Source organism: Platichthys flesus, chromosome 16 (assembly GCF_949316205.1).
Source record: "Platichthys flesus chromosome 16, fPlaFle2.1, whole genome shotgun sequence".
NCBI lineage: Eukaryota > Metazoa > Chordata > Actinopteri > Pleuronectiformes > Pleuronectidae > Platichthys > Platichthys flesus.
Window position 1 is genome coordinate 8,881,540 of NC_084960.1, and position 144,179 is coordinate 9,025,718.

The 144,179-nt window shown below is 44.9% G+C and overlaps 1 protein-coding gene and 1 long non-coding RNA gene across 2 annotated transcripts; one reads left to right on the top strand and one right to left on the bottom strand.

Moving 5' to 3' along the window:
* The first annotated feature begins 46,242 nt into the window (after positions 1-46,242).
* On the top strand, positions 46,243-96,587 carry LOC133971642 (uncharacterized). The gene is made up of 5 exons (XR_009924394.1): positions 46,243-46,337; positions 46,890-47,623; positions 79,947-80,010; positions 93,746-93,810; positions 95,764-96,587. It is a non-coding gene; the product is annotated as an uncharacterized LOC133971642 (long non-coding RNA).
* Positions 96,588-139,000: 42,413 nt separating this feature from the next.
* LOC133971199 (transcription factor Sox-9-A-like) lies at positions 139,001-142,958 on the bottom strand. The gene is made up of 3 exons (XM_062408460.1): positions 142,218-142,958; positions 141,583-141,830; positions 139,001-141,235 (listed from the first exon to the last, which is right to left on the bottom strand). The coding sequence occupies exons 1-3, from the start codon at positions 142,643-142,645 to the stop codon at positions 140,457-140,459; spliced, it is 1,455 nt and encodes a 484-aa protein (XP_062264444.1). The 5' UTR covers positions 142,646-142,958; the 3' UTR covers positions 139,001-140,456.
* Positions 142,959-144,179: the final 1,221 nt, after the last annotated feature.

The following is a 144,179-nucleotide window of genomic DNA, read 5'->3' on the forward strand; positions in this document are numbered from 1 at the left end:
ATATAAAAAGAAAACATGTTAAATGTATATATCCATCTTTTGTCATAAATCTTTTTGTTTTCAAAAAAATAAACCGAGAAAATCGGTAATGTGATTAATCATGATTCGTCCATATAAACCTGTGATTAATTTGATTAAAAATGTTAATCATTTCATAGCCCTAAAAGATATATATATATATATATATATATATATATATATATATATATATATGTAGCCATTACTCATTAGTCATATCTTGTCTGGAGTGTGTGAATTGGGGCCGTGTCTTTGCAGATTGTAACATGAAGCGTTTTCTCCTTCCATCTCGATGACACTTTACGATATATTGTGCCGCAGCCGAAAAGCCTCGTTCACCGTCGCCTCATTTGGTTATGTGGGGCTGTTAATTAAACTAATTTGCTATGCATGTGCCTGCTGGCTTAAGTGAGCACAGGTTGCATTCATCACGTTAATACTTGTTGAATCCGTTGTGTCACGTTCGTACAAACAAATGTTAAAGAAATTCAAGAAAAGAAAATATTCTTGAATAAGGCTCATAGTGATTGGTTGGATTTATTGTGCCAGTGTTGCAGCCTAAGCATAAATTACACGGCCCTCACTGAGGTACAGTACCTCTGCTCGACTCTTTGAAGCCTGAAACCAGCTTCTCCCTGCTCACGTCTTTATTTTTGCCCGATTGAGCCGCTTCCTCTTCATCCTGAATTGCCACTTTGTACAACATTGCCTGTTTTTCATTGGCTATTCCTCTCATCCTCCGCATCTGAAGACTGTGTTTAGGGAACAATCTATTTTACAAGAGCTGGAGCGGATGAACTGAAAATATCCAATTTACCTTTAACTCTCATAGTTCCTGCTGTGTCGCTCTACGGTTTGAGTGAGTGAGTGTGGAGCTCCTTAAGCTGCTTGTGCAAACCTGCATGCTGGTACTTAAATCATGAAGTACGGGTTCGATTCCGAGAGCTGACCTTGTTATATATATATCAAGACATCAATTGTATTACTTAAAAAAATCCTTTAAAACCAGGCGGGGAATCTGTTTAGCGACATAAAAGCAAACAAGTACAGAGTAAGAGCCAATGGATTATTCAGTAATGCAGATTCTTTGAGGAATATAAAACCTACTAACTGGACTAATGATGTGCACACTGAAAAACCATTCTGAAACCTTTTCTCTTTTCCCCCAATTCAATTACCATTTTCTGTCTGGGCCGATTGTAAGCTTTTCATCTCTGCTTCAGATGAGAGAAGAGACCTCTAGGGCTAAATGATGAGATTCTTTTGTAGTGATTCAGCTTATTTCTTGTCGACCCTTTCTATGTGCACTCAATCACAAAGGTGTTACCTTCATAACCGTCTTTTTCCAGAACATGTTGCTTTTCTGAATGGAAAAGGTAGATGACAGCTCTGGCTTTATTCATGTGCGCTCTGTATCCTGCAGGGATAATCTCCGGTGCCATGCACGTGCATATTTATCCTGGTTTAAAGCCACTGCATTGAGTCTCAAACATGCGTACACACACACACACACACACACACACACACTATAACGTGCATAATGTCCAAATTTGCAATATCATCATAATATTGTTGATATGTGTAAATCGTAAGTGAGCTGCCTTCTTTATAATACTATGAACTTTTAAAATACCTTTTGAGTGGACGATATCTTTTTTTGCAGATGTGAGTCAATGACACACAGTTGCTCCATCAGACGTTCGTTGTTGACCCTGGTTTTGCGGACTCAGTGATGTTGGCTTGGTCAAAGGTTGGAGTGAATCTGTTATATTTAATGTTTTTCTGCCTATTTGTGATGAAGGCATCAACTACATTGTGTGGTTAATATCATATTGTTGCTTTGACTGTAATGGAGTCCTAGAGAACGAGTTTCCACAGGGATTGAAGTGAGGGTAGCAGACCTTTTTTCCACGCTTGATAAGTGACACTGGGCTTGTTGACCAAGTCTCTAACATGTTCTGAGTGCTCATCTCTTTTTGGTAATAGTGACCTTGGTATTCAAAGTTTACAGTATTAACTTCCCTCCGTTAAAAAAGCAAAAACACACCAGGACAGATTATCCCTAAAACCTCTCTTTTTTAAAAATCTTTTACTCATCATTGTGTGTCTGGGAAAGATTTGAGTTGTGTGTTATAAATGTGTAATACCTACTTTGTTACTGGGTTGTTACAGTGTTGGGTACATGTACAACGATGATCTGACATTTTTATATTGTGATCAACATTCTAAAATGTCCCCTGATTGTAAAGATTAGCAGTCAATAGTTTTTTTTATTCTGACGAACACTAATAACGGATCCACGCTCTGTTCACATACTCACAGAATGATTGTCTGTGCAATGGCCTTTCTGATTAGCCAAATTAAATCACCATTATATCTGAGCGAGCCAGGGGAGAGCGGGCAAGGACGGCCGGAGCAAATCAAATTACGATTTTAATGATTTCAAATAGCTTTTTGAAAAAGATTGAAAAGAGTCCTGTTGATACTGTGGTAGTGTCCGTGATTAAATCAACTTATGCAATACACTGGGAAATGTAGAAGTTCATTGAAAGTGCATCAGGGGACATCAGCCTTTCATTGAATGTGGCCAGAGACGCATCTGAATTCACGCTGCTCAAAGAAAGATGCCGCCTGCGACTTACGACACCTGCAGGAGTGCTGTGAGTGATCGTGACCTCAAACGTCTCCTCACTGCATCTCGGGAGCGTTCACACCTGGACTCAGAGGTGACAGCTTGTGATCGTGTCACCTGAGGCAGATGTTAATATCAGGTGTAAACACAGGGCCCGAGTCACATTCTGCCCAGTGTGGTTTTTTCCTGTGTATTTCTTTACTGGATAGGCTCCTCTGCCCCAACAGATCATGTACTTTTGTTCTTTTACTTCAGGCAAATATTTTGTTTTGTGTATTCTCCTATCCTAAACAGTTTGGGAGTTATACACCTGTATTAATAAGGTCTGCACAATGTTTGCTCTGCAGCACAGATCACAAACATGCAGCGCGGGAACAGATGGCTGTGTAAAGAGATACAGAAACATGGCAAGTGGCAAACTGGGAGAGGGAGCGCGAGAAAGCGAGGAGGTTGCGTGTGCGTGTGTGTCTGTGTGCAACCAGGGACACTGTGACAGAGATGGAGAGTTGTGCTGCCTCCGGCTCAAACGAAAAAACAAAGTTTCAATAAAGCATGCCCGCCTCTTAATGACTCTTTAATATTGAATCAAACCTGAGCATTGTTGCTACTGGAACCTGCCCTGTGTTTTGGACTGTGTATCGAGGAGGTGATTTTTAAAGAGTCCCGTTATGAAAGACAAATAGCCCTGAATTGCTATTGATATTAATGATATTAATAACACAGATTACACACAGTACGCTGTACAGAAGCCATCAGTGTTTATTCGTGCATAGCAGCATGTTCACCATGTAAATTATGACTCACAGAAATACAGCCTAGTGCATTGTAATCATCGCAGTTTGTGTGACTAACAACTTTGTATGTGAGGAAATGGCAAGTGACAAATCCACACAGGAAACAGAGATCACTGTCTGAAAAAGACAACAACACAATGCTCGCGAGAATCCTCTCCCCACTCCTCTCACATCTGATGTTACCCAACACAAATCTCCACAAGTCACAGTCACATTGCTGGGAATAAGAATCACAGCTTTATGTTTGGTGACATTCCCCCCCCCCACCCAGCCGCTGATGTGCATGGACCGGCCTTAAGGGGTGTAAATTGAGAAGGGGAAACAACAGACATGAGCCCAGTGTCTCATGGTGTCACACCAGCTTGTGACTGGTTTAAACATGGCTTGGACGTTTTTAACTTCAATGGGTGATGACATAATTTATTATTCACTGGGACACAGAAGGTTCTGACAAATACAATATCTAGTTTGTATTTTAAATATCCAGATGTAGATAAACCGTGTTTTCATGTTGTGATCAAGGTTGGAGACTATTTCCTCTTTTGTTAAAACGAGGCCGCGCTACGAGCTTGATGTGCTTTTCATCCTAATATGTTCCGCTGGATTCCAGCTGGTCGCTCTAACTTGGACGACTGGGATCTCCATCCTCTGTCGTTAATCTTCTGCGTGATTGCTCCACTGTCATTTGTTTTGGATTACATGCAACCTGAGCAGCAACAGGGTTGTTCGTGGATTCTGTCATCGTGAATGGATTGAGTCTCTTCAGATCAAATATCATGTCTGCGTTGTTTATGCCTGTGGCCATTAACATCAGAGTTTCCTGTGTGATCTTATTGTTACAGCTTTTCAGTCACAATTCTCCTTCTGTGAGAGGCTTTGTGTGTGAAGGCCGACTGGGATGAAGAACTGGAACGTTTAACTCTGTCAGCACGTGACATCAGGGCAGAATACAACCGTGACCGAGCTAATAACAGCAGGTGTCAGGATTCATTCAGGACTTTGTTCACCTTGGTACAAACACACACAAATTACTCACACATACACAGACACAGGCACATCCAATTCCACCCATGTCGTCTTTTTTTTTTCATCAAAAAGGATGACAACTTGATGATGATGCAGTCACTGTGCTGCACTGTTGTCTGTTGGAAAAAAAAAAGAAATCACACTACAATAGTTAATTTGATCCAGTCCAGCCGACCACCATGGTGCTGGATGGTCGTCTTTTGTGTGTAATCCAAACAAATCTGATGTGGATACCACTGTTAAAGTGTTAAAGCAGCTTAAAGTACAAATATCACACCATTGTTAAATAAGTACAGTTTTGCAAAGAAATAATAAACAATCAGTTATTTTTTGTATTCAAATACATTGTAATTCAAATCTCTTTGCTTGTAAATGTCTACCTGTACCTCTGTGGGAAAAACATTATTTGATACATTTTCAGGTGCATGGGGAAAGAAATGACAGGATGATGAATGGATCGAATTAACTCAGGAGCAGAAGGTAGAATCTCATTTAAATGAGACGGCCACGTCCGGGGGTCTGCTTCAGATCCACCTACGTCTTGGTTGCTCACCGCCTCGTGTTCCAGTAATCACGCTCGCCTCCATGAAACCTCTCATTGCAGGACCTCACTGATCCCCGGTTCCTCTTTCAACAGCATCAGCCACAACTCAATTCATGCTCTTATCTGCTCAGCACAAAGTGGAGATGCTCCCACAGGTACAGGATTCATATGCATTGAGAGTTCAAACACTTGAGGGTTTAACGTCGACCAAACAACATTCAGATGCAGCTGAAATGAAAGGAGACTGCAGCCTCTCTTTGCAAACAGAATACTAAAACAATCTCAGATCTGCAAGAAGTGTGGAGAATAAAGCCACGGTTAAACACTCTGAATGTCAACAGGCATATTTCTGTATGTGATATTGGCAAAAGAAATGAGATGTGTCTGAGGCTCAGGATTATTCTGCAGTGAGATTAGCCAAATTTTGAGATCATCATTTTCACATTAATGCTAAAAGCAATGTCAGGCCCATGTGTGTTGAAAGCATATTAGTCTGAGTTCAGTCTAATTCGTAACATTATGGATAATTATAAAAAGGTTCGTAATGGAAGACCCAGGCTGACTAATGAGTCGAATTAATTTGAATATTTATCTTTGAACTTTAAATACTATTAAAATCTTTAGTGCAGGTAACACTCATCCTTGAACTCTTATGTGTTTCGAGAATTTAAGAAACTCCCGACGGTCGATGGACTTCTCTCTCCCTCTGACCTTCGGTGGCCAATTTCTCCAACTCTCCAACATGTCATTACCAATTATGTTGCCACTGCTGGGAGAGAAATCTTGCTGTGCCTTCCTTATTTATATGTGTGTGGTAGTGTGTGTGTGTGTGTGTGTGTGTGTGTGTGTGTGTGTGCACTCCACGTTTGTGTACACTTTATTAAAGTGTCAGAAGAGCATGGCTCAGGCTCTGGGGGAGTGAAGCCTATGTCTGGTATCATTTATCCACTGTCCAGCCGAGGTAGTGCTACTAGGCCAGATTTCCTACGGAGAAAAGAAGTGGGTTGGTTTGATAGAAAGGACGTCGGCTCTATTTTAATGATCCAAGCACATGATCAAAAGTGCATGTCACAGGTGCAGTTATAGGGTAAGTACAAATCCACTTTTCCTTATAGTGAAAAATGTGCCCACTAGTTAATCATAGGGGCTTTTGGGGTGGAAAATGATCACTGCATCAGTTTGAAATGAAATAAGATAGGCCCCCTAGTCTATTTTGAGGGTACATGCATAAGGTATGAGTTTGCTGTTATATCATTATCCTGTGGATAAACAAAGTTTTACTTAGGGTATCGAGAAACACTGGGCGTATATCCTAATATTATTCAAGTCCTCATATATAAATGAAATGTTGACACTTGATGACCGAGAGGATTAATTGATTGAGGCAAATAATAAAAATAATAAAAAGGTAGAAAGGGACTTCATCAGAAAGTTCACTTTGAAAAGACTTGTTTTGTAATTTATCATCTGTGTCACCTTGTTTTCCTATTTCCTGCTCCTATTTTATTGGAGGACATTTCTACCTTTTTATATGCATATTACAGCTCAATGCATGTCGAAGAAATGGATCGATTTCACCACAGTCCATTTGTAATTGCCATCTTTCTAATTAAATATTTTATAATGTTCATGCAGCTCTCTACACGACCAAACTCAATTTCAGTGGACACCTCAGGCATAATTTAGCTGGAAATTAGAGCCGAGGAATTTACCTGCTGAGAAAGATTTGAATCTGAAGAATTCATTTGTTATTTTTCACAATGGTCAGTTCAGGGGAGGAATGATGTGACTTACTGCGTGTTTTTAACTGCAGTGTGTTATTGAACATCTGCGTTTCAGACAGATGGACGCACGGTGGGTCGATCACAAAGTCCATAGTCTTCGACTGACTCGGTGGATGTCTCTAGAGAATTCACACTTCACATTAGAAACATATACAGAGAACATTCGTCTAACCTAAATCATTATTATGCAGAAACTGTTTACCAATTTCCATGACATTTTGTGAAGGCCATGACCTAAGGAAGGAGTCAGACAGACATGTTTATGGGACGATTATTTATTAGTGTGTCCAATTTGGTGCAGCTTTCAAATGTGGTTTCATGAAGGGACTGTTGGGTCTTGGTGGATACATGTGCTCTCAGAGCCGTTCCAGTTCATGTTTGGTTTGAATGGTCACTTGGAACACTCCTTAAAGCACATTTGTACAAAGCTGCTTTTAGTTCTTGATTCTGATCCGGACACTTTTATTTGGTGCTATTTATTTAATGTTGGTTATGATGATTAATGAATTATTCATTTTATCTTTATTTAAAATTGTTTGTTTTTTAATTCACTGTAATTAGTTTCCTCCTATGTCTTTTCTTTGTTTTATGTACAGCACTAAAACACTGAAAAGTGCTTTATAAATAAGTTATTGTAATATTTTAGAACTTAAGTCTCCTATGTATTTCGGCCTATATACATACAGTTTTACTGTTTTTACATTTATAACATGACACTATCGATGAAAGCATCTCTCCCCATACTTGGGTATAATTGGTATAGGAGATGATGAGCTATAGGAGATGGATGAGCTGTCTTTCCTGCTCTTAATGGTTTCATTGTGCTGCTTTATAGTGCGTTCCTATAGATATATAGATGGATAGCATGTGCTGTAGAGTACACATTCCTATAAGCATACATGCTGTAATTCTTGTTTTAAACTGTTTAAAGTCTTCAGGTGTCCTTAAAGTCTTATTTTATAGACGTGCTGTTCTGGAATTCAGACTAAATTAAGTGATAAGCTTCAAATCATCCATTCCTGTGATTAACAACGTGGAGGTCGTTATCTGCTCCCTGCAGCACAAACATTTATTAGCGCACATGCTCTCTATTGCTGATTTGTCTTTGTAGCTCCTCTGATATTTGCAGAAACACGTCCTCACTTGGTGTTCTCCCTTCGTCTTCACACTTGCCCGTGATTACCATCTCTGTTTGACTCGGCTATAGCAGTGGAAGCCGGCGTGGTCACACACCAAAGATGGAAGAACGTAAGCAAAGGACACTGCAGCCGTCCTCTCGTCCAACGCAGGTTCTGAATGCGTCCCCGGACCCACAAAGACGGGTCCTGTTAGCAGGAGGAACGGCGACAGTTTCCCTTTGCTCTGTTTGTTAGGCTAAGGGTTAACGATGTGTTTCGTGACACTCATTACGAAAAGCAGATAGGAGGCTTGATGAGATTCACTTTCGTTAGAGCTTCCAGTCTCCCACAAGCAGGATACACAAGCTAATTATCTCAGAAATACACAATCACGCGCGTGCCGCCAGCGGTGGAAGAATGGGCTTTGATTTGCATGCTGCAGAAGACGAGGGATTCTGATGAAGGTGGAAATGATGGCATTGCACCATTTTAACCTGTTATCATTTTCTCTTGCAAAATGATAAACGACCAGTCAGCAGCACAAGGGAGATGTATTTTTTCCCGGTGCAATAAAATGTCCAGTTTTCCTTCTATTTTCAAGTACTTGATTAATGTGTTTTTCAGAATATAAACTGGCGTGGGTTTTATCAATCCCTTATGCATTCTAAATAAAAGGGAGATTCATATTTTTTCCATAATTACACCCTCTTGATACACAATGCTGCAATTACAAGGGACAAAAGATGAATGTATGTCCAAGGATCCAGGGCAACGGCAGCAGACACTAACTAGCATCTCTCCATATATCCATACGTGTGGGAGTGGGCACGTGCTCTCTCTGGTGTGAAGCGCTTTAAGTGGTCGTTAAGACTCAAAGTGCCATATAAATGCATTCTATTTACCATTACCGTAATAGTTGCACCAATCAGAGGATTTTTTTTTATCAGCACTTATACATTACAGGTTCTATTACTGTGGTGGTGAGGAGGACTTCAAAGCATCTGCACGTTATTGCCGCTCCAGGATTCAGTCTCTCAGCCGGGCCTATTTGCTTTGCTGGCTGAATGAGTCCCAGTCTGGCACATAAAAAAAAACTGCTGATAACCGCCTCATGGAAACAGACAATACCAGCCCTTCGGTGCCCATCTCGGCACAACTGAAGACTATTCTTGCTTCGGCTTTACGTTAAATGATTTGCAGTACCGCTCCATTTTTAATCAATATGGAAATAACAGTGTGGAATTTAGAACGGGCGACAGTTTCCAGTCTGTTTGCAGAGACCGGTCCTCGATGCTGCACGTCGCTGGACGGGTGGCGGATGGAGGAAAGTGTTGTGGCGAAGGAGTGATAGTAAAGCGTTGATCCGCCTGTGTCCCCTCACCAGATGCTTCGGTGTCTGCACCTCCGTGTTTGGCTCAGGTGTTTAGGGAGGTGAGAGGAGTAAGGATGGGCTAAATGCAAGATTAAAAAGTGTGTGCTGAGAATATCCCAAACAGGCTCGATATTGGTTTGCAATTTCCTGGTAATATCCTGCGTTATCTGCTCCGCACTGCTGCTCTTGCAGATTGGTTTTGATATCGTGTGCATGACACCCTGTGGTTTGATATATACCTTTATCCTTACATCATTGATGTGTGTGTGTGTGAGGCATAGTGCACGGGTGCAATTTTACCACTATAGTTATTGTAATAAGTCCGTGCACAGTAGATGGCAGCACTGCACATACAGCAGATTTAAACTTCTTCCTAAGGCGGCTCATATAAAGTTGAAGTTTCATAACCAGTCCCTGTGACCCACCTGTCAATCTCCCTCTGTGCCAATAAAACCTGCTCCTGCGCCGGCCCCCGTGACGGACATGCAGTGTGACAGCGAGCGAGCCGTCCCATCAGACAGCAGAGAGAAATCAATGTTTTGAAAGAGGGTGTCGCATTTCTTCATTCGGAGCCGCTCGGCTTCGTAATGAAACATTCTCAGGTTTGAGAATTTGCTCTGAGGGACAACAAAACGTTTCGGTGGCACGAGGTCCAGGTAGAGCTGGAATTCCGATCTTGCAAATGTTGTAGAAATAGAAACTAAGAATGAATCATTTGTAAAAGAAAAATACCTTTTTAAAAAGAAACATATGAAGGGGATGCAACATATCAAGGTAGCCTTGCTCAACACTTTAGTGTGTGTCTTAACCAACTGAGCCACCAGGATGCACCGTTCCTCCACACGCTGCTTGGGTGCAGCTTTCTGCTGTTTGCAAACATGCCAGTGTCCCGACTCCACAGGTATGTGTTGTCATATGTCCTGGTAACTTCATGACACTCAGGAATCCAGTCGTCCTTGCAGTCTTTGTACAACGTCAACAGACCAGTTGGTGAGTGACGGAAACTTCTCACCTCCCCCTCTCTGCTTGTCGAGCCAGCTGCCGCTCAGTGTAGACATACTGTACTGTGCTCTGGTACCCGTCAGTCACAGAGGAGCTGCACAAGCTGCCACATGAAGAGCTGCTTGTAGGTGGATGAGGTGTAGAAGCCAACTAACTTTCGTTTCTTACTTTAGATCCGACCTCGAAGCCTTTGCTTCTGGAGCTGGTCGGGGAAGAGGCCATTGAATCCTGGTGCGAATCGGGATCGGGGGCAGATCCATAAATAAAAAAAACACACATGCTCAGGGAAGTGATATTTATGAGTGTGTGCAGATCCAGATAAAATTCAGTATCTATTGGGTTTAAATGTGGACTGGTGGGCCACGGCAGAGTTATGGTCTAACTGGGTGACATTCTAGTTTTCTCATTATCCACTTTAAAAGGCCATGAGTCTTCACATAGCCTATCAACCATTGTCTTTTCTTTTAGATTTTATATTTAGGACAGAAACTAGTCTGGTGTGAAATGGGCTCCTGGCAGAAGAAGCCATGCTCTATTATTACAGCTAGCAGAGGGGCACCCAAACAGACAGGTTGTGACTGTGGTTGTTGAACTTGAACAGAGATGCTCTTCACTGTATTGCCAGAGCAGGCCCATCGCCACAGCCCATTGAATCATAGTTGGATTTTATTGCCTGAAGTGGAGTCAAAATAAAGAGGAAACTATCTGCACACTGCAGCCAGAGCAATACTGGAGGGAAATTAAATCAATCTGATGAATTTGTCATATTTGACAACCACAGAGGCAAACCTGTGAATATTACAAATGTTATTTGCACATAAATTACTAAATTTGAAAGCCTGCCTTGTATTTTGGAGAATAAATAACCTTATTGAAAAGCCATTTGGTTGTTTCCTGGTGTCCAAGGTAAAAGCCAGGATAAGGCAACCTGACGTACTGCCCAGGGCCGATAGGTTCAGAAAAGATCTGATTGGATTTTGGACATCTGAGTGGATTTAATCTTAAAATACGTCATGCAATCCAGTCTTGGTTTTGATCTGGATCGAGGGTTCAGCATGTTTTGTTGAAGAATTATTTTTTTAGTAGGATTTGGAAACCGTTGATCCACAATCTCCCTGATCCCAGCAGAACTACAGATTCCTGATTGATTTCAGGAACAAAATGCAATGAAATCTCATCTCATTGGTGAGATAACACAACATTTTACTGGAATATATTCCTGATTTTGATTTAATTAACCATCACAGCAGCAAAAGTTAAATTAGATGAAGTAGACGTTATCCATTAAAGACTTTCAGTGCAAGAAATAAACAATGATTTAGTTCCCACAAGACAATCCCTGCAGACAGCTGTCAATACTTTCAAAACTAAAATAATACATTCATGACCAACCACAGCAGCTTATTCTGATAGAATGTCTGCATCTTCATCAGGTGCACCATCAGCAACGACCATTGCTCCTGGTAGGGAGGGCGATGCTGGTGAGTATAATGTTGCAGACTCCCCTATTGCTCCACTCGCAAAGCACCTCTTCAGATTTCCATTTACGTGCTCAGTCGCACATCTCGTGTTTCCCAGTGAGCAGCGTTGAAGCACGCCTGCTTAGGTGGTGTCCGAGGAGGGGTGTGTGCAAATCGAAGGGGATTTCTGTCTTGTTTTATCGTGCTGTTTTCGGTTTCCACACGATTATGGGCTCCAGGACGATTCAGTCATGTGCTGCTTTGATAACAGGCACAAGAGCAAGATGGATTACCCGATCTTGGATTGCAAAGCATAGGTCATATAACCAGGAAGCCGTACTGCAAAATCCAGAATCTCCCTTTAGATAGGCCTCAGATCTTTATCTGGCCTCTGGCTCTCCATAGCAGCGAGCCAATGTTATCCGCACCTACTCACAATGGTATAATGTCTTTTTGCCACCTTCCCTGATAATGACTCGTGATGAAGCAGTGGATGGAGGAGGTGAAGTGGAGCTGAGTCTGTTTCCTCTGATGTATTGGTGCTTGTTGGTGTAAATTGCTGCTAAGACCAAATGCCCTGTTTGAACATTGTTTTTTAGGATCATGCTCATCACATTTCTTCTACGTGGAAAACTCCAAGCCATGATACCAACAAATCAACTCCCCTCAGATGCACTCCTGTGGGATTTAACCTTCACACGCATTCAGATGACTTTTAATATATTGCGTTTCATTATAAAAGACAAAAGGAAAAAACGGTGACTACCCACCATCATTATGACAGTGTATGTTGTGTCCGTGGGAATGTGACAAATGCAATTACTTGGCCAGCAATAAACTCAAATGCCAGCCGAGAAGGGAGGTTATATAGAGTCAGGCCATTAAAATGAAATGCCGCTCGTTAGCTTCTGCTGAATACAACAGATTTGACCCGCTGCTCTTTATTCTTCCTGGGGATGAATAAGACTTGACTGCTGACAGGTGAGAATCTCTGTGAAGCTCTACTCAGGCAGTCCCTTAAGAGCTAAATGCCAATATCAGCATGCTCACACTGAGGGTGCAAGAATTTAGTCATACACCAAATAAATGGGCGACTGGAAGACATTTAGGAAAATAGGTTCACCATAGTTCAGTCTAAAGGGCACAAGCATATCTGTGTCATAGACTGGTCAGCTTCCCCAAAGTGAAGCCAAAGCATATCTATCACCCCCTACTGGCTGACTACAGCATGCTTGTTACATTTTTATAAACTGTCTTAGGATCACTAAAATCATTAGAATTATCTTCTGAGGACAAAGAATTTCATAAAAAAATGTCACAGTGCGACATCCATTAGTTTTTAATACTTTAAACTATAGATTCCAAAAAAGTCATTGGGCTCAATATGGCAGAGTCCCTTTAAACAAAATGTACACACTCATCAATATCAGTCCTGTAATTGTGTCAGTATTAAAAAACATTGCATAACTCCCAGGAAAATGTTAAGAAAATGTCCAAAAATGCCCCATCTGTGCAAAAATTGAATTGGTTCTTCCGTGGCCCATACCACCCCCCCCCCCCCCCCCCTCCCCCCTCCATCGGTTCAGTAGTTCTTTCATCATCCTAACAATCAAACAGACAAACTGCAGTTAAAGCCTCCTCGGTGGAGGTAAAACATTCAGTGAGAGTCTCCTAACCCTGTTTGAAAGTACAAACGTGCAGGAGCGCAGACGAGACCCTCCTGCTGTGAAATGAACTGTCGGTTCTCAGTCCTCCGCTTTAGTGTTTCATTGAACCTTCTGAGCGAGGAGCTGAAATACCAAGTCTGCCAGACCAATTTGATAGAATTGACTGCTAGAAAATAGCTCACTCTGTGTTCCAGGCGTTATTACTAAAATCAATGAACAAAAACTCGGGGAAAAGAGTTGTAAGGGAAATGGCAGATGGTGGTTTTGGCTGCAGGATGCTTGGATCTATCCTCAGAGGACCGCAAAGGTCCTAATGGCACAGGCCTGCATCAATTACAGCTTGTTGAAGTATGCTGCCTCTAAAATTGTTTCCTCTCTTTCAATTTTGTGTGTGAATTCCAAGCTGGATAATCACTGAGCAAATGCAGCTGTCGCTCACACAGTCACGTATGAGCAGAGTATTTATGGTGAAGTGGTCACCCTGTGAAATTCTTGCTAAATTCGGAGTGCCATACAGAATCGACTTCAGATCTAAGAGGGCTTCATCAGTTTTCTTGTGGAGCGCACTTTGGCGATGTGATAAATGACGGGGGCATCGTGCAATGGCTGCACACGCGTGGATGTGTGTGAGTCGCGCCCACACAACAACAGGCCTTCCATCAGCAAAAGCCAGATGTGTCCATTGATAAACCGGCAAATAAACAGTCATGATAACTCTCCCCATATCCCCTAGTGGAGCCTGTGGCAGTATTGATCTCAGGGATAAAACAAATCTACAAGTAACACTGTGCAGCCCGTTTCATCAGTGTTATGTTCCTCTCACAGATGGCTCTGGAGCCCCTGCAGATCTATTTGGGAGATTTGCTCAAGCCCTCAAAGATTTATGAGACTATCAACAGGCTGGAGCTTCTCTCTGTTTCTTAAGCCCTCGCGCTGCATCAGAGGAGAGGGGGGGTATATTTGCAGAGCTGGATTGATGCGTGTTGTCTCCTCCTGAACGTGGGGTGATCTAACTCCACCTGGAGTCGCAGGATCTCAGTCACAACAAGCCTCTCATGGAACCAAATGGAGATTTTTAGGTTGAATTATTTAGACGCACTTCCCACGTTTGTTCCAAGGCGCATTCTGTCTCTCCGAGCAGGGACTGGACGAAAATGTGCGAGTGAGAAACTTACAGAGCACTTTGGTGATCTGGGGCTTGGCAGGAACCTCTGATGCGGAGAGGCACAGATGGCCCCCGGTGGTGGTGGTGGCGGCGGCCGTGCTGTTTTACCAGACGTCTCAGGAGTCAGTGCAGAGGTGGAGAGTGTCAGCGCAGAAGATGGCGAGGCTAGAGAGGGTAACTAAAAACTGGCCAAGGCTGTGAGGTATAAATTTATTTAACAGAAATATTGTATGATCTGTATCTCTGAATTTACTTTGAGGTTACAGAATTTATATTCAGATACAACCACATTCACATTAAACACTTTTTTGACTTTTAAAAGTTAGCGAAAGAACATTTTTACAGAGACATGGAACAAAAGCATCAGTTGCAATATCGGGTATAGTAAACGTGGAAAGCAATCATTGTGGGAGATATATTTCCTATATAAAATCACAGCAGGGGGTGCTGTGATCGATATGCACAGTATGCTAGATTCATTTCACAGCTTCTCCTCTCTCCTACCTGCAGATACAAGCCGTGTGCTTTCTCACACGCATCCACCTCGTCTCTGAACAGCAGCAGGGCCGGTGCTGAATGGTCTTGAGGCATTGATTGCTCGTGGATCAGGCCGGATGCTGGCAGGAGGCTTCACTGTGGCACGGTGGGGGACGGGGGTTGTTATCAGAGTACAATGGCACTGTGGCTCTAATAACACACAAGTGAAGACATCATCAGCGCACTATTCAAGAGAGGGACGGAGGAACAACAGATTCTGATGGAAGCGGCACGGATCGGCGCACCTGAGAGATTCAGTGTCGAGAAAGTGATGGGCCTCAGTGATGAGATATTTCACTGGTAGCCCCGACACGGAGACACAAGGGATTGGTACCACAACACTGATTTATTTTATTTTCTGCCGCCGCCAAACAATAAAAATCTTTGTACCATCATTGAATCCCCCACATGGACGGTTTGAGTGCTGCTTCAAGTGCTGTATGTGAAACGCACAGTGAATTCCCTCAGCAGAGTGACCAGCCCTCTCATCATGGCTGTGTGTGTGTGGGTGTGTTTGTGTGTGTGTTGTGAGTAAACAAGTGTTAGACCCTCTCTGCTGGGTGGGAATGCCACCTACTGGAGGAAGCATGGCTGTGCACTGATAGTCCGATAAGACAATTGAAGTCCAACGTAATGAGCCTGTCGCTTATCATCAAAATGATAAAATCCAATTCCAGGCACATCTTTTGTGGGTCAGTGATCAGACATCGACAGGGTGTTTGCACACGATGGAGTCATCTCCGTGCACTGGACAAAGTAGTCCTTTGTTGGAGTGATTTATAGGACTCACCCATCTGCTGGTGCCACTGTGGACTTACGACACGGCTGATAAAGACACAATAACCTGCAGACTTGGAAAACACACCCTGGAAAGTGTGATCCAGTCATTCATCTGTCTTGGCTGCGGGGACTATGAATTAACTTGCACGCAGACTGGATTTCTATGAGATATTTTGTCCCGATGGTTTGATAAGTCAACAGGTGCTGGGTATCGGTCTCCAAGCCGTACACCTGTTTTATGCTCAAATTCCAACTACATCCCTGTGGAGTTCAGCAGCGCCTGTGTCCATTCTTGGCCGTGCTTTTTAAGAAAGGAAAACCAAACATTGGGGTGGAGGGGGGGGGGGGGTGGGGGGGGGAACAAAGGGCGCACTGTGTCTGCTGGGGATATTCGTCACCTGTGGTAACACTATGATGTAGTGGAGCTGGGATTACACGGGTTCAGGAATGTGAGGGGTGACAGTTTGGACAAGATGACTATTGTTGAGGGCAACACCTGAACTGGTAGCAGAGGTGAAAACTGATCAGGAGGAGATGGGGAAGTGGCTCATCGCTGGCCTAGGAACAATTCTGGCAAAGTCCACAAACACGGGATCCTTCTGTCTCGAATGGACGGCAAAAAAAGAGCAGGTGATAGCTGCCGTGAGACATTGTACGAATCCATTACACGTCGTATTTATTTCACTTTTAAGGTCAGATTTTTGACCAAGCTTTTGTTCCCCGGGCTGAACTGCTTGTTTTTTCTCGATGTTATTATTCTTCGTCCCCCGAGGAAATCCACCTTCCCATGAAAATAAAACACACTTTGCACAAAGGGTGGAGTCCTATGCCAAAAGTCCTCAACTGGCATTGGGGGCCGAATAGCTTCCTGATGGTGGCGCTACAACAAACTTTGAAAATTCATAGCAAATCCACTGTGAGTGATAGAACTCCTTGCGTGCACTTTTGGGCGAGAGCAGAATATTTAGGCCTAAAACATGTTGTAAATGAGGACCATCGAATTTGAATGTTGGGGCTTATGGTTAAACAACAGGAGCAGTTTGAAGGCATTTTTTTGTTTACGTGTGAAGAACTGGTCACTATTTGCTTTGCTTGTATTGGATTTGGCTGCAATGGTGTCGTGAGTGATGAGTAGATACTAAGTGAAATTGAATTTTTCTACTATCCCTACTATCCCTTGAAACTGTGACATAAGGAAAATCTTCTCTCTTTTTTTTAAACCCTCCTTCACAGAACCTTCTGAGGAAAAAAAACCTCGTACCAATTTGAATCTCAAGCAAATTCTTTCAAGTTTGAGTCTTTGCCTCTGGCAGATTTATGACGACTCCCAGACTCCTGCTTTCAGAAATCTTTTGGCAATAAAACTTCACAAACTGTGAGTAGAACAAACTGCTCACAGAGAGCCTGAGGTGTCAACATGAGAAAATCCCTGAACAGAACAGTTCAATTTTCTGAAGTGAGAAACTCTTTTAAAACATCTGAAAAGCCCCACAGCTCTCACAGCTGTGCTACTAAAATCAGCTGTAATAGATCCAGGTAGGAACTATGAAAACGAGTGAATTGTGTCACTATATTTCTCGTCCAGATGGGATACATTATAAGGAGAAGGCCTCGTTATGTACACAGAACTATGTGAGTCTCCTTGTTGCAGCAGTCTGAGGCCGGTGCATGAGGCGGACAGCAGCTGGGAGTTTCAGATCTTTCTTTTTAATAACAAGGGAAAAGCATGAAATAACATGTGAAGGGCTGGGGACATTTTTTCTCACACGTGTATAAGGTGCATGTTACACAGGTCGGGTGTTAAGGATGTGAATCAATCGCCTGAGAGGCATGGGGCGTCATGGAATGTGTCCAGATGGGGAGTGGTAGGGGGATACGGGTAGTGATGTGAAGTGGGTGTGGTGGTGGTGGTGGTGGCTGTGGGCGTCAGTGTGCCGCGTGGAAACTGTGTGTTACATGATTGCCAATCAGCAAGACATCAAAAGAGGGATGGATACTGTGAGCCTATGGTGTCACTTCTGATGTTGGGGGATTTTCCGATATGTTGCTGCTATCATTAATAACATCTTTACAGATACAATTATCCCTCTAATTGTGTTTCATCATAACAACTTGTCAGTCAGCGCTGCAACATGATGTTTACACAACTGTCCCTGCTCTCGCTCCACTCTCATCGCTCAGCCAAGGACCAACAATCCGACATGATTGTCTCATTAGAGTAGAAATATGTAGAACATGCATTGCAACCATGGAAAAATAACCCACATCAAAGTTTCCTTGTTTCTTCTCTAATTATCACCTTTAGGATATTATACATTAAGTAATATATATTTTTTATATAAATAATCTTTATATATAGCACTGTTCAAACCGCTGTTATGAGTTGCTTTACCATTTAAAAAGGAAACATTGAACGCAAACAATAGAAACAAATGTAAAGCAGATCTTGCAGATGTATAATCATTAACATCTGTTCATTTTTTTTCTCTTTGTGTTTCTGAAACCTTCATTTCAGAAAACATCAAGTGTATCGAGTTGTTTGTCGGTTCTGGAGGCTCAGGCTGTTCAGAGTATCACCAGCTGGTGATCTGACAAAATGCCAGTATCGATTCACATTGAATGACTAAATATCATTGTGTAGTCATGTGGCTCCACCGTCCAGTGCTCAATGTGTTTGTCTTATGAACAGCATGATTTATTTTTCATATAATGAGTGGATGATTGCGTTCCAGGCCTGCAGCCCATCCATGATCGATTATATCTGGATCTGGTCCCACATGAAAGTCATTGCATTTACAATGACCCTGAGGAAAAAGGGTTTGTATAGACCAGTGCACTCTTGAAGCAGTTTGACTAATCGACTGACCCTTGGCATTGATTGTTTTGAAAAAAAATCAATCTGCAGCTTTTGATGAACTGTGATAACTTATATAATATAGATTGAGCATTTTTCTCTAAATGGAAATTATAATGACACCTTGAAGGTAAAAAGGGAAAGCATTATAGACACAGACCATGAATTGTTTTTATAGGCATCCACCATGTATTATAAAAACAGATGATGTGTCAACTGTCCACATGGAAAAGGTGAAACCTCTTTCTATTGTGCACCAAGGGTGTGTTTCCTGTGTGTGCGCATGGGTGCAGTGGCATGTCGGTGTGTATCCGTATATTTCTACAACAAGTGGTTGCTTGTGTGTGGCTCCGCGGCGTATTGTAGTTATTAAAGTCAGTAAGAAAGGAGTCTTTGTCACGGCCATCATCTAAACCCAGTCACACGGGCTATCTTGTGCCAGAGAGCCCAACTCCTTTTTTTACCACTGCATTCCTGGGCTGTTTGGTAAGAACACAGGGGTCCTCCTTCTCCCTCCTCAGCCCCACCTCCTCCCCTCATCTGGATTCCTCTCTCCGTCTTCATTTGGCTCCTTTAATGGCCAAATTAGTCTCAAACACGCACAACCCAAACACTGTGGGCCTCGTGCATTCAGGCACATTGTGCACGCTCACAATCGCATGTCTAGCTTCAGCCCTTGTTTCAACACCACGTCTGGAACCTTAAAACAATCCTGTGTCTGTCCAGGTTCCAAAATAACCTGTGTTTGTATCTATGGCCAGATTTATATGTTAAGGGGTGTGGTTTCTATCAAGTATATATATATCTTACTCTATTGCCAATTATGCTCTTAATACGTGCAGTATATACATTGTGTATATAAGCAGTCATAAACTTTTTAAATTTCGAACACAATATTTTAACCTTTTTCTTGAACTGATCGAACTGAGTCTTTTTTATAAATCAACTGTAAATGTCATAAAAAAAAATACAGTGAATTTACTTTTATAAACAAATACTGACAAGTTAAAGCTGTAATTCTTCAATTAACTAAATTGAAATTATAGTTATAAATATGTATTTTCATATGCAGATTTTTTTGTAAGACTTAACCTAAGGAAAAATTTGCTCCTGGAATTTTCATCTGAAGTTTCTTTTAAATTGTCTGTTAGAAAAATACAAACTTAAGCTTTTGACAATGATTTCAAAACGGTCTTCTCCCTCTCGAGGTTGAAATCTCGATTTGGTCATCAAAAAGTCTAGTACACACACACACACACACACACACACACACACACACACACACACACACACACACACACACACACACACACACACACACACACACACACACACACACACACACACACACACACTCCTGAGCAGTCCAGATTACCTCACTGGACCCTGAACTCGCGCTGCCAGCGCTGGCCACTGGGTTTTTGGAAGGAGAAGGTGACAGAGAGCTTCCTCCCATTTTTCTCCAGGCACACTGAGCATCACTGTACTGTGCCGCTCTCCCCCTGCATTCCCATCAGCTACAGTCATGTTGCCTGCTCTGCTGAGAGCTCAGGGGGAGCGGCTCAACTTGTGTTTTCTTTGCAGTAATCATTTGCTCCTTGCTCATTTACATTAAGCTCTTGGTTTTTCGCTGTCTCTCTAACTGTCTTGTGTGTTGCTCCCCACATCGTTTCAGTGGCTGACAAACAAGCCATCCATTCATGGGACGGCCAGATTTCCCAAGAAACTCAACCGTGTGTTTATACATTCTTGCGGTGAAAGGGCCTTTCTGCGGTTGAGTCCTTCCACTTTCCCATGTTTCGCTCTCCTCTCTCCATTTTCTTGACTTTCTCCTTCTGTCGTTGTCGCTGCCTTTTGTTTCCCCCTAAAACAATGTAATTAGTCTTGTAATTGTATTCAGTTTAAATCCTGTTTTATATCCCTATATTCTGTGGTGACTGCACAGCAGGGACGTGCACAGGTTTTTGAAAGTCTGAGTGTTTAGGATATGGGCAGAAATGAAATATAGTAATGTTTTCTTGAGTTTAAACTGGGAATTGTTGTTTCCATGTTTCCCTTAGAATGAGCCACTTGTAACTACATCTGGAGCAGGTTCAGTTCCACAGTCATGTTTCTACAGTGGTTCAGGTAAAAGGCATTCCCCCCCTTATTACCCCCCAAATTCTAAACACACCATAACATTAAAACCATTGCATAAAAAAAGAACATGCAAATAAATGATATAACTGATTAGAATGTGAGGTTACAGTCTCATAATGAAACTTCTTAAAACGTGCATGAACACAACTTAGCAGCAGTTCGTTTCTTATGGCCCCATCTCTGTGCCCCATGCAGGGTCATAAGTGTCAAACAGTAATAAACGTTCGGATGATATAGTGATTTAATCTTAAGCAAATTTTGGCTGCATGTGTTGGTAGCAAGAGCTAAATGTGATGTGATATATTCACAATTTCATTAAACACACTTCCAATTTAAATGGGTACATATTTTTTATTACACTCAAATGTAACCTTTCAATTCAATCATTTTTTGTGAAAAAATCTGCTAGTTATATCCCACCGGGCGCAGTTAAATAAGTTATAACATTATAGTTTTAAAACAGAAAACCCTCAAAACTTCAATTCATAGTTAATCAATAATGGAAGCAGTGTTCTTGTTTTTAGAATGTGTTCCTTTCTGATTCCATTACCTGTCTGTGTGAAAGTGGGTGTGCACCACTGCTCCTCTGTTCTCATGTTTGCTGAGTCATAAACAGTCAAATATGATGCCATGGTTACTGTGGTGCCTTTGTTTAGTGGGTTTGATGTTTTACTTATGTGCAGGCAAACACCCGGTGTGTGTGTATAGAGCCAGAGACAGAAACTGTGCAGCTTCATTTGTTTGATGATGACGCCGCCGATGGTTCGTGTTAATGACAGACAACCTCCGCTGTCTAATCCCAGTGGTAGAAACTCTGCACATGAACTGAGGATAATCTGAGGAGTTTCACGTCTTTAATTGAGTGCGTCTATTTTGACCGAAGAGGTAGATAATGAGACGGAATAGTGTCTTTGTTGTGTACTTTTCTCTCAATGGTATTTTCTTACAGTGGTGCAGGATAAAGACAAAGTATCTTTATGGATCGTAGTGTTCAGAGCATTGTTTTTTGTCATGTAAGCAGTTTATCATCCCACAGGGTCACTTTCAGGACATGTGGTGTTTGTGTTGAGGCACTATTTGGTGAGTTTCCTGCAGAAAAAAGGTTAACACCTGTTGTGAGGATGATATTCTTGCAATTATCTATTTACATACATGTTTCTTGCAATGCATATTTTATGTTTTAGAGCAGGATCATGTCAGAGCAATTGTCCAGGGGTCTATTGTTTGGGTTAGTGCTTATGGAGGTCCTCAGTCCTCCTTGAGCCAGGGGCGATCACATAACACTCACATACAAGGTGAGACGGTCGTTCAGTGTGTTTCCTGTAATTCTTCATTCTTTTCACACTTTGTTGTGTTAATAATGGACAAAGAAGATCCAAAAAGAGATTGTTTTTAAAGATTAGTCCAACTTTCTGCGATTGTGTCACAGAGTTCTCGTAAGTTTTGTCTTTGCAGCCCAGACATAGTGGATTTATCTTAATCCCTGGATTTAACTCCTGCAGCAGAATGCCTTTTTTTGGGCATTTAACACAAGCAGCCCGGTGACTTCTCGACTCTCACCGGGTTTGTTTTGGCTGAGTATTCCACACCCTATGTTTCATTTTGCCACCCTGCCCTTTTCCCATGGCACCGTCATCGCTGCCCAGCTGCCCAAACATTAAGCAACACACAAACAGCGACAGGTCTGACTTCCTAATGAATGCAGTTTAGTTGAAAAAAAGAAAGGTTCCTTCCTTCCTTTTCCCGTCCAGCTGACAAAGCTTGTTCGCAGTGAGAACCTCTCCACCCTGGACGCACGCTGGCGTATTACATCCTTAATTCTACTGTGGAAAGATCTTGACAAACCTGCTTCCAAAACTGCCAAGACACATTCTGCATTACAACAAGTACAGCGTTGTGCCCCGTTTGACTCCTGAGTGGTGGAAATGCAGTGTGGCTCAGTTCCCTTGGCTCTGCAGGTGCTGGGAGCACATTTCAGAAAAACACCTGCTGGGAGTTTAAACTGTGTGGAACTCTGAATCCCCGCTGATTGACACCGGATTGTGTTTGACGGCCGTTTGACGTTAACCGGTTGAGCCTGGTTCAGACATGGATATTCCACACGAGCATATTGAGCATGACCAGTTCAATGGAAACAATCTGACGCATCAAAATTCTTGAACTTTTCCCACAACATAGTTGACATTTCGGTCGAGTGGTGCTTCAAGCTTCTCTGGGTGCTGCTAGAGTTTCTGATTTGGCGGCCATGGCTCCGGTTCTTCCTCTGGCCACAGGGTTCTCCGGTCCCCGGCCCTAACCTCAGCATCAACCCTTCAACAGTTTACAGAGCGAGAGGACTGAGCGAGCTGACCCAAACTTCCCAGGATGAGAGAACTTTAAATCTAAATGTTATTCTTCTGGGCCCTCAAAGGATACATTGTGTGGGGATCCAGAAGGACATACCAGGCTGTGAAAGAGGCTCTTTCTTGTTTTCTGCCCATTGGCCCCCTCCCAGTCTCTCCGGGGCGGCCTGTCTCTCTCTGACAACAGCTGCTTGCTGCCTGTGGAGGCTGGGGGCAAGCGGCGCAGCTCCAGACATCTGTAGGCCCTGAGCCTGGGCCGCCTAGCTCTCTTTCTTTTTCACACACACACACACACACACACACCCACACGTACGTTGGAGCCCACAGTCTGCCCAGTACAAAGGGCTACATTCATCCCCCTCATACAGTCTCTACTGGTGAAGAGGTCGTCTGAAGCTCCCAAGCTCTCAGTCTTTTCTGCCTCCTCTTTCTCTCCTTCCTCATCTTCCGTCATTCTCTCAGATATTCCCTCCCTTCGCAAACTCTCTCTCTCTCTCTCTCTCTCCCTCTCTCCCGCCATTTCTCTCCACGGGAGGATGTGTTCTTCCGTTCAAGTCCCTGAGAACCACGCAGTCATAAATGTTTACGAGCTGCGGTCAACCAGAATGAGGATGAGGGCCGCAGGTATCAATTAGCAGCCATATTCAGAAGCACCCGGACCTGTCTTTGGCTTTGAGTCAAATCTAAAAATATGTGGGGAATAATGAGTGAGTGTGTGTGTGTCCCTCTGTGTGCATTTTACCTCCTAACCCGCTAGAACAGGCATTCCAGTGCAGAGGACTTGCCGACTAAGTTCACAAAGGGATACTGAGAGAGGCCTGAGCGAACAGAGATCCTTTGTACAGGATGAATGTGGCCATGAGAAGTTCGGGAACAGGATGGTTTAAGAAACATCACAAAGTTGCTTTACTCTCAACACACGTCGGACCATATGTCCGTTACCTTGGCTTTGACCCCCCAAACATCCACCTCACACCACAGCCGGTATGCGCTCTATGTTGAACGGTAAATGTCAAACGTGCGCCGTGCTGCAAGGTATTTGGCAATAGTTCTGCTCGTATAAGCTGTCTGTTGGATAGATGGCCTTTGTTGAAAAGCTGTCTCCACCCATCTGCCGCAGTAAAGTGCTCTTGAGCATTGCAGTGGCTCGTTGCCCACACGGTGATGTCGCTGGCTAACCTCTATCTGGAGCCTGCAGTCATATCTCAGTGCTCTGCAGCCGCTGCACTCTAATAGACCCCTTTGGACCTTTTTTAGTGGAACTGTTGCAATGAACTTAATTCACTGGACATTTTCATTGAACATGTTTATTGGTCTTGTTTTATTTGCACTTGATGTTTTACGTTAGAATTGAACTTTGCAGAATATAAAACCCTCCCTTTCATTTTATGTCCTTATGTTTTGTAACTCTCTGGATTTATTGACAATGGAGGTGTTGAGAATAGATAAGGTATAAGTGTTGCCATTGTGTGAACTGCAGGATAATTCACAGGTCACAGCCGGGCTAGGCGACATGTTATCACAAGGAATACGTTCTTATCCTTCACATGAGTGACATCATTTCTTACAGATTTTTGCTCTTGAGTGAAAGTGGAAGAATAAATTATGCGTTGTACCTCCTCACTGTGAGTTCACAAAGAATAAACATTGTATTGCTATATAATGAACTTTTCAATTTCATTGCTACTAAAGAAAATTATATACTGATAATCATCAATTTCAAGCTATTCCCCATTCAATGCTTTGTGGTTGTTCCTCATCTGACCTGTTGGTGGCAGAGGGCTGTAGATCCTAAACTGTCAGCGCTGCAGCTCAACGGTAGCTATTTGTACTGGGTGAAACCAGAAACCATCACTTGAGGTCTGACCCACACATAGTTCTGTGAGTGTGTACATATGTATTTGTTGTTGATGACATGTGTATTCTGTTAGTATACAGAGCAACACCTCATTTATTCATTCTCACACATTTTATCCAGATTGTTTTTCTTTAAATCCCAAAATTGAAGAAATCACTTGTGAAAAATCTGTGGTCATCTAAAGTCACACAGACCAAAGTGCGTGTTTACATCAGCCTGTGCTGATCTCTACATAAACCGTGTCTTTAACCCCAGTCATGTTCTATAGCTCAGCAGTAAAACCCGCCTAAGCTCTGTACACACATGCACACATTTATGCATGCACACATTCTCTCACACACACACAGAGTCGGTGCAAAGCACAACTTGTCTGCTCATCTGCTTCTTATTAGTGACGACATGAGCAATGCCAAATGGGAGATATGGATCTCATTCCTCTGCAGACAAAGCCTCATTCATTGGCAGATAGCTCAGATGTGGAAGACGATTCCCGCGATTTGGACCAGAGCCGGTCCACTCCTTCTGGGGTCTCATGTTGTCCTGTGAACCGAGGGCGGGGCTGGGGTGTACCACATGTGTCGGGTCGGATGGGAGGATGTTGGATCGCGCTGTGGGAAGGTGGACAGTGTTCTGTGTTCCTGTCTGAGGAGCGTAGACAGTGGGTTTGTTTCCATTACACAGAGCTGAGAATGGAGCCAAAATTCAACCGACTTTTGATGCGAGATAATATCAATTGAAATTAACTAAATCAAATTGAAATTGCGATGGAAACAATTCATTTTCCTAGATTATCGGCTGTCGTACTGACACGAGAGATTTTCCTGCACGTCGAACAGATGTGTGTGTTTTGGATCCCTGACAGGTTACCAGCAACCTTTTAATTCACGTCAGGTTTGCCGTTGTTGTATTTGGCCAGCCGGCGGGTACAATCTCGCCTTAAGCCAGAAAGTGCCCTGTCGACGTATATCTCTGACAGCTGTGAAGGTGGATGGCACACCTTGAGAGGACGGGCAACCTTGTCATGAGTTTTTTTTACCAATGAGCCCTGGTGTGAGCTCTCCATGCGTGACTCACTGTTCACGGGGGAAAAGACAAGTGCCAACATTTGGGTAGCACCTTGAGCCTCACCAAAAAAAATTACTAATGCTCCAAACATCCAGTAAAACAAAAGCATGCATGTAGATACAAGCGTTTTGTCCCTTGTGTCTCAAATACACATAATTATGTCAACGTAACAAAGTTTACTAAAGGTCATACTCTGCAGTTCATACAAGAGTTATCACCTCAGCTGAACAATGGCTGTAAAGCTTTTTACTGCGATTGGTTTACAGCGTCTCTTCTCACTCTCGATGCAGTCGCCGTTGTCTTGGACGTTGGTCAAACTAATTCAAATTTGTCCTTTGATATTCAACCCAATTTTTCTACTTGATACTTTCAACTTTATTCCACATATTGTTCTTATTTCTGCAGCTGCAGTTTCACAATTTGATTACAGCGTTTCCCTGCAATTCAGTTTGACACTGCCAGGACATTGAGCACGCTCAGAGGTCGTTGACCTGCAGTTCAGCTCCACGCTGGCGCAACACGTCATAGATAACGGCACGTGCGACTCAGTGCGTGTCTTTGTTTGTCGAAGGTGTGTAGTGTCATCAGCGGAAACTCCCAAACAATCTCGTCTCCTCGGTTACGTTGCATCTGGACTCTATCTCTCCATCTCCTCTCTTCTTCTCGCTCCTGCTCTCTCTCGCTCACCCTGAACCAGCGAGAGAGCTCCGCTTGCCAAAACGTTTGAGGGCAAAGTCATCATAAAGTCATTTCCCCCCGACATATTAAGTGCACATTTCTGTGGGGAGAAAAGGTCACTGCCGGATTTATTTCAGACCCGGGAGGCGGTTTGGCTGATTTTGGCTCGCGTTGTGAACCTCAACCACATTACACACTCACCCAGAAACTCATTCGTTGGACTCGGGTGTGTGTGTGTGTCTGTTTTTTTTTTGCATGTGCCTGTTTGTGTAAGACATAGCTATGTGTTCTTGGTGCCCGAATAGATCCTGATCAACAAAAGCAGTGTTGGTATAGTTTACACAGTGTTTCCCTCTGTTGTCTTTCAATGTTCTACAGTGTCGGATCGTCTTAAGGTGTTAACTCAGCGCTGACATTACCACTGTCGTTTGAGGTCGGGTGATAAGACAATATATCTTTAGATTAAAGTAAAATGTCAACTTTGAATGATTTTTCCTAACGTGGGAACCAAGTCATATTTAAGTCAGGGGAAATTACAGGAAACTGGGTGTCAAGGGAGTAGTTGTGAGTTGTTATGGGTTCTGGCAATTTGTGCTTTGCGTTTCCTGGCGAAATAGCTGTGGTGATGCAGTAAATAATGCCGACTGACAAACACAAATGTTATAGTAATGGAATCAGTTGTAATAAGGTTATTGTCAGTGTGAGATTGAAAGTTAACCGTGGACAATGAGTCAGTGGGCTGTCATGTCCGTGGAAACAGGTACCTCGTGGGCCTCGTCCTTCCTTTCTCAATTCGCCATCGACCACCGGAGTCCAAGCAGGAACCGAGCGGTGAAGCAAGTCAACTCGACGAGATCCGAGTACAGCAGCACCAGGTTTTTCTGTAATCTGCGAAAAAACAAGTAAATGTTTTTTTGGGCTTTTCTCTCCTATGAGCTCCCCTCTCTGTGCACCGCATGGAGCAGGGTTCATTTGAAAGGCCCTGTTTGTTAAGGCTTTAGCGGTTAGTAAGTGCTTCCTTTGTTTGGTAGGAGCGTGGAGACGGGGGGTTAATATCTCCCAGGGAGTGCGTACAAAGAGGGCCTTCAGCTCCCCTGGCCGGAGAGGGGCGGCTAGATGAATGTGGCTGGGCCTTGGGGCAAAGGTGCCAGGGAGGACACAGGAGGGTGGGGAAGTGCAGGGGGCAGGAGGCAGAGGAGGTCATTGGGGTATTAGAGCTGAGGAGTGGAGGGTGGTCAAAAAAGCTGAAGGGGCAAGAGGCAAGAAGGATAGTGCTTGGGAATGGAGAAGTGACACGGAGGCTTGTGGTCACACTTAGTGTAAGTGCAGATCTAACAAGTCAGGTTGATAATGAATCTTTGCCTGAAGGGGAAACACTAGGGCTTGGTCAAATTAGTTTGTTTCCCATTGGTGGGGGGCATAGAGGTATTGAGTGTTCACTCTGTTTTGAAATAGCTCCCTCTGGGCCATGTGGTCTGTGTGGTTCTTCAGACCAGGTGCACACAGGTTGCAGAAGGAGTAAAGTGGAAAGCAATGAAAATCTAGTTGGAACATTTAGCGCCGGCTTGGGGAGTGAGAAGTGGATGGGAAAACTGCAAATGTTAGAATAAAATATAGACCCTGAGAGCTTAAAGGTTCAGTGTGTAGATTTAAGGGACCTCTATTGGTGAAGTTGCATGTTGCAGCTGAATACCCCTCACCTCATACTCCCCTACCAAACATGACGGCGAAAATGTTACCCTTTATTTATCTTAAAAAGTCTAAAAGTTTTTAGTTTGTACTGTCTGGGTTACGGTAAAAAAACATGACAGCCTCCCTAGAGTGGACCCGGGCCCAATGTTCATACAAAGTATTTAGATATAAAGGGCCCATCCTAGGGTAAATTAAACCACAATTTGTACAATTTAGATGAAACAAACTAGTAAAAATATCATTGGGAGTGCACGCATTCTCGGTAGAGCTCGATTTTGGAGGGTCTGAGTTGCATGATGAAGAACAATGGGATTTTTGTGGTAGTTTTGGATCCCACTGATACTTGTATTTCATGGGAAGCGGTGCGCTCTGGATTGCAACATGTGTTGGCTCGGGTCGCGATGCAGATAAAACTAAAAGGAGAACTTGGCCCTTGGGTTTGGGTTAGGTAAGATCAAAATATGCCAGGAAGAAATGCTTCCAGGTATTGATATACGGACAATCAATAATGCAACTCTGCATTCAGCCTTTCCCGCCTGCTCAACATTACAGATACAAAAAAACTCACATTGAATTGGATGTTAATAATTACACATAATGCATTCCAGAGGTACGGCTCATTTTCTGTACTCTTTTTAAATGTTGTGTTCATTACTGTGCATTTCGCTGGTTCTGTTTGCCCACCAGCAGAACTGGAATGGTGCAATCATGGAGTGTTGCTTGTGAAGGCTTTGTTAATTTTCTCCATCTCCTCTTCTCTGTCACAAACCCACAGAGGAGAGAGAGAGAGGGATGGAGAGGGAGACGGGGGGAGAGAGAGAGAGAGAGAGAGAGAGATCGGTCTCATTGAGCTCAACTCTTCCCACGGAACTCCGACTGGATTCCCGCTGCGTCTCGGCCAAACCAATGGTCCCTTTGTGCCCGTTCATCAGAGTCCCTCTCTCCCCTAGACACTGCCCTCTCTGTGCCCTGTAACTCAGGACCGTCCATCGCCTCTCCGCCTTGCTACGGGACTTTGCGGACTGCGTCCACCGCCTCCGCCAAATCTCCGGTTCACCTGTAACTGAAACACAGCTGCAAACATCTGGATCCAAGCAGGAGTGCAGTGGTGCAGCGGGTCAAGCCGTGACGACTGATGGTTGGTTGCGATTCCCCACAACACAATCAAGGATGCGTAAGCAGTGGGATGATGTTGTGATTTGTTTAATCACAACATCATCCCAATCTGAAGGAAGTTGGATCGCTCCTTCAGATTGGTTTAGGAAGACGCTCTTGTCTTCCTCTCTTCTTCGTTATCATCATCCTCCATTTGTGTCATTATTTCCACCGAGGAGGTTAAGATTTCATAGTGGTTTATCAGCAGGTTTACTGAAGAACTGCTGAACCCTCAAACACATTCACCCCCCCGAAGTGGATCCGGCTAAACTTGCAGATACAGGAATTTCTTTAACATGGTGAGATAGGCTGGAGGTGTTTGCACTATCCCTCCTCGTAGATATTATTAAACTACCCTAAGTGAATGTGTATGAATATTAACTCATAATTTTACTGTATATAAGTTATTGCAACCTTTTGCCTGAGGGTTCGCTTCCAGACATGTCAATGGAATAAGCACAGTCACTCTACATGTACATATTGTATTTGGACTCGCACTAAAGTCGATTACAAATTTGAAGTATCATTATCAAATGTTATTGTATATTACAATGGAAATTACCGGTTTTATTCCTGAATGGAGACATTCAAAGACATGGCCATTCAGAGCTTCACTTTTGGATCCCTGTTATGTCCATTGGTCTTGCTTTCTGGGGTAAAGAAATCAAATTGCAGACGACTGATTAGTTGGAGAACAGAGTCAAAGTCCCTTCCTGGTACGTGACTAATCTAATCTGCCGCTGTTGGGGCTCAGATGACCAACTCTCAACTCGATTTTGGAAACTTAACCCAGCAGGTCAGCAAACAATCAGAGGTTTTTTTTTTGTCCCCCCCACTAAGAGCTACTGTATGCTATAATAACAACCTGAGCTTTAGTGGAAGCTTTGGGCTTAACAAAGGCTGACCAGTTAAGAAGAAATGAAGTTAAGCACCCGCCTAAGTAGAATCAGATTAAAAAAGCACTTTTTAACATTCAGACTCTTGATTTCTCTGTTTGCCCTCCTCAGTCATTATAACAACACTTACTATAGTAATGTTAATAATCTTAATCTCTGTGGAGATTTCATCCTTAAAGCAACAATTCACAATTAAATGGTTGCTAAACTCCATTTACTGATCAGGTTCATGCCATTCAATCACCAATTCCCAGAGCAGTTACGGATGTTGTGTTGACGTTGTTTAGACATTGAAATCCAAGATGTGCGTATGTTCGACAAAAGCAACGGAAGAGAATTCCTTCATGCCTGGTCATAGACAATAAGACCAGTGTAGATCAATTTATTCAATACCTTCCTAGTCTAGAACTGCCTGCGCAATTGCTTACGTAATACGTGTGTGTCACAAGTATTTTTCTACCAGCATCGGTTGCCATGCCAGGAACTGAAATAAAGACTTAAAAGCTAAATATAAATTTAGACGTGTCAAAAAGTCCCACTACAGGTTTCCCTGTAGAAATTACTTAAACAAGAACTGCTAGAGCGCTAATCAGGCACCGAGAGCATAAAGACAACAGGAGTTCATTTTTCATTTAAGACAATGCCACTCTGAGATGTCTGATCATTTGATAGTGACTTCAAGGAAACTTTCATCTTCTTTGTAGAGATGTTCCAATACTAAAAACAAAACATCAGAAATGTCCCTAATAATACGAGGGAGTATGTGAATCTAAGTACCAATATGATACCACGTCTTTAAATTATATATTTTCCACCCTGATAAAGCTAAAATTAACTTTTCCCAGACCATTTTTTCTTACACTGAGCTTCTCTGATATGTGGTAAACATGTCAGAACCACACTGGGTTCTTCCTAACCAACCAAAACCATCTTTGTATTATCTTGTTCGGAGACTTTTTCTGCTTTGATGTTGTTTTACCGTTGCATTGTACTGCCACTAGCGAATGCAGTATTTTAGTGTGATTTCAGGTAGATCAGCGTTAGCCAGAGTTAGCTAAAATGACAGCGATTTGGCAGAGATTCAAGGCGGAAAGTCCCACCAGTAAAACTGTGGTGTGCACCACATGCAATACTTCAGTTTCAAGGGGTGGTACTAGTGTTGCCAATTACAACACGAGCACTAGGGCGTACAATAATGATAGCAAGCATCGCTTCTGTAGTTACTAGCATACATCGGTTAAAAAAACTTCTATAAGTTGTCAACTATTACAGGGATCGGATTGGTATGTGGTATCAGCAAATTCTCAAAGTTCAGCTATATGGAAATCAACAACCTTAATTGGAAATTAGGGTCTCTCGCTTTTTGTGCCCCCCCCCCTCCCGTAGCAGCATGTTTCACTGAATGATCTCATCCAGTCTGCGCAGCTTTAACACCCATGTTCAGAGCTGATTCAATGCAGTCCTGTGAAATAATAATATTTATTCCTCCTTTTTCCTTACCTCTACACATTCCCCAGCCTACAGGACTGTAGAAGTTTGCCAACAATAGCCCCCCGGTGGCAGGTGTTTGGGTAAATGTTGTCAAAACCCTAGAGAACTGAGGGATTTGGCTCAGAAAGGTGTCGAGTATTTCAGTTGCTGATCAGAACATGTTTTCAGACTGATTCACTGTTGTCCTCTGTATACGACCATTGGAGACTTCTGCACTTTCTCCCTGATCCAGAGTTGCACAGCAGTGGAGGGGATGTTAAGTGAACCATGCCAGATAAAACAGTGTTGCAATGTATTATCGGGCTCAACTGTTTTGCTAAGCTAAATTAATTTCCTCCAGGTGCAGCAGTGAAAACACTGAAGGGATCCAGTTGGTGATGGATCATAAATTCCCTTCAGTGTCGTGACACCGCACTCGACACGTGGTGAGGGCAGTACTGCACACTTTTTATCCATCTGGCCTCAAATTTCAATGTTTTGATTCACTCTTGGCCTTTGGTAGTGTTGAGAAAGCTCGAAAAACCAACTGCACACTACCTGCTCCACGCGGCACAGCAAACAGACAATGGATACTTTTGCAGCGAATGAGCTTGATGATTCCGGCAAGAACGAGAAAGAAACAGATCTAAAAGAGGGAAATATTGGACTTGCACAGCGTGGTTCAAACATTCAAACATTCTCTCTTGTTTCTGTTCTCAGAGTGATGAAAATGGTTTCAAGGAATAGCTCTCCCGTCATTCTTGTGGTCAGAATGGCCTGGCACCGCGAACTGGAGCGTTTTACAGGCATCATGATTCAGGAATCCAGCATGTCTCTAAAATGAAGCAAACAGACACTTATGCTCTGGTCCTCTCTCTCAATTCCGTTAAGCGAACATTATCCACATTATGAATGTGTGAGGTAATGAGCTGTACAGTCAGGAAATGCAGGAGGAGGAAGTTCAGCTTGACCTGTGCCTGCCCTGGAGCCCAGGACTATAGGAACAGAGGGGGGAGGTCAGCCCTGGCAGCGTCACACTCCCCTCAGCTTTTGGCTCTCCACTCTTGTGGTCCATGTTGTGTTTAGAGGACTCGCTTGATTCCCTTTGCCTCACCAGTCGTTCTCTGTCGATTCATCATCAACCCGCTCACCGGGAATTTTCCAGACTTTTTCCCGCTGCAATCTCGTGTGGCATCACTGACAAACATTTCACGGAAAAAATGCCTGAACTTCAAGCGCAGCTCACGAGACAGTAAACAATGGGCACTGCCTGCTAAAATGTCACTACTGGATGAGGAATAGATGTAACGTCTAGACTGAACCCAAACAAAAACCTGTGTAATTATCCATCTCTTAACCTCGCCTGGGATTTGGCAGAGGTGTTGAGCATGTGGAGCCCGAGCGCAGGTGGAGGAAGGGGAGCATGGGTGGAGGAGGAGCAGGGCGAGGTTGTGCGAGTGGAGCAGCTGTCGGATCTGTCGTGTGGACATTAGCCGGATTAGTGCGAGTGAAGATAAAAAAGAACGAGCGCGTCCAGTCATTGTCTTCACAGAGTGTCATGAATGTTTTTCGATGGTTCCAGTAAGCGGGTTCACTATCTCTTCTTGCTTTGATGCACACACACACACACACACCGAGGCCCACACCGTTTACTCACTGTCACTCAAAACTTCAGCGCGGCGGCTCCTCACCTTTGTCCGCCCACCTCAACCCCCCACCCTCCTCCAACCATCCTCCCTCTCCCACTCGATCCCTCCCTCGCTCGTTGCTGCTGTAAAGCCTTTCCGTGACTAGCTGTCATTAATCTTCCCTCTCTGGGGGCAGGATCTTGACTGCATGCCAGCGAGTGCTCATACAAAGCCAAGACAGCCAATCCAAAAAAACAGAGCTGCTTTTCTTGTTTCCAGAGCACCACGCAGCTCACACTCACGCTGCTGCAGCCCCGAGGGCAACGCTGCTCCGCACAACAAAGGAGTGACTCTGGCGGCCTTGCACGTCACACCTCGGCTGATGTATCCATAGGTTTAGAGACATGTAGCTTTGGCACGCATGAAACCTATCTGCTCCTCTCTGTTGTTTCAGTGAATGCTGCATTGAGTCGACGGCATTTCTTTGTAAAAAAATCCTCCATTTTAAGCAGAAGGTGTCTATAAGTGAGCAACTTTTGTCACCAATGCAATTATCCAATTTCATGCGTAATTTATTTTCATGCATTGGAACCCTGCAGTCGTGAACGCACCCCTGCGGCAGTTTACAGGACGGGAAAAAATGATTATAGTTAAATCAAGTATGAGTCAGTCAACCGCTGTTGACACTTGAGCGTGATACCATCAAGCCATGCACACCTATGTAGCATAATAACACTGTTTACAAGAAGAAACACCCGAAGCCAAAAGTCCTGGAATTCTTTCTCAGGGCACATGCAGTTCCATATTTAAACAATAACTACAAACAAGCTCAGGGTTTGTTAACAACAACGATTTTAATATACAACTCCACCACTGAGGTTTTCACCACCTCTGTCCCATTTGTATGTTGGGTGGTAAGCAAATAAAAAAAGATGCTGAGCCGATTTCCTCAAAAACTGGTGGAGAGATCCGCTGTGGTTCAGGGAAGAATCAGGGTCGGATCCAGGAATTTCTTTAACATCACGTTATTCCAGCTTTTCACTGTTCTCTCAGGGCTAAATGTATGGATCTCAATGAGCCTTGGCTGAGATGTGCACATTCTAGTTTATGTCTATATTTGTGTTGTGTTTTGCACTTATATTTAAGTCCACTATCATGGGACCCAATGGTTATTGTTGGTTTGTCAGTCGTCAGGATGGCTGACCTGCAGTGACAGCTGTTCAGTGAAGGGCACTGATCCCACGCGTCATCCTCAGTGTGTTGGCAGCAGACTCTGGACTTTGTGTCGCAGGCAGAAATCACATATCGCAGCCCTGGGCGGAGATGAATGAGTAGTAATTTCAACAGTTGCCCCTAATAAAAAGGCAGCTCAATCGCCATCGTAAAGAGCTACTGTGAGGTTAACAGTCCATTGTTGGTGCTATAAACGTCAGTCAGCTGAACGAGATGAGCGGCAGAGAGCAGGAGGGTGGAAACTCAGCTGTGCAGCAACACCTTTTGTTGTGGGCTTGTTGCCTTTACGTGTGTGTTTGTGTGTGTGTGTGTGTCTGTGTTTTGGTCTCAGGGTCTTTGTATTTCTTCTGAATGGGCTGGATCTGTCTGTGTTATCTTATCACAACCTGTTTTCTATAGCAGGTCCCACAGGTTTCTGTTTTCCTGTGAGAAGAGATACTGGGAAGGAAGTAAAGAAAGCGAAGGGGCCACCATCAGCGGGTGTAGTACAACTCCTCTCCTCTTAACAAGTGCCCCATTCAGCCCCCATCAACCACTCCAAAACACACACACACCCCCACCCCACCTCAAAACACACCATCCAGCCTCAACAAACCACCACCACATAGTACTTAACTCGCCCACTTCCTATTGCCCTCAGATCCTTCACAGCTTCAACACAGCTTCAACTCCCCCACCTCCACCTCTTCAGTGATCCAACAACAGGAACCACGCTCGGTTTGCACTTGTAACCAAACAAACAGAGCTTGATTATAATGTCGATATGGTTTCCACTTCTTCACGGGTTTGCTTTTGCTCAAACCCACATCATCGTGCTGTGCGGGTGCATGGTAACGGGCTGGGGGCGTGATGAAGAGGGTGTGAAGACGATGTTGCAAAGTAACAGACACTTACTGGTTTTCATATGTCTTTTAGATGCATAAATAAAATCATAGATACATTTATTTCTACATGTGCATGAAGAATATTGGCCTTTAAGTGCACTGGCGTGAGACAATAGTTTGTCTTAAGTTGTGTTACTCTCCTTGGGTTTGACAACCATCAGAAAGACGGAATATACTGTCAAAGGTGAAGGAAGAAACGCACACTGAGAGTGCATCTATGTTTGTGTGTACATGTCCATTAGGCAGCTGTCATGTGCTGCTCTGTGATTGTTTATACAATCTATCATCGATTAACACTAGTTTCACTTGTTGAAACCCTCAGTTTTATCTTTAAAAATCTCTGTCCTTGGAGTTTGGCACTGCTCAAAGCTTTGTTTTTTAAAGATTGACACTGCAGCATTAAAATCTAGCTCAACATTAGGCACCTTAAAGTTTGACATTTGCGGATTTCTATTGTGTCAGGTGAGGAGCCGAATACTTGTGTAGCGTTAGCAGTGACATAAATGTTGAGGGTTGTAAACACATCTCAGAGTGCTCTCGGTCCGCCCAGGGCCAGGATGGATTCACACCCACTTGAGGATTCAGATGAGACTGAGATTATTCCTTTCCAAAGCCTTTGACAAACGTGTCACGCTAACCGCTCTGACATGTTATACACAAAGATGAGATGATCCACATGAGCTTACTTAAAGAAAAAAACAGACTTGTTGCAAAGGAAAACATTTTCAAACGGAGAGGTTTCTTAACACCGCGCTTCATGTCCTCGGGGCCCTGAGGCCAAAGTCTGTCAGTCATATTTCATTGTGTTTGTCCTGAGGGGGGGGGACACATTAACCTGCCTCAGCTGTCACGCTATCTCGCAGTTATGTGAGTCAGCGAGAGGAGTGGGACCTCGGTGTACGGCTCTCACACATCAAAGCCGGGCTAAAGTGACTCCATACGTGGCGTGGCATTCACTGGTTCCTGGCCAGTCTGTTTTTTTGAGCGGGTCGATGCCTGGTAACCGAAAAGGGCAATAATGGCCAAAAAATAAAGAGTTAGTAGTAATCCTGCCGGATTTGCCAGTCAGGAAACACGATTGTTCTTTTGAAGCGCTTGTTGGATGTGTTACCTGTGGGTGTTCCCTCATTGCATGGAAACACACACAGCATAAAGAGAGTCCTTTATTCTGCCGCCATGCAGCTGCACAGTGAAAACTGATGTTTGATGCATGCGGAGTTGAGCACTTCTGTACTGTGTGTCTGTGGGTGTGTGTGTGTGTGTGTGTGTGTGGAATACAAACAAGCTGTAAATCAAATGCCAGCACTTGGACCCGGCGGGTAGGTTTCAGGTTTCATTTATTAGAATTTGACAGAGAACAACAGTTTGAAAAGTTTTTAGCTGGGAAACCGGAAATGTGTCAAAGCTAACAGATAGTCATGCTTATACAACCAAGTCCAATAATGATGATGATAATAGTAATGATGGTAATAGAGACGCCAAACACATGCAGATTGGAGTTAGGTTAAGAGGAGACTCTAAACTGACCCCAGGTCTGAATGTTCCCCCTCAAAGGAAAAGCTGTATAGATAATAGATGCATTTGTATCTTTTTGACTCAAAGCAAAAACAGAGTATATATCAAAAGTACCAAAGATGAATCAAGTAATATATAAATGGTAAATGGATTTGTATTTATATAGCACTTTTCTAGTCTTGATGACCACTCAAAGTGCTTTACAGTACAGTTTCACATTCACCCATTCACACACACATTCATACAGTGCATCTACTTGCAGCACTTTTGTTATACTATGGGGGCCATTCAGGGTTCAGCATCTTGCCCTAGGACACTTCGGCATGCAGATGGTTCAGACTGGGGATCGAACCGCCGACCTTCAGGTTGGAGGACGGTGGAATAACGGATTTCTGAAGTTGGTAAACCAGTCAGCGAATGACACATCGGTGACTGGACTCTGTTTTCGCCTGGCATCCTGGGAAATGTTGTGTTTTCCGAGTGTTTCCTGTCAGTGATACCCATGACGCACTCGCTCCTCCACAAATGTCACCGCGTAATGTTGCGTGTCACGGCCCAGCTAGGTGGTTCCGCCAAATCCCTTTGAACCAATGACAAAAACAATAGCTTCATGTTTGTCATATGATGCAAATCAAAAGCTCACGGATCCACTCATTAAACACACGCAGCGCTCCAACGTGGATTTGCCAAAAAGAGCGAATACATCAAATAATGAGGAAAGAAATCCCCCCCCCCCCCCCCCCCCTTTGTGGTTGATGAACCTCTTGTATTCATTTCAAAGCTGCTTTGTCAGTGCTGTTCATTTCTCTGCGAGAGCGTGCCGCGAAGCCATTGTATTCCAGCTCAACCCTGTCATTAGCTGGCTGGGTGTGTGGGGAGCACTGTTTACAAACAGCTGCCTGACATGACCAGGGAGAAAGTGACACACGCTATGCATTACAGCATACCCCAAACTTGTCTCTCTCTGCGTGGGACTGGGTTGCATTTTTTTAGCTACTCATAAAACATTATGGTTAAAGTGTCAAAACTGAGCTTTTGTGTAGGAGTACTTGAGCTCACCACTTAAATTTATGTCCAAAAGAAAATAAAGTGACCAATTGTCCAAAATGTGTAAGACATGACATCTGTAATAGTCATAAACATGTGTGTGGCTTCAGGGTAAAGCATGAAGACGTCAAACAGCATTACACCAGTCCTCCAGCTTCCAAAAGGCATCACCCCTTCCTTATGAATACATACTTTAATGCTTCGCTGCCCACGTGATGTGAGGAATGAACGGGAACAATGGCTCCTTCAGCGGCCGTGTGGCACAAATTTATAGAGAAAATCTGCTTCATTGTTACATTGCCGCGTTTGTTGGTCCGTCTCCAAGCGCACCTTGTGGTGTGAGGGAAGGACAGTACAGCTCCTTTCACAGCTCTGGCCCCAACTGTCACACCTTATATCCCGAACATCCACTGGCACCGCGGACAAAAGCCATTGTTCTCCACGAGAGTAGAGAGCGGAGAGACGAACCGGGGCACGACACAATAAGACACAGGCAAGGCTGAGATGAGCAAATGGAAAAAGATGTGGCAAAGTTGAAACGACAGGAACTACATTTGTGGGTTGTCGTAAGTGTTGGGGGGGGGAGGGGGGGGGTCACATTTCTGTCGTCTTTACTCGGAACGCAGTGTTTGTGCCTGCGTCCGCGGCTCCAACGGCAAAACCCGCGGAGCCTGTAAGAAGAATCCCTCTATTCTCCCACACCAATTGCTTCATATTCCCAATCAAACGGCCTCTTTGTCTGAGGGTTTCGTCCGAGCACGGGGGAAACAGTGCGCTGCATTGACGAGACGCAGACAGATTATCTTGTTTGAATGGCTTTTCCAGAGCAGCAGCAGGGCCGGCACAACAATAGGTAACTTGTTGTAGGCACAACAAATCTAATATTCATTTAACATTAGCCTTGTCGTAAGGCTACCCGTGGGGGCTCCTCCTGCTGGTACAGTAACTGTTTGTATTTGCATAATACGCTGCACCTCAGCAGCGCTGCTAATTGGGCCGGTTGGAGGGAGCCAAAAGCCCCCCGATGAGCAGCAGCCGCAATTATCACAGGAGACACAACAATGTAGGGATTGAAATAATTTCTTTTATGCCTCTATGGGACAATCTTTTTCCACTCTGACCGCCTGACTTTTCAAAATAAAACGACCGGGGATGACTCGGCTCTCTGAATCTGGGCCTGTGTGGGACCGTTGCAATTTGTTTGGTAACCGTGCAGCCTGACTTCGTCTGAAATCTCACAACACGCACTAAGTTAGCCCTCATGCAGGGGTTTGTCAATAAGCAGCGCGTGAATATGCGTGCAGACATGCAAGTGTGGGCGGGTGGGGGGGTGTTTGACATCGCTAACAAGCTAAAAAAAGATTCCTCTCTGCCCGCTGATTGAAATCATGTGTGTGCTGCTGGTAACACTGGCAGAGCGGTTTGTCTTTCTCAACGCTCGGACATGGCGGTCGCCCACGACGCGTCCAAAACCAGTGCGAGCTTCCCAGCGGTCCCTGGGCTTTGCTGTGGAGTGCTGCTGGAGGGATGTGCGTGACTGAGATTGGCATTTGTAAACGAGCTCCGGAATCCGCACCCCAGATTTGGACTTGTTTTAATTTCCTTCCCCCAGTGTTCAAACATCTGTTAGAACACAATCATTCACACGCACCAATAAATGTGTTGAGTGTTATTCACACATATTGACTTCTACAAAAGCTGCATCTAAAACCTTGAGGCAACAACACGTAATGTTTTAAAGGTTCAGAGCGATCGGTAAGTGTTTTTTATTCTCGTGTGAATCAATACAAAAAACAGCTGAATTTAATGGGCATGATCTGGGGCTCGTTGTCCCTACAGAGATGTTTGCACTGCACTCAATGAAACCTCTTTTATAGTTCTAATAAATGCTCTTGCTAAGGTTTGTGAATTTGGGATTCGCTGCTTTTTAATTGGTTCTATTATAAAGTTCAGGTTTTGGTTGAACGTGTTTTCTGACCCGCTCCATTCGTATATGTAAAGTAGGTCATGTCCTCTCACTGCCACCAACTGGTCATCGTGGCTCCAGCTCTTCATATTCACCAAATGAAAACCTATTTATTCATATTGGCTGTTGTCTCACCTTGTGCATTGTAGCGTTTGAAAACATTTTTATTGTTTTTATGCTGCCTGTCTTTTATTGCGTATATCTGTTGTATATTGCTAGTTTTATAGTTTTACTACCTTCACCAAGGAGGTTATGTTTTCAGTTTTTTTTGTTTGTAATTCCAAAAATTACTTAACCGATTTGTTTTATTTTTATGACCCAAAGAATACAATTCTGGCGCGGATTGGGATCAGGAGGGGGATGTATTTTCACTTTCTTTGACCTTGCGAATTTGAAATTTTTCAATAAATTTGTCGATTTCTCAAGGAATAATTCATGAATCATGATGAAGCTGGTGAATTGAAATACGGTTTCACAAGGGGACTGTTGGTCCATGGTGTCTATATGAACTCCACTGAGGGTCATTATAGCTTTAATTTATGCGAAACACTGACTTTACTAAACTTTACTGGATATACTTTACTCACATTTACTTCTTTGCTATGACAGGACAAATAGTGGCAAGTGTCAGGCTCTCATTGTATGTATTATTAATGCAGAAGGAGCGTGATGTGTGTAAGACCTCGATGTGTATAGTGGGGATAGGTGAGATCGATTCAGCCGGTCACTCAGATACTGAGAGAAACTTCATAACCTCCACAGGAAACAGGTGCTGAGTCAGTGAGGAGAGGAATGTCAGAAGAATGGGGAGGGAAGGGTAGCGTGTCTGAGTGTGCATGAGTGAAGCAGAGAGAGAGAGAGGGAGAGATGTGTGTATATGTGTGTGTGAGAGAGAGAGAGAGAGAGAGAGAGGGTGTGAGTAACGCCGAGTGGAAACCAGGGAGCTGAGGAGAGAACAAGGGGAGGAGACTCTATGGGGATTGCGTGCGGACATCAAATGTTTACCTGTAACAAAAAGAAAGGGGAAGGTGTAGAAGGGAAAAAAAGGAGAGGAAAAAAAAGGCTGTGGTTTACAGGGGTGGGCGGGGACCCAAAGCCCAAAGCATGAGCTTCGCACGCAACTTAACAATACTACCTTTATGAAGACTGTATTGCGTTAGTCAGTGAGCACACACACACACTCACACACACACACACGCACACACTCGTCTAAGATACCACTGGTGTTCGACTTGCACTCTCACCCACACACACACGCTTCAAGGAATTAAACAGGAATAGATAAATGCGTGACGGGGCTCACACTGTGGATTCCCGTGGAAAAGAATAAATGAAAAAACACACAAAAAAAAAGGAGGTGAAGAAATATGACTTTTAGAGGATGGGATCAAAAGAGGTTTCGGGACAGAGTAACTGACCCCATCTGGGGAACAGCTGGAGTCTCTGTTTGACAGAGAGTGGGGTACTTGTGTCCGCCCCAAACTCAACCCAGAACCAAACCCTTCTGGAAGCAGATGTTCAGAATCCCCCCCCCCCCCGTCCCCTCGCTGCGGTCTCCCTCATTCGCTTTTCATCATAATTGGCCCACAAATCAAGACAGAATGAAAGTCAGCCTCTGTTGTGGAAACCGTTTGAGCGCCCCGGTGATTTACCGACAGGTGGCCCCTTGCACGCCTTCTCTCCGGGTCGCTGTCTGCCCGTCTGTCTCCACATCTACAGTATCTCCCCTTATCTCTGCTGAGAACAAAAGGCCATGAACAACCTGGGCTGCTGTAGGAATGATAATAGATTCCTCGATAAGGGTCGAATCGTGGGTTTAATATTCCGAGTGGGGACTTCCTGTTACGATGGGTCTTACCAGGAACACATCTGAATCTTCTCTTTTTATATTATCCACCATAAAAAAACTTTTAAATGCAGAAACAGGACTCTTTACACCAGTATCCTAAACTTCTTAACATTTTCCATAACGTGCGCTATAAATTTCCCCCGAGAACAATTACACATTGAACCAAACACTCATTCTCAAGTCGTCAGCTCTTTTCCGCAACTGTAAATAAAACGTGTCCATCACAGCCCTGATTGGCAGGATTGCGTGTAAAAGACAGAGTTACTGGGATTTAGCCCTGGGCGCCTGCGGTCAGCACAATATGTGTACTATAAATAACATGACTGTGTGTGTCGTGTGATTGTGTGAGAGAGCGGGTGAGAGAGAGAGAGAGAGACAGAGAGAGCTACACACACACACACACATTGGGCTCAGGGTTTCCTCTCCTGCGAGCGTCTGCAGACTTGAGCGCAGGTACAATGGAGAGCATTGTTCGGCTGGCAGGCCCCTGCGTGCCGGCTCCCCCTCCGTACCTGAGCACAGAGACAGGTGTATTTCTCCTAGTCACGCATAGCCCTGCCACACTCCCAGCTGCCTACACACTGCCACTGAGATCACACACCTCGAAACGCTTCTGTAGACAAGAGCTATGTGCTGATTACAGATACAAATTTTCCCCTTGAACACTTCACTTCCTCCTTTTTCGTAATCACAAATGCAAAGTTATTACAGGCCCTTTTGCAAGTAACAAAGCGATTTAAAAAAAAAAAAAAAAAAAAAAAAAAAAGCTCAGGTACAGACTAAATTTGCATGTCTGGGTGTCCAGCTGCTCATTCGCTGCATGGTATTTTTCTGCAGGAAATTCCACTGTTTGCCGTTGATAATTGGGGCTTTCATACTTGATGTTTACAAGGACACAGAAACCCAGTAAGCCAAGGCACCTGTGGGCAAATTCTCATGGGTGACACTTTTGTGGGGCTCCAGCAAGGGTACGTTTGTCCAAAGAAATGTCCCCCCTGTGCAAGGAGAGGAAATGAGTCGTGAATCATGTCAGCTGTACGGCCCTGCCCAGACCGGGCCAAAAGTTCATTTAATCTCTCCTCAAGTGGGAAAATCTGTGTGAGTGAGCATCAGAACCCCTGTTACAGCTTAATGTTAACGCAGGGTGAGAGGGGGAAAGGCCCCGAAGGGAACGAGAGATGAAGGAGCACGGTGATACGCTCAGAAGGATTTTACCGCAACAGGCTCCAGCCCCCTGTGCGACCCTCAAAGGATAAGCCGTATGGCTAATGGATGGCTAGATGGATAATTTACCTAAACAGTTAACGCCAATCAAATGTGAAAAATAACATGGTGGGAGGGGTGTTGTTGTTGGTGGTGGTCATTGATTACACGGTTTCCTTTGAAAGAGCCTCCCCTCCACTGAGCTGACTCCCTGAGGTGCTGGAGGGAGTCCAGTACTATCAGCCCCGCAGCACAAGAGGATTAGCCCCTTTATCCCGGCTGATTCTAAAGAAAAGAGGTACACGCCACATTATGTCTTTATTATACAGAGCAGGCACAAGCCATTTTTATTTAAACCTGTTCTCACATGAGTAATCTTGGACCGCGTCACACTGAGAACCTCGCCGTGACCCCTGGTTGGCTTCGCTTTGCCCGTTCCCACGCAGACAACCCCCCCCCCCCCCCCAAAAAAAAAGAAAAGAAAAAAAGAAACGACCTGATGGAAGTCTGCGCGTCGGCCATATATGAACTGAGATAAGCTGCCAACTTTCAATCCAACCTCGCGTTGCCTGGCTGATATTTACCAAATCAATTCCCAGGTGGATGTGGAACCAATAACACCCATGAAAAGTGGAGGGGTGGGAAAAAAAGGAGGAGAGGAAACCGAGTGTGGCAGGCTGAGCGAGCTTGTTGCGGGGGCCGCGCCAGTGAGAGGGCATGTTGTTGTTGGGAAATACTTGTCATTTTCTCATGTACCCCTTGGTTTCCATGATCCCCCCCCCCTTCCCCCCCCAGCCCCCTCCTCCAACTCCCACTCCTAATAATGCAGCCCACATCAAACCATAAGATGGGCCGAGTCTTTAAATAGCAGCAATATGGCCTGCGTTATTGTAACCTTCTCCATCCCGGCTCTCCTGCCGCTCTGAGTTTGGGCACTCAGAGCCACATAAGGAAACATTTGTTCCCAGTGCAGTTGAATGGAGCCTTGTGTTCGGGGTAGTCAAAGAGATACAAGGGGAGAGGACATCCAAACAGTCCAACACAAGAGCTCTGCTCTGAAGCCCCTCTCTGTCTGAGCCGGGCCGGTAATGAATGTCCTCTAGTCTTAATAACTCTCGGAGCACACACTGGAGATATGACTGACTCCATTGTCCTCCGCGCTGTGTTTGTATGTTGAAAGCTGAAGTCGCACAGGTCATCACTTCCAGTAAATATTAGATCTGTTCCACCTAGACCAGGTGATCACTCTCTCTTTGAGCCCTTTGTGCAGAGGAGATCTCCTCGTATCACCGGGTCTGCGGTTGTGTGTGTGTGTGTGTGGGGGGGGGGGCACTGTAAAACAACTTGTTTTGTGCTGCTTAAACATCTTTCCCCTGAATTCTCTGATACATTCCTCCTTTTTTCGTCCCATCTGTGTGAGCAGCGTTTTGTGCTCTCTGGCTAGGATTATCCCTGTCACACCAATCTGGAAAACATTTGTGTGCACATTAGCGCATTGCATACCTACATACACGCACACTAGCGTCAGTGGAGACACGGTTGAGGAGGATGCACAGTGAGCGGACACACACACACACTTGACACAGACGCATAGTCTGGCCTGCTGACGCACACACACAAAACAGCAGATAATGGATTTGAATTCCATTTAAGCTCTGTTGTGATGCTGACTCATTGCAGAGCATGAAAGCACGAGGGACCGCTGAGTCTGTTGTTTAAATTCATCACATAGTTTAGATAAGAGATAATTACCTCTTAATTACAAGATAATTACCTCCACTAATGCTTAAAATCAGCCCAGATTAATGAATAATGAGCCTTTTGTGCAAGAAGAGGTCAACACAGTGAACCAGAGATAAATGTCTAACCTTCCTTTTCTTCCATTCCCCCTTTTTCTTTTCCTTAAAAAGAAAAAAAAAAAGAATCCTTCACACAGCAGCGGTGGCTTAGGAATGTGAGACAGGAATGCTGTTCAGTTACTATAAAGGGGGTTTGATCAGTGAAAACAATGTCTTTGTGTTTTCATCCCCAGCTCTAGTCACGCAATGCTGTGTGCGCAAACCTCCAGCCACTGCTCAGCCCCAACACACAAGAAAGCCATCAAGTACCTGCAATTGACAGAATCACGTGCAATTCAGGTACTCCTGGATTGTGTTGGCGCCGGGCCAAACGGGGAGCGAAGGAAAAGGCGGAGTGGAGCTTCACCTGCCTGAGAGCAGAGCAGTCAGAATGGCGTGGAAGGTAAAATAGTTTTTTGTAAGTTCTTTCCCGAAAATATAGGCTACTATATTTCTTATTTGTTTAGTCTTGTTTGACAGACTATTTGGTTTAAGTGTATTTAAGTGCTGTACTTGTATATCATATTTTCAATGTGTAGGCTCAGTGGGGATTTGTATGTATGCTGCCTGGTTCCAGAAACTGTCTGTCCTGTATCAAGGGGGTTTCGTGGATTTCTAATTTTAATCCGACCCTTTTTTCCACTCGGAAAGCAGTTTGTGCCAATGCTTGAAAAGTGCTGTATAGATATTAGTTATTATCACAAAATTAGTACGTGTTTAATGTTATGATTATGAGTTTACCTCCATATTATCTCAGCTTTGTCCTCAATTAACTAATCTATTGCATATCGCACATACAAAGCTAAAAATTAGTTTTTTCCAAAAGTTTATCAATTTTACAGCACCTTTTTTTATACAAGAAATGCAGCTCAAGTACATACAATACAAAAATATTGAAATTTTATTCAAATAAGAAGAGAACATTTTAATGAAAATAAGAACATGTTATAGAAAAAGATTGTTCCAATCTGCATTTAATGATCATAAACCTTATTTTCATTTCTCAGTCTACTCCTTTGGCTCTGCGATCCATTCCTGGGAGTCCGGCCCGGGTTTTGCGGTTTCAGCAGAGCTATGATCCCAGAAATACAAGCAAGCCTGGAGGTGGTTAGGACATGAAAGTGAGGTAAGAAAGACAAGAGATTCATTCATGGGAAGGTGATTCAAGGCACCGACATCCCTGTATCTGTGCTCAGCGACAGATGATCATTATTACTCACTCCTACCGCTCACACAGGGCTCACACGCAACCAAGGGATCAAACTGACAGATGACAAGTGATTGAACCAAGATGATGCCAGCTTATATACATAATAACTTACTTAGCTGATAGTACCACTTATGATAATAATACTAATAATAAGACCAACAAATAATTATATTTACTCTTCGATGGCAAAAGTTATTCACAACTTTCAACTATTACTTTAACATCACTTTATTGTATTTTCAGGTAGATTCAAGATTTGTATTATCAAATGCACAACAATAACATTAAGCAGTCGCTGGCAGTGAAATGCTTGAGTCACAGGCTCTCTTAAGTTCTAGCAATGCTCAAGTAATTACAAATAATAGTATATTTATAAATATATATGTTTTGTCTATGTGTAGATTTATGTATAATCATTCCGGATAATGCGTTTTTTGCATTCTTTTATTCTTTAATACTTTTCTCCAGTTCAAAACTCTTTGGCAGCAACTACCAAAAAACTCCATGTACCGTCATGCCTTGCGCGTCTACGTTGGGCAGAGCGCAGCATGTGCTTCAGCGCTTGGCTCCAACTATGGCTCAGTGCTGCTCGGGCTCTCAACGGGAGCGCACCGCGCCGCCGCCGCCAGAGGAGCTGAGAACATCACCGCGCTGGAGCACCAGGGGGGACCAGGGGGGACCACTAACTTTTTCTTTTTAAACTCCTGCTCGTGGACGTAGCTCCGAGCTTTCTGCCTGATTTGCCCGAGCGCAAATCATTTTACGCACGGGTTCCCCGGACGCATCAGGAGGATTACACGCTGACCTTACAGCACTGACCCGTGTGGAGTTAATATTGTTATGGGTAGAACTTGTTCACAATGGAATCGGATGATGGATTCTACAGTCCGGCCCCGGGTCTTCTTGTTGGATGTAAGGAAATCAAGTGCCGGGATGAGCGGTGTGTGTTCCTCCTGCTGCTCAGTCCCTGCTGCTGGACAGGCTGGGTGTCGGACACACCAGTCTCTTGGGATACTTCACGCGTGTTCGTGGGGCGCCAGTGTCATACATGGCCAATACCATGATATTCTTATGGAAAATACTTTCTGGTGGATTTGAGGTACAATATCCTGGAGTATACTTTTTTTGGGGGACGGGGAGTGATGCTCAACAGATGTGCAGCAAATGTGGATAATGAGGGGACGCATCAACTCATCCAGCAGGTATGTGTGAGAACTAAACTTCATACTTCTACCTCATGACAGTGAGATGTTGTGAAGTGACTGTAGGTTATGTTGGAAATCAATTTCTGTAATGAAGGGTTGTCACAATGTGCAGCATGTAGTCAGTGCTCTAAAGGGCTCCCAGTGAGGAATACGTTTATTTCATCAGCCAGGATTATTTGTTAGTCTTTTTTTTTTTTGACCAGAGTTTCTCACCTACACGCCCATCTGGCCACTTTACTATCAAATAACAATCAAAGTTCTCCCATGAGAATACAGTGGATCTTGTATCTATAGGTGGGGTCTGAGTAGAACCTGTGTCTGAGGTGATGTCTGGTGTGAAAGTCAATCCTCTGCGCTGTGTGCTCCACATATTCAGGTTCACCTGTTCCCTGCTCCGTTACTCCCTGGGCTCATTAGGCACACGCACCATCTCTCTCTCACTGACTCACACTGTCTCCGTTCTGTTTTGGCCGCATGACTTGACAACAGTGTCACTGCCTGACCCCAGCAGCCGAATCCCACCCATTCAACACGTTTCACAACACCTGCAGTGCAAAGTGTCCGCCGCCCCCCCCCCCCCCCCCCCCCCCCGTTCACAGAGACGTGACCTGTCCTGAGTCGTGAAAGTCCAGGTGCGAGCCCATAAATGAACTGTGTGGCTACAGTGTCCACAGAAAGCAACCTGTACTCCAGCCACGTCTCGTACAGTGGCTCCATTCAGGTGGGAGTAAATCTGTTTGGGCTCAGGGAGACCTGTCATTACTGCAAGCTGCTCTTACCCGGCCCACTCACACGTCCAATCTGCGCTGTGGTTGATACAGTGGAAGCTTTAGATTTTCTCCTGTAGCTGCCCAATGCTGGTGGAAGCTGCAGGTGCACGCCTCCGTATTCAATGAAACTTCACAGGGTGAGGATTTTTATCAGAGAAGTGTTTGTACCTGTTCTGCAGAGTGGCACATCCATCTTTAATGAGCACACAGTGACATAATGGCACTGCATTCACAGACGGTGTGTGTGTTCATGCAAGTTATCTGATGAAGCTTCCTCCTTCTCCGAGCACCTTCCTCTTCCTTCACTCGACCCCGTCCACTTCCTCCGCTAAAAGAATTCCAGCTATTGTTGGGACAGGGGGACAGAGCCCCACTATATGTCTGTGCACAGGGCAGTGCACAGACCGAGGCACCCCCCGCTCCAGCCCGGCAACCCCCCGCACACCCCCTCCATTAAAAATCTTCTCCAAACAAGACCCCCTTTCTCCACTGAAGAGGGACCCTCTGTCTAATGCCAAGTGACTCTCATGGCCAGCATTGACGGTGGGACACTTGCTTCACAAAAGGAGCTGAAGTGTCAAATAAACTCGGTCAGAGCCCCCGACACACAAGAATTCCTTTATCTGGCACCCTGGGAGGCAGACAAAGACGGACTTTGTGTCAGTGACCAGGCCTTGACTAAAGACTGGGCCCTTTTTTTTTTCTTTCCTAACTCCTCTTCTCACAACTTCTGCCTCTTCCTCCTCCTCCTCCTCCTTTTGTCATTTGAACGGCCGAGCGGGAGCATGTCTGTTGACGTGACCCCCGCTCGCCTGGCATCTGTCCTGCACATGGCCGACACCACCCCTGTGCCGCGTTAGCGCCGCGCTAACACAGATGCGCCCGAACACGCCCACTTGCGTGCACCGTCGGCTCTTCAAGGCTGCCACAGCATTTCGGTGGACGTAATTGCTTTTTTATCCTTTCTGTTTACGTCTTGGTCCACAGCTGAGAAGAGTGGAGCAGGAATTTCTCACAAGGCTGAATGTGCTGCCGCTGCCGTCATATGATACGCTTGTGGTGAACCACAGCAGAGAGCCATACACACACCAGGGTCAGACTCACTTAACAACCCTGTATTTACTCCACTTAACATTTCCGAGGAACTTTCGAATCAGTTTCTGCCTTATTGTCATCCTGATTTGTGTTGCTGCAGAAATCTTTGAGAGCCAGTTTAAAAGCCAGTTTCCATTCCTCTGCAATGTCACCTGGATGAACCGGGTCACGCACACTTCAGACTAAACAGAGTCAAACTTTTTCCTCACCTGAGTTGCTAATTCAGTGATTCTATCGAGCTCTTTAGCTTGGCCCTTGAGTTATATAAAACCCAGACTGGATGAAAGAGCCCCCAAAGTGCTGGAAAAATGACCTCATGCAGTGTTGAGGCATCAGAGCTGCACCACCGAGACCATTCTGTGGCCCAGAGCCCGAGCTGGCCGGCCCCAGTGATGGACGTGTGCATCAGGCCCCCAGGTATGCTAACACACGCCTGCCCGGAGAGCAATAGTCCCCAGCACAGTGGTTAAGGTAAACAGATCAAGTTGCTGTGGTCGAGCGTGTTAATGGTGTGTTTATGGGCTTAGGTTGAGTGGTGATTTATCATGTCTAAACTCAACGCTCACCTCTGGTCCTTGGCCTTGATGGAGCTCCGTATCTGGCCTGTGTGTGTGTCGGTTTGTGAGTGTGTGTGTGTGTGTGTGTTTAATTGACATTGCACGCAGGTGACAACGCCGTCTGAGCAGCGCGACCTCCTGGTGAACTGTGTCTCGATGTCACGACCGTTTTCCGACCAGGGGTTGGGGGTAGGGGGGTAAATGGAAAGCGAGAGAAACATTTATTGTGCATTAATTACACCCTGTTTTTCTAGCAAATATGCCGTCAGCATTACCTCATCAGGTCCTCGGGGCACTAAGCTCAAATCGCAGGAAAACCCCCCGATCGTTAGTGTCCGATAACCTTTTAATGAGCTCCATGAGAAATGTCCAAAAAAAGAATGCTGTTGTGTATCCCTTCATATGGAGCAGCATTTACAGCCGGGCTGTGTGTGTGTGTGTTTGTGTGTGTGTGTGTGTGTGTGTGTGTGTGTTTAGAATGGGCTCTAAAGTTTGTCTGAACAGGAGAACTGTCATTTATTAGTAGTGCAGGAACAATGGGGAGCTTGTCTCCGGGGGTGGTGGGGGCCAGAGGGGGGGCCAGAGGGGGCCGGTGGAGCCATGGGAGGGTGGCCTGAGATTGGGCAGCAGCCTCCGACCAAGAACAAGCCCCTGTCTGATGGAGAGAACTGCTGACCCTTCCTGAGTAAAATGGCACCTTTGTTCCGAGGTGTATGTGTTTGTGCCTATGTGTTTATGTGTGCGGGAGGGAGAAGGAGTGCGGTTTTGAAAAGCTGGGAGCACAGTGTAAAGTGTTTTCTCTCTCTCTCTCTCTCTCTCTCTCTCTCTCTCTCTCTCTCTCTCTCTCTCTCTCTCAGCACTTGGGTTATTCTGTGCTAGTTCCAGGTTTTGGTTGATAGATTCGGCTCTTAGGAAAAAACTGAAAGAAAGAATATGAGGGTGAGAAATCGGGGCAAATTAATCACAGTCGTCCTCCTCCTCAAATGTGTTGAAGGTCAATTTTACACCATTCACTCAAATCAATGTGCTCTGTCAGTGTGTGTACGCCGTAGTCCTCAGTGACCCCCCTCTTCAGATTGTAATTAGCCATTTTGCGTTTTCCTCCTGCCCGTTGCCCCAGACTGTGCAGCATGTGAACAATCCTCTGCCCTCTAATGATGCTCATGAGGGAGAGAAACCGACGGGAGGCGAGAGGAGGAGTAAATGCTCGTGGGTAACGGCAGCAGATTGATGATTTCCTCCGGGGGAAACCGCAGCTTAGTGGGCGAGTCTGTGTGTGTGGGGGGGGGGGGGGGGGGGAGGGGGGCAGCCTGTGAACGTGAGAGGGGGATTCTTCAGAGTGAGGCCTCTGGGTGTCACACTCAAAAAGCCCCCCCCCCCCTCACCCCGTGTCCCGTGCGTCCACCTTATGAACGATTGACATGCACACGTCCTCTGACTTCCATTGAAATCCTGCTATCCTCTCTGCCCTTGACCTCCTGTGTGAGCGTAGCCAGTGGAAAGAGCGCACAGGGGCGATGGAGAGCACAGGGAGGTGAACGAGGGACGGGTGAAGGGGAGGGGAGAGGGGAGAGGAGAGGGTCTTGTCCTCAGAGTGCCCTCGTCCACACAGGGAGGGTAAACAGTGAATACACACAGCGCAGCACAGGAGCATCTCTGTCGGCCCGGACGCCAACAGACGGGGAGAGAGAGAGACAGCGCTTCATTCATGCCACCACCGCAGGACGGCTGCCTGCACCACCCACCTCACTACGAGGACACTATGGATCTGCAGGACAGCGGCAGATGAGAGGTGCATGGAGTAGTCCCAACATGAGACTGGGAATAGGTGCATGTGAGGAAGGGGGTGTTTGCGGTGCAGATAGTAGCTCAGGGTTTTCTTCCCACGCACCATACAAAGAAAGTGATTGAGATTTAAGCAACCACCCCTAGATTTGAGACCAAAAAAAATAAATGTTGTGTGTGTTTGCACAAGCAGAAGACAGGTGTGTGTTCAGGGTGGATCCTCAGGGTGTCTCCTTCACCTGCCTCGCACGCACAAAAATCGAAATAATCTCCAATGCTTCAAATGCCAGACATTCCTCCCTCGCTTCTGCGTCTCCCACCGACCTCACTTGTTCTTTTCGGGCTCCCGTTTTTTGGAGGGAAAATTCCTCCCTTTGTGCTCGGGTCTCAAAAATGTCACATTCCACCGAACCTGTGACAACACTGGGTCCTTTACTCTTGCTGGGTGTGGGTCACCATGGCAGCATCGCTCGGTTTCCAGCGAGGTCACACCTACACAAGTAAGCCATCCTCATTCAGGAGTCTGGGCCTTCTCTTTTCTTTTTCCCCTCCTCATTCGATCCACTCTTTCACTCCTCTTCCCTTTTCTTTTCTTCCTCAGTGGGGGGGGGGGGATAAAGGACACATTTTCAGTGTGAAGAGGAGCGTGAAATTTCCTGTGTGACCTCCCCGGGACACGGCGGGACCACCAGGCTCCTCGGTTGACTGTGTGTGGGGATATGTGTGTGTGTGTCCAATCCTGTGCTTGTGTGGGACATGCGTGTGACACCGACAGCTTTTCAGCGCTGGTTTTATTTGGCTTGTTCAAAGGGGACTGAATGAGGCCGAGTTGCTCTTCTCTCCACGTAAAAAGTCATATTAAGCTGGATTGTTAGGAGTCCTGACATTTAGAAGGTGCAGACAAATTATCACGCCGACTGGGGGACCGGGGTGGGGTGGGGGGAGATGGATGCTCCCGGGTTGAAGGCTGTCCTCTGTGTCTCTGACCAGACGCTCAGATAAGCATTCAGGGCCAAAGCGCTGTGATGACAGCTTAAACGACTGGAAGCTGTCCAGACATCAGGCTGTCATCACAGGGCATCACCCGTCTCCCGCTGAGAGACACGCAGCCATGTTTCCCTGTGTGCTGTGGCTGATTGGATTGTGAGGTTGAAAATCATCATGTCTGACTGATGGGCTGCACCAATTAGATTTTTTTTTCATTATAGTCTTTTAAATATATATTTTTCCTCTAAAAAAAGATTTATTCTGGCATTGGGAGACTGTTGATGTTGAAATGTGAAAATGACTGCGCTCATATCTAACGCTCTGCTGCGCCCTTGTGGACAGCGTGTGCAACAACAGAATAATAGTTTGCTGTGCTGCAGTTCCTCCTTTGTCCACTTAAGATTTGTGGCGCTAATGACGATCCTTAGTTGGGACATGGGGAAAGTTTATGGTAACAATCACCTAAAGTAATAAAGAAGATAAGATGAAGCTATTGTAGTTTAAATTCGATTGTTCAGCAGTATTGAATACTGAATTGAATACAAACAGAGACACAGTTACTAAACTGCATTAAAACTACACCTCTTAATTATTTTCAGTGATTTTAAACTTCAAACAAACCTTGAAAAAACTCTGAAATTAAAAAGAATATAACAGTAGGTCTACATTGGCCACCATTGGGATCAGTGTACTCCTTTGAGTTACACATGTGATGTGTTCTATCCAACCTTGAAATATCAAAATATGATTTTAATCTAATAAACAAGTACAGAAAGATTCAAATCCAAGAAACATCTAGCACAACGTATCTTAACAGGTCATATACACCAAGATTCTCAGCATCTAAAGTGCAACTGATGGAGCTAAAGGATAAACCAGGCAGATCAATATATTTCATGCATTTCCAGTTGTACTGAACAATTCATCAGTGTATTAAAAGTGGATTCAGTCTTCAGCTTTTTTTAATTTTTAAAACAGTAGCTCTATAGATCTGTTTTAATACAACACTCTGGAAATTATGAACACACATGTGCTTTACTGCATGTCACCACTAGAAGTCGCCATTCTGCACTTGTCCTGAAACATTACACTCACTGTAAGTCACATTACAGCGCAATACAATATAGTGGGCCTGGAAGATATATATTGTATCTCCTCTGTAACTCATTTACTCTTATTTTTCTGTCATTTTATGTGTGAGTCTCAAACTCCCTAAATCTCTTTCTTATTTTGGTAGTAGTTCTTAATGTTTCTCTTGCAGATCACTCACTCACTGTGTTTTGTAAGGGGCTATATATACTATTGTTAGTATTTGTTATTATTATAATTATATATTTTCCTACGTGGGGTGAAAGATAGTGTTAGTCCACCTGCATTGCACTGGATGAAGTCATAGACCATATTTAATTGAAAACATTCTTAGATCAAATTGTTTTGATGTAAAATATATCGATCTTACCGTTCAATCCGTTTAGTTTTTTCTTCACTTGACACCATATCACAGCAGAGCTTCATTCTTTTATTGGTGTGTGCCATATTTTTATAGTTCACCTTGCTATGCACTAGGTGTCTCTCTTGCATAAGACTGTGTGAACATTTATCCTCTACAGTTCATAGAGCTGTTGAGTTTAAAACTGTTTAAAATAGACAAGTTAAATAGGACACTTGTGAAATCTAGAGCAAGACAAATCTCACCTTTGCTAAAATAGTTTTCTACAAACTGTTAATGTACTCGTATGACATATTTCTAAATTTATACGTTGAGTCAAACAGTTCTTAATGTCACAGTACATACGAGGCATTTCTGTTTGACTCTCTGGTGGAGAAAGTTTCGGTCTTTTGTTTTACCACTAGATGGCAATGTGTAGTCACGTGAAAAGCGACTTCCCTGAGGAAAGCAAAACTTTCTTTGCATGTGGGTAACCCTGTGATCTCTGGAGTAATGGATGCAGACCGGCATTATTATGTCCTTATTGCCCCTCATTCTAGCTCATCTACCTTTTGAAGATCAAAGCAGCCGTGTGCCTCTGTGTGTACCGACAGCCGTAAACCCAGAGTGAACTTCAATAAAGCCAACTGTTCACTTTGTACATCTGTCCCTAACCCTTTGCCGGGCCTTACGAGATGAAATGCTGTTGAACCGAGAGAGTCAACTGCTCTGCACGGAGAGGTTACGCAAGAGCTTTCAGAATAATATCAGCAAAGTTGGGGATATTTATATTTCAGCAAGTGAAAAAGCAGCAAACAACTTTCGGCATCCGGTTTGTTTGTGTTGTTTGACTCATGGCGAGAAGACTTGGCAAGTGCTTCAGCTCTTTGTTGGTTCTGCTCCACCTCTGCCAGCGTCGCACACATCGCAGGGCAGAATGAATAAACACACTGCTGACATGTTTAAGGAACAGGTGGGGCCGTCTGTGTTTGTGTGACAATAATGCAAACATCATGTCAGATGCAGTTCAGTTCCTGCAGGTGTTCTGTATAAGTGCGTTTGAGCTCCAAACTAAATCAGGTGTTGGTTTAGCACATTATGTCGTGGCCCAAGTGTTTTCTTTATAATTGTTCTTTCTTGTTTCATGCATTTGACTGAACTCACTAATCTGCCAAACAATTAAATAACTTCTCTGCCTTCGGATCTGTATGTGAACTTGCAGCCCGTGTCGAAATATGATTTGATTCTTCCGCGTCAAATTTGTTCAAATGAAATTCCTTTTTCATATTCAACAGTTTCTTTTAAGTTGCTCATTTTGGAAGGCCCCGTCTTCCGTTTCCTGTCAGTGTGTTTAGTACATTGTTGAACTCGGACCAGTTTGCCTTCAACAAATCAAATGTGAGAGTATGCAGTTATTCAGGTTCCTGTCAGTTGCAGATCATGGGAAAGTTTTTTGATGGGAAGAAGTCGTAGTCGTAAGTGAATTGTTCAGTTGTGTGTTCTGTGAACTGGTGCACATGTTGTGAACTCGATGGAAGTGGTACTGTTGCATCATGCTGCATTTAAGTTCCAAGGTAAATTATGGCACAGCGTAACTTTAGTTCATTTGAATATCAGTCCTGTGTGTGTGTCTGTGTGTTGTCACACCTCTTGCAATTGGTACATGTGTATGTCAAGTTGTTCCCAATCTACAGGTAATCAGATTTCTCCTCTAGGGGACTTTAGCCACTTTAAAGAGCTGTGCTACAAAGTTGCGTGCGCACAAACAGAGGCACGGACCTTCTGCATAACCTTTGTCATATTTCAAACGCTGTGCACAGTTCTTCTGAATCCCTCTTATCAACTCCTCGCTTAGAACCAAAATCAAATTTCAACCTGTGGCCTTATCAGAGCTGTTGACCACATGCTTCTGCTATTGCTCCTTTTTTTCTTTCTTTCTCTCTTTCTTTCCATTTGATTTCTATTTATTCTCAGTGAAAGTGCAAGCTTGCACTTCCCACAGTTTACTTTCAGCTCTTTGTGGAGAGCTTGTTGACATTAGCACCTGCGTCAAATCTCATTCTTTTCCACGGCGGCAATTGCTAACACCGCAGCAGGACGGTTGCAACACTGCTCCTAGCTGCTTTTCTTTGCCAACTCCCTAAGCCTTCCAAGCTCAATCATCTCTTCATAGTAATCGATCAACTTAATCCATCAGCAGCTTCTGACACCAGCTACCGCCGACCAGTTGAACTGGGAACCTGACCAGACGTGTCGCAGGCAGGCAGGCAGGTCCTGAAGGAGCTCTCTTGCCTCAAGGGACAACATCTTTGTTTTTCTCCGCGCTGCTCATTGCAGACGATAGGTCGAGGCGTGGCAAAGTGGTTTGGGGGGGGGGGGGCTGGGTGAGCAAGCCAAGGTGAGGCTGAGGTAGAGATATGGAGGAGGAAGTCTGAGTGGATATCTGTCTCGTCGGTGGCTCAAGTAAACCTTCGTCTAGTTAATAATTGACTCTGGAGTTCACTGTCCCTCTGTACTTCGCAAGCGGGCAAGACTTTAGGAAAACCTTTGTTCATTAGCCTCCCTTTTCACATTTCAAACCGCCTAATGCATTTTCTGGCTATTGCATTAACCACATTTTTGCAGCTGTGCAATAAGGCAGGGCATGTGTGAGCGGTTCTCTGCAGCTTGTTCTTACTGCTCAGTGTATTTGCTCCCTGTGGTTGATGTTAAAGAGATGTTGTTAGTGGCAGCAGCTCCTTTACAGGCCTTCTCAGTGTACGTTGCACCCCAACACTCAACACTTTTTCATCCTCTACGGGTAACATCAGCAAAACCCCCAACATGAATCTGGAGGAAACCCGAGCATAATGAAAATTAATAACTACGCTGTCCCCTTATGCTTCTACCCCCAGTCTGTGCTGCAGCTTTCAATCAGCAGCAGCCCAGATGGAGTGCATATACGTGTGTGTGTGTGTGTGTGTGTGTGTGTGTGTGTGTGTGTGTGGGTGTGTGGGTGTGGGTGTGGGTGGGTGGGTGGGTGTTTTAGTTTGCCTGTTGCGTAGCTGGAGTGCAAGCATAAACACATTTGCATGCACACATTATTACCTACTAACACAGTGAGAAGCCATGGTGCACTGGTGTATACTTGGTGTTTTGGTGATGTTGCTGTGAGGAGAGTTTGTGTGGATACGTATGTTTTCTATGTCTGTGTTCCTCTGTTCGTTTACAAAGCCTCAATCAGACACTCTACCAACCTAACCTCTTCAAGACCTCTCTCTCTCTCTCTCTCTCTCTCTCTCTCTCTCTCTCTCTCTAACACACGTGCGCGCCAACGCCACTTTCTCAGTTAATCCCTGAGTCGATACAAGCTGCAACATGAAATCCAAACCCTGTGTCCCATAACGTGTGTATATGAATATGGATTATCCTACACCGACTATAACAGGGACATTCGTGGCCTGTAAAGACAGGGTAGTATGTGGAAGCACCGATGTCCAAGGAGCTGCATACTGCTTCTCAGGGGCCTGATAAAGAGCCTGGCCTCGAGGACAGGGCAGAAGTCACTCAGGTGAGGCTCGACTTTTCCGCTCCTGCCAGAATTGTGGCGCCACACACCAGACCGATTGGCCCGCGCTCCGGTGGGCCGGGTCCGGTCGGACCAGCGGGGAGAGGCAGGGAGCGGATTGAGGGAAGGTTCTGGAAAATGTGAGCGAGGTGGTCAGGGACCTGGTGGTTACTGATGGCAAGCGCTCCCCCCCAGCCAGCTGCCAGCTTATCGACTTTAACGATGTGAGCGAGCGATGGCCAGTCCCTCTGCCCCCTGGGTCTCCGTGTCCTCCGCGCCCGCCAAGGCAGCGAGAGTTAGCAGCGGCGCACCAATAAAGCCCCACATGGTCCTGATTGAGAGGTATTACTGTTCGGATTCCCTCGCTTGCGCTCACTCAGTCACCGAATCATGACGATCAAACAAATTGGAGCAGCTCAGCACGTTTGATAATCTTTAGGCCCCGCTGTAGATTTCTTTAATCATGTAAAGAAAAGGTTTCCTAAAATAACGTAAACACTCTCCGAGGGCTAAATTGCTTTTCCGAACACGAGTTTAGTCAACAATGAACTTTTCTTTGCGTGTTTTTGCCCTAGGTTTTTTGGTTAAAGCTCGACTGTGGAGCACTGCGGGGGGGAAATCATTTGCCAGTCCCCTTCCCTACCGTAATTTTCAACCCACCTTCTCTATCCCCTCCTTTCCTCCCTTCTCCTCTCTGAAGGAGCTGTTTTGGAAGGAGCTCCAGGGCCAGTATTCATTTAGGAGACGCATATAAACTGGAATTAAAAGGCAGCATGGTCTTAATTAGCTGATGCAGCTCATATGTTTGGTGTGATTGTGTAATGTTTATACTCCAGTGTGTGTGTGTGCAAGTTGTGTCAGGCCACCAATGCTAATTGCCTAGCCTGACTTTTATTACTCCATACAATGTTGTAACACTGCCGAAATGAGACGAGCAGAGGACATCGCTGTCACTGGCTAATGATCGATTACCATCGCCGTTGCCAAGAAAACGTCCAAAAGCAGCGATTCATTTACCTTCTCTTCCTTGAGCAACAATGAGCTTGCACTCGAAACACCAAAACATGTCAGGAGTGGGAAATGAGTGGAACTGATCTGTCCTTCCTTACAAACTGGTCTTGTGATGTTTCGGGGAAAGGCAGCAGAAAACACACATGAGCTGGCAGTGCACGTGCGGACCTGGGCTGCAGTGTGGTTTAAGCTGTGGTGTTTGAGCACGAGGCGATGATCTACTCATAGAGCCTCAGCTCCTCAGGTCTCGATGTTGTCTGACTCTGGCCCTTCCTCTGTCAAACTACCTGACCTTTTTTTGCCGTACAGTACAGCGATGACATTTGGCCTCGTAATAAAGATGCTACACCAGCCATAAAGACACCTTACGATGTCTGGGTTTCTGTAACCAGGCTATTAAGCTGTAAAGACCCATTGTAAAAAAAAAAATAATCTAGATTGACTCCGATTTAGTTTAGTTGGAGGGAGCAGAAAAGATAAAAAGGGCCTCACTCAGTTATACTTTCATAAACCTACAGTGGGCTTGGTTTTTACCGGTAAGCGCACAAGGAAATTCTTTGAATTCCTCGAACTCACACCCTCATTCTACTTTTGCCGCCCTGCAGCCAGATGGGCTTGTTTGTGGCACGTTTGGCATCACGGACAGTTCAATTACTAGTTCTGCACAGGAGCGAGTCGCTGTTTTTTCCTGCCTCGAGTTTAGAAATGTATATCACTTTATAGTTATAATACATTGGCCGAATCTTTCGGAGTGAAAGAACAGTGTGTGGGGACAGGCCCATTTGACTTGGCTCCCACACAGTTATTGCTGTGTAGGTGGGCTGGATCACACAACTGTCTGGCCATACTGCAAGTCATCCACGTGTAAGTTTGGACACGCCACTCTCCTACCCTTTTCCTTTTGTCCCTCGCCTCCTCTATCTATCTTTCTGTAATTGTGTCCCAGACCCAGACATGTCCATAAATAAACGGGGTCTCCTTCTCCTCAACCAGACCCAAGCCATGTTTACGTTCCGGCCTGTGTTGGGGGGCCATCTGGACCGCTGGGCCCGCCTCGCTGCTCTCCGAGCTCAGGTGGGATCAAGATGTGCCACCAACACCAGCATCTGCCTAATGGACTAACACAGGCTTAAAACACAACCGCTGGGTCACAGTAGATAAACTTTTTCTAAACTTGTGTTGGAGATTAAACAATCCTTGACTCCAGTCCAACACATTCTTGCTTTAACACTTAGCAGTCTTAGCGTAGCATTTTAAAACAAGACACAAAAGATGACCCAGATCTAGTTGAACATCTTGAGTTGCTGTCACAATATAGTTATTTACTCTGCATCTGGAACCATAGTGAATTAATTAATGTTATTAAATGTTCTATTGTTAGCTTTTCTAGCTCCTCTGCATGATGAAGCCATGTTTTCATCAGTAATCCTGCCAGAATGCAAACTGTACTTCTCAGTCAGGATGGCACAACCTTCCAGTTCCTGCTTTACTTTTACACAAGCTGTTGAGTAAGTGAGAGAAATATGTCATGACAGACATTGGAGGAGATTTTGGGGGTTTATTTACATTAGCTGGATGTGGTCTCCTGGTCTTCATGTCATTTGGTGCAGGAGCCAGGCTATTAAAACTAATGAACACTTATTACCCTGAGTTGGATCCCGAGCTCCTTGCTAAACATCCCCTCTGTAGCTGTTTGTTTTACTTGTACCTGATTATTCAAACAGAGCAGTAAAACATGTGGCTGAGCCTCTGCCCCGGTCTTTACAGGTTGCCTCATAAACAGTCAGATCTGTGATACGCGATTGGACGTGAGAGCCACAGTTTTTCTACGAGCAAACACGGGTGGTCTTTATTTTTCTTATCATCGTGGCTCGTGGCCAGCCTTTTCCTGAAGGACAATGCAAAATCCTACGTGTCGGATCATCGGGATGTTGTGTCACTTCTAGAAAACTGTTTTGTGTTGAGAACAACACAGTTTGTTATTAGCTGTTTGCATTTTTAAGTCCCTCGTCTTGTTGAGGGTGGTGACAGATTAGCTTGGTCTGCACCAATCAAGACATCAGCCTCGCAAATGTCAGAGCACATGAGGCCTCCAAGACCTCGGCTGAAACTTTCCGTTGTGCCGTGACGTCTAATGCTGCTGACAAATTCCTTGACAGATGTAGGAATGTCTCTTGAATACACTTAGGTGGTTTACAGTTTGTCGGATTGTTTCTTAGTAAGATCCAGAAAAAACTACCGGATTCACTTCCTTGAAGCTGTAAGGATCCCCTATGGTTCAAGGGAGAGACCCGGATTAGGGACTGGAGGAGTTTCTTTCACTTCCTTTAATATTGCAAGGGGAATAATTCATGCTTCTTGAGAAGAGATAAAAATAATAACATTTAGAGAACTGTGTGTAATTTGGTGCAGGCCGATTGAATTTAAGGGGACTACTGGGCCTTGACGTGGGGATGTGCTCCGATAAATAATCTAAGTCCCAGAAGATGAACTTTTGCTTCTATAGTTTACAATGTAAATCTGTCGGTAGTTTCACGTCCGGGCTTTTTTTTTTATTATTATGGGGTTGGCTTGTTTGATGGATTTATACTTGTTTGCTGATCACCAGGTGTCAGATTGAAGATTATAGCGACACCTGACAGATGCAGAAGGGTGTCTAAATAAAGCTCGTGTGCATGATGTACATCTGTGTGCACGACCTCCTCAATGCATCAGTGCAGATCAACAGTGGCAGTCGAGAGCGATGGTGAGTGACACATGAAAGTGTGTGTTTCTGAGACCTTTGTGTTGCATACATCAGCTTCGAACAGCTCGGGCATTGTTGAGGGGAGGAAAGAGCTCTTTCTTCTGACTCCTCTGCCGACACTTGTGGCTTTTTAATATGATACGCGCGTACGGAAAAGCATGGTCAAATAAACAGCGTGTTGAGTTTCCACGTGTCTGTACCAATCCGTCAAAAAAATCTAAACAAGATGGAGCTCGACTTTTATTAACGCCCCCCCCCCCCCCCCCCCCCTCCTCCTTCTGCGCCACCACTTGCCCCCCTCCGAAAACCGCTCCCACTACGCCTGCAGCCCTTGTCATCCCAGGCTGGAATTTCCCTGAAGTCAGCGTTGGCCATTTTTTACTTGTTTTAACACTAATTAAATATTGTCAGAGGGCATGCCACTTAATGGCACCTTTGTTTGGCAAATACACGATAAAAGAAACATGCACCTCTAGTGAGGGAGAGAGAGAGAGCTTAGACAGAATGGAGTGATAAGCCTGAAAATGAGACACAGATTGAGGGACAGAAAAAACAAAAAAAGTCCCTTTCTACTTATCTGCCAGTCACATTAGCCCTGCACCCCCGAGGAGGAAGTGTACCAGGCCTTTTTTTATTTTTTCTTGGGTGAAATTCTATATGGCGACATTAAAAGGTACAGCTTCATGGGCTGCTATGTCTAGGTCACAGCAATGGTTCTAACACTGTTTGTATTAAATTTCACTCAACATGCTATCATTGTAGAAATCTGTAATTAGATATAGAACACAAGGCACCACACCTATAAATCTAGCACAATATAATGGTCTGTGTTGGCTTGATACTCAGACTCCACCTACGTCAGTGGCACAGCTGGCACTCTGTGTGTGTGTCTGTGTGTGTGTGTGTGTGTGTGTGTGTGTGTTTACTCACAGGTTATGGACTATATATCGGTCCCTGTTGTACTTCGTCATTCTTCAGCTTTGCTCTAAAGAGTTTGGGGATCTCACAGCAGCACGAAAACCCCATATTTTATGACCCTACTTGCCCCGTTTGTACAAAAAAAATCATAGGACCAACTGGCAGCCCGGCAAAACAATGGAAATAGCACTTTAGAACATTACGGCATGACGTGACGACAAAATATTTAGTACACGTATGGGCCCTGGGCAGCTGTGTAAAGCAACATAAAGAAGCAGAGAGAGAGAGAGAGAGAGAGAGAGAGAGAGAGAGACACGCTGGCCAAGCATTGCGAGAGAGCACGGACGACAGACCTATGGAAAGAGTTCCAGGTCCTCGGAGTGTCTTAACTGTAGCTTCTGGTGGAGGAAACACTGAATCCTCACTGCAGGGCCTTCCTCTGCTCCCTCCTGCAGCGAGGGGGCCTCCGAGGTGCCTGATAGTGCATGTTTTTCTTGGATTCCTCACAAAGTCTTTCCTCCTTCTCCCAACACATCTGAAGATGTATTTTTTTTTTTTTCTACTGCCGAACAGATGACAGGGGTAATCCTTTGGTGTCTTGCCACCCCCCCAACTGACTGTGCACTTCCTCTTTTTTGTTTTGCTTTCTCTCTCGTTCTTTACCCCCTCTTATCAGCTAATCCCTCCGTGAATTGAAAGGTCAATTAAGACGCTCGGTTGATAGAAATGATTCGGAGGCCTGGAGTGTGTGAAAACGCAGTGAAAAGGTGTGTGTGTGTGTGGGGGGGGGGGGACTAAAATAGGGAAACAGAGCCTTATGGTGCAATTCGATTTAAAGTGGAAAAGTGGCAGGAAACTCGAGTCTGTCCTGGGCTCAGTTTTGTTGCACGAGTGGTTTGGATCAGGGATTGTGAACGTCACAATCAAGACACTTTTGTAACTGGAGAGTTGCTGACCTTTGCGTTCCTGACCTTTTGTCTTGGATGCAGAAAAAGAAAAAACTCTTGCATGGCCAACAAACGCACGCAAAGTTCCTAATCAGCTTATTAAGATTAGACACAAATGACCCGGTTTATGACGCTGCAGAATGGTGCGACTTAAGATCCATAGAATTATGTTTTCTGAGAACATTTCACAAGACTAGATTAATAAGTAGAACCCCTGAGTATTTATAACCGGTAATATCACGTAATAGCTTAATACTGTGTATTTATGTGTATATTTCCTTTGTTTTGCTCTTAATCGAGAATATCAAATTGCAACACAAATAGAAGTTGACAACATAAACCTTTAAAACCCTTTTTGCCGTTATTACACAAGCATGCAAATCTTTATCTGACATTCATAAGTGATAACTAGCAAAGATTTAGGTTGGAGCTTCTCTTTTCCTCCTCACACTAAAGAATTCATACTCAGCGCACACTTTTTCCTGCAACACACGTACATCTAATCCACCTTAAGTCGAGTGAGTGGCAGAACATTTCTGCTGTGAAGTTTGAGATTCGGCTGGGGGTGAAAGAAACACTTTTCTGTGTACAAAACATAAACGAGATGTGCCGTGGAACAGAGTCCACGCTGTGCTGCCGGGAGAGGAGAGGTGAGCGAGAGGGAAGGGGGAGTAATTGCCACATTAAGGGGAAGGAATTCAAAATATATTTAATCTCCCAATCCCTTTCACCCCCCAAGAGGTTTACAGTGAGCTTGCTCCGTCTTGTTATGAGACACAAGGAGAGCACAGAGAGCGTGAAATGGGAGATTCAGATCCGAGGTAACCGGCTGGCTCCTCACCAGGGTGAACTTGTGTGGGAAGGTTCACACAGACGGGGCAACTTTGCATGCAGCATCATGCAGCCACCTCGGAGTTGGTTGTGCTGCGTTTGTGTATGTGGGAAAATAGCACTGATGACTTTTGCCGCTGAAGCCTCATTTGCATATACTCGTCTCTGCCGGCACCGTTTCCTTGTTAGGTGTGTTGGTCACATTTCCCCATCAAATGGAGGATTTTTTAAGCAATTGTTTCCTCCTGTCGTCTTTCTGAAAATAGCTCCAGGTGAGGGGATCACAGAAAGCCGCAGTGAGGCTGCGTCAGCTCGAGAGGTGTAGGGGCAGGGTTAAAGGCCTGCTGGATTCTACTGTATGTCATCGTGTGGTTTGGACTCGCACTAGGACATATGGTGGGGTGTATTTTTATAATGTAATCATTCCTCCTCTTGCAACAACACTGTTAAAACTTTCTGCATGCTGGGGCAAGAATTCAGTGAAGAGCCCCGCTGCCCTAGACACAGCAGAGCATAAACAATGGAGCTAGGGCCTTGGCAGTAACACACACACTGCACACATGGACACACAACAGCACACACATTTGCCCCATGCAACTTTTGTTATTACCCCAGAGCTGTTTATTTCTTGCATAATGTACAACATTTTCCCGGGAATTCTCACGGACGTCTTTTTATGTCTCTCGGTTTTCCCAAAATGATTTGTTCAATCCTGAGTCGAAGACGCGCCGCCTACACGTGGGCCCTTTCGAGTGGTTTTATTAGTATGGCGTGTTTACTTGGCCAAATGTAACCTGTGGTTTTCTGAGGTGAGTCATCTTCCGCTGTCAAGGAGGGACGGCGAGGTCAGCCGGAGTTCTTTCCTCCAGGAGCAGTTTCAGTGACATTGACTCGCCTTTCAGGTAGTAAAGGTAATTGCACCACCCATGCATATCCTCTCTTTACTTATCAGCTGTAAATACCCATCTACTGTACGTAGTTGAGCCAGGTTACCTCATCTGTTTCAAGACACATGTTTGTTTATGGTGTAGCTGCTGACAAAATTATACCTCTGACACCGACACTCCCAATTTCCTGCGTATTTTCTCGGAGTGGTGTTATTTATTTATCAGCGCTTCTATTTGAAAAGACAGAAAGTCGCCTAACCAGCTGCTCAGGCACAGGAGCATCGACACCATGATTGAATGGGTTCTGCATTATCCGCTCAGCTCATCAGGGAAACGGCAGCCTGGTTCTTTAGGGTGCTGATACGCTGATTCGGTGTGATGGGGTGCCCAGTGTGCATGAACATGCTAACCCCTAAGCTGCCGGCCCGAACACTGTGCTCTGTGTTGATGGAGGCGACGGGCACGCAGATCGTGTTTCCAGCAGAAGCAGGAAGTGAGAATTGGAGGGTTCCTGCTACCAGGCCCCTTCTTTCCTGCAGATCCTACACGGAGCTAAACTCAAACCATGTGTGTTCTCGCCCTGTGGACGTCCGCGCACAGCCGGCCTGGCTGCCTGGCTGGCTAGTTGGCAAGTGCTGTGGTCTTCTTGTGATCTGAGGAAACATTCATCCCCTCCCTCTTGCCATTGTTATTTGAATCCCCTCTCTGTGGAACTCCACTGGGGTCTTTTGGGGGAAAGTGGTAAGTGATTCCTCTCTGTGTCCGGTCTCTAAAGACACACCCCTCCCCTCTTTGAGCTTTCATTCGCGGTTAGACACACGATGGATGTGATTGGGGAAGTACAGTAGTCCGTCCCCAGGGTCAAAGGTCATTTCCTGATACTCAAGCTGCCAACGGGTTAACTAGGACCAGATTAAGAGAAATGGCTTTAACTCACAGAGACAATGGAGGAATAAAGCCACCGATAGTTACTCGGTAATTACATAAACTGATGGCTGCATGTGACTTGTGTTAAGCCAGTGGGAAAAATCATCACAAAAAAAATTCATTCATTTTATGATTTATAGTTATTTTTTATCACAGTGGCTTTATAAATGCCTGAGAGGGCCTCTGGTGCTCATAACGTCTCCTGCCTAAAACACATCATTCCCTTTAAATGCACTTGTGTTCTGAGCAGTGATGAAGAATACAGGATAAGAACACCCCACAGACATCAGTCGTCTGTTTCAACACAAACACGCTGCCCGATTGTGACCATAAGAGCAATGAATCAGTGTCTGAGTGTCGCAGTGTGAAGCTTTTGTGTCCCCCGGTTGTGTACCGTGTTGTCAAAGTCAGGGTGTTTTAGTCAATGGTGGCATGTTCTGGCATGGGAATGCCCCCAAGACGAGGTATTTATGTTGATGGAAAGCGAGGCTGTTTGAGGCTGGTTAGGTGGAATACCTGTGTCTGCGCTCAATCCTTCCACTTCAAGAACGGCTGTTTACAGAAAACACAGGGGGATGAAGGGATAATCTGTGAAAAATACACGTGTAACTTCGCTCTTTTTCTCTCGCTCTTTTCCCCCTTCTCTCTCACCGGCTGTTCTTGCGCTTTCGTCTTCAGGAGAGGAAAGGCACATTACGGATATGTGCCGACGTTTTATCGATCCGTTGAATGGATTTTGAGTGTTTATGGTCTCTCTCACCCATTCACGGACACATTCATTCACTTTGGATCAATCTAAGAGACTTTTGCTTTTGTGAACGACCGCTCTTCCTCCAGAGCCACACCGCCCTGTGTTTGCATTCCTGTAGTCTTCCTCATGAGAAATTCACCCCCGAGCCTCCTCAAGCCACCATTTTTCCCCGATGAGACACATTGTATGGACACCTGTGGGCTTCTATTTCCACTCGGGTGGGGGGGAGTTGAGAGATGGGGAGGAGCGGACAGCATTGCCAGCTTTTAATCGAGATGCGTTGACTAATCGCTCGGGGATTAGGCTCTTAGACAAGGCCTCTTTCATTCTGACACTCCATACGCCGCAGAGACTCAGCCTGGAGATGGAGAGGGCAGGGGAAAGTACATTTCTCAAGGACCGAGGAGGGGAGGGGGAGTACAGATGGCATACTTTACCTGGATGTGCTTTGTTTAATCATGCCTGAGCCCTCTGCATGCAGACACACACACACACACACACAGATTTACCCTCAGGCTGGATTTTCCCCCAGCTGGAGTCAGCAGGGCCGATTCCTCACAGCAATCACATTCTCAGCCTCTGCCTGCGGAGGAGCAAATGGACACTGGCTTTGAGTTGTGTTGTACAATTAACTGCAAAAAAAAAAAAAAACATCAAATCGAGGAGTGCATAAATGATTTTGAACAATAAAACAATTGTGCCATTCCACATTTACGCCACACCCTGCTCGCCATGTTGAGTGAAGATGACATGTTTTTTGGGAACCGGGCCTTCTTTCAGCCCGCTTGCAAACAAACACTCAAACACACACACTCGTGCTCTGACTCAGATTGAGTTTAGTGTGCCGTGTGTAGTTTGTGTGTGTGTGTGTTTGCTTGGGAGTGGGCCGTGGACCTGTATATTGTTGTATGTAAATGAAGCGGGGAGATACCGTCGTGTTCTGTGGTGTAGCTCGGACCTGATGTTGCCCAGACCTCTCTGCTGTGTATTGTAGTGTTTGATGAGGTCATTCATAACACACAGTTTATACACAAACACAAGAAATTGTAGGCAGAGAAATAAGGTAAGAGCAAAAGGAAAAAGGGGGTTGCTGAGGTATCACAGTTGTATCGCCCTTTCTCACGATACGAGATTGAAGACGCTTGTATCACAGTTTTGTTTTCAGGCTCCTCACAGCACTTATGTAAAAGCTCACGATTCATTATGAGGCAGGTAGAACTTTGTTGAGGCAACCAAAGAAGAAAGTGAAACAAGACAGAAAGGTGCTGCTTCGATCACATGTGACGTCCCATGTGCTGCAACTTCCAGAAAACAACAGGCTCCCACATTAAGGGCTAGGAACACGTAGGCAGCTTTGTTTTTCCATTTTGCAGAGAATTGGACTATACAGATAAACAACAGTGGAGCTGTAAGAAAAGGGGGGCACTCCGTTTTCGGGACACATTTGGGACAGCATGATGAAGCTGAAATTCAGTCCGACTCTAAAATGAGTTGTGCAGAGAGGAAATCAAGCTCAACAAAAAAAAAGTAATTCCCTGTGAAGATGATGCCTGATCTGATTTAGGATCAGTTGCTGTCATAACACTCGACAGATTACTTCTTCCATCCACCTCGTAATTCAGAGATGCATTATTAAATTTGTTTCTTTTTTTTGAAGGTGTTGTCATGCTCAAGGACATTACATTAGATTGTATGATTTTTTTTTTTACATAATCTGCTCTTGGTTTCCTGTCATTGAAGCTGGCAAGGTGTGACATGCCGTTTTTCTGGATCCTCCATTTGCACAGTTTGCCTCTAAAGCCTCTAAGTTTCAGGCTTCACACACCTCTCGGAGAAACCTGCTACACGCTAAGCCCTCTTTGAATAGAGCATGGTGCGGAGCAAGCATAGGCCCAGGACAACCTTGTAACATGACTAAGAAGGGCAAACACCACAATGATTCTTGTCTTTTTCAAAAGGCTTCTGTCAGGGTAGCACGTTCTAGAGGTCCGTCCATTGTTCCCTCGATTAACTCTGCCTCAAGTGTCTGTTTGCACTAAGCGGCCTTAAACCACCACACTGGGATCTTCAGAGCTCCTTTTTTTTGTTCCTGTGTCTGATTTGTCAGGGTGACAGGGTTTGTAAAGATAATGCATGTGCAGCAGGCAGGCCGGGGTCAGGTGTGCAACGTCAGCCGGGTGTTTGCTCAGTGGACTCGTGTGTTCTCTCAGCCATGTACACTCTCAAGTAGCGTTGGCTCAAGCAAACACGGATGAAGCAACTTGGACGAGGACGCCAAAGAACCAGTTCCAAGAATCGTACCCTGCAACTTGACACTGGATTAGAAAGTGGAATTGTACCGTTCACCCTCAAGTCGACGCACAATCCTACTCTCCGCACTGTGTTTGTTCTTGAACACATACTGTGGCCTGTTGTTTGTGTAGTCACTGGAGCAGCATGGAAGTTGCTGCCAACCTGGCTGTGCAGTGTGTGCGCTCTCTGAGATAACAAAGGAAATAAATTAAATAGCACTAAAGCATTTGCGGTTGGAGAGATAGAAAAACTGAGACATACTTTGCAGAAAAATGGGAGGGGCGAGGTAGAAGCTGAGGCTGCAGGATATGAATAGGTGTCTGTGAGTGTTAAAGGGCTGTGTTTACGAAGCACAGGGCTGGGAACTAAGTGTTCGGGCCTCCAGGTGTGTGTGCTGGTGGTTGTCAGGGCTTGTGAGGCCCGCTGCGGAGGTGGCTACGTGACAGCGGTAATGATAGGTTGTGGCGGGTGAAGACATGAATGTGTGTGTGTGTCTGTGTGCATGTGCGTTGCTGCAGGCGTTAGCTTGGTCCCTGATGACATACACATTCACAAACAGAAAAGCCCGTGCACACAACCATGTGCCTTATACCAGACCTTGCATCCCACGCAGCACGAGCAATTAGACACATGACATCAGGACAAGTGAGCACTTGCCAAGTGAGGAGGGCAACGTTCTACAAATCCGGGGTCAGATAATCCTCACCCAGCGAGCTTCATCACAAATGCAGGGCGCTTAAACCAGGTGACGGAGAGGTCAAGTTCAGGTTGAGGTGTGACGTGGCTGACAGGGTCAAGTGCCTCTGCCTGTCTGATTCTCCTCCGACCTGTTGACTAAACAAGTATACATGTATACATGTGTATTTTGAGTTCTTCAGGCTGCATTTGTGCATTTGCTTTGTGCAGATGAGAAGGACTTAGTCATTATTCACCAATATATCATAATACAGTCAAATTTACTGAAAACACACCACCCGCAAACCCAAAACATGAAGCAGTGGAAGAAGCATTTTAAGGATGACAGAGAACATAGAGAGAAGTCCATAGTTAAAGCTTGTAAACGACCAGAATGTCAACCAAAACTGTGTCAAATAAACTTTTGCATTCATAAAACCTTTTGGTTTCAGGCCCTGTTCATTGGTCATTGGCATTGAGAACCCGAACAAACCTTAAATCAATGGTTTTGGCCAAAGAATTGAAACAGTTTAAAATCAAAATAAATGCATCCACAGAATTCAGGTTCAAAGGTGCTTTTGAGAGAAGCTATAACTAATCAGATTTTGCGGATTTCCTTTTCCGCGTAGCAAAAAAAACCCCTTGACAATGACATTCTGATCTCAGCTCCAAAGATGTTCGAATCCGGTTAATGTTTTACGACATGCACATACCTGGAGCTCATTAAATGGGATCTTCAGTGCACTACCCTCTGCTGTCATTTACAGTAACTTGTGGGGATAATAGCGCTGCTCGACAAAGATGCTCATTGTTGTGGCTCGCAGCGAGGCCTTGTGTCTTGGGGAAACCGAACTGGGCTGCGGCAAGCTGCCCCACACAATAAAGCTCTCAGGAGGGACCTTCTCCGAGCCGGGGCCTTCCACTATGGTCTCACCACTCCGGCCGCATCCGTTTGGCGGGCACTGCTTTTCTCTTTGCTGTGATATGCCGCAATATTTGAAAACACATACACAAACAGAAAGGCAAGAGAATGAGATAGAGAGAGAGTGCGCAGGAGAGACAAGGAGAGGGCGCAGGAGAGACAACAGGCAAGCCATTGTCTTGTCTCACATAGGATGGACTCAGAGCTACTCATGTCTGCACGTCTGATCTCAAAGTACGAGCTGCGGCTTCGTGTAGGACGATTGAGTTGCCGCTGCTTTATGTCAAGCAGACTCTTTAACATGTCAGCCACCAGTAGACCTCTTAAAAATGAGACGTAATAAGGGCAAATGACGCAGGAGACAAATTACTTTTTAGAGAGCACCCAGTCATCCTGAGAATGGCAACCTGCCACATACCATGCTCAGGCAAAAAAAAAAAAGTAATAAGAAAATCACTCCATGACAGATGAACAGTGGGTGACCACTTGTTTGGTTTGGTAGCTTTTGTCCACAAAGATCAGACGCTCCTGTCAGGTGAATCCATAGAAGTCCTTGTGAGATTATTTTTCTATTAGACTTCATAACCTGAATTGGACACTAATGGGGCCGGGTTTAAAGAGGCAAAGAGGATATGTCCTGCTGTCTCAGGGCTTAGCGCCGGTTCAAAGCCATCCAACTGTCAGCAGCAGCTGCTCTTCTCAGGAGCTCTGACTTTGTCCGACTGTATAAAGAAGCTACTGCTTAACCGCTTAGGTCCATCCCTAACAATACGACACTATATGTCTCCCCATGCGTTGCAGGAGAATGCTTTATGATTTAGACAGTGTGAAGCCGTCTGGAAAGATATCAAAGCGTGCCCCTCTTCCATCGCTGACTCTTGTTGTTTCTCTTCAGTTAATTTACTTTCCAGTCCCAGAGACGGCAGTGCCCAGAGGCAGCGTCAGTGCTTATATTTGTGATTTTGTTGGCAGGGGAACAATAGTTCAGTTTAAGCAGTGCATTCCTGATTATTGACACACTGGTATGGAGAAGGATTAGTGAGCGCCTCGGCTTTCTGGATCTTCGGCGTTGGCTGGTGAGCAACACCTGGGTGTATCCATGACAACAATGAACCAGTGATTTCGCCACCAACCGGTTCGACAGAGAGTCTGTGGTGGCGCTTGTGCAAGCAGGGTCACTGAAGAGCGGAGAGGTGGGACAGATCGAGTCCTGGCAAAGGCTTCCAGGTGTGAGAGGAGTTTCAACTCACCCCTGCTCTTTAATGAAACTCGTTAAATGCGTGTTGGGATTTTTTTTCTCTCTCTCGCAAGTTTCTCTCCTGCACGTTCAATAGGAAAAGCATTATGGTTTGCAGATTGTGGTTTATGGTTTCTGCAAGAGGAGCTGGTACCATTCTGAAAGCCCTGATTACCTGTGTCCGGCGAGCCCACACGTGGTCTGTGGTGAGATGGCCCGATAGCGGCAGGACTGAGGCAGCATTGTTGCACATGCACGTTTGCTGAGGGTCTCCTGCTCTGAGGGACCTGCTCCTCAATCTTATCAGCAGGAGCCCACAGGACCCGTATCAAGCAACATGGAAAAGACTTCCCCTGACATCATGGCCTCTGAGGTTTACCCAGGATACATTATGATAGCGGAACCTGCTACTTGGTTTCACATGGAGGCGTTCAGATATGAAACGACATCTTGCATCAGTTATGATTTGCATGTGTTGCCTGCACGTTACTGGCTCTCTTAAATCTAACAGCTGAAGTAGAGCTCTGGATGAAAGACAACTTTTTTTTAAATAAACCAAGTGCAATAAAGAGTTTGTTTGAAATTTAAAGATCAGCATAATATAAGTTGAAGGGATAGTTCAGCCAAAAATGAAAATCCACTATCTACTCACCACTATGTCAAAGGAGGGGTGGGTGATGTGTATGAGTCAACCCTTTTGGAGTTTCAGAGGTAAACAGCGTTGAATTATGTGATGCCCACTTCTTCAAACTTAATAATAACAACATCCAAGTGTCATAACTTCAATTCAACTCGAAACAGCATCATTTACACCAACTTTTTAGCCTAAATGTCCTCTGATATCTGACATTTAGACTAAAAAGTTGGTGTCAATGATGCTGTTTCGAGTTGAATTTGAATGTCGGGGCTTACGGACACTTGAATGACACCATAGGAGCAGTATGGAGGTATTTTATTTTCACGTTTACTTTAATTATAATGGATTTGGCTGCAACGTTGTTTAGCTCCAAAAGTGTGTTGTGTTCTTAAACACCTCACCCGTCCCATCGGCGTAGTGGGGAGTGGATAATGAGGGCATTTTAATTTATTTGGGGAGAACTATCCCTTTTAAGTTTTGACATTTTCCCAAGAATACTATAACAAATTAGGCCCAAGCTTGACCTGCCATGTGTGGTTGTTTTGAATGAACATACATTTTGCTTTGCAGTTAATTGTGCGTTTATTTTATTGTCTTTTTCCCTGGCACGTTGTGGGAAACATAATGCTCTCAATCTCTCCGGGAGCAGCTGCAGTGGTGTCGTGTTGTGATTCTCCGCTCGTTGCGCAGGTGTCAGCACTGGTCAATTACTTGCGCCCGGATAGAGACGTTGATTCATTCATGTAGCGTCTGTGCACAAACCTTGAGAGTTAGCAGAGAGATAGGGCCGCGTGCTGAGAAGAAAAACAGCGTGTCCTCATAAAGTTACTGTCCATGCGTCTCAGAGGTGACTGCAGTCTGCAGCAGAAACTTTATCGCAAACTTCTCAAACTGTGTTACTAACGAGCACTGATAAGTGAGGTATTTAGGGCATTAGTCTGGTGTGTGCTGCCAGAGGTGATATTGGCTGGAAGGCCAGACAGCTGACAAATACGCCAGGAGGGGGAAAATCCATCCGTTTGCACGAGTCACTGAATTATCGAGCTGACTCACAGTTAGCTCACCTGGTGTGTATCGTAAACTAATGATTTCCAGTGAAGTTTTTACTCATTAGATTTTCCCTCTGCACCTTTGAACCTAGTCTGGTATCTTGTTCTTTGAGACTGTCAAGGCCCTTTCCCATGATCCTCCTCTCTCTGACTGTATAATCATGTCCATCATTAACATAGTTGTTGTTTTGTTTTACACCCCTATTGGCATGAGGAGAAGGTGCACAGGCGTAATTACATAATGTTTCATATGTCCGTAATTATGTTTTAATAAAATAATGGGCACCTTTTATTTACCTGCTCATCGCTCCAACAAGTTGTGAGTTTAAATCAGGAAAAAGGCCCAAACTGGTCTTGTGAGTTTGTCACAAGGCAGAAACAACAGGGGGGGGGGGTAAATCTATAAAAAAAGACACAAAGAATTAATTAATACATTGAAAAGGTTTTTCCAGAGTAAACGTGGGCGTCTGCATAAAATAGCACAGAATATGTGAAAGACAAACAAACACTGCATGTTCTTCCCGATCTCTGAGATGTCACAGAGACAAGTGTCAGGTGATGAGTGCCGAGTGGAGTGCAGTCCGACCGGACGAGGCCCGTACGCTCAGGGGCCGACAACGAGCGGTTTTGTTTGGCGTCGCCCCTTTGTCGACGCCGTCAGCTTCCCATGCCTATTAGGTTGCTGTCCGCGAATGGGCACAACGTGATGACATGCCCCCGCACAATGCCACTGGTTCGCACTGCATCATTGTCAAATTATCGCCCCTCTTGCTCAACTGGAGTGGTTTTAGCAGAAAGGGACACTCTGCCTTTATGCAATAGCAGTATGAAGTCATTGCTGCCATAGCCAGGCACATTTTCTGTGAGATACCTGGGAAGATATTTATTGTCTCAGTCTTTCTTGCATCCTGGGTGCGTAATTGATGTGTTATCCTTGTCACGCCGATGAGGAGGTCCTGCATATTTATATAAATGTTTTCTGATTGCTCATCCCTGGGTGGGCACTCCTGCTCCGGCCCTTTTTGGGGGAGAGAAAAAAAATTCCCCTGCCAGTAATGAAGTGTGTTACGGGCTTTACCCATGGTCCTCTGGTGTAAGGCAGCGTGGGAAGTTTGGTGAACTTCCTGACCCCACGCATCACCGCGGCACATTGACCCTCATCACGTGACAAAGGAATGTTCCGCATCTTTTGTTTTAACATCCACGGCACTCATGGAGTTGAGAGCAATTTTGCATACTATAGAATAATCACTAGGCTGGCATTTTGCCTCCCCATTCTCCCCCTGTGTTATTCTCAAACAGGATTTGAAGGCAGCCCTCTCCTGCATCTTTTAAATCACTTCAAGCACTGCTGAAGCCTTTTTCACCCAAAGGGGGCACCAATCTAATGGCATCGTTTGGGCCTGCACACATCCAGGGAATCAACCCCTTTTTTTCTACGCTTACGTTTTTGTGAAGAGGGGAAAACAAAAGGCCGGCCCAGTGAAGCGCATCTCGGCTGGCGGGCTGAATAGAGGGGCCCCTTTCATGGCTGTTTATGAGCACCCCTCTTCAAAAACACACATACAAATCACATCCAGTTCTCCCAATGGCTCCTCTGATACACGGATGATGGTGGGGAGGGGAGGGGAGGGGAGGGGAGGTGCCCCTCTCTCCTTTTCATGTGTTCCAGTTGATGGATTTCCACCCGGTGTCACCTCGACTTTACTATCGGGTCCATCAGTTTGTTTTTGTGGGTTTAATCACTTGTTACATAAGAGCACGTCCAGCATCGCGGCCGAAAAACATCATTAAAATGTTGCTTATAACAGATGCCGGACAGAAGGCAGAAAAACAGGCTGTTATCAAACTGTCCCCGTTGCCTTTGGTGTTTTCAAAATGTAAGATTGAATTTATAGGGGAAATAATCCATCATGTCACTCCGAGGCATTGTGACTGTCAAAAGTATAAATCGTTGCGGTTAATGATTAATCTTTGGGGTCAATTGTTTTCGTTTCTTTTGAGTGATAAGTCCAGAAAGACTCGGACGAATTTCCACAGTTTTTTTAGCTCAAGTGACACCTAACAAAGTAAGAATCCTAAAGTTTTTACAATCATTTATAGAATTAAGTTTCTTTTTGCATGATTTTAAGGATTCATTTCCTAAGATAGTTGCTGATGATCACCTGGTAGCACGTTCATCCCACACACAGTGGCTTGAGCCACTCTGCAGCGACCGCAGGTGCGATTCCGACCTTCCCCTTTGCTGCATGTCTTCCCCTTTCTCTCTCCTCATTAAAGCTTTCTGTCCTGTCAATAGAGGGGAAAATGCCCACAAATATGAAGTCGCTTTTTTTTTGCAATCATCAATAAATATAAATAAAGATGATCCAGAGGAGAGGGTGTGTTCCTGTTTAGCACCTGCATGTCTGTTTTACCTGCACATGTGTCTGTTTACTGGCAAAAGGAAGGAGGATTCTTTCTCTTCCACTCTCCTCTGCAAGTCAAACATGAAGGTCAGAGAGCTGACAGCATTGTAACAAATTGCAAGTCCCCCCCCACCATGAAGTAGATTCTTGTAGCTACCTTTTTACAGCCTGTGTCATATCTTGTTGAACAGGTAGGGTTTGACGGACAGGAGGAATGCAGGCCGAGGGATTTGTTTTGTAATGGCACTCCATTCTTTAGGTGTTCTTGAGCAAACAGAGCGGCGCTATGTCCTGTTTTCACGGGTTTCACACGTCACTGTTCAAACTCTCAAACAGGCTTGTCCCCGGGAGTACATGGAAGAGAGTAAACAGTGCTGTAATACTTCACCATTCTGACCTTCTGCTAACTCGATACACACAGTTAAACACACACTCGCCTTTTTACTCGCCATGCAGCGCGAGAGGATGTGTGAAAAGTTCGTTTTAATCTCCGACTCTTCCGGTTTATCTGTTATGCAACTGAATGAGTGAAGCGACAGAGACACGGATGATGTTGACGCGAATCAAATCCAAGCTTTTGTTGCATAGCAACGTTTTTCGGTGTCTAGATTCATGCTGATGTTACAGAGACACTCCAGCTGAGTTTAACTCTTAGTTAGCAGCTTTTGTAGTTTCTCAAAATGAGAAAAATTCAAATTGAATGATTCCCTTTTGGTTGCATGTCAGAAAATAGCTTTTCTTAAGGCAACAGTTTTTTTTTTAACATGGGTGATATGTCATGTTATGAGTGCAGCATTTGGTGCTGCGTGTGGCGGCCCCCTACTTGAGTTCTCCTTTGGGTCAAATCTACGTGGTGGGGATTCTGTGGGAAAGTTTGAAAGCTCGTAAAGTGATGGATTTTCAAGTGCTCCCTGAATCCCAACCAAACGTATTGAAACAGTGCAATGTCTAGGTTTATTAATGGCGTGGAAAAATATGGAGGAAACGTGTAGTGCTCCCTGGCCGGTGCACGGAGCCGAGTCTCTCGGGCTGATTTAGTTTATGTAAGCATGTGTGAAGTAGTCAGGGGCGTAAGTGTCTGGACTTGTGCGTCTTTACAGTAGTGCCAAGCTCCCCGCCATGTTGTCCTTTTATACAAACATAAAGGAACCAAGCACCTACTGCTTGTGTAGATCCCTCCGTGATCCTCTCTTTACTGTTCTTTTCTTCTCCGCTTGTTTTAAATAAGTCTCCGATGCACAAGGCTTTTCTTTGTGGTTGTGTAACATGATTCGAGGAGAACACGGGGCGAGAGTGAGACGAAGAGGAAGAGAAAGGCAACAGAAAGAAAGAGAAAGAGAGAGAGAGAGAGAGAGAGGGTTTCATGTCCTACTGTGCGCTCGTATTTCTCAGCCCGTTTCATAGTTGTGGGTAGCCGGCCTATCACTGGCCTCCTCAGCTCCCTTCTGTCATGCATGGCGTGCCCTAATCTCTCTTGTGTACTGTAAACTGCCCCCTAATAACCCTGCACACGATTAAAGCAAACATCTTAATAACGGCCTGCCTCATTATCAACTCACACTGGGATAATGAGTGGTTCAGCCTCACCTCTGTGCAGTGCGGCTCGCCAATGAGCCTGAGGACGAGACAGCCCCCGCATATTTGTAAATATGAATAATCGTACGGCATGTGCGCTTGTCAGATTCTCTCATTTTGAATTGACGAGTGGTAATTGTTTTTGATGAGTATTATTTGTTGTCAGCTCATGTTGAGACCATCAGCACCAATGTGAGTGAGGAGTGCAGGTCGGACTGGGCCAGTGGCTCTAGAGGGTGCTGTTCACTGAGGAAATGTGTTGTATGATGACTCGCTTCCTCCCTGCTGCTTTCTTTTTTCCCTCTCTCACAAACATAAAACTTCTTGACGGTGTAAACAAAATCTAAATAGATCTGTGCAGCAGTATATATATATATATAAATATATATATATATACCTGTGTGCAGGTATATATACATATATATCATTTACTGTATACTTTCAAAGTTTATGGATCAGATCGGAGTCAGCTCTCGAGGGAAAGTGGGACAAAAACACCACAGAGAAGATTTCTCCAAGGAAAGATTTTCATTCTCTGACAGATTGTGTGGTATTGTGCTGCGAGGCTTCTTTTATTTGACATTAGGCCAATGTAATCCCCCCTGTGTGTGTGTGTGTGTGTGTGTGTGTGTGTGTGTGTGTGTGTGTCCCTCACCTGTGGCTCCTACACACACATATACACACACTCAAACAGACATACAAATGCCTGCAGATGTTTATACAAGTTTCACACAGCCAACAAGAGCAGATGATGAGCTGTCAGTCAGACCTCCACGGGCAGAGCGGAGATGGAGAGGAATGCGTCCGTCACTGTGTCACGCTTCCACCTGTGCTGTCTGTGGTTCCCTGTGGCGGTAGTGCAGGGTGTAATCCTTAACATCGCCTGTGTTTATGCCTGTGTTTTAGTTACAGGCCCGATACTCGCATGCTTTAGAGCTTAGATGGGACCTCTGCTTCACTTACTCTTCAGCCTGGCCCGGGGGCATCCTCCCTAGACTGCCACACACAGGCTGATCCCTGGCATGTACGGATACAGTCAACGAACACAGTAGCTTTCTACATGTGTCACACATCCTTTATTCACTTTGTGTACACAGAGTACACGAGTAGAAAGCCATGTGGAAGGCTTCTTGGCCATTCATTCCATTTCTTTATTACAAACTAGACTCTGTGCTCTGTCTGAGGTTGTTATGTACAAGGTCCTTTATTCTCGAAAGCTGCTCTAAAAATAGAAAAGTCAAAACCATCTATTTTTTTTCGGTTGAATTGCCGTAATAGGATCATTTGCAGGGAACATTAGGCTGTGGCTGCTTCCTTATGTACTCAGGGTATTTGAGGAGGTCTTGTTTTGTTATTTTATATGGTCAGCGTTTTCGTCACGAGTGACGCTGGCGGCACCGCTGAGATCATGAATGGGGAGGAGAACGTTTCCCTGTGCCAGGGACTGAACTCATTTTTTATTTTTGTAAATATGCTAAATTTAGAGCTCGGCCGCGGCCAGAGGTTCGTCCCGAGCTCCCTGAATGACACACCTTTTGAGAAGTGACTCAACATCTGGTATTTTTATCACAAGTGTGCTTTTTCCCCTTGTTTTTAGTTCTCGTTTTCCAACAGACGCACAATAAATGATGCGGTCCTGTTTTTCATTTGCAAGACTTGCTGGGTAGACGCCTTGTAGACGGCAGCCTCGTTCCCTCTGAAGGGGGAACATGCCTCAGCGGTGTTGGGGAAAACACTGCTCTGACGTGCGTTCGGTGGAGAACCAGTAGCAGGTCCTCTCTGCTCACACACCCTCCTCGCACAGCTGCCCGGTAGAAGGGCTGTTGTGATGGTGGCATTTCAACCCTTCAACGTTAGATGGCCAATTAGATAATGGGATTCGGTTTGCTTTTCTGGGGGAGCAGACCCAGCCGTGACGGTGCATACAGTTACACGGCAGCTTGTGCTGACTGAGACAAAACCTAGCACAGCGTAAAGTCGAGCCGAACGTAGGTGCAGCGTCGAGGCCCTGCGGTTCTTCTTCCGTACGGAGGTGACATTGATGAGATCCACCCGTCGGCTGTCTGTTTTTTCTGCCTCTGACCCATTATTGTCAAGCGGGCGCTCTGCTCCGCTGCAAAGTGGTCAGTGTTTTTGGATCCAGGTCTTGTGGGCTGAGGCTTTCAACCATTTTCCATTTGTACCTCATATTACATGCACTAACACCTAAATGAACCCAGCTGTACAAATGGGGAGTGAAGAGTTAACCAGATATAGCCATGGAACACGATATAATGAGTGTGTGAAGTGACGTTTGTCCTCCTTTGATTTTTCTATTCTCCTCTTGCTTTTTTTCAGAATGAAGGCATCCAAATTCATGGAATAAGATGTGAACCTTTAATCGCTTCCCAGGGATCTTCTGGTGAGTATATAGAGACACTTGAAAATATTTAAAGATTTGCCTGTTGGGTTTTCCTGCAAATCTCTGGGTTAGCCTTCTATCTAAGTGGATATATGCCAGAGAATCAAAGTGTTGCTGTGGTTGAAGCTTATAAAACTGGCGCAACTGCTATTTTACTCTTGGCACGGCCAGCCACCGAATGTTGTTAAGCATTAAGCTTAACATGGAGAATTTGAACAGAATTAACAGGGTGATGTTTGTTGAGGTGTACTTAACAGAATGTTCCCATCCTCAAATTGGCATCTTAACACAAATCATTTAATTACACTGCTTTTACAAAAACCACAGCCATCAATATGTTTTGTGACTGTGCTGGAGCCTTTGGTACTCGGTGTACTGAGCCACTCTCCCACATCCAATCAACCCCGCCACTCCCAATCCGCCCTCCCCTCCGGTGCCCAATATCCCTTCCCTATACTGGTCCACCCTCTACCCACCAGTGTGTGCCTGTCAGCGTGTCACCCCAGGGTGATGCCCCTCTCTCAGACCCTTGGAGGCCTTTTGACTCCGCAGCACTCCGTGTTTGCCCAATCATTTGGGAGCCGGATACGGGGATGAATTGTTAACTACAGCAGGTCAGCCTGTCCCCCCCCCCCCCCCCCGGCCCCCGACCTACTGTTGACTCATCTCCATGGCGATGTGGCAGGAATTTGTTTTCTCTCATGCGTCTGCTGCCAGCCAGCTCCCCGCCACCCTCCGCCACCGCCTCCTCCCCGCTCCTCTTCATCCTCTCCGCCACTGAGCGTCCAATCAAAAGGCTGCTGAAGGGGAGTCACATGGTCAGGAAGCGCTTGAGGGGGTGCGTCCCACTGGGTGGAGCGGCGCCATTGGGATTGATTTGTTTGCAAGTATAGTCAACGATTTTCTGACGCACAAAAGTGCAGAGTCATTTTTTAAACGTTGTCACGCTCACAAAGCTGCACAAGCGCACATGCAGACAGTGGTTTGGAGGAGGCTACAGCGTTTGTGGAACCAGACCTACATGAGGTTTATAACGTGCAACTTATTCTAAAATGGTTAAAAGCTATATAGTCTACATCTGTTTATTTTTGCTCTGCAGTTGCAGCACAACCCTAACCACAGAGCACAGGTCAAGTACCGTACATGATAGTTCTGTACGCATTGATAGAGCGCAGAGAAATGTATCTCTTTGTAGTACAGTACAGGGATTTATTCATTGGGAAAAAGGCTTTATTAGTTTGATATTACTTTAATTTTTCTAATCAAATTTGGTCCTATACATCATCCCAACATATCGACACGTTCAAGTCTGTGTGTGTGTCTATGTGTGTGTGTTTGTCGCCACATGCGTTATTGGCTTAGGGCAGGTGAGTGTTTGCCTACCTGTCTTCCTTTATTAGATGAGTGTTTGTCCAAGGAATGCACTATGTCCGATTTGTCATGGACTCTTATTGTTCGGCTCATCCAACCGGTGCCTTGAGGTTGAGCAGTGCTGTGCCCCGGCAAGTGAGAAATATGTGCCTTTCTTCCCCTTTTCCTCCTTCGCTCAGTGTATTTGCACATGTTCCCTTTTCTTGGATGAAAATGTGACTTGGTGGGAAAGTATGATGGATGGTAAATGCATTCCGAGTGAAAATGAGGAGTCCGGACCTGCTTTGAAGAAAAGTTGAATGTCACCCATTATAGATAATTTCGAAAAAAACTCGGGTAGAAGCCTGAAGTCTGAGCCTTCTTCTTCAGCTAGCTGTGACCGGACGGCTCTTGTTTTGTACATTGGTCTCTTTAAAAAGAAAAACTTTAATTGTGGTTTACCGAAACGTAAGTGAGACAAAAACGTTGTGACTGAGCAGAATTAGCCAGGAGCGTCCAGTAGATACATATGATCCCTGATGAGCGAAGCCGGCTCCCTTGCTTTGTTATAATGAGGAAACCTCGTTGAACTAATCCCACTCACTGTACTTGAGTGGTTAACGGAGCCATTACAGATTGAATGTGCAGCTTTTCAATTTATGTGGCTTTCTATGGACATCTGAGTGTGAGGGTACACAATGTCCATGTGCGGATGTAGCAGTACATCTGAATTTGCGTGCGTGTGGCGACTGTGTGTGTGTGTTTGTGCTGCTGTCATCCTGTGCCACCATCTGGGTGGTCCTCATGGCTGGTTTGATGGTAATCCCCCTGTCCCATAAATCAGTGTCCGGACTCGGGCCGGGAGCTGAGGCTGTGTGACCACTGGAGCGAGGGGCTTGAGGCACTAAGCCGAGACCCCAACCGCTGCCCTGCCCTGGCCTGGCCACACGTCAGCTCTCCACACCACCTTTAAAATAACTCGTCACGCATGGCTGACTTTGGGAAATGGCCTCAGCTCCAAGTACATACGAGTATAAGCCGCAGCAGAACTGGAGGGCAGCCCCATAAACCGAAGCACCGAGATAAAGTTTCATGATTTAAAAACCTGATTCAAAAACCTTCCTCTCTTTATTTTTTTCATTGTGGATCCTTCACTTTTTCAAATATTATATAAATGTGTTTGGTAATAACACAATTTGTTGGTTCTGACTAGTGGCTAACAACCCGAAGTGACTTATGATAGCCTTCCAGAGAGCTGCTCTCAGTTCAAACGTTCCTGCCTGCCTGAAAGTGCCAAGATTAAAGCCATATCTCGGTCTTTGTAGGGCCCATACCTCTCTGTGAGAATGAGAAGTGGGGATGAAGGCCTATCCAAGCTGTCTGGCTTGCATACAGCTCTCCACTAAGCTTTTATCTAGGGAGATTGGTCCCAGCTCTGTCCAGACCCGGCTCCCAGAGAGTGCACAGTCCTGAGACCTGTGGCATTAATAAAGATAATGCTGTTTGGAATAATAACAGTCAATTCCACCAAATGGAGGACAGAGACAACAGACGGATGTGCAGCGGAATACAAAAGAAGCCGAGATGAAAGGCTGAAAGGTAGGCCTGTGCACCTCTCTGGCTCTGGGAACTGACGGAACCTATATCAACATGCTCGCACACAAACAGGACTGAGTGGGACTCCGACGATTTTGACCCTCGGGTGCCGTGATGCATAAATGCAATTTGTTCTTTTGTCTGCCAAGATCACAGAGGGAGAGCAGTGACTTTGTCATTTCTTTTTTATTCGTACTCGTGTTTTTTTTCTCTCTCGCTCCCCTCCTTTTCATTCTCTCTATTCTCTTCCGAATTGCCTTCAGTGAGTGCAATTTAGTTTGATGAGCAGGTGGTCTTTTTTTTTTCTGAATCTCACTGTGCTGCTGGCTCCCACCTCTGGCGTGTGGGGCTTTCAGATGGAGTCAGTCATGTAGGCCGGGATTAGAAGGGTGGAGGAGAAAGAGGAGGAGGGTCCGGTGCAAGTCTTGGTATTGGCGACCTCAACGCCCCGCAGTCAGAACCATGCAGCGTGCAGATTGAAAGAGTTATTTTGTTGCTAAAGCTCTCAGCTGCACCCCAGATGGCTTTTGTGCTGGCCAGGGACATACTTAGGGACAGGGTTAACGCCACAGTGTTCCTCAGGCTTGGTGAGTCCCGGCGCTCAGCAGGTAAAGCACTGAGGGCCAAACACACAGAGAAGGCAAAGCATTGCCGTCTCGGCACTTTTCCACCTTGAACAGTGGAGCGAAACAAAATAAGTGGATTAAAGCAAAGGGAAGACTTTTTCTTCTTAGCATTCTCACAAACACACACACACATACAAACAGAATGAGATCAAGGCCTCTGAACATCCACCTAAATTAAGACTTAGTAGAGCATTTTTATCTGATGTCACAAAAGGGAGGAGATTGAGGAAACATGCAGTGTTTGCATTTCCATTGGACGCCTTTTCTCCTCGTGTGCACTATTCCCCTCGTTGCAGGAAAGTGCACAGGCTAAATTACAACCTGCTTTCACTGCTTTACCTTTGATCTCTGTTTCATCACACTGCTAATTAACCCACGGCGTGACTACAGAGGGAATTTATGGCCCATTACTTTATCTGTCCAGAATTCCTCTGCAATAATCTCCATGGTGATGCCTAGACAAGTAATCAATATTTGTCAATAATGTGAATCCGGTGCGCTGCTCTGCTGTCATCGCCGGTTGAGTTGTTGCGTCGTAAAAATCCCTTTTGCCCTTGAGCAACGAGGACACCGTGGCCTGGTTTATCCAATGGTGCTGTATATTTGCAATTTATTTTAGTTTATTAAATAGTAGAAAAATGTCCATTAAAATTTGTGAGACTTCAGAATCGTCTATTATGTTTCAGTCTATATTTATAAAACAGAAAAAGCAGCAAAATCAAATCTGAGAGACTGAAACAAGTTATTATCAATTAATAAATCAATGAATCACGTGATTGAAATGTTAATTAGGTACAGCACTAGATTAAACTCATAGTGTGTGATATAGAAAACTGTATGTAATTATATAACAAAAAGTAAATGAAGTAAACTTTAAATTCAAAGAATAGTAGAATAGTTGTATCCTCTTTAATCATTTGTGTCTTCTCACTTTTTTAATCAACACATTGGCTTCGCAGTGTTGTGCGTCAGTGCGATCAAAAAGTCTAAAACCACATTCCCATTCATTTCCCATTTTAGAGAGTTGGGAAAAGTGGGGTCTGACTCTCAATCCCTTTGTATATGTGCTGTCACAAGTGTCTTTTTATGTATTTTAACCTATTCAGACACTCGGCTGTCTCGACACTGTCTCTGTCTCAGCTGAAAAGGTCACAGGCGATATGTGTCAGTCAAAATCAAATTATCATCCCACAGAAAATGGCTGACCAGAAGACAGTGTCAGCATGAATAATGAAGCGGTAACAAAACAGCCATTACCATCAGACTATTGGGCTCTGGTCTTTCAGGTCTGAGCTGTAAATCAAATCTGGGAGGACTAATTTGTTGGAGTGCTCTGTTCCCCATTCTGAGTTTGTCCCCCAAATGCTTTACATGGAGGTTTGACAAGTGGGCGCTTCTATTCGCACTGATAAACAGCAGGGATTGGATCCAGACCCTGTTTTGCTCTCGCTGGAGCCCGGGGGGCTTGAAAGCACACAGATGAATGTCAGTCATTTGTTTATTATTGGTGATATTTGCCTGTTCCTAATCCCTGGCCAGATTAGCCTTGATGTGTTCCCCATCCCACCTTTTTCCACCATCGCAGTTCCTTGACATTTATGTTAGGAGTTTTTTTGAGTTAAGCGTATGTGTATGAACAATATGTGCACACCAACTTAGCCACCGACATACACACACACATGTATGCAGAGGCATGAATCTGGACTTTTGCATTTACAAATGTGAGGTTTGCAGAATTTGTTTGTTTCACAGATTTCCCCTCTTACTGCATCACATGTAACACTCTGATCAGTACCAATAGGAAAACTTACCGTGGCAGTTTTTTTTTTATCCCCTTCCAGGACATCTTGTGCTGTGGCCAGAATCCTGTTTAAGTCTTACGGTTTAGAGCTCCGGAAAGGGTTCTGTTTTTTCAAAACGGAAACTCTTAGAACCCCGTAGAAACCAATTAATCAATGACACTGAATGTCAGTGTAGCGTCATCGGAATCGGAAATTATTGACGTCACAAAGAACTTCGTAAGCGGTCAGGGTGGTGTTTATGTGTCCGTCATGTGTGTCATGAAAGTATTGGCCGAGCGTCACCTGGATCAGAGAGGGAACAGGGTTTTACAGAGCCGTGCGAGCTTGTTCAGGATGGCCTTTAAAGAGCTGATCCCGAACACTGCATAAATCTGTTTCCAGTTTCAAAACACGAGCACGCACATGCTCATTAACAAGCCATGCTCTTTTTCCCCAAACAGGGTTTTTTTGGGTGAGAAGGTCCTGCAAATCTGCACAAACACTTCTTCTCACAATCCTTGTTGCCCCAGTTCCTCCCACAAACACAGACAGAAGCAGATACACCAACTCTGATAGACGTGTAGCATGTAATTATCTATGTTTATGTGTGTGGGCTTTGAGGCCAAAAGGTTAAGAATGACAGTTCATAACTTTTCTTGGAATGCTAGAGGTAAACTAGTCAGGGTGAGAATCCCTTCCCACTGGGTGGAGCGGTTTGAAGGGATCTAGGGTCACATCCGGGTCAAGTCAGAAGTCAAGATGCAAGTGAAATGAACAGCATTTACATTTTCAAATTCCGATGTAAGTTGAAAGTTTTACATAGTTAAGTCCAAGTATATATTACAAGTGACAGAATTTACAGATACAACGGTTTCAATCTATTTAACCGTCACTGAAGCATATTTCCATCCGTGTTTTGCGTTGGCATTGTTGTTAAGAAATAGGCCTTGGTCTAACTTACCAACACAAAAGTACTTTTGTCCTCTAGCTTGAACTATTGTCTACACTGCCCCATATGATTTCCAGAGGGTCACTCATTTTTTTACTATCCAATCCCTATTTGAAGAAGTGCGCAATCACGGATTAACTGAGGACGAGCAGAAGGTGCCGTCTGTTTCTACGTAAGAATCTAACCTTAAGCATAAATGAGCCTTTGGGTTCACCACCTCAAGTTCGAGTTCCGATTTCTAAGAAACCCTCACACAATAGATGACAATCAGTCTCTAACATGACTCAGTAGAGACACTAATATTTGGTGAGACTTGACAGGCTGAATGCTTGACCCTCCGTCTACATCCTTTCCTACCCAAGCTTTACTCACTGCACATGGAAGCCCTCCTGCCGAATCGGTCACAGCTGAGCTTCATGGGGTGTTAGTTAATTGGCAGTTTTTGGGTACGTGCGGATATGCTCCACTATGCATATCTTCCTCAATGTCCCTTGCGTGATTTGCCTCTTTAAAGTGTCCTGTAATTGGCTGCACAGTCACAGTCCCCTGCTTCAACTGTCCCCTGTGGTACCTGATTGTGGCCTATTTGACCCCACAGCCCTGGGGTGAAAACCTCCTATCTGGCAGCCAAAACCAGTCACCAGTAACTTCCTTTGTTGTTTGTTTTTAGTCTTACCCCAGCTTCATCTCCCCCCCCCCCCCTTCTCTGTTGCTGTTCGTATGAGTTATGAATCTCATCTCTTTTCGCGGGGGCAATATTGGGAAAAGTGAAAAAATCTGCTCTGTTTCAACACCCTTTCATAAACCTAACCTGCCCCGTGTTTGTGTGAGTGTCAGGCAGTTCCTTGGTAACATGCCCGACTCCTCAGCCCCAGAGAAAGGCCTCAAAGGCTCCCCCCCTCAGACTTGGCATTCACATCCGTCCTGGGTGATCTGCAAGTGGACAGCTCTAAGTGCAGGTGTGAAGAAACATTGAGGACACGTATGAAACCGCATTTGGAGAACGTCTGGGAAGCATGTGGCCACATTCTTTCGGCAGTGTGAACGCAAATGTGTCCTGTGATGGACCGCCTGCCCTGCTGACGTCCTCTGGCTCGTCACGGTTTCAAAATGAGCTGACAATATTTAAACTTTTTCCCATGCATTGATTTATCTGTGGCCAACACTGCAATCCAATCTGTTTCCAATCTTATTTCACTGTAGAGCAGACTTTTTCGTCACAGTCAGACTTTCGAGGAAAATAATGCATTTTGCCTTTACAAGCAGCTGTAAATTAGCTACGTGTTTGTTTGCATATAGAGCGAAGGGAAAGGAGATGTGGTCACTTGATATGCTTGTGTGGACATGCTGTGCCGGGTGTGAACTGATGCTGTCCACCAGTGGATGGATCACCCATATTGCATGTTAATGTTGTTATGAACGGGACAAAAGTCTGTCTCTGGAAGACCCTGACAAATAAAACTGCCTGTGCCCTCTCCCTATACACACTACCCACTTGAAACTGGGCAGCATCAGCAGTACTGAAAGACCTGAAAGTACTGTGATCCCACCGTGGGGTGTATGGGTATGGCTTCGGCTGCACTACACTTTAATCCCCTTTCCTTTTAACCACAATGGGAAACATGTGCTTTCTCTGTGTAAGGTACAGGCCCACCATGGGAGAGGCTGTTTACCTTCACTCTAAAACTAACATTTCACGGCTCCTGTGACCATTCCTGGTCACTACCTCTAATGGGTTAACAGATGACAGGAGATAACTTGGTGGCATTTTCGTTTAAGACGAGACAATTCATTGCCACCCGTGCTTCTGAATAGAACTGTTTCATCACTTCTCACCTTGTAAAACACACAAATTAGTTTTTTTCCACATCAGGGGAGGAGGGTTATGATGTTTAATTTGTGTTATTAAGGAGTTGCTTGATGTAACTTTATTACCCTCTTAAATTTCCATTTTAAAGCTGTAGTTTGGCTCAGCATATGACGCTGATGACTTGAAAGCAAACCTGGGAGCGGTGCCTCGGCAAATCGACCTCCTAAACCAGAATAATCCTCCATTTTAGGATTTATCATATGTATGGATCATGTCCCACTGCTGAAGATGTTCAAGGTCACAGTCCTTATCACTTCAAGGTGTCAGCTGTAAGTCAGCTGTTCTGTGCAGACAGAGTGTAAAAGGGGAACCAGCAACCGTATGCTAACCCCGTTGAAAGGAAATGCACTCAAAAAGACAACGCTATCTTTATTTTATGGTTATGTTCATGTGTGTGTTGTCAGGAATGTGTGATATAACAGTGACAATATGTGTTCTGAGTTATTCTATTCCATTTTCTCAAACCTTTTACCCTTGCAATGTTTTTGATTGATTTAGTGATCGGTGGCTTGTCCAGTAGCATTGCTCATCTTCAGTAAATGTCCAAATTATCATGAAAATAAATTGTGACATTTGAAAGGCTGTAACGGGTATGCACTGACATAGTTTCCCCAAGGTCAAAACAAATGACCACACATCAATATGACTTTAACAAAACAACAAAATGCCAAAGTATCTTTCCAAGTTTTGGTTCTGTACTTTAATTAACTTGAAACAAGTGGCTATCCGGATAGTTCCAATTCTAAAGCCTTGATATGCTTTGGGAAATAACTGCCAGTTATGTTAGTGAGGGCCAGAACTTGTAAAACCACCAGCACAATGATTTATTGTCCAGTTGCTGTAAGAGTAACCATTGGAAGGCTTTGGCGACCACTTCCCAGCTCCTGGCTGGTGGCACCATGCTACAGATGCCGGCCTCCGCAGGTGTGGGAGGTGATCTGAGGGATGAGTGAGCTCTTCCTGTAGGTAACAGGAGCCTCAGCCAGCTTCCCCTGTTGACCTGGCTAAATCTGCCCTTTGCGGTCTTCTTATCTGAGCATCCATTGCAATCTAACCCAGGGCACGGCCCCTCCACTCCTCCATTCCCCTCGCTGCTGGTGTCCATCGCTGGTGCTCTCAGATATCACAGTGAAGAGAAAATGACCCGCTCAAGTTGAACTTGAGTTGGGATGACTGACAGCGTCCTGACGCCCCATTGTAGCCACAACTATCTCAGCTTCCTGCCACCCATGACTTCCCACCCTCTGACTTCCACAGGATGAAGGGCAAAAAGGAACACAGATAATGAGCTACTAAGTTTATCTATTTATTACAATGAACACTGAGGCAGAAGTGGTCGGTTTTCCAGACTCGATGGAGAGGTAATTGACATTTCCTTAAAAAAGTTGCAAAGACAAAATGCAATTTTGCTTGTTGGTTGGGCCAGAGGGACATGCTGATGTATTTAAAGGGCTTTCTGATTAGCAGAGTGGAGACTTAATGTAGATCCTGTAGGGACAGAGACTTGTACTTCCTCCAACTGTCTGGGTATGATTAAGCGGACCAGTCCACCATCAGCCAGCCAGCAAGCTGCTTTCGCACTATGACTGAGAATGAAAGAGTTGGAGCAGAAAACTCGGATAGCTGCACATCTGATCACTAAATCAAAAATGTGCAAAGACGTCAAAAGCACCATAGAAGCAAACAGTACCTCGTTCTGTTTTATTCAAATATCATTTGCTTACTTGTTGAGCTCAGTTAAAGTTAAGAAAACCCCTGGAAAATGTTACCATAACTGAAGCAACTAGCTTTCTAGAGTTCCCTGCTTTAGTGCATAGGGGTTCGGTAACATGAAGAGGACTCGAATCATTTGCGAATCAACTATCATTTGCAATTCTGCCAAACACATAATAAACGTGTTAGCACATGTGCTCATTCCATAGCGGAGCTGCCAAACAGCAGTCGAGCGCTGCTGAAAGGATGCTTATCACAGCCCCCTATGATTTTCTTTAACAAAGACCTTGCTTTGTTTTGATCTTATGTGAGGGAATCTGTGGCCTGAGAAGCTTTTTTTACTTTCACTGTTCTTGATGTCGGCCATATACATTCAGTATATATCTCTGGGTCCTGTAAGTTTGTAGGCACAGTTTTCAGACTCTATTTCTGGGCCATGCTGATACGCGCAGGGTGGCGTACATTCTCAAAGACGAGAAGGTTTGTAGGGCAAAATCTGATTAAGCCAGTCTCGATGTGTGTGTGTTCATGTGTGTGTTGAGTTGCGTGGATCTGAGCCTAGAGCTTTGTGTGTGTGTGTGTGTGTGTGTGTGTGTGTGTGTGTGTGTGTGTGTGTGTGTGTGTGTGTGTGTGTGTGTGTGTGTGTGTGTGTGTGTGTGTGTGTGTGTGTGTGTGTGTGTGTGTGTGTGTGTGTGTGTGTGTGTGTGTGTGTGTGTGTGTGTGTGTGTGTGTGTGTGTGTGTGTGGATTTGCAGACCTCAGCTTGGAGATGTAATCTGATTTGCAGAAAGGAACGGGTCATTTCACATGACTGGTTTAGAGGACCACTGGCGCAAGGTTGTGCCAGTGCCCCGTGTGTGTGTTTGTCTTTGTATGTGTGTGTGTGAGAGAGAGAGAAAGAAAGAGAGCTCTTGCTTTAATGAATTCACCTACAAGTATTTATCTGTTTCCACATAATGAGCTGCAGAAATATGATCATTTGTTAGTGCAGGCCCCTAAACAGTAGACATAAGAAGGTGTTGATGTTTGATGTATGGTTGAAGGAACCAAAACGCTGCAATGATTCAGTTGTTCTTGGTTTTAAATGAGAATTATTCGGAAAAGGTTACATGAAAGTGAGGCCACTGCTAATTAAGAGTCCATTACGCATCTGGAAAAAAGTACAGCCCTCCATCAGTTTTGTTTGCAGCCTTCTGTTTACACATCACTTATAATCAGAGCTTTATTTTGAACTAATGGACCATCAGAAATTATATCAAATAATTGAAATCATCCTATAGCCTCAGCCTTCTTGCGAGGACTACAAGGATCAAATCCCCTGGAAGCTTTGCCTCCGATTCCCCTGTGATTTCTAACATTGTTTGTTGATGTTTTTTCGGGGTGGAGACTCTCAGTTGTTTTTTCAGAGCTGGATGTGGTCCATCATGTGATTTTCATTGAGGAGTGGCCGGAGGAGACGACCTCAGTAAAAGCAAGTGAGCGTGCATGAGCTCGTGTTTGTGTCGCATCTGGCCTCGCTAATAAATGCAGGTTGCTTTCCATCTGGGGGTCATCAGTTATGGCCATGTGTGTGCTTGTCTGTTGTGTGTGTGTGTGTACATGCTTGTTTACACGTAGGCATGCACAGTACTTGTGAGTTGTGCACATGATCTCTCTGCACTGCACACGCCTGTCTTCTCTGAGATGTACAGATGTGTGTTTGTGGTGTTTGGCAGTGTGTTTTCTCTCCCATGTGTGTAGAGCTCATAAGCAGGACGATGCAGCAGGCAGGAAGCTCTGATCCCATCAGGCGTGTCAGCAGGGGCAGTTTTTCATAAGGCAGTAATCTCACCACACAAAGGGGCGTCCAATATTAGAGAGAGCCCCTACCCCTGAGCTAATCAAGACCCGACCAACCCTTCTCCTGGCTCTCCAGCCCTGTAAACATTACCTCATCTGGAGGCTTAGCCTAGCCACATGCCGCTCCAGCCTGCTGGTGTACATGATAACTCACTTAGCTCAGTACGATAGCGAAAAGAAACGGAAATATGAGAGGGGATATAAAAGAAATGGGGCCGGCACAAAGCTACCTAGGGTGTCTGGTGCCAGGGAAAGGTATTTTAAAAGGAGGAATTATTTTACCATGTCCTCCAGAAACTCTGGGAAGCAATTCGTCGGTATTCAGTTTCTCTCCCCGCCGTCCTGTTATTGCTGTTTTCCCCTCAACTCTCGGAGCCCTCAACCTGAAAGGAGGTTTTTAAGTTCAGGCTTTGTGTCACTCGGAAACAGTGCATTTGTTTCCACGGGAACTGGTCTGGGACAGTGAAACTCAGGAGCAGAGAGCACCTTTGTCTGTGATTGGATGAGGACGCCACAGCTTCCTTCACATGCTTGTATGAGGAAACCTGCAAGTTTTCAATATCTAACCGAACTTGTTGACCTTATAAAATAAAACCAAGTACATTTAAAATTGGTAAAAATGGAAAAAGCCACTTTGAATGCTTCCGTTCTTCTGAACTGCCAGGTGCTGCCGAACTCCACTGAAACCTTAGATTTACATAAACCAGAGTCACGCTGATCTATGCTGCTACTCCTGGTTTGACTCTTTAAATGGTCTGTGAAGATACTGGAGAAGGTCTGATTCATGTGGTCATTATGAACCCGGTGCCTGACAGAATAATGCATCATGAACGTATGGCAGCTGATCGTTACTTAAAAGTTCAGTGTTTAGGTGAAAGGGATCTATTGGCAGAAATTAAATATGTAATAACCCTAGGGAAGTTTTCACTAGTATGTTTCATCTAAATTCTACAAATGTTATCTTTACCCTTGAATGGGCCTTTTATATTTAAACAATTTATATTGACATCAGGAGTGGGTCCTCTCTAGGGAGGCAGCCATGTTTTTTTACAGTAGTCCAGACTGAACAAACTGAACTAAAGTTCTTCAAATTTGGTACAAATGTTCCTTTGGACTCCTGGTTGAAGGTCAAAGAAGAGCTCCTGTTCTTGTGATTATGATACATCAGGAACACCAACAATTAAATAACATCTGGCCAAACATTAACTTGGACTAAAAGATGACGTGATTAAAATGTGAATGTCAAATGTCTAAAGTCACTGCAACTTCACAAAACTCTTCTGCCTTGTGAAAATATTATCTTTGAACACTTTGAGGGAATCACTTCAAATTTGGCAGAAATGTTCACCTTGACTCACAGTTTCATTGAATAGATTTGGGTGGGCTCAGTCAAGGTCCTGGTGGTCTCAAAACACATGTTTTTGGCCTCTGTGACATGATATCTTATATCTGTCTTTCTTCTTGAATCTACCTTTTGTGGATTTCTTTTAATTTTGACCTGATTTCACTTGGACACAAAGATGATCCGATCAAGTTGAATCGTCGGAGGTAAAAGTCACGGTGACCTCACATGAGTCCGGAAAAAAGTTTATTGTCCGAAACTGCCCTAGATGGTGGAGGCTTCCAACCACAGCCAGTTTATTTTCCCTTGTTTAATTGTATTATTGTTTAAAGATGTGAACATCCAGTAGTTTACAAGAACAAAAAAACAGGAATGTAAAAATAAATAAATACAATTTTGTGCACCAAAATAGAATATACTCCTGTTATTTGTTAAGTAATGGAGGTTTGAAACTTTTAACTATAAACTTCCCTATGAAAACAGACATCGGAGGTATGTTCTCTCGTTGTACTGTGGAGAAATAAATATTTGTTGGAGTGTTAATGCAAGTTTAGGCAGAGCTGGACTAAATTAAATCTGATTCCTCCGTCTTTTTGGTTGACGTTTATGTTTACACTTAAATGAGCCCCTCTGAATCATTTCATTTCCCCCCGTCCTTTATCTTTTACAGATGATCTCAGAGGAGCAACAAGAAGAGGCTGAGTAATGGAAACATGATCTTCAGTGATTCAACAGGTAAGGATGACTCTGCTTTTTGTTTGATATTCATTCAGAGGAATAGATGATGCGTTCTTATCATTGGACACTGACAGTCGCAGCCAGAGTTTGGTCCGTCCACTGATCAAGTGGAGGCAGCAGTGGTAGTTCACATGTTTAAGACACATGATCCTGGATGGTGGCACTGGCCTCGTGCCCGTGTTCCTGTTTTTATTGTGTAACTCCAGTCATGACAGCATGGTAAAGAATGCAGTTGCACAGAGATATCACTTCAAACACTGCTTTTCTCAGGAGCCTCAGATCCTTTCAGTTGTACTGAATGAAGATATGCTTTGATGGCCCACCACAGAGTCGGTGGCCTTCAAAGAAACCCGTTGACGGGCTTTTGCGCAGCAGCCAGCAAGCTGAATGAGTGGCACTGTATACGTGCGCCTCTCAGGGGTAGCCGTGGGTGTTCTCAGTGGAGGTCAGACATGCTTGACCTCAACATGAGTAGTCTCTTTTTTTTTTTTCATGCTTGCATTGTCTTCTTTCATTTCCACTACCTGGTTCCCTCAGTAAACGAAGCGGGGCTGTGTGTGTGTGGATGGCAGGGAGCCAGCAGACAGGTACAGTAGATGTGCTGATGAGGGAGGGAGATAGGGGGACGGCCTCGGCGGCAGCCCCAGGCACAGACAGGCGTACACGGGCAGGCTGACGCTCAGAGGCAGGTTGGGACGTGGTTCTCTGTGCTGATCCTTCTCTCCTGGCTCTGCTTCCCGGTGAGGCATAGGTGAGAAACGTTGGAAGGGAAAAACCAGAATGGAGGGCATGGGAGAAATCAGGTAAAAAAAAATGTATTTGGCTGAGAAGCAAAACTGAAGAAGTATAGAACTATAAATAAGTTTATAGTTACATTAATCAAATCTAGAAAAGTGTGTTTGGTTGAAGCTTAGGCTAGGGGAAGAAAGTCGGTAACAGACGGTGATCTTTGAGGCCCGAGGGAAGGAAGGAGGAGTGCAGGAGGAGGTCGATGAAGAAAGAGAATGAGGCCATTTCCGGTACACGGGTGGAACGTGACATCGTGCAGGGAAACCAGCTCAGAGGTGCAGACAGGCAGAAAGAAGATGAGAAACACTGATGGATGACTACTTATCCTCTGACATGTTGTTCCTTCCCCGGGCAAAGGACAGGCAGGACGGGCCGGTCCTGCCACTTCGCTGCCTTGACAACCACGGGCCTGAGTGGATGATGTGTGTGTGTGTGGGGGGGGCAGGCAGACGACATGATGTCATTGCGTGGGAGGCTGTGAACACAAGCACAGGTAGAGCAGAGCAGAGGTTGACAAGAGGCCACCTGCCTGCATTACCTCACCTCGGGCCGTTCTCACATTGTTGTGAAGAAGCTGATGTTATGCACCGATAGAACATGTGCATCCAGCTGTCGCTCTGGATATAAATCAGTTTTTCCAAGCTTCCCACACTCGTGTTCTAGACAGACATTCTGTGTCATGTCTTCAAATGCTGGAATCAGATGTGTCTTTGTAATCAGGCCGTTTGTTATCTTTTACTGTTCTCTGTGCCTTAACAATACGAGAGTGACATCTTAATTCGGTTATCGGACTGAAGGAGCCACGCTGCTGGAAGCAAAACGCATCTGGGAATTTGCCAACGCATTTAATGTGATGATTTGATTTGAACGAGGCACTGGGTGCTTCATCTGCAACTTCTTGACGCCAGGGTTGAAAGTAGCTGCCAAATCCGTTCAACTGAAGGCATCAGCTGAGGAGATGCATGTGTCGATCAGTTTTGCATGTTTTTTAAGTCCTAGTTACTGGAGGTGACAGTTACCTTTATGATATTGTGAGGAGAAAAAAAATACCAGCAAAGCCTCTAACTTCTTTCGAGTGGGTATGAGAAACATGTGTCACTGTTAAAGCTTCAAGTGGTTGTTGGCTTCCAACAGTCATTAGTTTCTGTATTATGTTTCTAGGATCATGTTAAATCCCGGCCTGGACTGCGGACCAGCATCCCCTGCAGCAGATGTTTGCTCTTGGCACGGCTGCTGACAGCATGAGCTCCATCACTGACAATGTTGCTGCTCAGGACCCGCGCCAGCCGCTTGGACTTGGAGGAGCTCTGACATAAACTCAGCAGGACAGCGGCGTGTACTCCACCGCTCCGACATTATGGAACAGATCAGTCAACCCTGTCTGGAGAGATGCTCAAGTAGGAAAGCCAAATCAGTGAATGTGCATTCGCTGTAGTTACCACAATGGATCTACATATTATTTGACTTTTTCTAAATTGAACCTGGATTAATATTTTCCTGTATATGCATCTGCTTTTGATATCCAGCGCTTATTCATACTGTTGTTCATACCCTGTACCGTAGTTGTGACATTTACTGTGTTATTCTGGGACAAGAATCAACAGGCGCTGGAACTGTAAATGGAATATAATCAGATGTTATTTTCATTTTTTTAAACTTTTTTTTTTTTTTTTTTAACAAACCGGTGGCAGCGCTCTCACCGGCGCAGGCACACATGAGGTTTGTGGAGTGAAGAGCTCAATGAATTTCTCCTGTGGTGTAAAAACTAATTAATACACATGTGATCGAGATTCCTCAGAAGGATCAGTCCATTATCATCACAGTGTTAATGAATGTTAACCTTTAAAAACTCTCCCACTAACCCTGCATGTCCCTGTGACACTCTGTGTGTGGTTAATATTCCTGTCAGGCTGTGTAATTCCATGATGATTTATTGCAACATAACTTTGATTGTGTTATTTGCCGAAATAAAAGAGTGTTTCCAAGCTTTCGTATGTTTTGTTATTGCAGCTGCAGATGTAAGATCATCATCAGCTAATAAGAGGATTTAATGGTGTTTCGTTATACATCTGCAAATGCGTGAGTGCTGTTACTGTTTGTCACGCTGGCTTCGTTACTGGTTTGGCCAGTATTTGCCGTTCTGTTACCGTCTCAATAACCGTCTGTTATCGTCTCTGTTTATGAATTTCTTTCCTTTTCTGCTCAGTCAACAAGACGTGAAACAAAATTAATTTTTATAGTGGCAATGCACAAATGTAGTTTAAATGTTGATGAAATTAAATGTTGAATATCAGAGGTTTATACGTAATAGTGTCACTAACAGGCCCGGATACAGAAGATCAACCCAATTGGTCAAGTTTATTCTGTGTAATTTGAATCTGCCAATCCTGCTATTTCATTCTCCCTTTCAGAATTTACTGATTTCTGAATTGCTGGTGGGCCACAGGGCTGTCTGTTCCCTAATTGAAATTTATCTTTATTTGAATGAGCAGATATCGATTCATAATAAAGACAGATCGATCACACTCGGGTGTTGTGGTGCTGCCTTCAGGTGCTGTCAAAAAAAAACACTGCACAGAGGACGACCAGGCCAAAGTCTCCAGGTGTTCCCAGTTTGTTCACCTACTAAAGTGAACCGGGCTGTTGAACTTGTTTTTTTAAATGACTTGTATCATTACAAATATCATCTGTTCAAAGCTTCGTTACTGGAACCAATCACCTGCATGCATGCTTCCATGGGGGGGTTAACGATGGTTCAGTTGCGCTACTCTGTTTGCAAAAATAATTATTCAATATAATTAAAATAATAATCATTATTGTAATTACTCCACAGCTTTGTTGAACTTCCTATTGTGACACATTTTTTTAAACTGAAAAAGTGCACGTCCGAATTTTAGTATTGCCCCCCCCCCAAATCTAAGCACTCTAGATCCAGGCCTTGTCAATAATGGTTCCATCTGAAGTGATCCGGCTTAAAAACACATTTACAATTTGTCACAAGGCAAATGACATCATGGAAAGTGAGTCTGCTGACTTTACTTTCTGTAAACCTTGCCTGTATGATGCTGAGAGAGAAGTGTTTTAATGTCACTCTCTGGGTCAAGCTGCAGGGAGTTTTCACCGGCTTGTGGATACGAAATTCCCTGCAACCCCTTGCTTTCCGCAGAAAGACTTTCCAGTGTAGGCCGAAAATGCATTCATCGCTTTCAATTGGTTATTGTAAGTTCAGCGATTCAGCAGCGACTTCCCCTTCAGCTGTCTCTCTCGCTGTCAATTTGGAGCTGGGATTCAATAAAGTTTGGCTGAGGGGGCTTTGGGGGGGGGGGTGGGACTCTGGTGGGAGAGTGCGAGGTAGCGGCGTTGCCAAGGAGGTAATTATTCCTCAAGGGGTTTGCGTATTGTCGTCTTTTTTTTCCTCTGTGATAAAATAAAGTCGGCCGGTCTCGTCTCCATCGCGGGGAGCACAGGCTTAACAATGTCCTGACGAGTTGTTCAAAAGCATCGTAGGGACCATATTAAGAATCACATTTGTGGGGTGGGGTGGGGGGGGGGGGGGGGGGGGGGGGAGGTCAGCGCCATCTGAAAAAGAAAGAGGAGGGGGGTGTGAGGGCCACGGCGCTGATGTTTTGGAAGTTGAGCTTCATGACATCCTCATAGCCCTGCTTACGGTCAACAACATTAGCATGTCGACAATGCACTTCCCCTGCTTGCCGGCCTCCCCCGCCTACCTCCCCTCCTCCCCACTTTTTTTTTTTTTTTCACACACAAACACACACACACACAAACACACACACACACACACACACACACACACACAGCTCAGGGGGAAAATGACCTCGCTGCAGCTCTCAATTCACTGCACTTCTATAGCGCTGAATGGACCGGCTCAACAAAAGGTGACATAATTTTCTCAGGGTTTGATTGGGCCCACTCCATGCTACAGGATGACATCATGCAAATCCCCCCCCCCCCCCAAAACACATCTCAACCAGCATATCAACCAACACCCCCCCACCCACACCCCTCTGCTCCATGTTCTTGGATGCTGGGTTGCTAAGACGACAGAGTTAGGCCCAGGCTGGGGGACAGGACTTGGCAGTATAGTGCGGCTTGGCCGTCCATAATGAGCTCAGGCTGCGTTGCTCTTGTGTTTGCAGTAAACAGTCTTGGGAAATGATAGTGGGGGGGGGGGACACTGTCTTGGATACAATGTCCTCTTTTTTTTGTCTTTTTCTTTTTCTCTATTAAGAGTGTTGATGTAACTCTAACTGTAATTGGAAAAGTACTTCTGCAAATGGTGTCAAGCCACAAACTTTTAATGTCAAGCTTTGTGTCGACTGGTTACCCCTCACTTGAAGCGCTGCCAAGTTTTGGTGCGAGTTTCATTGTGTTTCACTTTCTCTCGCCCGAGTTTCAAGTGTGTGTGTGTGTGTGTGTTTTTGTGTGTGTGTGTCTGTGTTTATGGAATGGAAGATGTTGGGGCATACGAATAGGAACGTGGGCTCATGCACAGCTAACAAGCCTGATTAATTTTCGAAGGGCAGTGTGGCGTCTTTAATCTGCCCTCAGTCGAGATTTATCTTCACCTATTGTTTTGTACGTTTTTTTATAATACCCACTTTGATTTTTGAAATGTAAGTTTTAATTTAACTTTCCTAAAAAGAGATCCATGACATGATTTCACCGATGAACCCTTTCCCCCACTTTTTATGTAGCCACATTTTAGGGCAGTAGTTGGGGTGTTTCTCCGATCACCAGTATATGACGTCAAGTAACAAATACTGGATTCTCCCACCGTATCAGAGCCAGAAAAGCTGCCATTGGCTGCAGAGCTCAGTTCTGTGCAATCTGCGACCCTGACTAATAAATGCCACTTTTCATGCTGGTGCGCACTCTGGACTATTATAGGCCCCGTACACCAGGGTATCACACACATACAAATAGCTGTTTCCCCTTGGAATCGTCGTTAATGAGGATAATTTGAAGTGAGGTTGACATGCAGCCCGGAGCCAAACCTTGTTGGTTCCAAACACTCCTGCACCATAGACGCCTTTAAGCACACTCCAAACCATTTCCTCAAATTGCGTCTGCATCCGAAGAAAAAAATGACACAATTACCACTTGGTCTTGGACAAAGTCCACGCCTCATGTAAAACGTTACCGAAAAGAGTAATGCATGACACATGGTAGTGCTCGTCCTGGTGCATACTGGTTTAATAGACAAAATAAGATAACTTGCTTTTTCTGCTCTTCCCATACAGCTTTCTGTCTTTATCTTGTGCATCATGCCAGGTCCCCTACCCACTTTAAAGTGCCCCTCTCGGCAGGCTTCATGCTTTCCCTTTGGTGATATGATTGGCTGTGGTGTGCTGGGCTGGCCCCACCTTGGACTTCGATTGAAGAAAGCATTTCTTTAGTGGGTTTTCGAGCTTGGATGAGTGCTGACGGGATATCGGTTACCTCTGGCATGCTGAGGCTGCGTGGGCTCCCAGTGACCATGACGTCGATCCACTCAGCTCTGCCTGCACTGGAGAATTTTGTGGGAATCCACTCCATTCCCTTTTCTCTCTATTTTCCACAATTGTTCTTTATAGCGGTAACCTATTTTCCAATAGGTTTTCACTTTCTAATGTGTCATGGGATTTACCTTGACTTTATTACGACGGTATTTTCCATAGTAAGAACTTTATCAACGCATCAACAGCAAATTGATGGTGACATTCGGGTTAGGTGCTGCCTAAAAACCATAGAACCTAAAGCAGGGTTTCTGGTTTATTCAGGGGGACAACCTTGATTGGCAAGGTGACATAGATGAGGCAGTTGCATGGCAAAGCATCCCTCAGTCTGGGCAAGCACCCTCTGTCACCCTCTCCATCCTTCGCCGCGCTCCCTCTCTCTTAATCCCCATTGAGTAGGAGACGGGGAGACTCAGGAAGCCGGAGAGGACGATGAGGAGGAGGGGAGCAGCAGAACAGGCCAAAGGCTCCGCTGACATCCATGGGAATCTGCGGATCCATTCAGTGGTAATTATCAGCATCAATGCAGAGAGGCAGTGGCAAGGCGAGGGGCGGGGGCAAGGGGGTGTGGGAGAGTTTTGGGGGCTGGGGTTGGGCGGGATGTTGGAGGAGGACGAGGAGGAGGGTGGTCGGGTGGGTTAGGTCAAAATAGAAACCAATGGCGTACCAGGGGAGCTGAGAGGTTGTGAGGTGGAGAGCGGTCCCGAGTTTAATTTCAATTGTGCTTGAGATGACGTGAGCTCGACCTTATGGGTATAAGCACATTTTGATTCAGAGCAGCATTTCCCCTTCTTACGTGTCTGGTCTCTGGAGAAGTGATGACAAGAAATCACCTATTTATAGACAGAGGAACTATACGATACATCATAACAACTAGGGCCAGTAAGAGATAGTGCCGATTAGCAACAAGTTAAGATTTAAATTTAAGTTGATTTATAGGGAATTAAATCAATGTTTTTTCAATGGCTATGTGAGACAGTAAAAATAATTCCGATAGTCTTCCTGCCGCTCTGCGTGAAACGAAGGAGCATGACGGCCGTTCACAAACCCGAGATGCCAACCCGCTGTCCTCTCTGCACCATACATCACCCTGACAGGCCATTTCACTCCTTGATTCCGAATTCCTGCCGAGCGACCACCTCAAACACTCTGGGTTGTCCCCGCTCGGTGAGAACGTCACTCTCAGACCACTGAACACCACGTCTGAACTTCTGCCGACTGGCTGCGGAGCCAGATCCGTCCAATCGGGGAAATTGTGACAAATGCCTTCTTTTTTTTCTCTCTCTCTCCCTTTTTACTCGAAATCTGATGATTTTCCAGCTGCATCAGAGGCCTGACCTTTTCTGACTGGCAAAGAGGAAGGATCAGTTTTGAATTCACAACACTAAAAATGTTTTTTCCTTTTTTTAAGAAGCGCATTTTTTTCCCCGTCAGTGTTTCTCGTTTCTTCTCTCTGTGAAAGAAAGGTCAAGTCAAAGGTCGGGTCGGTACTTGTCCTCTTCGTTAGAAAACCTATTGATAGTCTGGGGTTTACCTTGGGAAACAGTCAGATAGAGATGTCTCATTATGCCTCTGGTGAATTTAGACAGAGGGTGTCAGCCTGTCAACCGCACGGATAAATGTCTTCATGTGGAGCTGTCACAAAGAACTGTCATAGTGAGTTGGTCATGTTGTTTGTGCACCAAGCATATGTCTGTGAAAAGCTCCGAAAATAAGCAAATGGCCAAACCTCTACTGAGTAAAGCATCAAAATAAATATCAAATACAAATATTTCAGTCAATATTTTTAAACACCTATAATTCGAACAAAAGCAGAAGTGAAAGTTATGTGCTAACATGTGAAACGTCTAAAAGCAACATACTCTACAGATGTTTTAACATTTTAAAGATAAACCTGTTTCACCTTTTAATAAATGCATGTTTACATAAAAATGTCATAAAACCTGTATATTCTCATAGATTTTAAAATTAACTGAATATCTTTTTCTCTATAATTATGTTTCACCTCAATGCACTGTATAGAAAAAAACTATTCCTTTTTAAATGCACATTAAAAATAAAAAGCATCTTGTCTTTTTTGTCTCCATTCATGCACAGGCTCTGTATGCACATCCCCAAAAAATCTTCAACAGTGTGTCAATACTGCCTCCAGTCACTGGTAGTTAAAGACTGTTTGTTTTCACCTGTTGAAGCAGGTTTATGCTGATTTATGGTGAACCAAGGCTTCGGTGACTGCTTTTCCTTGTAATTACAGTGTATTCAGTATCATAATCTCACAATCTAATCCCAGCAAATCTGACGAGTGCACAGCATCCCACACTGCAAGAATCCTTCGGTTGGGGGAAAGCTCCGACCCTTTGACCCCCACACACACAAAGTTCCTTTTTACATGCACCACTTGAATTTCGTTTCCTGATGTGCAGAGCTGGCAGAGGGGTGAGGAACAACGTGAACCCACACAACCATCTGTCACAATGATAGCACAAACAAGATGGTGCTGGTGTGTCACCGATGTCGCGGCATTGTGCGCAACGCGGACCTTTCTCCCACGTCCTCCTGCTCGAAGCCCTGAGTCGTTTGAACAGAGAGGAGCCTCAAACACACTCTGGTTATTCTACACACACATAGACGTGTATCTCCCTCAGCCAAACCCAGATAAGACCTGTCCTTCCTGGGCTCGGCCGGTCGATAGCTATCTGCCTGCAGTGCAGTTGGGCCCTGTTTACACACACAGTGAGGCCCTCGGCACCAACACACACTTGTGATTTGCACACAGCCAAGGGCACAACACACAGAGAAAATCAACCCCGTCCACTCCATTCCCACCTTCTCTCACTGACATGGTTTTATCAACCAGAGTTTGTGCAGTGAAATGAGAAGTAAGGCCAAAATAATTCATTGACGATCGCTGGTGGGATTTTGACAATTTTACATATAAGCTAATAATAACACTAAACAGGGTAAAGGCTGAATCCTACAGGCAGAAATCTGAGGAATCCGAGACAAAATTAGGCCTTTTATCTTGAAACAGAGGATGATCAAAACACTGCACACTCAGCCCTCCTCTTCTTTTTCTCCTCTTCTCTCGTGTTTGCATTTCAAAGGCGGCTTTGTCTTCCTGTTCATCCCACTTGAAATGTAGCCCAGAAAGTTGACAGTGTGCGATCTTATCCGAGAGCCCCAGTATGCTCCTGTCCTCGCCAGAAATTCTAAATGCTTCCTACTTGAAAGTCCCGTAGACACCATTCGTTATTATTTAGAAATGTTCATGTTAAATCAATCTTAAGGCAATTTCTATACATTTCCACAATTTCTACATTCATGCACATCATGATTATTTCTGTAGCCACTAAAAAATGCTGTGGGAAATTACTTCTGTCTTTCTTTTAATCTTTAAACGTGTAGTTTGGTTTTACTTGCGAATCTGTATGCATCACTTTATAGCAATGCTAGGAAGAGAGATGATTGTCAATACATTGCGGAAATCAATCAATCAAATAAAGAAATAAACAAATTTATGGTGCAGATAAGTACTTGACATTGGTCAATTTGTCTATTACCGAATTAAAACCTGACATTAAGATATATGTGTAAATGCACCAAATGTGTATTGAAGATGTGAGAAGTTGATTGGCTGCAATCTGCCATCTCTACAGGACCTGTTTGCCTCTAGGTCCCTGAGGCGTGCAGGCAAGATTGTGGCTGATCCTTCCCACCCGGGTCACAAACTCTTTGAGGTTCTTCCCTCGGGCAGGAGGCTGCGGTCCATCAGGACCAGAACCTCCCGCCACAAGAGCAGATCCTTGTAGGTGTAAACCTACTTGGCAATAAAATACTTCTGATTCTGATTCTGATCAGATTTGCCAAATTATCCCCAGAGGTGGTGGGGAATCCGCCCTTACCGCGTTGAACCCAAATGTAAATGTGTTGTCAATCCACATACAAAGGCTATGTGGGTAGAAATGGTAACATATGCATGACTATTCCAAACCAATGAGGTAGCAGCAGCTCACAGCCATTAGTCAGTAAAAAAAACAAGCAGTTCTCTCCTCAGTCCTCACATCAATCAAGATAACAGCTTGTTCTCTTCTTCCTCCTCTGTTGTTTTTGTTTTGTTGTTGATCCTGTTGGTTCAGATCAAAATCAGATCTTAGTGTAGACGCAGAGGACTCATATTAACCCCTGGTGTAAATGATTTAAAATCAGATCTAGATACAATCTGGATATCAAACACATTTTAATGCCAGATGTAAATAGAGTCTTATGATTGTGATTATTTCATCTGGGGTCAAATCACGTATTATGTTGTGGTTAATTCGAAAGTATCTGTACACGTTTCTAGAAGCTCTGAACATGTGAGCAGCGTTGAGGTATCTGGACACGAGTCAGCAAGTACATTCGCTAAAACAACACCGAGCTGAGCTTCTCCCCAGAGTTTCCTTTCCCTGTTCTCCGAAACAAACATGAATTCACTCATTTCAGCAAACTTTATTTGGATGTTTCAAACTAAGTTAAAAAAAAAATTGCACTGGCCTGCGTCCAGGCGGTGAGAATTGTGGAGTTAAGTGCAGATATAACGTCTGTTTGCGGCAAACATACGTCACATAACACGACCTGTTCGGGCAAAATGGAGAGCGAAACCCCCCTTTCCAGTCCAAAAGGCCAGACATGATGAATATGGATGTTTTGTGTGACATGTGCGTATGCTGAAGCACGTTCAGATTTTGTGGGGCCCGTATTAACACACATCAATCACTGACCATGAGTGGTGTTTTTAGGGTGGATGCATGATGTGACTAAGTCAAAGCTGTGCAACATTTTCCAGCGGTTGGCTCCATGCGTCCTCCCTCCGGGGACGTGTTTGTGTTTTGGAGAGCAGGATCAGGGGCTCCGGCTTCCCGGTCCTCCTCTGGAAATCTTGGTCGGGACACAAAATGTCGCCCAGCGCGCTGGCTGTCGATCCTGTGTATTGTTCAGCCTGAGAAAACGCAGGACCATCTAATTGGGCCTTATTTCTTTGTTTGTGTGCTTCTGTCAGGTGTGTTTCAGCACAACTTCTTAGCACAGCTCTTTTCCATTAATGTGAGAAGTTTCATTGTGCTCACTGGTGGATGAAAAACGTTCCCATGTTGAAACCCCCTGAGAACAGCCATCAGCGAGTTGTCCCATCTCCCGCCCGAATCGCTGTGAATGATTTGTCACGTTTGCAGGTGAGTGTAATGCAGCACCTGTTTGGATCAAGGCCATTTCTCATTTCTCATGGGACATAATGCAAAATATCGTCTGGTCCAATTACAAATCACAATTGGTGCATGAGGAAACTCGAGCTGGATTCATGAAGCGTCCTTAAAATTCTAATCGCTGTTTATTCCCACCCACAGCTGCACAATCTTTGTTCAGATTTCCCCTAGCCCTATCCAATAGGATTGCATATGGTCTTCTTGTTTAACAGCCTCAAACCATTAAATGGCATTAGTCAAGTTAGTCAAAGTCAGGCGGCCTGCTTCCTGTTCTCCTACAGTCAGATTTCAACCCATTCATTCCTTTATAGAACCTGGGAACTCCCCCGAGAGAAGACAAGTAATGGGAATAATTATTCTCAATAATTGGAATTAGGACATGACAGTGACTTTGTTGTGTGCACTGGCAAAACCGTGATCTCAGATATTCAAAGAATCCCTCCAGCGTAGCGATGTGTTTGTGCTCTTGTTTACGTGTTTACAACCAGGGCCTGAGGGAGTCACTCAGCGGGTCGGTGGACATGGGTGTGTAGCTGCGGTTTCACAGCTGGAGCCGAGGGTCTCTATCACATGATTGGAGCTCTTGTGATGGCCATAATGGCAGCGGTGGCGGCGGTGGCGGGGTTACTGAGAGGTTATGACCAGCTGAGAAAGTGCCACAGTTTATTGCCACTGACGGGGAGGGGGGGAACCAATTAACTGTGACACCACAATGTTTTTTCGGTTTCACATCCAGAACCTCCTCAGAAATTGGTGTCATTTAAAAACGCTTAGTGCCGGCGTTATTTACAGCTGTTTTATAAAATGTTAAAACTTTGCTGTTGGGGGGGAAATAACTTTTAATGAACATGGAAAGTCTGGTGTGATTTATAACAAACACAGAGTGTGGGATGGATGGATGGGAGTGAAAAGAGTGTCTTGGGAGGGGAGCACATCCTGTCAGCTGAGCTCTCTCTCTACCTCGCCCTCCTTCCTTCTTTCGCTCCGTTTCTCCTCTTAGCATCCTGTGCTCCTGACTGCATGCAGGGCGATGTGTGGGTTGGTGGAAACGCTCCTCGGGGTCTCCAGCTGAATCGGGGCTTGGCCTGGAGATGTGCTCCGGGGTCACCCGACCCTTTCACCCCTGGGTTGACCTTTTCAACTTCATGTCTCCCCAGGGTCAGACACATAGCCATACTGAACACATTAACCCACTGACCCCCTCTGTCCTGCTTATTTATACACAGAACACTTCATCCTCAATCAGTAGCCAAGGCTGTTATTATGCCCCAAGATGCTCAACAATAGTATGAAACGTTTTTGGTGATGAGGAAGCGGAGGTCCTGTGATAGAGAATTCCAAGCATGTTAATGCTGATTGGACGGGGGCAGTTTAGGACACAGTCATGCCAGCAGCGGGCTCAAAGTCTATTTAGCCAGACTTGGCCATAACTTCTCAGCAGCTCCTGATCAAAGTTGACCGCTGAGTCTTCAGGGCTGCCGGGCTGCCAGGCTGGTCAGGTGGAAGGCTCGGGGCTGGGTGACTGCCACGGGGTAGCACCACTCCGCCCTCAGTCCCTGATCTGCCCAGCATGCACAGGGCTTAGGGCAAAAGCCGGGGATTATCTCCACTGCACTTCCACCCCTACCACCCACTGCCTCCCGGCAATGCAACGCCATGAAGTAGTGCTTCATCTCCTCTCTCCCTCCCTCCCTCTAACCCTGCACCTGCATAACACACACATACACGCACACAACTTAATCCACAGGAATGACACTTTTGTTGAAATGCATCAACATATTTTGTGCAGGTCAATCAATGATTTTGCAGCATTTTACATACAGTACAAATTGAGAGCAATGTTTGTTTCTCACAAACACACACACACACACACACACACACACACACAAACACACACGCACACACATCACCTGATTACCAAGCAGCCTCCATAGTCAAACACTTTCTTTGACATGAATGGATGTTTGTTAAAGGTACATGGCAGGAAAGGTTTGATAGTTTTTTTCCTAATACTTGTACTATACTAGTTTTTCACGTTAGGTCTAATTCTTCCTTGGCTCCTCATCCGCAGTCTTCAACAACTCAGACAGTGTTTGTAATAATCCTGTATCCGTTCCCGTGTCTGCTCCAAAAGTGAACCTTGAACCCAAATGTTGCTTTCAAGTTGGTGCTATCTTCTTATTCCTCCAATTAATTTTTTAATTAGCAGTGAAGCCTTTACTGTGGTTTGCATGATTATACAGACCCTTGTGTTTGTCAAGGGGGAAGGATGGATCCTTGTTGTGAAAGAGATGACAGAGGGCCACAAAGGCCTTTACCCGGCTCGCTGTAGGGCTCCTCTCCACAGGATGTGCCTTTAAAAGGGATCTTATGTTTCATTTCCTCATAACTCATGTCCTACTGAGTGCTCAACCTCGCTCCCTGAATCTAATTCTTTCACTCCATATCCCTGCTCCTTTTATTGTCTTACTTACTCACCAATAAAACTTTCCCACCTCTGCGACATCGCACACCCTAATGAGCTGCGTCTCACTCACGTTGTCGTGCGCGAGTGCCGACAAGAATCTGGTGTCTGTGTGGGGCTGAGAAGCAGACAGTAGCTGAATAAGATGACGGCTGATAAGGACACTACAGAATAAAATAAAATAATCAGCCTTCACAATCAGATGACGTCAGCTGGCCTGTGGCTGACCCTGCCATGTAGCAACACCAACCCGCAGAGATAAGGAAAAGAAAAAAGAGAAAAGACATTTAAGATGAAGTGATACAGACAGAGTGAAGGGAAGGGTGTCTCCAACAAATCAGTTGGAGTAGAGATACCTGTAGAGATGGGAAGGGATAGAGATTTGATGAGATGATGGCTTGGGGTAAAGCAGTCATTGGTTTTCTGGTTCGATCCTCAGCTCCTACAGAGAATATGTTGAAGTGTCCTCGAGCAAGACATTTAACCTCTAACTGCTCCCGGTGCTGTGTCATCGGTGTTTGAGTTTGTGTGAATGGGTGAAGGATACACTACGGTGATTAGAGAAACACTATGTAAATGCAGTCCACTTACAATGAGACGCTTGCATTGAAACATTTATATTCTTTTTCAGGGTGACGTGGGGGGGCAAACCTCTGCTCGTCTCTGAGAGCTTCCACTGCTTCCAACACAGGCCAAGAGCTGCAGCTGCGGGGTGGGATCAACTTGGCACAGGGACATAATTTTTGTCTAAAATGTTAGGTCATACACATGTATACCATTCCTTGTGCATTTCATCGCATGGTGTTGCTGATGGCGAGATCAAACGGATTCCTGTTGGAAGACAAATGCAGAACAGCTTTGTACTGTTTCCCCTGCTCAGGCTTTGACAAGATCAACGAGCCAAAATGGCCTCCAAGAAAGTGGATGTGTGGGGACATGTTTTTACAGTGCTGCCTGCTGCAGGATTTGGCTGACACTCAGGGCTAGAGGTGGAGATGTGAGTGTGCACATACGTGCTTGTGTATTTTAACGGGGGGGGGGGGGGGGCATGAGGCACAGGCAACTACTCACGGGCCTTATGCCAGGTGAGATAATGACTCTGCCGAATGGGATTTTGGGTAATGTGGGCGATAGTAGCTGTGGAAACAATGATGTCATCATTTTGGCCGAGACCCAGTGGCTTCATAAAAGGTGGTAGCCTTAACTTGAGGACAAGAGGAAGGGGGAGGAACAAGAGATAAGGGTTGGTAGGTGCCAGAGAAGTTGTAGAAGAGGTGGAGGGGAGTTTACATGAGCCTATTCACACAGCGTGAGGCTGTGATGGATGTGATATGGGAGGGTTTACGTGTGATTTGGCTTGTTCTTCGTATGCATCGTGCATAACCGGTAGGGCATATCTATATGCACAGCATGGTGGTAGAGCTTAGTGCACTGTAAAGGAGATTTATCATAGTACCTCCTCTCCTCCTCCTCCTCCTCCTCCTCTCTCCTGCCCCCATAACCTGGCCCCTGCAAAACCATTTTGCAGGCACGTAGCCACTGCACCCCTCCCTTCACCGACCTATGTCTGCAGCCACACCGCTGGCAAATGGCCATGAAGCCAGTATGCAGCCCGCCGTCGCCTGCATGGGTGAATACCCACACCTGACAGACAGAAGGTGGTGGAGAATAACGAGCATCAAAGTAGCAGCTGCCGTACTTTACCTCTCAACAGCACGCAGCGTGCTCAATCTGTCCACCGACTTTACATCTCTTAAGGTTTTCAGGAAGGAAACACTGTAGATGACATTCAAAATTCGGATCAGATCTGCCCGACACACAAAGTACGCCTCAAACAGGCAGTACTGCGGCTCATACAGGAAGTTTGGGGAAAGATTTTAACCCAGGTTCAGCAAGATCAGGATTTACAAAAGACAACAACACATATATCTAGATTTGAAAGGGCCCGCTTGAGTTCAAGTTTTACATCCCTTCATCATTTTAAATCCTGTATTTGCTGCCTCTCTGGTTGGCAGGGATTGAGCAATCCCCTTTGTTCAAAGCTTACCGAGTATTTAACAAGAGCAAACAAACTCAGTCCATATAACTATAAGAAATATGTTTGAGATTCATTCTGATCGATGGAAAGTAGATAACTTTATAATGCATGACGGGGCATGCTTGTACAAGGACTAGCCTGATTTAGCCGTAGCGTTTTTTATGATATAGTTTGGATCTTTCAGTGAGGGCTGCCTGCGGTTTGAGGTGAAACCCAAGGCCTTGCAGTCTAGGTGGGCCTACTGTGTTAGCCTAGCTCTGGCAGCACCTGGGACTGGTTAGCATCCTGGCTAGAGCTAGATAGAGCTGCTGGACAAAGTTCAGCTCTGTGGGAGAGGTGTAAATGTTACAAAGGGAGACAGAGCTTTCCCTAATGTAAGCATGACGTGAATGCTGCCCCACATCCCACGAAGAGTCTTAAACCTACAAATAAATGCACACTTGTGCCACCTAATCTCACACTATAGACAGATATACCGGTGTGATGTACTTGATACATTATGTAGATGACACATTCATCAGAAATCTGTCAAAACCAGTTGACCAGTTGCCAGATATTTAGCTGTACAGGGGGCACAAATATTCAATTTTTTACTTTTACATCCTGTTAATAGACAGAAAGGTTGTTACAGTTTTGTGTATTAGCCGCATTTTGTCAAGGTGGCCAAGTGTAAAGTTTACTTAGAATAGCAGCTCTTCAAGGTTTCTCAAGAGTGTTGCACATCTAATGTGGCTACCAGAGGATGAGACGTGTTTTAAGATCCAAGCATCGATTTCCTGCCTGGAATATATCCTATTCGTTTCTGAGACGTTTATCCATCATCATTCTTATTTTTGCCTTGCAGGATGTATTCTATCAGCACCTCAGGGTATTGTGCCTTAATCCCAAAATGGCCCTTCTCCTTGCTCTCATATTAATGCCGGTTTAGAGCAGTAGTTCCACCTCCAAGGCCAGTTGGCTGTGTTCCTTCTTCTGGCTCCAGCTTCTGCACCAGTTAAGGCAGCATGGCAGCTCAGTCCAAACGGGTTGCACAGACGAGGGGTCTGGGTCAGAAAGAGGGGTTTCTCTGTTGTGACTCAGTCATAACACAAGCCAGGGTAAGCCTTGTTTGCTGGATGGATGGGGCAATGTTCTACCCTGACCAGGGTTGACCTGACTAGACGACCACAAGCACTTGGCTGTCTTCCGCTCATTTTTGGGCTGCCAGCCCACCTCCATGTTCTGTGCTCCATTTGGGCTTTCTTGATCCATCCCAAACAAAACCACAAAAGTGGAGGGGCTGATGCAGTGAGGTTGCTGAGCAGCTCTACTCCGCCGCAGAGTAGTGAGGTCATAGACTGCATGCCCCAGCCGAGTACTTGGCATGATGTATGGGAACTGTCTTTGAATCTCTCTCAGCACCCGTAGCTCCTTTCCCCACTTCTTCGCCATCTCTCTCCTTTCCTCTCCTCTATCACCCAGCTCTCAGAGTGTCGAGGATCCGACGTCTTAGCACCTCATCATCCTCAACATATGGTATCTATATCACGGTCATATTACTCATCTCTGAATCTCTCCAGATCCCCTCCAAGCATGCTCCACCAGCTTTCCCACACAGCACAAATCATTAGTGTCTCTGCATCTCGAAATTGGCAGCGCTGCCAAACAGGGCAATATAGTAAGTCGGGCAGGATTTTATATTTAGATGCTTTTACATATCACCAAAGGGTATCAGCTCTTGAGCAAACTCATAGCTTTCTCGCAGGGCACCATTTCCCGCAGATTTCTTAATCCCTGCCTTGTTACACTGGACGTTAGGTCGTTTTTTTTAACATTAAGTTGAGACAGGCATAAAGACACAGAGATTTACTGTGGATGGGTGTTGGTTTACATGTTCGGAAACCAAAGGACTTTTCTCAAGGGACAAGATGAAGCTGAGAAGTGGCAATGGAGCAACTCAGAAGAGCTGAATCCTGCAATTTGGATATAAAAAATGCTTTTTAAGTGTTTTTGCTCCAGCACTACATCATCCCAAGCAATTGTTCATACGAAAGAGGAGAAGTTAAGATGCCCTCCATGTCTGCTCTGCAGTGACTTGCACACAGAAGACTGTTTCACTTCCACAGCTCGGTTACTGCCTGGGTAAGCTCCAGGGGCAATTTTGTTGTACCATAGAGTTGCGAATGGTAATATTCCTCTGTGGTACAAAGTGTACTGCACTTTTACACATGACGAGACATGCACGGCTTGGGAACATATTGCTTGTCAGTCATACACCACCTTGTTCTGACACCTCCACAGACACAAAGGTGCCAGTATTGTTTCCTATAATGCTCCCTCTTCCCAGGGTTTAATTCTTTATTTTACAGTGGGAGAGAGAAAAAAGCCTCACTTCCTGCATCGGAACGTGTCATGTTTCTGTCTCACACAAACAGCCCCTTGTCTCGCAGTGCAATTTACCTGTCCCGTGGCCATGAGGGCTGTTGTTCCCCTTCGCTTCGTCAGAGCACAGAGCACAGTTCACCGGGAGGACAGGCTTATACAGATGTTGTCTTGGTGAGGCACAACCACTTGAGAATGACACAGGGTTCAGATTATGGGATGTCGCGTACGGCTGTAGTCGGCGAGAGGGGATGGCACAGTTCTTTTGTTGTGGAATATTTCTTGAGTGACTTAATCAAGTGCATGCTGTCTTGAGTTTCACTACGGTTTCGAGGATTTGGGACTTAGCATTTAGGTTTTCTGCTAATGGAGCACGAAGCAACCGAGTCTTCAAGTCATGGCTTAAACAGAATCATCACTTTGTACATTATCAAGAAAATAATTCTTAATATAGTGTTAAGGTAGTGTTAAAGCTAAAGGTCTCTACAGTTTAGTGCTTCCTTGCCAGGTCTGGTGCCACAGTAATAGGTAGGTGAGCCCCACCCTGCTGCGACTGCCTACTGTGTTGAACGCCTCAGGGCCAGGGTAATGAAAGGTGTATGAATTTACGCTGCTCAGACTTGTTTGGCCTGTCACCGTAGCTGGAGAGCAACAGGCCAAAGGAACTGTCAGCAGCTCTGTATCTGATGGCTCCGCGCATGCTGTGTGTGTGTGTTGTGCACTTGCGAGCGCTGGCTTGCGCATGTGTGAAGTGGGTGAGAGGGCAAAGGTGAAGTAGAAATACAGCTGAAGCGTGTGGTCCTACATTTACATATTGGCATTGCATTATAGCGGTCCTCATCCATAAGTATTGGCTTGTTAACACCTTAGATCCATCAATAATTCAAAGGCGCATCCATGCCTTGAAATGTCAGAATGTCATTGTGCATCCCTCGAAATGCCTCTTCCTAAAATCACCACAAATCTGTCACCAGTTGGCTTCTGTTTCAATTCTTAACATGTGCCCTAGAAATCAAGAAGGGGAGAAGAGAACAAGATGAAAGAACTTGGGAGGGGGTGCCAAAGTTGTGTGATAATATCCTGCTTGTAAAAGCACACCAGTGATTATTTTGCGTCGGTAGAAAATTATCCATAAATCACGTCGTTGCGCAACATGTCAACTCTCTGAGGCTCCATTAAGTATGACCAAGACTTGCAAGGATGTCAGAACAGTCAAATAAAGCAGCACAGAGTTTAAGAGTTTATACAAACGCGGATTAGTCGATGATTAAAGGAACCTTGATTGCTGTAGAATTATAATATAGATAGAGCACACATGCCTATTGCAACAGATATTTTTGCAGAAACTGTTGACGAGCACATTTAGAATTTTGTAACCTCCTCCAGAATTGTGATCTAGCACAACAGATCAAACAGCTGATGGACTTTGTCGTTACTTGTGAACTCACCTGTTCTTCTCGACATATGCCATATTTCCTGAAAAACATAATGTCTGACTGAGGAGATGAGGAGATTGTCCTTTAGTGTAAATGGCTGTTTTCATTCAGTGAGGTGACATGGAAACACTTCTCCACGTGCAATACATCATCAACATTGTTTATTCTCTGCTTTCTTGTAATGACAACAAACTATGGACGAAGTGAGAGCACAAACTGAAGCTGATGGGTGACTGGGCCCTCAGGAGGTTGAGAGGTTGGTCCAATGGTCAGAGGGTTGGAGTTTCGATCCCAGGCTCCTCCAGTCTGCTTTCCGAAAGCGTCTTTGGACAATATACTGAACCCAAAATGGCTCCTGATGGCTGTACTCAAAGCTATGAATGGTGTGTGATTAAAAAAGATATATAAAGCTGTATGAATGTGCGCAGGAATGCGACTTGTACTAAGACTAGAAAAGTTCGCTATCCAGTCCATTTACCATTTAATCCCTCAATGCTAATCTTCATCAGTGGGTGGTCATTAGAATAGAAAGAGCTGAGAAGCTGTAAAGTAATTTACGTGTTGGAATTCATGCTAATTTCGAAATAAAAAGGAATGTTTGTTTTCTATCCCTGCCTGCAGATAAAAAAATAAAATAAATTATGATCAGTTTTGTTGCCAGAGGTCAGTCTTGTCAGTGACTGTACTTTGAACCTTCAAATTTCATTGAATCACTCCTTTCATTTGAGCTGCCATTACTTATTCCTCAGCGCCGTTTGTTTCTTGTTGCAGCCGTGTCTATGCAAACAGGCCACTAATCAGAAAATCTGAGTCATGCAGAACACATAAGTCGACTGCTTGTGCCCAGTAAACTGCATGTGCTCAGCGGGCGAGATGCGTGAACTGGTATGTGCTACTTCATGCCACACTCGCACAAGCTTCTTTAGCAGCCATTATTTTCCTACTTAATAAACATTACAGTGAGTGACAGTTGTGTGAATGGAGGGATATACCTGCCGGCTTAACTCTGCGCCGTGGGAATGCAGAGCACGCATCTGTTAAAGTCCCTTTGTTTGTCAAGCTCCCTGAGCCTGACTCATACAGATCATCACACACTTTGTGCAAGAACAACTTTGTACAGTAAATGGCTAAAGCATTGATAAATGGGCTTTAAGATATCCGGTGGACTTGAACAAGTTCATCTGTGTTACAAACCTCCACAGTTAACGGAGAGTAATGGAGGTGATGTCTTTGTTTGGAGTGAAGTAATGAGCCTGTACAGTAAATATGAAAGCATACACCTTGACAAGACCCGGTTGCCCGAGGAGGAGTGTGAAAACTGAGGCAGCTCTGCCTGCCGCTGCCTGTCTCTCATTCTGAGAACTCTGTGTGTGTGCGCCAGTGTGTGTGGACGAGTGCTGGAGACTGGGAGATTGCCAACGAGGGCCTGTATGGACTGATGTGAGTTCAGAGATAAGATATAAGATGACATGCAGGGGAAGTAAGAAGATGAGGGACAAGAAAAGTAGTGCTGGAGACAGATTCGGTGATTTGACAAAAAAAAAAAAAAAACTTGCAAAGAGGGGGTGGAGGGATGGAGCGGTCCTAAATGGCAGGGTGGAAACTCAGCTCTGACACCGGCCTGTCAGCACTCCCGGCAGCCATCTGAGAGCTCTGCCATCTCCATGGCGATAGCAGAGTGTTTTCTTTAATAATAGGCAACAGTGAGCGCCTTGAGTGTCCCGAGCACAGATACACTTACTCATACTTTAACGACACCTGTCAGAGAAGCCGTCTCCTCCAAACCTGATGAGCTCAACAGCTACTGCAAGGAAATGCGGAGGCTTATGTTCGGTCATGCTTGAGCGCGCATGCACACACACACACACACACACACACACACGTACACACACATACACAGATCCTTACAGGTGAGTGGAGTCATCAGTGCAGTCAACAGATTGGAAGTCAAACCCTTCATGAAAGTGGCCTGGAGGAAAAGAGTTTTGACAAGGAACCTGTCCCGCTGTCTCCGCTTGACAAAACAAAAGCTTACGTACACTCGGTGGAACTCTGGGGAAGTTAGAGAGCAGAGCAAATTAGCGATATTGTTCAGGGGGGATGTTTTCAGGCCTGCATCTGATGCTATCACTGCCCCCCTGATGGTATCTCACCTCGAAGTGATCCTGGGAGACGTGCAGCAGGCAGGGAGGGAGGCTCTGTCACATCTCATTGCCGTGAGCTGGATAACGCGCAGCTGTTTACAACACAAGTCAGGCCAAATTCCCAAGTCCTCATGTCCACTCACATTTGTTTAGCTTTTTTTTTTCATTATTACAACGACGTTCCCTCACTTCCGATGCACGTCGCTTCTCAAACATGCTTTGTGCCGTGCTGCGATAAATATGCTAACTGAAGGACATGATTTATTCCCTTCCATATAAACAATGTCATTATCAAAGTATAAATCTGCCACCGGCCGACTTCACGTTAGTCTTAGAATAACAACAACAGTCGTGGAAAGCATTTTTTCTCGTAGTTCTCTGAAGGTAAAAACTTGGATGATAGTGGGTGCCTGTGCTTATTAAGCTCGAGTGCAGAAGGTGCTCATTAAAAGTGAAATTGAGATGGCTCTCTATCTCCAGTTGCTCCATGCTTTTGTTCGGTATGGGAATGGCACTATAACCCAGAGTACTTGGCAGTGGAGCAGCGGGTCGCTTTGGCTCTGTGGCCTGTTGTGTCTTTGTCAATCACCTTGCCCTGGGAGGAAATGGCTGTCTGTTGCATGGGCCAGCAACATCCTGGCAGGCACCTAGGACAGCTGAAACCATGGGAATGTCTATCCAATAGAAACTCAGGGCACTTCCATTATAGCATTGTACACTGTTATTGTGTATACGTCGCTGGATAGGTTTTTCATATGGGAAAGGGGAACCTGCTGGAGCTCTGAATTGATCGAGGTTACATGCGTGATTAGTGAGTTTGTGTGGATAGTTGAGATCTTTGTATTTTTGTACATTGTTGTGATCAGGAGTCTTTTGTTCACTTGCGTTGTTTGTTCATTTGTGTTATTTTCTCAGGGAGTACTGCACGGCTGTTAATGAGACGGTATATCTAGGTGGTGGATGTGATTGTATACAATTTGGTACTGATCAGACTGACAAATGTTGAACTAGTGAGTTTTAATGTGGTTTACTAAGGGAATGTTTATGCTTTCTGAGTGCCGATCAAATTGATATCATATGACTTGAATTGAAAAAGCCAGAAAGTGCATGCTGCATTTACTGCTACTTTTCACTAACCCCATAAGTTTGTGCGCAAGAAAGAAAGAAAATAATGAACCAGTGAAACAGAAGGAAATTAGAGAGATTCCTTGAACTTTTATCGTATTTCTTTAACTGTATCCTGTTTGAATGATTTATACAAGTTTTTGTTAAATTAAGTAATACGTATCTCACACAATATACAGCTTCTCAATAAATATGTTTGCCCCCTGAAGTTTTCTTATGAAGTGAAATGCTAGAAATCCTATGTGAGCTGATGTGCTGGCCGTCATCCAGAATAACCTCACAGGCTGGTAACACTTGCAGCATCCAGTTTATCTGTGCCTTTATGCTTTTGTCTATTTGTGCATGGATGCAGGCGAAGGAGCACTTCTGTGAAAGTGTCAGAGAATGGTAATAATATGTGTGTGAGTCCAGATCGAGGATAATTTGCATTCGGCAAACAATTCACACACAAAGGCAATGTTCAGGCCCGACATAGTAACCTGGTTAGTAACCAGCAGCAAGTGGGCAATTAATAACTTAGCAGCTTAGCTGAAAAATACTTTCCATATAATTTAATAATGAAAAACATTTGTTTCTCAACTCAAATGCAGCTCCTCGGAGCCAGAAACAGCTCAGTGGATATCGGGAGGCCATCCATTTTATGAAACATTATTCCTAAGTGGGCTTATTCTTTTAATCATTAAGTTTTTGTACAACAACACAAACTTCCTCGTCTTTCCTTCATGACCTGAACCAGTCGGGAGGCCCCTTCGTACAGCATGGCAACATGACGTTGGCCAAAGGAGAACATATTAGGCTACGAGGAGAATCCATGTAGTTTGTCATCGTTCGAGGCAAAGCTCAGTCTTGATCCCCTAATCACTCTGAACCCATATAACAAAGAACAGACCATGCAAGTAAATCTGATTCAAAGCAATTTGTCCAATTATGGGGAGCTGGAAAATGGAAACCGATACCTGGTATGAGACTTTAGTTCCACCGCATTCAAAAAAGGGTTTGCTGAAGGACTATGTGACACTTTGGCTGTGCATTGTTTTTCATATTGCGTTGGCTGAGTCGGAGTTAGATGCAGGTACCTCGGTTAATGTCAGTATTTACCTGCTGTGTCTTTAAATCCCATTTTAAGTTTTAGTTAAATGTGGTCTACACCTGAAGTAATTTCATTCCCCCCATATATTAGAGGCTGTGAATAAGTATATAGATACAATTATCACAATTGAAACAAAAATTATAACTAATTCTGATCATTTAACAGAAACAAATACACAAAGATTAACTATTTGAATTTAATAGTGTTTAACCTTATAAATTAAGAAGCAGTACATGTCATAAACACGTTAAACGAGACTATGACGAGTGTTTTACTGCTTTTAATGTGAAAAGAAAAAAAATCAAAGATGATCTCATCCCCTAATTATTCCGTCAGATGTTGCTAATTTAATTTGTCTGCGTTATATTCAAGCTTAGATTCCCCTTTGTTGGTGTTTCACGCCGTATAGACATTCTCAGCATGATCTTCATGAGGCGCTTCGACATCATCACTGTGGGCAGAGCAAAGACATTATACGCTTTCACTTCTCCCTGCTCTCTCATGCCTGTCTGACATGAGTGACATCACACAGACACATTTTCAGTTTCCCCCAGTGTAGAAAGAGGAAGTTCTGAGTCTGTTGTGTCTAAAGACACTTTCCTATCAGGCATCCCCACTGCGATATGACGTTGTGTTTGTGACGATTCCTTTCTGAGTGGATTTCTATAACCTCTTGCGGTCAGTGCTTCTCTTTTCTTCCCAGTTGGCTGTGAATGTGCTGCGGCTTCCAGGGGTGCATTCCCTTTCGATGGGGAATACAAAACTGCACACATCAATATGCTTACTCCTTTGTTTGCATGTCCAATCTGCCACTGTGGTTGCACCCTTTCCACACCAGTGCATTGGTTAAAAATTTCCAATGGCTTCTCAACGTTACTTAATAAAAGAGATTTCTCAAGAAGAGAACTGAAAGCAACATCCAAAAGCTTTCCTGTGAACCTCATGAGAATTACTCTTCAAAAAGTCACAACTTTTTATGGAAATTCCAGATTTACTCCTAAGACTGCACATTTGTGTCGGGAAATGCGTCGATTAGTTACTCTAATGCAAATAAACACACATATTGTCATGCATACGTGCACAGATGCACACTTTCACATGCACGCACAGGCACAAAACAAGAAGTATTTCGACCATTGTGAGTTGCTGTTCCGGGAGCCAAATTTATGGTGAGAACACAGCAGAGAGCAAACAAGAAGGGAAGTGTAGGATGCTTCATGAATACTAATTTTGGTGCTATTAGCCAAAAGGCTACCACATGAGGCAGCTGGAATATGCCTGATGGCTCTGTCTGTTGAACAAGGAGGGAAATTGTTGTTTGAGCAAGTTCTAAAACCTTTGGTCAATTTCTGTGTAAAACTCTTGCTTTTGCCACCAATATTAACATACTACGGACAAATACGGCATTGTGAGACTCTGTGTGTGAGATGATGACCCCGCTGGCAAGGAAAGTGGAAAGTGAGAGGAAAGTGGGAAGGATGGAAGGAATAGGAAGAGGCAGAAAGAGCCTGAATCAGTGGAGCCAGGAGCCTGACATCTCAGGTACCCACATGCTCTTACTTTGCCAAGCACTGACTTCACTCCCACTTCTGTTTGTGTGTTTGTGTGTGTGTGTTTCTGTGACTGTGCGTCACAAGAGTGGCAAAAGGTCATTTGTGACAAAAACTCCCCATTTGTAATCCCCCTCCTTATTTTGGGGGATATTTCGATAATCCCATGCCCATATGGGTGGAAGAGAGTCGGGATTAAATCCATACTTAATGGATATGTTAGATATGACCACAGCCTCCAGGTTGCAAAGCCAGCCTATAAGAACTGGGTCAACTGCCAAGAGGAGGTGATTAAGGTTTGTCTGTTTGATGGGCACCCAGACTCTGATCAGCAGATGTAAACTTAACTCAGGCACCTTTTTTCTCACAGGGGTGAAAACCGAAAGGACCCACCCAAAAGCCCATAGAGACCCTAAAGGGGTGGACCTATTCAGTTACCACTTCTTGTCTATACAGCATTTGATTGCAAATATCGCTGACAAACATTGACTTGTAAATTCAAGTCCACCTCTGGAGCCAGATGGGGGGCAAGGTGAAACGTTAGATCACTGGTGGCTTAGACGAATGCTGGGTCTCACAATGTGTCTCAGAGCATGTGTCCAGTAAAATTCAGAAGGGCCTGGCAAGGATTGGCCAGGACTCTGGGTTGGCCAAAGCTGGCTGCCAGGTAACTATGCCTGCAGCAAACAACAGACCGTGGTGAGGATAAACAAAATCAGCCCAGCACATGTTTAAAAGCAGAAGCTAAACTCTGCTGCTTAAATCAGTACTTAATGCCCATGTGTTGATAAAAGTAAACAATACGCTGTTATTTATGACCAGGGCCGCGGCAGCTCCAAACATCCTGGCTGTTTGTTTGGCTTGCGGTAATGCTGGTTGCAGGTCTCTTTCTGAAATTGTAAAAATGACCGGACGGTAATTGAGGCAGTCATTAAGTAAAGACTGCAGTTCTGCAGAACCCTAAAGCCACGGCACCGCTGCTGCACAGAGAGCTGTTCGTGGGGAGCCTGGCTCAGAGCGTCAGAAAACCCAAACTGGAAAAATCTGTCATCATTGCTGTTGTTGTAAACCCCCCAGTTGTCGCACTCAAGTCCCAACCGCAGCTGCTAATGCATCCGAGCCCCCGCTGCCTCCTGTTTATTCAAAGATTATTAACAAACATAAATCGATACTGCTTTTCCTTGAGCCCTGAACAATACACTTGCCAAGTCTGAAGCTGATAAGATGAATGGTTCTCGAGACATGCGAGTCACATACAGACAGAGGGTTATTGTCGGATTGTGATTAAGCTCTTCATTCTAGAATCTGGTCATCTTCACTCATGGTCAACATGCAGCTCAGATTTTGAACGCTGCTCTTCAGCAATATGTGCATCAACTTCAATCCATAAGTTCAGAGCAGATAAACTATATATTACAATGCTTACTGGTCAAACTTCATGCTTTATTGTGGTTTGCTCTGCTCTTTAATGTAAAACAGGTGATTGAGGCAGAGCAACTGCGCCACGACCTGAGTGACTTGCCAGGTTGGATTGGGTGGCTCTTGCCCATATATCCTTCCTTAAAGTACGAGCCCTCCCCCTGCCTGCCATGTCCCTACCCTCACCCCTTCTCCACCAGACCTGGTCCATTAACGACATCCATTTTGAGAGGCGGTGAGAGAGAGCCTTTTATGTGGCAGCGATAAAATAGCTTTTTGCCTATGCTTAGCAATGGTGGTGCTCTGGGCAGTAGACCATTACATGAAAATAAACCTAATTATTTTCTGTGCTGCTAGAAACCTATGGCCCCCAGTCTCCAGCTGCAAACTGAGCCTCATGCTTTGGCCTCAGCTCCTTGGCCTCATGACACTCAGGCTTCCACGTCTCCTTAACCCAACGAGTACGATTGATTCACTTAACCAATAACTGGAACAATGGTCTAAGCTCTCGAATCACAAGCGTCCTCCGATTCTGTCGACTATAGTAATCTGTTAAGTGTCCTCTTTCACTGCATTAACTCCAGCCTTGTGTAAGCGGTATTTACAAAAACCTAACTAGTGAATATATCAGGAAAATCTTAATCTAATAATTCCCATTTAGGCATGAATACATATGTAAATGAGTTAGGAGGGGTTTCGTAAAAGGGGCAAATGGTGTAAGTTTGACATGCTACAAACTTGAACCATATGTGTTTCCCTCTTTGTCTATAAATGCAGTCAGATGGCTTTGTTCTTGCAGTACCCCCTAGGAGAGAGTTCTGTTCTACCCAGATCTCAACTGTTTTCCCCCGTCCCCTTTACAGTTCATCCTAGGTCCCTTCAGGCAGCCACAGACCTCTGCAGCCTGCTGGAGCTTCGTTTCCAGGAAGATCCTCCTCCGAGTGCCCCCCCCCCACGCCAGATAAGGATGGTGTGTGTGTGTGTGTGTATGTGTGTGCGGGTAGTGGCGGTGTGGCTAGAATAACTCTATAATATCTGTGACCATGCCCAGAATAACTGCTTTATGAAGGGGACGTGGACCGGAGGAGCCAGGAGGCATGGGAAACCACAGTTACAGAGGAAAAATGGATAGGGACTAGATGTAAATACACTTCAAGATATTCTGCGTTTTGTCCCAGAAGCTGCAGCTTGGCCGAGGGAGCTTTGATCGGGTCCATCCAACAAGGAAGTGGCCTTCACAGTGGGAAATAGGGCTCATTGCTTGGCAGCTCATGTGTACCGCTGGGAATGTGACAATGACAAAAAAGGAGCATTGCATATAAGTCTTAATAATGCCACTAATAATCGCTTTGCACCCTGTCTAGACGAGGAACGGTTAAATTGGGTGTGCGAGGGTGTTTGGGCATGGGGGGCGGCCACTGCTGGAATGGGTGAGTAAAGTGAGCATTCTGTTGAGGACTTAGTTTGGCTAATCTCCCCCATGTGACAGCACAGCCAGATTTGCTGCCATGGAATGCCACAGGCTGTTGTGCTGGGGACAAAAAGAGACAGAGGCTTAAGCTGCAGGGGGGCAACACTCCATGGTCCTGGAGAGCGGCACAGCTACGCCAACAGAAAGAAGGGGAAAAAAGTTCTCAGGGTTTCCACACACACACACATACACACACACACACACACCCCTTCCTCTCCTGCCCCCCCCCCCCCCCACACACACATCCCTCCACCTCCAGCAGTCATCCCCAGTAGTGCACACTCCCCACCAACCAGGACTCACGTGTCTGCGCACACGCACACCTCATCCACTGTTGGAGGGTGGTCAGAGGTGTTTTGGGTGGTGTCCTGACCACCGCTCACTCTCTCCCTCTTTCCCTCTGTCTCCCACTCACTCTCTTTCCCTCTTGTCTCCGGTGCCGACAGTGGTCCCTGTCCAGCTCCACACCACACGCTCTGGGGCCACATCTGGTCCACAGTCACACAGGGTACACAGAGTCTTCACATGAATACCACAACCGTGGCAAGGACAAACAATACAGATCCCGAGGGCGGATCGCTCATCTACCCAACACTCAGTGTTTTTCTGTCTTCCTCTTTTGTGGTGCGCATTATCTCAGGGGAACTGGACAGAAACCAGCATATTGTCAGCCCGCAGTAAAACACAGTCACTGCAGCTATCAGTCCCTTTGATATGTTAGTTAGTCACTTATCTCACTCAATCCATCTTCTCTTTGGGCTTGAGTTGTTTATTATTAGAAAATAATGCCGCACTGATAAACACTATTCTATATGAACACTGGTTGCAGTTTTTTTTTTGTGAAAATTCCTAAAAATAATGTTCAAACAGCAGATACCACAGAACTTCAGACGGGCCCAGATCATCTTGATTGTTGTCAATCTGTTTTGTTTTTCAATAATTGAAACAACAATGTTCAGGCTTAGAAGACATTATATGCTCTCAGTCAATGCAAGTGACCTGTGGGAGAGATTCAAAGGCTCAGCCCCAATCCCTCAACCCTACCAGCCCCTCACAAAGCAGCCAAATCCCCCGGAGCCCCAGATCTCCAGTCTGGGAGCAATGGGAAAATCCTTGTCTAGTAGGGGTGAGGACATGCAGTACTGTCAGTTCCGTCAACCCCACCCATCCTCCACTCTTGCCCCCCTTCAATGCTTTAATTAAAGAAATAATCAGGATTTGCATCACAATGCCAACCAGGGCTCTTACCATTAGTCGCCCGTTTGCGATCAGAAGTCTAATGAAAATGTAACATCACCTAAGCCCTCCTTCACAGATTCTCAGATTAGCCATAGCGGACTAGAGGAGAAAGCTCGGACCTTGAGTTGGTTTAATTCTTTTGTATGATAAGCATAGGCACCCTAAATCCAGCCTGGCCAAATCCTCTTGAGAGGGCTAAGTGGTCGGGCTGAGTGAGGAGAGGAGTGGAGAGGAGAGATGGGGAGACGAACCCGGGAGCAGAGAGGAACGAGGACACGAGAGAAGAGGAGAAGAGGAGAGCAAAGGCGGGGAGGTAGCCAAAGCAGCCATACGAAGCTCAGGCCGGGGCCAGACCCTTCCTCCCTCGCCTGCCTCCGCCCCATTGCCCTCCCCCCTCAGCTGTCCCGGGCCACAATAGGCTGAGCATCTTTTGTGGCATTAACGGTTTGTAGGAGCGGGAGAACAATGTATGAGAAGTGAGGAGCGCGGGGTTCCCACACACAGGGCCGACATGTCCTCACACCCCCACACAGCCACCCCTCAAAGACAGCAACCTGCACACAGCTGATCGGGGCCCCCCCCTCTGTGCCCCCCTTTCACACGAAACACACTTTCCTCCACATGCGTGTACAAATACACACACTCGCAGAGCAAACACTCGCACGCACGTAAATATACATGGCTGGCTCGACACAGATATTCGCTCATGTTTAATGCATGAATACGAATTTATGACACAGGATGCGGTTAATAATAAAGATGTATTAATGCTTGCGCTCATTCACATACACATGTAATTTAATTGCCTGGTGAGGCAAGAGCGGGCCGGGGGAAAATCCCTTTTGTTGCGTGAAGGTTGAGGGTTTGTCTGGGATCTTGATTAATTTGTACTGTCATATGTGGGAGGGGTCTTTCTCGAAGGGGTGCAGGATGAGAATGTCACTTACCCAACTCCCGGTTCATTCCTTTCAAATACAGTGAACTGGGGTCTCCCAAAAAAGTTTGGCTCTTGCCAGTGTTAATAAGCGTTGATTTCAATTCACAAAAATGACTTAAACACATCCACAGTGGGCAATATGTAGATTGGTGTTAATTGTTGTATTTAGTCATGGTGAACTCATCCATTCATCAAAACATCCCGAGGCATTTCTTACCCATTGACGTTTAATGAACCTTCCTTGTGTCAGTTATCTTTTTTTCTCTGTTGAAACCCTAACCCTAACCCTAACCCATTCCATCAACTATAAAGTGTGCTGTCATTAATCTGAGAGGTTAATCTGAACTGATGAATGAAGTCCTGGAGGAAAGTGGAATTATGACGTACACTCACGGACACACACACATCCACACACATGTTGCTGAGTAAGTAAACAATGGAAAATCCAGAGAATTTTTATTCGTATTTCCTTGGATAAGCAGTGTGTTAATTTTAACAGCATGCTTTTTGGTGCTGAAACTATTTAGCCATTTGTTTGTATGTAATTGCCAGTGTATTTCTTCCAAGACATGACGGTGTTGACAACCTTGTAATAGCTTTGATAATCACATTTCAGAAAGCGCCTTCTTCTGGTTCTTGTTCTTGATATTTATTAATTCTTTTTCTGTTCACTGCTGCTCTTCCAGCCGTAGTTTTAGGCCTCGAAACAGCAGAGTGGCCACATTGCAGCACTCTCTGCGTGCACTCAGCCTTGGCTGAAATTACAGTGACTGCAAGCTCAGCAAGTGTGTGTGTTTGTGCATGCATGAGTCGTCATTATTTGCACTAAACCAGAGCGTTTAGTCTCCTAATAGCCCAACATGCCACTGTCAGCAGCCATTGTTAACCCTGCACAGTGTAATCCCCTTGGGACGGTAGTGAGATGAAACATGCTAAGGAAACATGCAAAGTATGAGGTGCGCACAAGTGTCCAGATGCCATCTGTTTAAGTGTCGTTCTCATTTATCTTGAACTTTGTGTGCATGCGTTCGGAGCGTGTCCTTGTCACCCTGTCAAAATGTCATTCTGATAATGTGGACTAACGTGTCTTCCCCCCCTCCCTCTCCCTCCTGCTCCTCCGCTGCTCCCTAGCCCTCCATCATCCAATTTGACGGTGTGTGGCACTCAGCGGATTCCCACACTCCACCGCTCTTGTGCTGTCAGGCCCAATCAGGGGCCGGATCTGTATTGATTTTCAGCCACCTGTGCCAGGCGCCACGCTGCTGCAGGGACTCCCCTGCTCCCTTCCTCCCCTGCTCCCTTCCTCCCCTGCTCCCTTCCTCCTCTGCTCCACGTCCCGGCTCCGGGTCTGCCACCGTCTCCAGGGGCAACTGGTGCACAGTGTGCAGCGCAGTCCATTTGTCACCAATTGTCAGCGTTTAGCGGGGCAATGATGTGTGGCAAGATCCCGCAGGGTGGGAGGGATGTGGGGGCAGGAGGAGGGGGTGGAGGATTTCCCTCCAATGGGATGAGAAGCACGTCCCACCGCCAATCTGAAAATGTGTGTGTGTGTGTTTGTGTGTTTTTCTCTCTTGCTCCTTCCAGAAGAGTAGTTAGAAAACTTTAAGTCAGGTAAGCACTTGCCTTCCTGCACGCCCTGTGTTGTTGTCAAATCTGAAGCTGTCTCTTTCATCCACCTCAGAGGAGCTATGGTCGCTGCATATCCCAAATCACCAGAACCTGATTTGGTTCTCAACAGGGGACTATAGAGTTGCACCGGCTATCCACCGGATTGCCTAGGGATGGTATTTGTTAGCACAGCGAGTGAGTGAGTCTGATGTCCTTGTTTGTTTTCCTTAATAACCAGAGACTTTTTAAGAATGTCAAGGCTGGATGTCATTAGCGGGGTGCGGCTGGTCCCTAGTGAGAGTAGGCCTGAGTTCAGCTTACTCACTTCCAGCTCTGAGTCAACAGAGAAGGGGCAGTTTTCCGCCATCACAGCTCCCATCACTAAGCCCAGACCCTGAACTCAAGTCAGGGGAGACTGAGAGGTGCCCCTGGAGGAGAGGAGATACCAGTGTCCTATAATTGATCTGTTTTCATTCCAAGGGAAGTGGTTATTTAAGCAGACTATGGGGAGAGCCCCCCTTTCCAAACATCCATGGAGGGGTTTATACTCTCAGGGTGAATTGATGTTTTTGAATGGAGGAGAGGCTATCAGGGAGACAGAGTAGAGGAGATGGGTGGCTTTGGTTCACTCGTGTTTTTTTTGTGCCTCGGCTGATGGAGTCTGAAACCACAGGAGGAACACCAGGGAAATAATCACAGTTTCAAATATATTCAGACTAATCTGTCAGTGTGGGCTCTCTCTCACATCCCTATTACGAATCTGTTTAAACCACCTCGCTGCAAAGGACCAAATAGTCCTAAATGTTCAACGGTTCTTTTTTTTTTTCAGAGCAGAAAGTTGTTAATACCGTGGCACTGGCCTGTACCCATCTTAAGTCCGGGTGCCAGGGTTTGGTTTGGCAGTGAAAGATTGAAGACCTTAGACTTCCACCTCACTAAAACTACATGACACCCTCTTCAGTCCAAGGCTGACAGAGAAGCTCAGATTCTGAATGTGACACCCTGATATTTTCTTCAATTTGCTGAAGCAAACAGAGATGAAATGCACTTGATATACATTCCACACAAATAGCCCTTTTCATAGACTGCCAGGCAAAATGTGTTGACTTGGCCTTGACTTCAGGTGCCTCCAACAATTATGAAAATATGACGGGTGTAATCTTTAGCAGGGCTTGGTGTGCATTTAAGTGCGTGTGTATAAGTGCATGTGGGTGTTTTTTGGCAGGTTGCTGCTCCGCCTGGTGCCACTGTGCAGTCTGCTCTAATGGATTTGCAGTAGGGGGTGTCCTGATTTCCCAAGCGCCTCGCGTCTGCTCTCCTCCCGGGCCGCGGTGCCAGAGAACCGGTCTAGGGACACGTTTTGAGGATCAGCTCGTGTAAACACAGACTGACCATTCCTGGGCCCATATGGAAGAGATCATCGCACAGAGAGCAGTGTGACGCCTGTCATGGTGGGGCCATGGGATCACGGATATCCCCACCCATTCCCCTAAATATCTCCCAGGTTCTCTTCCCCCTGAATACCCCCCCGTCCCCTCTCTAAAAAACACATTCAAATCTGTCAACAGGGCTTGCAACCTGGCAAGCGCTCTGGCACTCTGGAGCCTCTGGCCTCCCTGGATTGGCGGAGTACGGTTGCTTGCTTGCCACTAACAAATAATCAACCTGTTCTCAACCGGTCAAGTTTGTTTGATACACAAAAACATGTAGACTATCATCACAATCTACGCACAACACTCTCCCGTGTCCTGAAGCTCAGAGGTTAATGAGCAGCAGTGTAATTACTGTGCTGCGGACTTGCTTATTCTCATCATGGATGACTGGCTTGGGATTAACTCATTACCCCCTGTCCTGACCATGCAATTAGGCCTCGCACCACAATTAAGTCCCCAAGTTCTGCCTCACCAGGCACTTAACACAGCAATCGCTGCCAGCGCACCATCACTGCTACCGCTTATCTCCAATCTGTGGATGAACAGAGAGCCGGGGCAGTGATCGTAATGACAGCTATTGTTTTCTATCGGGTGTATGGTATTGATTAGGCTGGGTGTGTCCCTACGACTCCTGAGGCGTGTTGACAGTCAGGCACAGATGCAGAGTTCCGTGGGCTGTCGGTAACATTTTGGGTCTTGCAGGGCCCCGCTGAGGTCTGCCAGGGTGGCCCAGGAACAATGCTTCCCATCTGGAAGCGACTTCTCCTGAGTCTGAACTCCCTGATGGATGGGGAGATCCCTTCTAGGATGTCCAGCTGAGCCTGCCGACAGGGATACAATCAATCACCCCCCTCCTGTCCTCTCTGACGGGCACCCACCCCAACTGAGACCTTCAGGTCAAGGGTTCTGTCAAGGCATCTCCTCATCCTCACACTCGTTCCATGACCACAGGCAAACTTATTTGATCATCTTGAGTGTGGCTTTATGGTAGGAGTGTTAATTGTGTGTGTACTTGTAGATACAAGATCCAGATATTTGCTTTATCTCAGCCGTTCTGTTGGCCTGCTACTAGTTCCTACTGTTGTTCTTGTTGACTGCTGCCCTAGCCCTGAGTGTTTGTATTAGTTTGTAGTATTTTGGTATCTTCTGTGAAAAGAAAAACAAATGTGTCAGCTGGGGATATTTCAAAAGACCAAGTTATCTGGTTGGGTAAAATATCCCATGCGTCAGCCTGCATAATGATCCACTTCAACAGCCATAAAGGAACCCATAAAAAAACGATTTTCCTCTAATAACAACAGGAGTGACACAAATACATCACTAACAGTAGCTGCACGTTCTGGAAAGTCTTTGATTTACGAACAATGCGAGTCCTCAATCAAGACATTTTGACAGCTTCACAATCTATTATCTTGTCAGGATCTCAGAGCAGACGGGAAGTGAAAAGCAGGTCTTTCAACCGATCTCCTGCGCCGTGATTGATGGCGTTTCAGGACGATTTTTCCATTGCTCTGGAGACGCCACTTGTCAAGAGACGTCTCAGGTTTCTGGCAATGGTCTTCAGTCGCCGTTTTGGAGACACATATGCAGACCCACTTAGCATATGGAACTATAGAGACTGATTTATGATCGCAATATAGTTTATGTGAATTTGTATCTGACAGAAATGGCAGTGACAGAACAAAACAGTAGTCATAAGTATTTCTTCATGCACTGCGTCCAAAAGGGAGATGAGGGAAAGGTGTATCAATCGATGGAACTGGTTACAGGGCCAAAGGGAGGCCTTTATTTCCTGTCGCTCAGTTGGCCCACCTCAGCACTTGTCAGTCATAATGACAAATGGCAGCTCTCGATGAAACAGAGGGGTTACATCATCACTTCTCTAATGAGGCAGCTCACAGCAGGAGGGGGAAAGAGGGACCAGGACATGCAGTATGGAGGGACGGAGGGAAAGAGAGGGAAGACCACTTTTCTGTCGCCAAATAACCAGTAACCCAGATATTGTCTGTGTTTGTCCATGAACAGGGTTTAGGATTACTGCGGAGTACTAAAACTGTAATCAGTTGTATGACGGAAGAGTATCTAAAGTGATGACTTCTGTTCTTGAGTCCAACTCGCTGTCACATTTAAGTGTCTCCCTGTACTGATCACATAAACCGACCTGGGGGAGATATCTCAGCTAAGCCCTCTGTGATTTGGAAAGCCAGTGAGGCAGTGTATATTTAAACAGTAGCATTTCGCAACTTTTGTTCATGAGGCCACAAGGGACAGAGATAAAGATGTTTGATGAGATATTTCCGTTTCCCTGACAGCGTATATGACTTGTCGCGGCGCTCGTTGTGAATGTAGCGTGGCAGCAGCCCGGCCGGAGGGGCCGTTCCCCCGCGGGCCTGTGTCTCTCTGCGTCTCTATGCCTGGCTCTGGACTTGGCACTGGAGTCCGAGGGGGAGATTATCTGGCCCGTCTGCCTCCAGGAGCTCTCGGGGTTTGTGTCTTTGTGCAGCATTAGAGCTGGCTGGGAGTGCGCCCACCGAGGAAGGGGGAAATGTGTTTGACATACGCTCAGCGCACACGGTCGGGGAGGCTGGAACAGCAGGATACGATTAATGACCACAGAATAAGATTGTTACAATATGGCTTCCCTCACCCCCACCTTCTTCACCGTGGGGCTGTCATATTTCACAGACTTGCCTGCCTGTGTGTGTTTGCAATGTGTTTGTGTGTCTGTGTTGGGAAGGGGCCCTTTTATCCTCTCTTTTTTGTTTTCTCTCTCTCTCTCTGTGTCTCTTTCTCTCTCTCTCTCTGTCTTTCTCTGTTGATGTGGGTCATTGATATGCAACAGTGCATTCCTGGATCTTACAGGAGAGCCCGTTCTCATGGTTATTGTGGAGGACTTTGGCAGATTGGACACAGACACAGGTCCTTGGACTCTTGTTGTGGTGCGGCTTGGAACAGAGTAGCTGTGAATGTCGAGGTTAACAGACACGTGAATTATCACTCAAAAATGGAAAATGAGAAAAAAACTAAAATAAGAGTTGAAAAGTGCCCAGTTTGAATCTTGAAAATATTTTTCAATTAAATGTAATTCACAACTGTAGAAAAATATGTTGTTTCCCAGTTTTTGAGAAATTCTGCGAGTCTCTAAGTCTGTGGTAACGTTTGATATTCATCATTATAAGAGTCAATGCGAGTGCAGCTGAAGCACTGGTTACGTATCAATTTGCTTTAAAACAATAATAACAAGCTCGGAGATTCAGGGGGAAACCTCAGGGGAAAAAATAAATAAATCTGCAGGCCAAATGTTGCCAGATTGTTGTGGTGGTTCGGAGGCTCCTTCGAGTGATCCTCGGGGCTTCAGGGTCAGTAGCTAACGTCCTAAAGGCCACTGGGGCACTGGTGTGCAGGGATACAGAGGGCAGGAGACGGGAGAGGAAAACCTTAACAAGGTGTCAAACAGGATTGTTGGATCTTTGCACATGTGCACATGCATAGCTGAACCTGCACTGTGATGTTTGTTGACACGTCTGGGAGAGAATTCTGAAGTTTTCACAGAGGAGAGAGGACATTATATCCGGAGGGGCTATGATTTTTCCCAGGGTTAGGAACTGCATCTCACTTGCTATTGGCCACTGCCAATAGGCCATCAAGGCCAATGAACGCCCAGCAGGCTGTGTTACCGTGGCAACCAGTGGTAATAGAGTTAGGGGGGGAATTGCTATTCTGCAGTTTTATTCCGAGGCCTTTGCCGGGAATCTGCTGGGGGTTAAACCGATCAAAGATTTCATTTACCAAGGAAACACAGAAATGTAGTGTTAAAAGACACAACTGAGCCAAAGCAAGAAGAGGTCAAATGAAAAAAATAATCTTTAAAGCACTATGTCTTGCATTTCTAAGAGTTGGCTTTGCCGCACATGAAAACCAAATGTCTGCCTCCTGATTCTTCTCTTCCTGACGTCTCCTTGGAATTTCACAGCAAGTTACAGAGAGGAACTGGTGAAAAAGGAGAGAGAGAGAAAGAGAGGGAGAGAGAGAGGGGGGACTGGATGTACTGTCTGGCAGCTTTGGCTCTGTACTTGGGCACAGCGCTCACTCATTTATTGAAATCCCACCATGTGATCCTGCTTTAAAGGGAGAGATTCAGATTTCTCCCTCATCTAGCCCACGTCAGTAAGACACTTAACTGGCACCTTTTTCTCATTTCTTTCCCCCAGCGTCTCTTTCTCCAGATGTTTTGGCGACCTCTCCTCCCTCTAATCTGAGGAGACACAAAAACATACATGTAGTTCCAATAGAAGCCATAGCATCTCAGTCTCTCCCTCTGCACTTAAGTTGAAATGTTGTGTTTCACGCATCGAACATGTGGCGGACCTCAGCGCCCTCACCATGTGCTCACCACACACACCTGCTCCCCCCAGTTGCTGCTCCATGCAAGGCATTCTGGGAGGAATGGCTACTTAAGTGTTTTCTAAGCCCTCTTGGAAAAGGTTCTCCAGACGTTTGGTTTTTGTTTTTTACTATAGTTTTGTTAAGTTGAGTTTGTTTCACACAACAAAAATATAAATTGCTTAAAATGAAATGTGGATGTTAGAAAAAACTGAAATTGCGTTTATGCAAACCACAACAAAGACATTTTAAAAGATGGAATGCAAAACAGACAAAATCATATACACTCATATGCATTTTGTCTATATACTGTTATTAAAGAGACAATTGGACAATAATTAGATTAACATAAATAAATACAGAGAGTTGTTTGGAATACAGATGACTCATTTTAAATCTCTCTATCTTGATGGCCTGCCTTAAAAGGGACATGTATGACCATCAAACAGATGCAACTGTCTGATAAGGAGCGGGCATCTGTAAAAGCAACTGCTCTCTAAAATTAGAGGCACATAAAAGCTTCCTGTAGAGCGTCCCCCTGCACCCAGTTTCAAAGTATTCCCTTCTGCTCACAATGAGGCCAAAACTGCTGATGCTTCAGAGGTAGTTGGAAAGCACTAAACTGCCTGTGGAGAAAATAATAGGGGCACAGAGCAGAACACCCCGAGCTCTACCCCACCCCCATCCCAGCACTGCTACCAATTAATGCACAAAAGAGACTCCACACGTAACTTTGAGAAAGTTGCGGGATGGGAGCACAAGTGATATAATTTTTTGCAAAAATCCATTGCTTGCTGCAGAGAAGCTTTTTGATTTTTTAGTTTTAAAGTGCATGCAGATTTAACTTTTACCTTCCCATCACCTAGTTATGTGAGCAGTCAGCTGTTGTGTTGCAGTGATCTGCCAGCAAAGCTTAAGCAGCACATCACAAGACCCTTGCGTCTTATTAGCCTCTTTCCTCAAATTGAGTTACTGCTTCTATTTATGACAGTGAAGTGATATTTGCCATAATCTCTAACTGAACCTAATACTGTGCAGTTTCCCCCTGTGCTGTCAGCATCAGGCCTGGGGGCTCTGCTTAGCGCTCTGTGACAGCGCTCTGCGTCCAGGAAATGAGGCTGGTGAAGACCCCATTTACCATGAGGCATTCTGCCCTAATTTCACGATTCCCCTCTCCCGGAGGAGAAGGCCACTGAGATGAACCATGTCAGAGCACATGCTGGGACTTGGGGGGGTCAACAAAGGAACAAGATTGAGAAACATAAGGTAGAATAAACCTACTGGCGACTATACACACACACGACTATAAACACACACATAAACTCAAAGGAGCATGCAAAGCAGAGGATTGGAAATCGTGGGATAGAATTTTTAGTTTGAAAGATAAACATACTGTGTGTGACCGTGTGAGAGAGCCTGAAAAGTTATGTGTGTGTGTGTGTGTGTGTGTGTGTGTGTGTGTGTGTGTTTGTGTGTGTGTGTGACAAAGTCACTTTGTGTCTCCATGACAGACTGAGACGTTGTGTGTAATTAATTGGTTTACTGCCAGGTTAGGCACCGTCTGTCTCTCAGGAATCTGCATTTGGCCCTGAACTTTACTTTTACATGTTAGTCGAGGTATTAATTTATTTGGACAAGGGATTAAGTCTTACTGGTTGTCCCGCAGATAGAATGGACAAACATGGGGGAGGTATGTTTGATATGCTGGGCCTGTAAGCAAAGAGCTGGCTGCTGAGAAGACGTGCACATACATACACTCCACCCTGTGTGTGCAACTCCTCCCAAATCTTCTACGCACATAGTTGTCCTCATTGTTATCTGGCAGTGGATGAAAGTGAAAGAGACTTATGACCGTTGCAAGAGAACAGAAACCTGCAATTCCTGGTATTTTATAAAAAGTTGTGGTCGCAATAGAACAACACAGAAGCGAGGCTGTACAGTGTATAATCTCTATGTACATTAAGGTACAGCAGCCACAGCTATACCTCAAGGATCAACTGCCAGAGCAAACAACCTGTCATCACATCCTCTGTGAAAAGAAATGTTCTGAGGAGATTTACCAGGTACACATGAAGCAGCAAAGACAAACTCCTCTGATCCTCGCGCTGGTTGGAACCGGAGTCTTAAAGCGGAGACTTGTGTAGGTGGTTGGAAAATCGCTACTTTTCTGAAGGAGAAGGGATGATGGAGATAAAGAGAAGAATTCTTTGTTATTATTTGAAGTTCACAGACAAATCCATCATCTTATTCAGGCTCATCATTTAATATGGACCTGGTCTTACTCGTATAGGAACATTTCCTGTAACTATTTACTGTGACAGATTGGTGTCAGCGATGGCCGATTCCCACTTCGTGTGATTGGATGCATACGTTGGGAATGTTCCACCTGAGAACTAGAGTAGTACGGTGGGTGTTTTAAACCTGACTGTTGAATGTGTTGTTTGCTTGGCCTGTTATAATGCAGTGTTCTCTCTAAAACTGTAAAAGTTAAGCTGTCGCGTGTCCAAAACGCACCAAATCCGACACAGCACTTCATGGCCCTTAACAAGAGGGAAGTTGATTAGATGATGGTTATACGAGAAACAGACAGACTGAAAGACAGAGAAAGTTTTTTAAATTATTAGTTGATATTTAAGTCAAGGAAACATCTTTGCATTTGGCATTGAGGCTAAAAACATTCCACAGCTTATGGGTTAACTCTGACCTGGATATCATCCACTGACTTCTTGTCTTCAGCACAAACCCAACCACTGCCAGCCCTTTGCTACCTTCCTCCCAGACTGAGCTGGAGCTCACGAGGCCTCAGACACACTTAATGGGATTATGGTAATATAATTTTGTGACGCTGACCTCGGGCCGGTGCCAGGTTTCTTCCACATCCTCAGACAAAGGCAGGGAGCTCACCAAGGGTTCCAGCAGGCCGGCCCAGCTCGGCCTCTTGGCACAGGCCGACATCCTCATGGGGCCAGAGCAAGATAGATGGCTACGGGGCAAAGTCTCACTTCCTAAGTCTACTCCAGCAGTGAGCAGAATCAAACGGTGGAAGGAGGGGAGTGTAAACTTAAATGCATATAATTTCCCAAGAGTGAGTAGCTGTACGTTCGTGTAATTCCTCTGATTGAATCACAACAATGATCAATATGGTTCAGGATGTAGGAAATGTGTCCGCCCTGTGCTCCCGACTTTAATCAGAACATGGTAGTTCTTACGCCGAGGGTGCTGCCTCCATGGAAACGGCCTTGTGGTCAACTTGTCTTCTCTGTGTGATTTAGCAGCGGTTTCCACTGGATGTGTCTTATTGGTTTAAGAAAGAATTTTATGGACTGGACAATTTAAAACGCAGTGTGGGGGTCAATTCAAACTGTCCGTGTAGGTTATTTAAACAAAGGAATGATAACCAGTTTACCACAAGCCATAATAAACTCCTAATTTAGGCAATATTTTTACCTAATTTGCAATATCAAACTGTCCTGAAACAAAGAAACACAGAAAAGACACACACACACCCAGACACACAGTCCAGTAATTCAAATAAGTGGCTGTATGCTTGCAATATGCTAGAAGTGCTGTTTGACTCGTCCTCTCCTTCTGCCTTATTCTACTTTATTGTGTATTTTAATGTTGTCCAGTCTCCGCGGGTGTATCACCAGATTTTTTTTCTTCCCCTTTTCCTTTTCTTTTCCTCTTCCTTTTGCCTTCAGAAAGACCACCCATAGGGTTTGGAGGGGGCAGACGTCTCTGTGGAATAATAATGGGGTCGTCCTGGGAAAATTGCCCATGCAAAGGCCTGTCTGAAAAAAAAAGAAAAAAAAGAAGAAGAGAGAGAAATTTGGTCTTGTTTCCGATCCTTCTCGGAAACATTCATCAGGGCGCTCCTGCTGTTTTGGAGGGGAGCAGTCCCGTCGCAGCCCATCCACTCACTGGCTGGGATACTCCGCCACTGCCAAGAGCCTCTGAGGTCAGCAGGCTGGGGCACACGCTTTAGAAAGACCTTTCTTTCCCTTTCATTTATATTGAGGTGATCATAGATATGTATTTTGAACAGCCTGTATATCGGCTGTTGACAGTTGTTTTGATATTTGTTATTATCAGAAGTCATCTGCTTTGGGACATGGTTGTAACTGTTATTATGTGTTAACTGTATCATCGTGTTCGGGTTGCTACTGGGCAAGGCGGTCTGTGTCCACAGGGAATCCCAACGAATGAGTCACCGTGGTCTCAAACAACGGATTTCTCAATAGTGAGGTCATTTCCTGAAATGATGCTGAATCACTTGACGTATAATTCTGATGAAACTCGCTGAAAGTGGCTATAGTTTTTTTTTTCTTTTAGCACATAGCAGCAAAATTATACAACATATCAGTATTTACTTAATTTAATTTGAATTCACCCCTCCCACAATGCTTGTTATTCATCTTATTAGAAGTGAATGGGCAAACACACACGGTTCTTCACGAAACCTTGTTGGGATCATATAGACATATCAAAAGTTATGCCTATTTTTTATATTCTTATTATAAGAATTTTATTCTTAATATTTTAATTTAGAAAAAAAAAGAAGTGATCTCATGCACTTGTGGTTAGTTTTTCAACAGCTGGACAGTTCACATTCCCCATGCAAGCAAAAAATCCTGCCAATAAATGCAGATAGAACAATCCAGCTAAAATCTTCTGGTCATTCTCTGAAGCTGGAGGATGATGGACCTGTGTTTACAAAAAAAAATGTTCCCCCTTCCTGCCAAACAGAAATTGTTAGTTACAGCTAAACTTTCAGGCTAAATTATGTTCTGTATCACTTTATTTTACTTTATCTATCCGCACCTTTTTTTATTGCCAAAAGTTTGAGTGGCATCAGAGATTGAATTAAGTGTTTTCCCCTGATTCCCCTCACATTGTTTCCCCTGATAATCTGACGTTTCAATTAGTTGAGTAATTCCTATTCCGAATTCTCCTGAAAATGACGCAGCGTGTTAATATTTCAATCGTGTCAGTCAGGAGCACGAGGCCTCGCTTTGAGAGACAAAAACAGTGAATTAATACGATTCTTCTCTCCTTCCCTTGTGACCCCTCCCGCTGCCCCTCCTTCCTGCCCCCCCCCCCCAGGCTGTCACTAACCGGCCTCCCCTTGCCCTCTCTGGCCCTGAGGCTCTGCCTGCTACCTCGCTGCCTTGCTCCGGGTCTGAACCACTGGAGATCCGGTGATGGATGTGCCTCGGGGGGGCTCTCTGTGGGAGGTGGGCTCAGAGCCTCACACACTCACTGTCACAGGGAGAAATTTCAGGCTTCCTATTTAACCAGAGACGATGGAGGAAAGTCTGCCGGAGTTTCGATTTCACGTCAACAGCACAACAAGCCTAAATATAACTTTGTATTGACAAAGGTTATTTTATTGTTTTTTCCTATTTTTGCTGCTTTGATCAGATGATATTTCCTGAAAGCAGCAGTGGAAGCAGTTTTAAGCAAAGTACCGAAAGGAAGCAGAGAAAAAGACAGGAGATTATAAACTGTCTTAAATTTTACATGCCATTAAAACAATACAGTGATGAGACATTTTTTATTGTTTTAACTCCACCACATCAGTGGTTGTGTCATAATTTCATAATTTAAATCAAGAAAGTTCAATTGTGGATGCCAACTTCAAACCACAGTTCTAACTGTCGATATCCTGCTGATACATGTCCTCAGTGTGTGACTGTCGGTGAATTGCATGTAGTAGCGTGTGCTGCAATTGTGTCATTTCCCCTTTTATATGTACCCACATTCCCACAGCTTATACTTCTCATCGTTACTGTTTTCCACATTCAACAAATACCAGAGTGTGTGAGAGAATTGCAAATTCACCTTTTTAAGTATTGATAAAATAGCATACAAAAAAAAACAGCACAACTTCCCATCTCAATATAAATTAATTCAAAACTTAAACCTACAAATTCACTGATGAAGTTATATTTATATTTGAATTTGTACTCAGGTTTATTAAATCAAACCGTGTGAGAATTGATTTTTCTAGGAATTTATCTTTTCTGTTCTATTAATGCAATAAGAAAACCACTTTGGATGGAGTCACACAGACTGGCCATATAATGGGAATGGTCAATGATTCTATTCATGTCATCAAAACGGTGCTTATTGATTTTATTCTGTGTCACATTTTCAAATTTGCTTCGAAGGAAAACAACGATGACTCATAGTATGAAAATCATATTTCCATATTTGTAAGCAGTGTAGATGTGTTGAGCCACATGTTTAGCGAAGCAGTGTATGATGTGTAGTGGGTAGTTAAGGAGTCAAGATTAAAAAAAACTAAACAACTATCCAGTCATCGCGGGGAGACGAGGTGCAGCGGTGGGTGGCAGAGAAAGGTTCAGTCCGGTTGACGTGAGGAAAGAGACGTCATTTCTGAATGGGCCTCGAATTTCAACACAAAGCTATAGTACCTGATTGTGTTTACACTGTCACTGATTGATTAAGGGCCGCTCTATTCCTATATTACTTGGCCAGTAATGACTAAACAATATGCAACGTCGGGTTTGTTTCTTTAAGCCGTGGTGTATACAGGGCAGGGGGGGAGGGGTGTGGACATACGTCTTCTCAACAGGCCGTGGCAATAATGGACCTGTGACCTCATGGTCTGAGAAGCCAGGGGCAACAACTTCACTTCATCAAACCGCTGCGACAGGTTGACTCTGTCACATTAAAACAAGCTTGTTTATTTCTGTTGTTTCTCTGAGCGTATACGAGCTGGATAACGACTACTCCGAAGTCATTCCACCTCAATAAATAACATCTTGAGGTCGCTGGTGTGCTGTGCCGTCAGTGGAGGGTCACGTGTATGAATAAACCTCACTGATCTTATTGCTGTATGTGCATTGCACCACACAGCCGTGAACAACACATGATGCTGACTGAATAGTAATTATAATTAATCGCACAAGAAGATCACATATTTCTCAGTGTTTTGTTTTTATTGCAAACAATAGAATACAAAAGATAAGCTTTTAAGACATTGGCAGGTTTACCTATAGGGAAACTGCATTAAGAAAGATGACAAAAGAAAAACTAATGATACAGAATATAAAATGAGGAACACAACTTTTTTTTTTTTTTTCAAAAACAAAAAGTATCCTGTGGATTCCAGCAAATTCTTTACAAAACGGCCACGGCTTCCATATACATTAATTCATTTGTTAGAAGGAAAAGACAGAAGACTTCCAGTTTTTCTTTTTTAAGAGAAAGACTTATCGTGTAATTATAAGTAATCTGTACATAACTAGATCATGAATAAAGGAAACTTTAATACGGAAACATTTACAAATGATAAATAAACAAATTTGTACCACATATGCCAGCGGCTGTAAGCTGCTGCTGAATTAAAAAGATAATTGCAAATAGTTATTTTCAAATAAAATTTAGGCTAAAGAATAAATTAAGAAAAGAAAAAAGGTTAGGAAAAAGGCTGTGGGAATGACAGAAGTACGCCAGACTCAGACCCGCTGGCTGCTGGGGAGAGTCAGGTAAACGGTCACTTCCTGTATTCCCCCTCAAACAGGAAGTCAGAACTATGCTGTGGTTTTGACACTGCAATGCCAGTGGACTGAGCCGCTCGAATGTGGCTCCAGAGGCACCAATGGTATCAAGGCAGTACCCAGATAAAAGCGAGCATTGCTCAGTTACGTCTAGCAACCCGGTAAGGCCCCTAGTAGAGTTACATGGCACCTGCTGTAGCGTTTCCAACACAGTCGTTTGAGCTAAAGCAAAGAACGAGAAGTCGAATATTTGACTAATTCACTGATGACACAGTCATATCATGGCCAAACAATTCAAACCTATTTCTAACGTGCACTGCTCAAACCTTGCATCTCACGGGAATTACAATAACGTATGTACAGTACAAAAGTTCAAAGCAGAATGAAGGCTATTATAAGACGGCAGTGTCAGTAAACAGACGTTTCTTACTTCCTGTACGAAAAGAACATCAGTGAGAAGTAAGGCCACTGAGGGTGTTTTGACTCGGCACTCACGCTCCTTTAAAACGTGTGCGACCTTCGAATCCCGACGATGAGAATGCTAATGACACTGATTACCAAGATGAGGATGACAAGAGCAGAACACATACACAGTACATACTAAAATATTTATAACCAGTATGTCCTCACAGAGGATTTAACGTTTTTAAACATTATATCTAGAAAAATATAATCACAATTCCAACCAATACAAAAAGGCACTGTTGTGAGCCAATCCAAAGATATATTTCAGTACTATAAAAAAGTCCTTGTCATGTTTTTCTGTTGGCAATGCAGGGGGTTGGAGTGGCGGCGCGAAGGCCACCGGGCAGAGAGAAGTCTATGCGTGGGAGGGGGGGGTGAGTATTGTACAGTCAGTGCTGAGGCAGCCTCTTCACGGCCTGGACAGCTGTGTGTAAATGGGCTGCTGCTCCCAGTGCTGCGGACTGTGGGTCTGGGGTACAGAGGGCACTCCGGTGGTGTCGGCGATCGGGGTGTACATCGGCCTCTGGCTGGGGCTCATGTAGCTGAAGGTGGAGTACAGGCCGGAGCCCTGGCCGCCTGCATGGCTGTAGTAGGAGTTGGCACCACCTTGGTGTTCAGAATAGTCATACTGTGCTCTCGTGATAGAGGGGTAGGAGGAGGCGCTGTAGTGCTGCAGGTTGAAGGACCCGTAGGTGACGTGCTGTGGGGAGCCTTGCTGCTCGCTGTAATGACTGGGGCTCAGCTGCTCCGTCTTGATCTGGGTGGTTCTTTGTTGACCCTGCTGGCCCTGCTCGCCTCCTCCACCCAAGGTGGTGAGAGAGTGCTGCTGCTGCTGCTGCTGCTGCTGCTGCTGCTTGGCCATCCAAGCGTGGGCCCCGACATTGGCTGCCTGGCCGACTGAGGAGCTGCTGATGCCGTAGCTGCCAGTGTAGCCGGCCTGGGCTGCGCCGGCAAGCCCAGCGTGGCTGTGAGGCGGCAGGTACTGGTCAAACTCATCCACGTCGAAGCTCCCCATGTTGGAGATGACTTCGCTGCTCAGCTCGCCAATGTCCACGGCTCCAAAGTCAATGTTGAGCTGGCGACTGGTGCCCTCCTGAATGGGGCGCCCCTCACGCTTCAGGTCAACCTTGCTGGTGGGCAGGTCTGTCTTGGGGGTGGTTGGGGGTGTTGGTGGGCCCTGGGATTGACCTGGTTAAAAATAAAAACAACGATATGGTGAGTTCACTGTTTAAAATGCATTCAAAAAAAGACCTGAAACAATTTTTTAAGTATTTCCAGCGTGAAGCACTGAGCTCAATGGTGCAATGAAATGTAAATGCTTGTAGGAGGAGGAGTTTGTGGGCACTATTCTGACAGGTGTATTTACATGATGCTTGTAAATCCCACTAATCATTAATCATAGACATTGACGGATATAGATCAAGGCTCTAAAGTAAAAAACGAACAAATTGTAGAATAAAGGCAAAATAATAGTAATAGTAATAATAATAATAATAATAATAATATTTGTTTTCTTTAATTATATCTTCTCTTACCTGAATGTTCTCCTGGAGAGTGCGCCTCGCCCATGCTCGACGCCGGGGAATCGGCCTGCTGCAGCGCCTTGAAGATCGCGTTGGGAGATATGTGCGTTTGCTCGCCGTCCTCGGGGTCGTTCTGTCCGTTCTTCACAGACTTTCTCCGCCTCGGCTGATATTTGTAGTCGGGATGATCCTTCTTGTGCTGCACTCTCAGGCGCTCCGCTTCCTCCACAAACGGGCGCTTCTCGACCTCGTTGAGCAATCTGAAGTGGGGGGAAAATCAAAGAGAATTGTTTTTATTAGAATGGATCTAAAACTCACACGAGAAACGACTGATTCATTGCCTAAAGAGATGTTACATTTGAGCGTTAATTGTTTCATTATCATTCGTCAGCAGGAGGCAGCTGCAAAGTTCGCGTGTCAGTCAATGCAACCTCTTGGAATTGAAAAGCCAAAGTTCTGACTACAGTCCAAAGAACAAAAAATAAAATCTATCTTTCACAGATGAAAATAAGTTTCGAAAATTCTTATTACAAATCTGCACAAACTTGAAACAGCAGGCAGGTGGTGCGTTGCGTCCGAAAACGCTGCGCACAGTGACGCGTAAAAGCGCACGGCAAACTTGACTATGAGTGCAAAGCGAACCTTACCTCCACAGTTTGCCCAGGGTCTTGCTGAGTTCCGCGTTGTGCAGATGCGGGTACTGGTCGGCCAGCTTCCTCCGCGCGGCTTGTGCCCACACCATGAATGCGTTCATGGGTCTCTTGACGTGAGGTTTGTTTTTGCTCGAGCCGTTGACGCGCACTGGCATCGGCACCAGCGTCCAGTCGTAGCCCTTCAGCACCTGGGACACCGCATCCCTGATGCACACGGGGAACTTCTCCTCCTCGCCCTCCTTCTTGTACTCTGGGCCCAGGAGGAGGTGGTTGTCGATCGGACGGGTGTTCTCGGTGTCCGAGCCGGAGCCGGACGGGCACGGGGAGCCCGCGGAGTCCTCAGACATGCTGGGGCTGGGAGCGTCGGAGTGACACTTCTCCTGTTCTTCTGTCATCTTCAGGTAAGGGTCGAGGAGATTCATGCGAAACAAATGAAAGAACCGCGTATCACAGATAAACAAAAAGGAGAAAAATCCTTCTTTCTAAATCCAAGCGCTGTGCCCAGAGACTGCGGTGACAGTCTGTGAGGGCGCGCAGCTCGACTGGCGAACCCGAATCCTTGAGTGCAAAACGGAACAAAAAGCCAAGCAGAAAAAAAAGTTCTGGACGCTCCTTTGACTTTTACGCAGACGAGAAGGCGAGTTGCGAGTGATGCCGCTCTGATGCTTGACTCTGAAAGTGTGACTGTGAGGAGAACTGCGAGGAGAGAAGCACTCTTGGAGGATGGCTGAGGAGTCTAGGGACACAGGAGGCGCTCCCTGGATTTATGAAGGGCGAAACTTTTTGGAGGCGGGGCCGTAATCTGACTCTGCTGCGCGAGCGCTCCTGCAGTCAACAACAGTGGAAAGCTCGTCCAGCAAGAACAAGTGTGTGTGTCTGCCTCCAGAAACTCTGCTTTGACTGAACAGTCACATTTAAAACTTGAGGATTCAAAGTTAAAAACCAAAGTTTAAAAAAACACATGATTAAAAAATGGAACAATGTTATAATTTTCTCATGTCTAACTAAAAGAAAAAAATATATATTATAGCTACTGGTGTCGAGGGAAGTTAAATGTATGATTTGACAATGATCACAAAATCAAATCCTTATTATTGACATTACAACATTCATGAAATAATATTTCCCTCCGTGATTTTCTAAAATCACACATTTCTATCGCAGACTGTATTATTGTCTTCTCTTTTCTTTCATATGATTTATATCGTTTATTTCAACCGTATTGAAATGACAGGCAATTCCAGGCATGTAGAACTTGAGCCCGAGGTGGCAAATAAAAAATAAAAACAAGTTGAAATGCCTCCATCTTAATTCCCTCGTTCACAGCTGAATTCATCTTCGTGCTGAGTTTACTTCTCTCTGAGCAACAGTCTGATAGCTGGATACAACTGCTTCAATAAGAAATAAGAGCAGTAAATACTTTATAAAAGTACAAATCCAGAAATTAAACTCGTCTTTAAAAAGTGTAAATGTAGTTATAATGGACGGTGATGCTTGTTAGTGTCTGTTTAAACGCGGACACTTCTGATATATTTGTTGGATGAAGTCGTTACGGAGCAGGAGCCTCCTCTCGGCGCTGCAGTGACCATATGAACCAATAGGGGGAGACAGCGGTCCAGAAACTTTAGAGCAACTGGTGTGCGGGGGCCGCAGGGACCGAGACAAAGTCCGAGGGGATTTCAAAACATATTTCCCACATTTAAATCCCCGATTCATATTTATACTTTAGTTCTTCCTCTTTTCGGCTTAAAATGTCATGTTCCAAACAAGAACAAGGATATTACGAAACAAAAAATATAAATAAAATGGTTCTTTTGGGAATATTATCAAGAGATATGACTTTATCCTAATAAAGAATGTCTTTGAGCTCAAAGGTCATTCTGTTAACTCCAGACGTTGTTTTATGGACTTTTATTTATTTTATTTACAAACAGCACAACTGAACCAAATAATAAC

Excerpts from the sequence above, each read along its gene's own strand:
- LOC133971199 (XM_062408460.1), bottom strand. The coding sequence starts at position 142,645 with ATGAATCTCCTCGACCCTTACCTGAAGATGACAGAAGAACAGGAGAAG. Across the intron at positions 141,831-142,217 it reads ACCCTGGGCAAACTGTGGAG|ATTGCTCAACGAGGTCGAGA; the intron begins GTAAGGTTCGCT and ends CCCCCACTTCAG. Across the intron at positions 141,236-141,582 it reads CTCTCCAGGAGAACATTCAG|GTCAATCCCAGGGCCCACCA; the intron begins GTAAGAGAAGAT and ends ATTTTTAACCAG.